Source organism: Cavia porcellus, unplaced genomic scaffold (genome assembly GCF_034190915.1).
Source record: "Cavia porcellus strain 051 isolate PalLab524CR breed Dunkin Hartley unplaced genomic scaffold, mCavPor4.1 scaffold_9, whole genome shotgun sequence".
NCBI lineage: Eukaryota > Metazoa > Chordata > Mammalia > Rodentia > Caviidae > Cavia > Cavia porcellus.
In genome coordinates, this window is record NW_026947492.1 from 10,331,511 (window position 1) to 10,472,717 (window position 141,207).

At 44.9% G+C, this 141,207-nt stretch overlaps 6 protein-coding genes and 1 long non-coding RNA gene across 11 annotated transcripts; 3 read left to right on the forward strand and 4 right to left on the reverse strand.

Moving 5' to 3' along the window:
- Positions 1 to 1,812: 1,812 nt before the first annotated feature.
- Positions 1,813 to 29,957, reverse strand: Jaml (junction adhesion molecule like). 2 transcript variants are annotated; one of them, XM_003472659.5, is made up of 10 exons: positions 29,836 to 29,957; positions 22,863 to 22,926; positions 20,399 to 20,544; positions 18,924 to 19,149; positions 13,741 to 13,853; positions 11,136 to 11,361; positions 8,729 to 8,852; positions 5,880 to 5,940; positions 4,680 to 4,766; positions 1,813 to 2,367 (listed from the first exon to the last, which is right to left on the reverse strand). In XM_003472659.5, the coding sequence occupies exons 2-10, from the start codon at positions 22,903 to 22,905 to the stop codon at positions 2,275 to 2,277; spliced, it is 1,119 nt and encodes a 372-aa protein (XP_003472707.2). In that variant the 5' UTR covers positions 22,906 to 22,926; positions 29,836 to 29,957; the 3' UTR covers positions 1,813 to 2,274. The 2 variants fall into 2 exon arrangements, with proteins under 2 accessions (XP_003472707.2, XP_013011052.1); XM_013155598.3 differs by lacking the exons at positions 20,399 to 20,544; positions 22,863 to 22,926; positions 29,836 to 29,957 and adding an exon at positions 19,387 to 19,407.
- Positions 29,856 to 57,364, reverse strand: Mpzl3 (myelin protein zero like 3). Of its 2 annotated transcripts, none has more exons than XM_063255860.1 (6): positions 57,227 to 57,364; positions 51,044 to 51,210; positions 47,618 to 47,828; positions 45,374 to 45,539; positions 43,404 to 43,467; positions 29,856 to 29,982 (listed from the first exon to the last, which is right to left on the reverse strand). In XM_063255860.1, exons 1-6 carry the CDS (start codon positions 57,297 to 57,299, stop codon positions 29,938 to 29,940), a joined length of 726 nt encoding a protein of 241 aa, XP_063111930.1. In that variant the 5' UTR covers positions 57,300 to 57,364; the 3' UTR covers positions 29,856 to 29,937. The 2 variants fall into 2 exon arrangements, with proteins under 2 accessions (XP_063111930.1, XP_003472849.1); XM_003472801.5 differs by lacking the exon at positions 29,856 to 29,982 and adding an exon at positions 37,314 to 40,186.
- A 1,947-nt stretch (positions 57,365 to 59,311) lies between these two features.
- Mpzl2 (myelin protein zero like 2) lies at positions 59,312 to 70,642 on the reverse strand. Its single transcript, XM_063255859.1, has 6 exons — positions 70,470 to 70,642; positions 69,264 to 69,430; positions 68,796 to 69,006; positions 66,533 to 66,680; positions 63,538 to 63,613; positions 59,312 to 61,298 (listed from the first exon to the last, which is right to left on the reverse strand). Exons 1-5 carry the CDS (start codon positions 70,528 to 70,530, stop codon positions 63,550 to 63,552), a joined length of 651 nt encoding a protein of 216 aa, XP_063111929.1. The 5' UTR covers positions 70,531 to 70,642; the 3' UTR covers positions 59,312 to 61,298; positions 63,538 to 63,549.
- Positions 70,643 to 82,316: 11,674 nt separating this feature from the next.
- Positions 82,317 to 91,564, forward strand: LOC106028251 (uncharacterized). Of its 2 annotated transcripts, none has more exons than XR_001201858.3 (5): positions 82,317 to 82,834; positions 83,016 to 83,122; positions 88,612 to 88,753; positions 89,017 to 89,113; positions 91,220 to 91,564. It is a non-coding gene; the product is annotated as an uncharacterized LOC106028251 (long non-coding RNA). The 2 variants fall into 2 exon arrangements; XR_010049661.1 differs by having other exon boundaries at positions 88,651 to 88,753.
- An 8,409-nt stretch (positions 91,565 to 99,973) lies between these two features.
- Positions 99,974 to 111,402, forward strand: LOC100727781 (T-cell surface glycoprotein CD3 epsilon chain). Of its 2 annotated transcripts, XM_003472657.4 has the most exons (9): positions 99,977 to 100,119; positions 100,243 to 100,349; positions 102,163 to 102,183; positions 103,263 to 103,277; positions 107,062 to 107,079; positions 107,653 to 107,865; positions 109,063 to 109,230; positions 109,859 to 109,902; positions 110,750 to 111,402. In XM_003472657.4, the coding sequence occupies exons 2-9, from the start codon at positions 100,301 to 100,303 to the stop codon at positions 110,804 to 110,806; spliced, it is 585 nt and encodes a 194-aa protein (XP_003472705.3). In that variant the 5' UTR covers positions 99,977 to 100,119; positions 100,243 to 100,300; the 3' UTR covers positions 110,807 to 111,402. The 2 variants fall into 2 exon arrangements, with proteins under 2 accessions (XP_063111931.1, XP_003472705.3); XM_063255861.1 differs by lacking the exon at positions 107,062 to 107,079 and having other exon boundaries at positions 99,974 to 100,119.
- A 6,376-nt stretch (positions 111,403 to 117,778) lies between these two features.
- Positions 117,779 to 121,409, reverse strand: LOC100727506 (T-cell surface glycoprotein CD3 delta chain). The gene is made up of 5 exons (XM_003472656.4): positions 121,260 to 121,409; positions 119,015 to 119,233; positions 118,433 to 118,564; positions 118,124 to 118,167; positions 117,779 to 117,925 (listed from the first exon to the last, which is right to left on the reverse strand). Exons 1-5 carry the CDS (start codon positions 121,312 to 121,314, stop codon positions 117,860 to 117,862), a joined length of 516 nt encoding a protein of 171 aa, XP_003472704.1. The 5' UTR covers positions 121,315 to 121,409; the 3' UTR covers positions 117,779 to 117,859.
- A 1,351-nt stretch (positions 121,410 to 122,760) lies between these two features.
- On the forward strand, positions 122,761 to 132,862 carry LOC100726670 (T-cell surface glycoprotein CD3 gamma chain). Its single transcript, XM_003472800.4, has 7 exons — positions 122,761 to 122,910; positions 127,413 to 127,436; positions 128,107 to 128,334; positions 128,866 to 128,997; positions 130,485 to 130,528; positions 130,865 to 130,946; positions 131,588 to 132,862. The coding sequence occupies exons 1-6, from the start codon at positions 122,856 to 122,858 to the stop codon at positions 130,925 to 130,927; spliced, it is 546 nt and encodes a 181-aa protein (XP_003472848.1). The 5' UTR covers positions 122,761 to 122,855; the 3' UTR covers positions 130,928 to 130,946; positions 131,588 to 132,862.
- Positions 132,863 to 141,207: the final 8,345 nt, after the last annotated feature.

Genomic DNA, 141,207 nt, shown 5'->3' on the forward strand with positions numbered 1-141,207 from the left:
GGTTTGACTTATAATTTCTATACTTCATGATGGTGTGAAAGTGACAGGCGTTTGGCAGAAACCGTATTTTGAGTTTTGAATGTTTGGTCTTTTCCCAGCTAGTGATTTCTAGTAAGAGTCTTTCCCACAGTGCTGGGCAGGGGCAGTGAGCTGCAGTTTCCGGTCAGCCCAACAATCACCAGAATAAACAATCAGCACCAGGCTGTGCAGTTCTGTTGGTGTATTTCACTTCCAGCTTAAGGATCTTTTCAGGACAGACCCCGCCCAACTTGACGAGCATTGTGTAGGGAAAACAGGCTCAAATAACCTACGTGAAGTTTGAGGGGTAAGAGGCAGAGCCAGGATTTGAACCAAGTCATCTGACCTTGAAGCCTGTTCCCTACTCTATGCATCTTCCTGTCACTGGCTTTAGAAGATGAGCCTCTCAAGGAGAGTGTGAGAGAGAAAGTGGATCTTTCTTAGGGTCCCCTGCAGGGATGTTTTGATTTTAGGCAACTTTGGTTTCATGACTACACAGGAGAGGAAAGGTTGTGGGGGAGCAAGTTTGGGAGACGGAGCTAGACCTGCCCTCCTCCTCCTCCTCAGTCCCTATGCTGAACCCAGAATGGAAGTCAGGCTCTGAACCAAGCGAATTTAAATCTGGGCACATCTACACTCCCCACGTCACAGTGCCCTGCGAGGAGTATGTGAACCAGCTGCCAGCCAACACTCCAGCTCTTACCCTAGTCTCTTAGACCCAGGCCAATGGATGTAAAAGCATCACCTCTCACCGAATTCCGTATTTGAAAGGCTATCCTCCGATGCGTGCAATATTTGAGGAAGTGGAACGGGGCCCCTTAGCTCAGGGGAAATGTCACATCATAGCCCAGGAATGAAACCACTTCCTGCCTATAAATACATCAGCTCTGAAGAATCCTTCCCCCTCCCCCTCCCATGCCAACTGTGCCCCTGGTATGACCTGGTGGACAGAATATTTTCAGTATGCATACTGACATATTCCTTATTTAGTAATCGCAGATGTTCTATGGCTAACCAAGAACAAAAAGGAAATATTCAAGAGTTATTCAAGAGTTATTCTTGGCTGGAGATTTAGATCAGTGTCATAAGCACCTGCCTCGCAAGCTCAAGGTCGTGAGTTTGATCCCCGGTACCAAAAAAAAGTTATTCTCCATGGCTACACAAGAGTGGTTGATGAGAGAACTCATCAATCACACGCGTGTTAAGAGAGGGCCATGACATTTGGAAAGCTTGGGAATCATTCAACAATGAGCTTTAGACTAGAAAACAAATCAGAGACCCAGAAAAGATCTTTCTCAGGCCCTGAATGGTAACATGGGAAGAAAGGGATGCAGAGGATGAGAAAGACTTGGGCCTTAAGGAAAGGGAACGACGGCTGAACCAGGCTGATCCCTAGACCTGGAAGACAGAATTCAGGACCAAAGGATCTTCAGGATCAACATTAGCAAGTCTTACGATGGTTCAGACCAAAAGTTAAATCAGTGGCTGTCCACTTTGGCAACTTATGAGCATATTTTTGAAAAAGACAGACATGGAAGCTTTTCCAGGAATTTCAAATCAGCCAGCAAGGAGTCACCAGTGTGGCCAATACCCAGCTGGAAGGAAGAAACACAGGGTTCAACTCAGCTCAGACCCCACTTTAAATAAGCTCGTCCCCCAAATATTTCCCAGCATCGAAAGCAGTCCCAGCATGTTGGGTCAGTGTACAGCTTATCCCCCAGGAACCTCAGCTCCCCCAGGAGCTCCACACTGCAAACCCCACTTGCCCCACAGCCAGGGCATAAAAACAGACAATTTCCAAAAATCATATTTACTTAGGGATAACTTATCAGAAGAATCATTTGGGGTTTTTTTGTTTATTTCCTTTTTTTTTGCTTCTTTTTCTTCTTGAAATGAAATGGAAAAAAAAACCAGAAGGATCATTTGGCTTGGTTTAAATTTCTGTGGTTCTTTTCAGGAACTCATCCACAAACAAGTGTCCACATGAGGGTCTGGGCTAAGGAGTGTTTGAGGCCACTGCGGTGGCTCAGCCAGCTTGCCTGGGGCCGTGGCCACACTCCAAGGGGCCAAGTCCACGGGCTTCCTTTTTTATTTGGCCTGGTCCTCCACAGCCAGGCTCCAACCCTCCCCCTTCAGCCCCTTAGCGGAAGCTGAGGACAGCTGCGAGGTAGGCATCGGAAGTAACTGGTACAGTGGCTCAGGACACACAGGACAGAGTCCCCGCCACCATAAGATGAAGAGATCTCTTCTTTCTTCTCAAAAAGCTTGCTCTGATCTGGGAATCCCCAAAACTGTCTTTTTTCCAAGTAGGTTATTTGGATCTGACCCCGGAGAGGGTTGAGCTGGATGCTGTGAAGGAAAAAAAAAAAAGACACAAAGTATACTTGTAAGAAACAGGGTTGGGCAGAAGATGTGGCTCAGGGGTAAAGCGTTGCCTAGCACATGCAAGGCTCCGGATTCAGTCTCCAGCACCAAAAAAGAGAAAAGGAAGTTCAACATCAGCTGTCACTGACTGTTCCTGTGCCTGACCCAATACTGAATTTCACACGGGGGAGACAGGTATTGTTATTTTAAAGATAAAGAAGTGGAGGCACAGAGAGGCTAAGTTATCTATCTCTAAATTAAAATCTAGCCATTAGGTCACAACATCAGAATCTGGACCCAGGTCCTACTCCAGAGCCTGTGATCTTAAAAACCATGTGCACAGATTTTAGAAAGAGGACTCAACCTCATGCTACCCCTTGGTATCCACAGAAGACTGGCTCCAGGAGCCCTGTACATACCAACACCTGTGGATACTAAAGTCCCTTAGATAAACGGTATAGCAGGTGCACAAAACCTGCACACATCCTCCTGTATACTCGAAATCACCTCCGGAGTGCTGGTAACACCTCACGCAACATGAATGCTATGCAAATGGTGTTATCCAGATTATCTAGGGACTATGACAAGGGGAAACAAGTCTGTATGTTCTTTATAGGTGAACTATTTCTCCAAATATTTTCAATCTGTGGTTGGCTAAATCCATAGACACAGAAAAGCTGGATATGAAGCCCAATTATGCATTTAAGTAAATTTGATAGTCAACAACAACAACAAAAATCAAAGGTTCTTTACCCTCACCCCTCCATCCATCAGAGATCACCTCTGTAACTGAGGTCTCAAACAGGTGGCCCACAGTCCAGGATTTACCCTTATTTAAACTGGCCCAGAGTGGTTTGTTGGTTTGTCTGTTTAAAGATGTTGATCAGCCCTACTGGCCTGAGTATGCGGCATAGGCCTCTCAGGGTGGCTGTTTCAAAGGGACAGAGGTGCTGGTCATCACAAGCACCTGGCATGGCATGTGGGGAGACAAGCTGTGGGTGTCACTGTCACTCATCCACTCAGTAGGGAGCCACCATCTCTGCAAGGGCCAGGCTGAGGCTGGAGTTTACTGGAGCACTAAGTGGCAGTAATGGGGAAGAGAATGCAGGGAAAAAGCACTCCACGTAACCAGCACTTCCGAGCAGGGCTGATTTTCTCCTGGTGAAACGAGGCCAGATGTCTGATCTCACACTCTCCTGGCAGAGCTTTCCCTGCTACGGTCAGCTGGGAGTCATGTGTCCGCCACTCACAGCCCATCATTCCGTAAGCACAGGGGCCAGCCTTCCTGGACCTAGAAAAATACTGCCTCTTCATGGGCTGGGTGCCTATACCTAGTCTACAAGGAGCAGTGAGTATTGCAAACCAACCCCTTTTGTCCCTACCCCACTCGCCATGTTCTCAGGTCCTTTTCTTGGTGGTGTACTTCCCTGGCAAACCACAGAAGTGTGAGCTAAGAGAGAGAGTCAGACTCTGTGCCTTTCTGCCTGCATGCAGTTAGAATATGTGCAAGAATTAATAAGGCACAGTTATGGTTTTATGGGGCACTGTTAGATGTCCCCCCAAAGCCTCATGAGGCCATAAAGTTTTTTCGGAGATGGCTGAATCTAGAGAGTGTGATTGACTCAGGGCGCAATGCTGGGATTAAGAGTGTTGGGATTAAGGGCGGGTCCACTGATTGGACTGGGACCACCCTAATCGTAGTAGACTGAATACAACGTCAGGGACAGAGAAAGGCTTGTCTCATGTTCTCTTGTTGCTTTTGCTACCTCCTGCTGCCATGAACCGCTGTCCCTCTGCCCTGTGTCATCCTGCCTTGGAAGCAGCCGACGATGGATTGAAACCTCCGCAAACTGTGAGCTAAACAAACCCTTTCCTCTTTCACTTTGGGTGCCAGAAATTTTGTCTCAACAACAAGAAAAAGTAACTAAGACAGAATTAAAAGTTAATTAAGAATTAAAAAGCTTACGAGTGGAAAGGAAACCCAGTTTGACCTTTTAATAGAACCAAAAAATAGCCCTTTGCAGTGCAAGATCTCACATGCTCTTTGCTAACCTGCTCCTAGGGAAGCCCACTTTTCATCTTCTTTCTCTTTAGTGATGATTTTAATCCTCAAACCTGGTTGTGAAGACAAGTTTGGTGATGTACTTCGAGCAAAGCTTAGTTCTCCAACTCTCCTCCCACTGAGGAAAACTTCAGCCCACAACACAGAGCCTCCCCGGAGCCGGCCACACCCACCAAGCCTTCCCAGCTTCTTCTGGCCCACGTGAGGCACAGCCGGGCCCTAGAATCATCCTCACCATGATCATGTAGGTGGCTTCTGCTTTTCCACTTGTTTCTTCATCTCCTGTCATCGTCCATGTAGCTACTGGGGAGTAAACATGTGTCTAGAGAGGAAAAAATGGTACAAAGTTCCTAAAAGTCAGGCCAATCTCATGCACCAAGAACAAGTCCTCCTACCCCTGTTCATAAGCATCAGCCACCAAAACCAGAAAGTTCAGAGGATCACTAGGAGAACTATCATCACAAATGATAATGCAGTCTTTAGTTTTCCTGAAATAAACTTAGCAGCAAAGGCCACCAGCATAAGAATCAAAAGCTGGCCATCTTTGTTTTCATGGGTTTTGAGTCAGCATCAGGGAACCCTTATCCTGCTAAATTATTTGTACTCAGTGGATATTTCCTTTTAATTAGAATCATGATCCCATGGATTTGTATGGCAGGGACGACCCTCACTGAACCTCACATCTGTGAGCTCGGTGACACTTTGTGACCACAGTCCTGTCACTCTTCAGGAAGGCATTATCATCCAGGACAAATCTGGGGGCTTCTAAAGGAATCTGTGTGATGTTGGGGGTGGGACTCTCACTCTTGGGACAAAAGCAGTTCAAAAGATAGAAAGCTAGCTATTCAGAAGAGCTTTTAAAAGTTAAAAAAGGAAAGGAAGAGACAGGAAGGGCAATTACTACATTTTTCAGTCCTTATTTATAACTCCATTGCAAACAAATGGAGGAAGAAGTCCTTCTGGTCAGCTCTTTGGAAAAGTACCTGGACACTTTATTTTAACCATTAACTCCTCGACTGCCGATGCATTGGAATTCTCCCTTGTATTTATTTACTCGGTGCCCCATCGGTTAGGAAGCACTTGCCTATCATCATTTCACCTGAACCTTGTAACAATATTGAGAGGGAAGCAGAGCAGACATCCTCGTCCTTCTCCACGTTTTGCTGAGCAGGCTCAGGGAGGCAGTGGAGTTTTCCAAGTTCAAGTCTAGCGTTCTTTCCTCTGCCCACCGCCAGGATGTGGCCTGGGACTGGTCTAACTCCGCCCTCCCGGCCCCACCACACTCATCAGAGGCCCTGATGGCGGTGCTAAAAGCTTCCTGAGCCCCTGCTGCAATCCAGGCACCGACCTGCAAGAGCTGAGACCCCCAGAGAGGAGGCCCCGAGCCCAGGAGCAAGGAAGGCCGCGCCCAGTGTTCTCAGAGCGGGTTTCTCACCTCCAGACTAGCCTTCCGTGTGTCCTCCAGACTTTTCACAAAGGCTGAAGAATCTGCAGAGCTGCAAGGCATGAAAGACACATGACGTTAGCTGGCTGCTGTGTTTATTTAAATGCATCCAAATAGGAGCCGCCTGGCTTGGGGAAGAGTCCCGGGGAGGAACTGCTTCACTTCTAAGGAACAGCAAGATGCTGAAACCCAGCCCGGCCTCTCCGCGATCACGCTAACAACTTTGTGTATAGTGAAAGGTATAATTTTAAATGAATGAATGCAGATTTGACTCCATCCTTTTGACATTTCTGAGGACAAGTGATGAGTTGGACCAGCAGGGGGCAGCACACGCGAGGGCAGCGCACGCGCAGCAGGACTGGTTCCAAGAGCTCTGCCAGGCTGCAGGGAACCCAGGTACCCCAGGGCTCCACCCATCGAGCGCTGGCCCCGCTGTGGGGCCCTTTGCCTCGGACCCCTTGTTTTGCATTTGCCACTGAATGTGTTTCCTTCCTTCCTTTATCTTTTTTGTTTTGTTTTTTGTTTTTTTATTTTTGGGTTTTTTTTTTTTTTTTTTTTTTTTTGGTCTTAGCCCCTAAGGCAAAGATATAAAAAATTTTTTAGAAAAGAAGGGAGGGAAGAAAATCAGCTAGAAATAAACTTTTTCTCCCTAGTACTAGAGAATGAATCCAAGACCTTCATGCTGAGTTATACCCCCAGAAGTTTTTAATTTTTTACGTTTAAAGTCCGGCTAAGCTGCCTAAATTTGGCTCAAATTTATGATACTCCTGCCTCAGCCTTCCAAACTATAGGATTATAAGTTTGCGCCACTATGCTCAGCAGAAAATGTGTTTTTGTCTCGAAGTAGAAATATCATACTTTCTGATTGTAAAGGTGTACATTCTCATTGTAAAATGAACCAAATAATACAGAAATGCAAACAGTTGGGAGCTGAATTTCCCAGTAAGCCCTTCACCCCATAGGATCTACCTTATCTTAAATATTATACCACTATTAATAATTTTGAATTAACCTTCTGAACCTCTCTCAATGCAAGCTTAAGTAAACTCACACAAGACATGTTTAGCATATATGAAGTAAGTATCACATTATTACTTTTTCTAAAAATGAGATCATACTATATATTTCATGGTACTATCCCTTGGGTAGAGAGTGGTGTCTCACTGAGTGAAATATCTATCCACTGAGTCCGGTCTTTCTGACACTCTAATGATTCCACTTTCTGAATATAGGTAAATGTATTTATGTGCAAATCTCAACATGGCAGTCTGATTATTTCTTTAAACTACTGGACATGGAAATGCTACCCATCCCTATGGAGGAAACAAAGGCCCAGAGGAGCGAAAGTCAGCTGCTGATGAAAGCCACATTGTCTAACTCTGGTGTCTGTGCTCTGAGCATGCCCAATGCAAAGACCCTCACGGAGACCAGCCAAGTTCAGGTCAAATCACAGAGGCCTGCGGACTGGTACCAACCTAGCAGGCATAAGTCCCTTTCTAAGGAATCTACATTCCCCTGGGGAAGGTTACCCAAGTCAGAGATGCAGGATGAGTAGGTGGAAGAGTACTTCCCTGGCATGTGCAAGGCCCTGGATTTGATTCCCAGTACCAAAAAAAAAAACCCATTGTTTAGTTTCTCTGGGCCCTTTCCCACTAACAGAATTTCAGCAAAAGAACTCACTTTCCCTACCGACATACTTCATATTGAGCCTCTGGGCATTTCTCTTTTTTTGTACCAGGGATCAAACTCACAGCCTTGCACTTGCCAGGCAGGCACTTACGCCACTGAGCTAAATCCTCGGTCCCTCATTTCTTTTTGTTTTTTAGATAGAGTCTCACCATGTAGTTTAGGTTTTCCTTGAACTCACTATGTACCCAGGCTGGCCTTGACTCACGGTAATCCTCTGATCCTCCTGCCTCAGCCTCCCTAGTGCTAGAATTACATGCATGCACCACCATACCCCACGCCCATCTGGGTATTTTTGAGATAGTGTGAGAACTACTGATGAAATTAAGTCTTTAAAAATACTTTTCAACAATAATTCATTTAGAAACATGTCCATTCGAAAAAAAAGTCTCTCAGAACTAGAATGTAGTCTTTTAAATAAAATCACTGCCAACTCTCAATATCTGAACTTTATACATCATGCAGTGTAGCTTATTTATTTATTTATTTATTTATTTATTTATTTATTGACTGATTGATTTTTGGTCCTGGGGATTGAACCCATGACCTCACACTTGCAGGTAGGTGCTTATTGAGCTAAATCCCCAGCCAGTGTAGCTAATTTAAAAATCAGTTCTCTGGCAGTGAACGGTACAGTTACCATTCTTGTATAAGGTTTATGTTTTTTGTTTTTGTTTTTGTTTTTGTTTTTGTTTTGGTGCTGGGGATCAAACTCACCACCTCGAATTTGCTGAGCTAAACCCCCAGCCAAGATTTATGTTCTTTTTTTTTTTTTGTCTTTTTCCTTTTTATCGGTACCAGGGATCGAACTCATGACTGCCTGCTTGCAAGGCAGGTGCTTATGCCGCTGAGCTAAATCCCCAGCCCCAAGATTTATGTTCTTAATTATGCTCCACTTAGACCTCCATTTGTAAAGTTTATAGTAGACCAAAATGAATGAAAACCATGTAGGACTGTCCAAGACTTTTCAGGGTGTGATGAGCAAAGGGCCTGCAGAGGGGTCCTGCCTCTAAGGAGAGCCACCCATGGTGACATCCAGTGTGATAATCAAAATGACTGCATTTTTACATGCCCTCAGGCAGGGCCCCCTCGCTCTCTCCCGCCTTGAGTTAGAGGCAGCCCTGCACCCCCAGCTTCCCAACCCAAGCCTGTACCTCCTGTTTCTGGATGTCTTCTTCAAAACCAGTATCAAACCAGTGAGCAGCAGGAGAGTGGCGCAGACAATGCCCACGATGATCACCAAGTGGGTTCCTCCCAAGATCTCGGGTCCAGGGGTGGCTGGAATCACCAGTGTTTGGAAAAGGAGAAAACAGTGAGCCTCGTGACTCCAGAAAAGAGCTGAGAGCCACCCCTGTCCTATGCCATGAAGCAACAGCCGGGTCAGGAAGCAGAGAGAGAAGGCCAGACTCCACCTCATGCTGGGACACAGGACACTGTCCTCATCAGAGTGAGGACCAACGTCTAAGCCCCATGCTGAGCCCTAAAATGTAGGTGAAAGTGGGTGGTAGAAGAGGATAGTGCTTTAGAGCTCCTGTTGGTTTTTTTTTGTCTTTTGAGACCGGGCCTTGCTATGCAGCTCAGACTGGCCTTGGACTCACTTTGTAGCCCAGGCTGATTTTGAACTTGTGATGATCCTCCTGTCTCAGCCTCCCAAATGCTGGGATTACAGGAGAGTGCCACCACACCCAGTTTAGAATTCCTTTTTGCATCAACAATTTTACTTTAAATTTTGGTTTACCAAATGACCTAGAGATAACAGATATTTTAAAGGTTGCTGATTTTTCTATGGGCAAGCGATTGTTTTTAGAAGAATACATACTACAACACTCACGATGCCAGCAGTGCTTTCCGTGACACCCTGACCTCCTCTAGTCACCCTAAGTATGTATCTGAAACGCTCCTTCAGTGCAGACATCACTGTAACAGTGGAAGCCAACAAAGACAAATGACACAGGGTCCTACCTCTAAGGAGAGACAAACATGGAACCACTGGCTGCTATGAGTGCTGCAGCAGACCTCTATGTGGGGTACAGGGGGGCACAGCGATAAGGCCACCTGAGTCCATGCAGAGCAAAAGATGAGAATCTGTCACCAACACGCCCAAAGTTTAATCTGAGTCAGTATGGGGACAATATGGGGAAAGTCAGGGGGGATGTCCGAGGCCTGGCCCTGGCGGGGTGCTTTCAGGAACCAGGAGCAGCCTGGCAGGTGGTGAAAGGTGAGTTGGGGATTTGGCTGGAGAGACAATGTGATCCAAGGCTGGGAGGAATCTGATCATGTTGCAAAGGTCACCCTCCAAAAGGCCGCTCCAAAGGTTACCTGTTTCTGTAAGCAGTGGAGAAACAGAAGCAGCACACTAGAAAGCTGTTGTGATTCAGGAAGAGAGCATGATCTAAGAATGGAAACGGAGGCTGGTGAGAGGCTGACAGAGGAAGACAGTCCGCCGTTAACCGAGGTGATGGTGATGGACTAGAGGGAAATGGCCTCCAAAGTCAGCAGCAAAAATGACCAGGCTTGTTGCATGGTAAAAACCAACAGAAAGTGAGAGCCTGAAGAGCTATGTTGGGGGGTTTCTGAGGAGCAGGACAGCCAGGACACTATAGCACAAGGTGCCAGATAAAAGCAGGCCGGAAGGGAGCCTGGCAGCCTCAAGATGGCAGCTGGCGATAAGAATGGGGATCTGTGGGTGGGGAAGGCTCAGAAGTCAGTGAACCCCCACAGTGGGTTTTTTCTGTGAAGTAGAGTCAAGACTCTGCAGGGAGAAGCACACAGACTGCGGTTGTCTAAGAAACCCTCAGTCCACTTCCCCTCTCGGCTGGGCTCCTTTATTATCAAAAGTGTCCACTCGGAACAAACTCTGGCCTGAGGTAGTGAGGTGGCCCCCCACCTCCATCCCCACCTCCCCCAGCTAACCACAGCCAACTGCTGAAGGCCAAGGAAGACAGGCAAAGTCCACAGGCCACATCCTGACTGCTAGCTGCTCGAGGGTTTCATTTTAACCCCTCACTGTCAACAGCTCTCCATCAACACAAGTGATTCTTTATTCCCCCCCAGGCCACTGACTTTGGTGTCCATTGTTTGCCGGAATACAGAACTTGAAATCAGAAAACTCCCTCATTGTGGGTTCTGGTACTGTTCTGTCTTCTTTCTGCTCCTTGCTGTCCCTCACCTGCTCAGGCCCATTTTCCCTTCCAGGACGGAGTCCCCAATGACTGCCATGATGCCAAGTAAAAATGGCTTTGGACTCTGAGCCGACCACCTCTGGGCTCTTATGTGATTACGGCAGCAGCCCACGCTGGCCCTGCGTGGGGTCACAGAAGGCTGGCAGTCATCAAACAGTAACTCCCCTTCCCTCGCCCAGAAGCAGGGAGCAAGCCAGGCAGCTGAAGAGCCAGGCTAAAGGACGCATCATTCTTAGGGTGCTGCCGGCCCAACCCCGGCACCCGGGAGCAATGCCTCCTGCCACTGAGCCACCCAAGAGCCCTTCCAGACTGGCTCTGGGGCCAGCCCGGCTGCCTGCCGCAGACCCTCCTCTGCCCTTCCCAACCAAATGCTAAATACTTTGAGGCTCTTCCACGTGGAGCACGAGGGTTTTCCTGAACATGAGGCTCCCCAGGTAGATACTGCAGGTGTAGAGTCCTTCGTCGGACTCCTCCACTTTCTGGAGCATGATGGCACCGTCATTGTGAACAACCTTCCCCACTAGCTTCACGCGGTGCTGGAAGCGGCCCTGGTACTGGGGGTAGCCCACAGGCTTGTTCAGGGAGTAGTGTAAGACAGTCTCCTCCTAGAAGAGAAAGGCAAGAAGCATGAGATCTCTAGGACTGGTGGGGAGGAGAGGAGGCGGGAACAATCCCAGGATTCACAAGACCCTGTTAGATGAAAACAGAGAGAGAATCATGGATAACAAACGTATGTATACGTTTGCATGTCTGCAAAGGCTAGCCCTAAACCAGGAACAACTGTCCCAGCAGAAGGTAGGGATTTCGTTTTAAATTGAGAATAAAGGACTTTAGCCAGGAGTGGTAGCATAGTTCCTTGGGAGGCTGAGGCAGGAGGCTCTTCAGGCACCTTAGTGAGACACTGTCTCAAAATGAAATGAACATTTTAAAAGGGCCTGGGACACAGCTCCATGGCAGAGCACATACCCCCGTTTCTCCAGTCCAGCTAGATTTCAAGTGAGCACCCAAAACCTGTCCAAACGTGCACTCCTACTTACTCCCCTAAACCCGTTCCAGTGGCTCCTAATTCTCTTTCTTGAGCAACTCTTAACTCCATCCCAGCTACCTTCAAACCACACCCTGAAGCCACTTCTCCCCTGGCTCAAACCACCGCCTCACCTCTCCCCTGGATCCCGGGGGCTCCTGACTCCTCTCCCTGCTTACTTTTCACTATAATCTATGCTCAGCACACACCTTTACATCACTCTTCTGCTTACAACTAACTTCTCAATGGCTTCCCATATGCACGGGAATCACAGGGTTCTGCATGAGGCGCCCTGGCCCCCTCTTCTGTCTTTACTTGACCTCCCTCACCAGCCCCAGTCACATGACTTCCGTGCTGCTTCTTAAGTCCTGGCCTCAGGGCCTTTGTACTTGCTGCACCCTTCTGACTAGAATATTCTCCTCCTTCCTCAGACACACATGCTGTTCCCTCCTGTCACTTCCATAGACTGCTGCTCCAGATGTCACCTTGATAAGCCCTCTCTGACTACCTGCACAAAATTCTGCTCTGTGGTTCTCTATAACTCTTGCTGCTGTCTGACATATCATAATATGTCATTTATTTCTTCGTTATTTGATTGTTTCTGCCCTCCATCTTGGTTTAAATCCTCTATCAGGACAGGGGCTGTGACTGTTCATCACATAGCCCATGCTTTTAAAAATACTTGCTAAGTGAATAAATGCCAGAATTTTTTATGAAGGTATGTAGGGGTTTTTTTAAACACTTTTAAGAAAAGGTAATGGATAAACAGACACAAACGCAAACAGAGAGACCTAACCTCTGGTCTCTGCTGTGGATCACTTGATGGATGACATTTAAATGCATAACAAGAGCTGGACCTACACACGCAATCCCAGCATCCTGGGAGGCTGAGACAGGAAGAGCACAGGTTCAGACTCTCCTGGGGAACCTGGTGACTTAACCAAAACCCTGTGTCAAGATTTTAAAAATATATTAAAAAGGGCTGTGGGTATAGCTCAGTATGAAGGCTGGAGATCCAATCCCTAGTAACAAACAAACATGCAAACAAGACAATCTCAGTACCCTTAGGCTCACGTATAATTCTCCATATTCAACCATGATACCACCCTCTCTGACCCACCGAAGCAGTATACAGAGCTCAGAGCAAATGATTTCCTTTCTCTTTCTCTTTTCTTTTTTTTTAGAACTATGACTTGGAATATATTTTACTTCATAAGAATGAAATATTTGGGGGGAGGGAGCAGGGTCTCACTATGCAGTTCAGGCTGGCCTTGAGCTCACTTTGTAGCCCAGGCTGGTCTCGAACTTGCAACGATCCTCCTGCCTCAGCCTCCTGAGTGCTGGGATTACAGGCATGAGCCACCACGCCTGGCTAAGCATGCAATCTTTTATGGACTTCGCACCTTAACTTTCATTACTAATAAAGTACCTAGAGCATCGCTCACAACACACCTCGAGCCATAAACATCCCCTCATGGTGGCTGAGAGCTATTAGTCTAGTAGGCTAACACGCTGCCAACCGCTTTCCAGAGTGCTCGTGAAATATTCCACCCTGATCCGTCGAAATGTAACCACATTCTTATGCTTCACCATAGCCTTCCTCGCTGGGCCCCCCAAATTCTCCCCTCCTATTTTCTCATGGTCTAGAGGAGAAATAAGAAGGAAACTCAAATGCAGCAGATCCATCACGTACAAAAAGCTTTATGAGGATGACTCTAGACCAGCGTCTTGACAATCCTAACTGTTAAGCCCCTTCTCGCCCTCCTTTCTCTTCTCCATTGTTCCCGTGTACCCGCTGGGAAGCCAGAGTCACCACCAAGTGCTTGAGCCCTAAGGTCACATCTGCCAGGCTCACAAGCCCGTGCTCTTGCAAAACTGTTTGCCTTTTGCTAGCTGGCGATCGACTCTCCCTCTTCTGCCCCTGTGCTGCCACCACACAGTGAGGTGTCCTGCTCATCACCTTGGCTTGCTGTCCCGAAGAGAACACCCAGTCCACCTTGGTCACACGTTGCTCTTCTGTGCTCTGGAAGTGACACTCAAGCAGTACTGAGTCACCCGCACGGACCGTGAGCTCTGGGGACAGAATGGCAAACCAAGTTAGACCAAAGCGAAATCTACAGAAGCGAAAGAATTTCTAGAAGACCAGCCATTATGCTTCAGGAGCAAAAATCACTGGCCCTGCCGAGCACGGTACACAATTCCCAAACAGAAGATCCAGACGATTCGGTGTGAATGAAGTCCTTAGAGGCTCTTCACTTAAACCAACACAGCATCCAAAAGCCAAGAGATACCTGCAGGCCCAGATACCACGTGTGAAGACTGCTGTCTTCAGCCTGCAATAAACTCCTCTTTAGTTATTTGCTTTTTCCCCTCTTCCCAGAATGTTTCCCATGACTCTGGCCCCCACCCTGAGTCTGAATCACAGAAAATACGGGAAATTTTGAAGCCCCTGCTCTGCTCACCCACCTTGGTAACCACCGTCTGCATCGCATAAACAGGAAGTGGCGAGGTCTAAAGCTCTCATTCTTATGTTTAACCCACAGCTTCTCCCAACTGAAAACATGAATCGTGGGTGACTTTCTCCAAATTATTTGATTCTTTTTACATGTTGCTTTAGCCTTGTTTAATGTTGGAGACCACTACGCAGCGGCTCTGAGCAGGATTTAAATTTTACTAATAGGCTTTCTACGTTTACCTGTGAGTCTGTCCTAGGCCTAGGCCCATGGCCTGGCGATGGGAGCTGATTCACAGTAAGTGAACCTCTATGAGTGGTCCTAGCTCAGGCCTGTAGTGGCCTGTGAGGCCAGAGATAACCTCAAAGGACAAGATCAGGCCACAGCTGCGGACACTCTGGCTCCAACTCCAATTAACAAGGTAGAGACAGCAGCTGCGAAGATTACTCCTACAGTCTCACTTCTACCACGTCTTCATGATAAGACAGTGCTAATGAGTTGACTTGATTCATTACTCGGAGACACCCTTGAAGTGGCTCCCAAGGTCCTGCTCGTTGCCTGCACTTTCCTCAGTTTCCCCGCCCTTTGTCCTTGGCCTAATATAAGTGGACTGACCCAGAGAATCCTTTGTGTTTACCCTCGAAGCCTCGAGCTTAACTAAAGAGTCTTGACCCTCCCAGAGCCCTACAAATCATACAATGTGTCCGTTTTGATTGCACCTCCGCTGCACACCAGTTTGGGAGGTCGGGGATCTGGGACAGAACCCGATAGCTTAAGATCTCCTTCTGGCTTCGGTGCAGGTCATAGGACTTCTTGCTAATTAGCCTCAGACAATAGGCAGCTTTCTCCTGGACTCCTCTACTGTTTTCCTGCTGCCCCCCCCCCACGGGGCTCCCGTCCCTTTCTCCTGGCCCTTGGACTCCTAGGTCCCCTCTGCTTGTTTGTATAAGCAGCTGCCCTCACCATGTTTACTGCAAAAGTCCAAAGAACAAGTACATTTTTTCATATTGTCCTATACAAATCAGTCACAAAGTTAATAGGAAATGGAAAGATAGGAGGGTGGTACACAGGGAAACACAGCCCGAGCCTTAACTGGACAGAGTTCCTTCAGTGCAGTGCATAAAGCAACCCGTCATCAAACCCTTTCCCTGGGAAAACACGAGCTTCCTCCCAGCAAAGGAAAGAATCCAAAAAATATTATGAACTCTAATGTGGAGGGAGTTATTTTAAAAGCAATGAAAATTCACTTTAAGAATATCAGTAGAGAGAGAACCTCCATCTGAGTCCATCAGGACATGGAGAACTGGACTGTATCACTATTTTATTTTTATTTTTATTTTTTTGGACCAGGGGTCAAACTCATGATTTCACATTTGCCAGGCAGGGGCTTAAGCTGCTGAGCTAAATCTCCAGCCCCTGAACTGTATTTTTAAATGCAATAATAATAACAGTATTCTGAGTCCTTTTACTGTTCCAAGTATGTGTTAAACACCTCAGAAATAGTTTGTTAATTACTCATTAATACATATTTATATGCTTACATATGTGCATATTAACTATATGTACAGTATACATTATTTTATTATCTATGTATATACATAATTTGGTGTCAAGTGAACCCGGACCTCACCCAGTCAGCTCTGTCCCTGAGCTGCATGCCTGCCTAGCCATTACATCACTTTGTGGTAGCATCCTGTATTGCCAATGTATTTTGTAGAAGAGTCCAAAGCCTCGTAGCCAGTGAAAGCAGAACTAGCATATAACCCTAGGCCCGAGTGCAAACAAAGCCTGAATCACACTGTACCATTTCACACAAACAGAAGAGTGAGCCAGCCACGGAGCACATGCCTGTAATTCTAGCAGTCTGGGAGACGGAGGCAGGAGGTTTGAAAATTTAAGCCCAGCCTGGGGAATTGAGCCACTTAGTGAGTCCCTGGCTCAAAAACAAATAAATCAATAAAAGAATATGAATAATAACAACAAAAAGAATTGGGATGTGACCCAGTATGAAAGCCCTGGATCCAATCTCCAGTAATGAAAAAATAAATACTAGTAATAAAGTAAGTTGAAATAGAGCATAAGAACAGGAAGCCAATATTAGTTCTCAACTTATACTGTTTAACATAATTGTTTTAAAAATTGAGTAGTAGAATCATAGAAAAATAGGTAACTGAACGGCGAACTTTGCTAAGAAAATTATAAATGACTTTTAAAATGGAATCTCCACCTGGGGAGAAAAACTTCCAAAAGCAATTAGATAGCTTTCCACTGGGTCACTACACAAAACTGCTAGGGGCTGAATCTGCTCCCATTCTGCCAAGAAGGGAAAAATAAATGAACACAAGTTCCCTAACAGGTAGTGTTACTCTAGCCTATTTCCAAGGTTTCTTAGCTCTTGACCTTGTTTCCCATTGGTTCTCTATGCCTCTGCGAAGCAAGAGGGTGCACCATTTGAGGGGGACTCACTTTGTAGTCTGTGGTTGGGCAGATGAGTTCTCAGCCATGGCATTAGGGAACAAAGACAGAAAAAGGAAGCCAGGCATGGTGGTGCATGCCCATAATCCCAGCACTCTTGGGAGGCTGAGGCAGGAGGATCATTGCAAGTTTGAGACCAACCTGGGCTACAAAGTAAGCTCAAGGCAAGCCTGAACTGCATAGCCAGACCCTGACTCAATAAGACAAAAAGTAAATAAATAAATAAACAGATGAAAGCAAAAAGAGAATCTTTGGGAAATACAGGCATCTGAGTTGCTTCCTCTCGTGGGAACCACAACTTTGGACTTAGGAGAAAAAGACAAAGAGAAGAAATCAGGGGAATGAGGAGAGGTGCCAGAGGCCTCCTGCTACAACTTCATTTCTTAGAAATCAGATGCAAGTGAAGATCACTAACTAAAAAGCTTCATTCATCACTAGTTATATTGATTACTTACTCTGTACCGGGTACTATGCCCAGAGCTGATCAGGGACAAAGCACACAGACCCAAGCAAGTAGGAGGCACAGCTGAAGGGGTGGACCGTGGTTGTGGAGGGAGGCAGGTGCTGCAGAGGAGATCGTCCATCCGCAGAGCTGAGTGCCTGAGGACGACACTGGGTCTGGGGAGAGGGTCCCACATTCCAGCTCCCTTCTGAGACAGAGACTAGAGAATGCGTCTAATTCTGTGACTTTCAAATACTTTTTATCTATGTATTTTTGTTTGGAAATACTTGCATCAACATAGCAAACTTTTAGACACCCTGATATCAGTAGTTTGGATATCATTAGCTTCCTATAACAGATAGGTGTGGAAATTTTTTATAGGATGCAAGAGTTCCGAACATTAGTGGACTAAGTAACATCGAGTGAGCCCATGTGTGCAGTGATGCATTTCATTCCTGCTAGAATTTCACCATCTCTGAATAAGAAAAGATCTTTGTTAACTAAAGCTTCATGTTCTAGGACAGTGATGGCGAACCTTTCGGAGATCAAATGCCAAACTGTAACCCCAAACCCACTGATTTATCACAAAGTGCCAACACAGCATTTAATTGCTGAATACTAAGGTTTGAGTTTAGAAAAAAAACAAAAAAAGCATACATTAATATTTTTTTGGTACCAGGATTGAACTCATGACCTTGTGCTTGAATATCTTTTATCTTAAAAGAAAAACACAATAGCATAGTGCCATCGTTCACCACCACTGCTTTAGGGAAAGGATTTATTACCAACCTTCCTCCTATTGGTTTACTCTCTCCGCTCTGTTTCAGAGACCAATCGGACAGCTACCTCTGTTGTCTGCATTACTTGTCTTGAGGTTTTTCTGCAGCCATGTGCTCTGCCTCTGAGCTACGTTCCCACCCCTGAGGTTTTTCTGGAAGCATGATGCTTCCTTTCAGTGACAAGTTCAGCTACATCATTTTCAACTACTACTTGGTGAAAGGGCACGGAACCCTCCAAGTGGCTGTCTTGCCGTGACTCAGGCCGCCCGGCTCACACTCTCAGTTTCAGTTTGTTTTAAAGCAGAAGAATCTTTTGCTAAACAAAACCTGAAGTAGGAGCCTAATTTAAAAGAAAAAACAGGAAAAAGCAAAGGACTCTGGTTGCAGTGGTGGTTGAAGGCTGGGGTCCTATCAGAGTAGGTCTCCTACAGACCCCTACTCTGTTGGAGTTTTTAAGCTGCTCGAGATTCTTGGAGCTTAAGGTTTCTTAAAAGGGGCTATTTGAAAGCCTCAGATGTATTGAAGCCAATTCCTCCGCTTACAGATAGGAAACGAGGTGCAAAGAAATGAGAAAGATCTTTTGACTTCTTTTATAACCCCGAGACCACCGACCATACGCGCCTACAATACATATACACGGACCAGTGTGAATCCTGATGGGAATATTGGTGTACAGTAAAAGAAGAACCCAGAATTTATCCGAAGTACCAAGCCCCAGTACTGCTGGGCCACTGATAAACAGGTAACTTAGCCTCTCTAAGGCTCAGGTACCTTCCTCTGAAAAGGGGGAAAATGGGGTACCTTTCACAGGCTTTTTTTTTTTTGAGAGAAGCATATTTGTAATGATAATTATAATAATTCTTATTTAATAAAGCAATCATCGTTTACTGAAGACTCTCTCTGTGGTGAGGACTTAGGCCAGAGGCCGATTTGCTCACACACTCAGTTTCCCCTCTCGCACACTGAATCCCTTGCCCCTCCGTTCATCCCCTACCTTTAGGGTCTTCTGGCAGCACCCGCAGCCCCATCGCTTTTTTAAACACCCTGCTCTCGTTTTCGAGGTGGATTTCACAGGTGTAGGTCCCCTCGTCAGCCTCTTGCACATCTTGGAGCAGTAGAGAACCGTCATTCTGGGAGACATCGCCGACCAGACGCGAACGGTTCTGAAAGCGCCCGGTAGGCACTGTCAAGTTGGAGTAATAGAACAGCACGTATTCATCCTGGAGGGAGCACGACAGGAGAAAATTAAAGAGCCAGCCAAGAGTCTGGACTCAGAAGGCCCAGGTGAGTGGAGGCAGCCTAGCCATCCCCATCCCCACCACCAAAAAATTAATAATAACTAAGTGCCAGGCAGCTATCTGGCTTGCACAAGGTGCTGTGGCTCATTTTCTGCAAACACAAGTGGGGAAATCAGGTGCATGCATTTCCATTTCTTATAACTTCAGGAAAACTGTCACCCCCATTCTGAAGATCACTCTGGGGATTCGAAATCACAGTTTGTAGACATCATATCTCAGTTTCACCCTGTTTCTTGCCAGGGCTGCCAGATTAGATGGCACCCAAATGCATGATCTAATCCCTCTGGCGTGCTGGGCCGGCGTTCCCGGAATGCCTGGCGCCACTCCTTCTCTGTCCTGCCCTCCTCCAGCTAGCACAGCACAGCACAAAAGAAGATGTCACAGACAGGAAATGGTGACAGGCTGGTGGTGAGCTTACACCGTAGCTCTACCCCTCATCTAAAATAAATAGCAATAAAATTTGGACTGATACTAGCATTATGAAAATAACACTAACTATGCTCAGAGCTACAGAAACGATATTTTATTTATAAATGTTGGGATTTTATCACTCATAGCGAATTGCCTGGGACATATTTCATAAACTAATTTCACAAGTGAGTCTTTGGTAAGACTTATTACTCCAAGCTCTTACTCCCAACAGCTCCGTGACAGACCCTGGCCCAGCCATGCGACACCTGTTAATCTCAACATTCCAAGCAGGTGCAGAGGAGAAGGTGATTCCCAGAAGGGTGGCATGCTGAGCGAATCTGCTGCCCTTCCCCCAGCACACAGATAACGGTGTCACTGCTCTGCAGGCTCATTACTCTTCCGTCTAGACCACAGAAATCACCCTGTCACCCACCTTCTCTGTTCTGCAAAGGGCAGGAGACAAGGGGGAGGAAACGGAAAGAACTTCATGTTCACACCTCTTGTTGTCCCTTAATTATAATTACCTTTCTCTTCGCTGATCAAGAAGTTGGTACTCAGCAAAGTTGGGTGATCTCTGCTGATCACACAGCCAAGCAGCTGTTCCAGCAGGAGGAAGGAGGTCCAGGTATTATGCCCTCTACAACCCAGCCTCTTGCAAAACCATCTCATGGTACCTGACGACAGATTCACCCGCTCCCCACCCAACTCTGACACCATCAGCCAGGACTTGTACTACGCAGTGAAATGTCCTTCTGGTTACCTTGCCGTGCTGTCCTGGAGAGTGCATCCAGTCCACCTTGGTCACACTTCTTCCTCCAGTGTTCTGGATAACACATCCTATCAGAGCTGAGTCGCCCACATGGACTGTGAGCAAAGGGGAGAGAGTCTGAAGGCCCAAGGAGTAATCTAAAGAAATCGAAGGCAAGAAGATACATCATTTAGACAAATACCCTCAGCTACAAAAGTCACTGAGTACTGGACACCTCCCGCTGATGATCCAACATGACCAAGTCCTGAGGGGGCCTTCACTATAGCCACCAGGGCATCAGCAAGGGCAGGAGAAATACTCTCTGGTTATCTGCACAGCTCAAGTTTGAAGCCTTCTGCAATCTTTATACTATAATAAGTGCTATCTGTTGCCTTTGTTCCTTTCTCTTAAAGAGTTGCTTTCCCTTTCCTAAAGCTCCTAGAGTTCCTCCTTCCAACTTTTCTAAAGAAAGAGGAAATTCTGAAGTCCTCTTTTCTGTCAACTTAGACACCCATATCCACTTACCATAAACATGAAATGGAATGTTTCCTATTCTTAAATTTCCCACTGGTTTCCTATCTGAATGACCAGCTCATCAGTATTTTTAGTTTTCTTCCTCTTCTCCCTTTCTTTAGCTCCTTCACAAAAGCTTATGTCTGCATTTGCTGGCTGGTTCTGGCCATAGTGCAGGTGCTTGTAATTAGGCCAAAGCAGAGCACAGGCTTCCCCTGTCGCTCCCCTGCCTCATCCCCTCCCCAAATATGCCATGGACAATCCTCCTCCCATTATCTGAATGTTGCTCAGGGAATTTCAAGAAAGCACTAAAACCCCAAACCATCATGGAGATATTTCTGTTTTCAGAAGATGTGCTCCATGCAGAGAAAACAAAACCAAGAGAGACAAATTTAGATGCTGCCCAGTTCATATCAAAGAAGGGCCAGAGAACACATATGGGAATGATCAGAAATTGGGCCAGTTTTTCATCCAAGCTGTTTCCCTGAGAGAAGGGAGCTAACTTCCTGCCAACAGCAGGTTCACCCAGTAGGGAGGACAGAAAAGAAAACATGAACTCCAAACCCTTCGGAGGGAGTTATTTTGAAAGAAATCAAAATTAGCTCCAACAACTATTTGGAATTTTCCTATGAGATGCTCGACTGGAAACTCCCTGGATGGATGGGGCAAAATTCTGCAGGCTGCTTCACAGATCTCTAGGGGATTTTTTTTTTTCTGGTCTTTTTGAGACAGGGTCTCACTATGTAGCTCAGGCTGACCTTGAGCTCACTTTGTGGCCCAGGCTGTTCTCAAACATGCAACAATCCTCCTGCCTCAGCCTCCCAAGTGCTGGATGGCAGGTGTGCGCCACAACACCTGGCTTCTATGGGAATATTTATACTCCCTCTGAGATAACTATAGCCCTGCTTCTGAGAGAAACATTTGTGTGTGTGTGTATATTTGTGCACACTCCATATTACTGAACTTCAAGCAGTGGCAATATTTTTGTGAGCTTTAGCAATACAGAGTGTACACAAATGTACAGAGTCAGTGTTCAATTCATTGTACAAGGTCCCAAAAATAATAGAGAAAAATAAAAAGCTGTGAGAACAAAGTACCCAATTAATTTCTTCTTCTGCATAGCTGTGTCCATGGAGTAAGGAGAAAGACAGGGGGAAAAGAGGAGTTTTCAAAATTAGAAAGAAGAAGCTGGATGTGGTGGCTCATGCCTGTAATCCCAGCACTCGGGAGGCTGAGGCAGGAGGATCGTTGTGAGTTTGAGACTAGCCTCAGCTACAAAGTGAGCTCAAGGCCAGCCTGAACTGCATAGAGAGACCCTGTTTCAAAAGACAAAAAAAAAAAAAAAAAATCAGAAAGAAGAAATGAATGGCAGCAGAAAGTAGCCCTGGGCCCTTGAGCAAGATCTGAGCAGGAGACTCCACCCTGGCCTGAGCAGACCAGAATGGACTCCAGCAAAGGATGCAGAGCCTCAGAGGAAACCCCGGGGGGGAAAGTGAGGGACTGAAGGGAATCAGGGAGAAAAAGTTCCAGCAAAGGAAGCCACTACAAATTGGGGAAGAGCTCAGTTCATTTGAGGAACCTCAAGAGACCTAGCGTGAAAACCAGAAAGGGATTCAGGGCCTGTCTTTGGAGACCTAGCTCCAGATCTGAGACCAGCTATGCCACATCTTCAAGTGCCACAGAGAAACTCTCTTTGTGTCACAGAAGCAGGTTGTGGAGTACACAGTAAGGACCTGAAGACATTCTGTGTCCGAGAAACAGAGAAAGTTTCCCCTCCCCAAGAAAGTGGGCATCTGTTTCTGAAACAGCTGTTTTAGCAAAACCATCAGGTTCCAGCTTATGCTTGCATCCTCCACAAACCAAAGGGAACTGAAAATCCTTAAAGCTGGCTTTTATAAATGCATGAGACTCGTGAGAAATCAAGAGATCAAATACCACTGTCCAAGCCGAAGCTCCCACTTACCCAGGAACACTGGCAGCAGGATGAGCTTCAGAGGGTAAAACATGCTGCTCACAAGTTTTCAACCCTAAAAGGGAAAAAATCAGAAAGTCACATAAATAGGGGTGCATTAATTTAACATGTCAGTGGGGGGTACGGTCAGCCTGTCCAAGGTGCAGGCACACAGCACTGACCACAAAGGACAAGGTCCCAGCTCCACCACAGGGTGCGTGTTTGGAAAGGTAGGCAAAATGAATGAGGAAATATCAGATACAGATGAGTACTGTGAAGAAACAAAACACAGTGATGTTTGCGGAGTCACTTGGGGTCTTCTCTAAGTGGGGCAGATTGCATGAAAGTTGCTTTTCAAGAGAAAAAAAAAGGGAGGATTGAAGGATGCCCTTAGGATGACAACCATAGAGATTCCCTAACTTGAGTGCTTCACACAAACATGAAGTTTTAGAGGTTACCCAGCCTGACATTTTCACCTGCTACTCCAACTAAATCAGAAACACTATTTCGAAACATAGGAAGAATGTCCAGCCCCTGTGGGAGAAGAGATTTAAAAATAGGGCAGGCTGAGGATTTAGCTCAGCAGGCGTAAGTGCCTGCTTGGCAAACGCGAGGCTGTGAGTTCAAAGCCGGTACCAAACCGGTACCAAATAAAATAAAATAAAATAAATAAATAGGGAGAGATTTTAAACTCAAGTATCAACCACACTTAGGACAAAAAGAAGTCGAATGAAAGGCTTATGGTGATTTTTTTTTCCACTTCGTCAAGGCAAAGAAGTGTGGGCAGAATTGAGAATCGGACTGTGCATGGCCCGTCTTTCTCTAATGTTTCTGTTGTCTCATGGTATTAATTTCACCGCGTTCATCAGCTCCTAAAAAGGGACCCATTGCTCTACCCCAGGCCCCCAAGTTTCCTCTGCCGAACAGTGGAATCTTGACACCATGGAGTCACAATTCAACCCGCCTGCTCTGTTCCTACCTACTACTGTGCCTGGCCTCAGCCATCCTGTATTGCTACCACGCTGCTGCCAGAGGAAATCCACTTCCGAATCTAACGGGGAAGTCCTCCTCGCTCTTTGAGTAAGAAGCAAGTTACAGTACTTCACCTGGCTCTGCCGGGACACCGGTCACACATGGTGGCTGTTTTTATTTGTAAAAAGCAGTTACCTAAGAGGTTCCTTTCCTCCACCTGGAAAATCAGGTCAAACTGTTGAAGGAATTTCCTTCCTCAGATCCTGACTGAACCTCAGTTCTCTTTCCTGGAACACAGCACCAACACAAGGCTCAAATCTGGAAATGTAGGTAACAGTGCTTTGGAAATATAGAAAGTATTACCATAGAAGACTTTATTTTCTTTAACCTAGGAATCTGAAAGTAAACAGTTGGTAACCTTAGAAAGATTTCGGAGGCTGAGTTTAACCTTCCTGTGAGGGCGAATGATGAATCAGAATGAACTGGAAGCTTAAATTTCCATTTTGAAACTCACCTTAACAATGTAGATTATAGTTAAGCTGACCCAGACAAACCAGGAGTTCCCCAAATAGAACTACCTCTCATGAAAACACTGATTTCTCACGCTGGCTGAAACCCAGTTCCTACTCCACAGACCAGCTGCACCCACACGTCCATGGATATGGACCATCAAGGGATGCCTTTTTATCATCCCCTAACTTTAGTTCACCATCAGGAAGAATCTCTTCCCCAAGGAGTTGGTTGTGCTGCCTCTTCTGCTGAGCAAACAGTGCTCACTACCCCAACATTCCCCCCAAGCACACCATTTACACAGAAGCGTCAAGGTCGGTGGACATGTCTCTCGCCAACTCCTACTGCGGCCTGTGTATTAGGAAGGGCAGAATCAGAGCTGCTTGTTTATATCTGTGCCCATTCCTGTGCTCTAGGACCTACAAAGCGCCTGGCACATGCTGGAGAGATGCTCACAGCTGTCAACACTCTTATTAGAGTGAAATCAGCTTCGAAGCATCCTGCAACCTCAAAAGAAAGGCAATGACTCAGAAGTAACCGAATCTAGTCGCCAAGCCCACCAAACCCAACTTCCTCATAGCCACATCCAACCACTTTCAAACAAATTCCGGGAAAGATGCAAACGATTTGATGGATAGAAATGGGTATTTTTAGCGCTAAACACTCAAATGCATCTCTAAGGCTCTGTATGAATAGAGAAGCAATAATTTTAGCAGAAACAGCACTGAATTGGAATTTTTTTAAAAATTCTATTCCAGGATCAGGCCTTCCACTAGCTAATTCTTTGATCTTTAGGAAACTCCATCTCTTTGGGCTTCACGTTAAGGTTAAAGGATCGGGCTTTTCTGCTTCCTTGAGCACCATACTAGAAATCGAGCATTAACACCCGAGAAGCCTGAGAAGTCTGAGTGCCCAGCACCGCCTGAATGATTTATACCTGAACTCATTTAATCCATGCCACAACCCTGAAAGGTGCTGCACATGCGGAGACTGACACACAGGCTGGTGAAGGGACTTGAGGAGAACAAGTGGCAGAACCAGGATTTGAAGACAGGCAGTCTAGAGCTGAGCCTGTGTGACTGTCACACTGCACAGCTTCTCCGTGTTTGTGAAAGTAATCAATACTTTAGACTTTGTCCAAACAAGAGTAATATATTCCTGCTGTCTGCGCCACGCTGTCTCCATTATCTCCTGGGCTTCGTCCAGGTGGCAGGTTTAGGGTCACTTCCTTGGGGAAATCTCTCCTTAATCACTATTTATCTTTCTTTTAGGTCGTTTGTCACAATTTCTAATTATCTACTTATTTGGGTGCGCACATGATTAAAATCCTGCTGCGTAGCACATCCCCCAAGACAGGTAGCTCCACGAGGCCAGAAGCAGTGTCTACGTCCCACCGCACCTCCTGCACCAGCACCGTGCAAAGTGCAGAGAAACACTCAGCAACCACTTGTCAGCCAGGCTCTTGCCAAGGACACTTGCGTCAAGTTCAAACTTCCTAGTTGAGAAATAGATTTTATACATACCCATACATATATAGAGTCACTTGTGATGTCACACTCTAAGACATGTATCATTAAATGATTTCATCATTGTGCAGATATAATAGTATGTCCTTACTGATGGCTGTGACATCACTGGGTGATAAAAGCTTCTGGAACCACTGTCACACACAGTGCTGATGGAAATGGTATTTGGTATATGACTATGTATGCTTCATTCTGAATTTATAACATACTAAATGTATACTGAATTCTAAAATTCTGAATTACATATACATATATATATGTATATATAAAGTGAATCTCAGCTTTTAAATATCAAAACATTCAAAAAAATCTTATGCTGGAAAAATTGGCATTCCACATGCCAAAGACTAAAACTACACCCATGTCTCTCACCAAACACTAAACTAAAATTGAAATGGATCAAAGATCTAAATATTAAAACAGAAACACTAAATCTGCTGGAAGAAGACCGGATAGGACTCTTGAAGACATAAGCACAGGAAAAGATTTTATGAACAAGACTCCCACCACATTGGAAATACTACACAGAATCTACAATCAGGATCTCAGGATCTCATCCAATTAAAAAGCTTTTGCACAGGAAAAAAAAATTGCCAGTAGAGTGAAAAGACAACCCACAGAGTGGAAAAAACTTTTAGGCAATTGTCCCTGAGACAAAGGACTAATATCTAGAATATATAAAGAACTGAAAAATATCAGATCCTCCAATTTTAAAGGCCCAATCTAAAATGGGCATATGAGATAAATATACACTTTCAGAGGAAGAAATACAAAAGGCAAATAAATACATGAAAAAATGTTCAACATCATTGATCATTCAAGAGATGCAAATTAAAACACTGAAATTCCATCTCACCCTAGATAGAATGGCTATGACCAAGAAATCAACCAATAACAAATTCTAGAGGGTCTGTAGGAAAACAGAAAGTCTTCTCTGTGATTGGTTGAAGAGTAGACTGAAGCTACCACTGTGGAAATCAGTGTGAAAACTCAAAAAACTGAGAATAGAGGTCCCATTTGACTTAGCTATTCTTCTGGATATCTTCCTGGAAGAATCACAAACATCATATTGCAAGATACATGCACTCATGTTTATAGCAGCACAGTTTGTAAAAAGTAAATCTTGGAAACAACCCAAATTCTCATCAGCCAAGAAATGAATTTTAAAATGTGGTTTTTTTTAATATAATACTGTACTACTCAGCCATAAGGAAGGATCAGCCTAAGGCATTTCTAGGTAAATGGATGTTTCTTGAGATCATAGTCTTAAGTGAAATAAATGGGACGCATGTGTGTAAATAATGCAGTATTTTAGTGTGAGAAATCAAAAGTGTAAAGAAGGACCAAAGTGTATAATAGATATTGTGAAATAGGAAGAAATTTTTCAAAAGAAAGGAGAACTAGAGAGGGTGAAGAAGAAAGGAAAGAAGGGAAAAGAAAAAATGATAAAAGTAGGATAAAATGGAAACAAAGCTTTATAAATAAGGAGGGGAAGAGGGGTTCAAGGGTGGGTAGAGGAATGGGGGAAAGAGGAATCAAGATATATTACATACAGATACAAATTCGCTGGGATGAACACGATCATTGTGTATATTTTGGTTATGGCTAATTGGAATTCTATACGCTTCACTTATCTGTATATGAGTTTCCTTTCCCATGTTTGGGAAATTTTCTGCTATTATTTCAGTAAATAGTCTTTTGACATCATTTGTGTTCTTTTTCATTTACACCTATCAACCTTATGTTATTTTTCTTTGCTTCATCTTCCAACTGTTGAATTGTTATTGCCTCGTTATTTTTAAAAGATCTTTCCTTTCTTGTTCACTAGCTGCAATCTGTGTTCTAGGTCCGAAAGTCTGCCTTCACATTCATTCAGGCAGTTTTGCCGGCTTCCGATGGAATTCTTGATCTCCTGGATATCTCAAATCTGTTCCGTGCATTCTATTTCTTTCTTATATTGTCCGTGCAAGGTTTCCATCTTTTTGCAGTGCTCCTCACTTTTTTAACCATGTCTTCTTTAGATGTGTTCAGCATTTCTTTTATTACCTTTATCGTTTCCTCTTTAACCTGGAAGATTATTTCTTTTTTGGGGGGAGGGGATTATTTCTGATCTGAGTTCCTTTACAGCTTCATGGAGTTGTTTCTTTACCTCAAGTGCTATCCCTTCACAAGCTTCAGGTGTATGGCTTACACTTTCTTCTATGTCCATGTCTCCTAGGCTTGTTTGAGATGAACTGGAGGTTTGAGATTGCATTTTGCTCTTTCATTTTGTCATTTTCCTGTATTGCCCCGGTCCCTAGTGGCACTCAAAGGCTCCCCAGATGGGGGGGTGCACTGGGTGGACCTTCAGCCTTCCTCACATGACTCACCAAGGTTCCTCGGCTTCTTGGGGTCTCTGGTGGGGCCCTATCAGGTTCCGAGCAAAGACCCGCACTGCATAGCTAGGCAGGGGTCGCTGAGTTGGGCTTCAGCTCACATGTGGCAGCTCCCAGCTACCTGGAGGTTGCTGGGCAGGGCCCAGCCAGAATTATGTGTATTTAACTGGTATCAATAAATTTAACACTGAAAAAGGCCCCTTAAGCACTTAGGTAACAGACATCATTTAAACTCTCACCTCTACCCTCTTCCTTTTCTTTCCAAATACTGATTTATATCCTTAGCAGATATTCTTTTTCCTTTTTCCTCATCAGATATTCTGGAGATAATTCTGCATAGCAAATTGTCTCATACATTGGCCAAACATTTTGACTGAGCTCTTGACCCTTTCACAATATAACTGTTGACAAAAATCTATCATTCTTGGGGGACAGATGCCCTATTATTAATAGTGTAGGTCAGAGGTGGCAAACGTGCCAGAGTGAGCTGTTAGTATCATTGAAAGCTCTAAAAGACTCACCATTGCTGGTCGAGGGGAATTAATATCATTGATGTAATATAATAAAAAGCCTTCTGAAAAGAGATTCTTAAAGAGACAACCACACAGGATGCAAAAATGACCCCCAAATATTACAATATTATATTATGAGACACGATAAGGGAGAGGTGCTCTCAAATTGTTTGCCCCAGGTAAGGACAATTAGCCATCAACTACTGAGCAAATAGCAGCTCGTAGCCTTGCCTCCCTCACGCCTACTCACACAGGACACTGTCACCCAGCCTCACTCCAGTTCCTAGGTAGCTCCGGGTCTCAGATGTTCCTAGCACAAAAGTGCACATAACCACTCTGCAAAATGAACCTCTCAGAATGTGCCTCATGTTTCCCATGAGTCTGTGCACCTAGACTGCAAGGTTCCATGGCTTCTGTGACACAGTCTAGGATAGATCACCCAAATCTCTACTTGAGTTATATCATCGTGCTCTCCAGTCCCCTCTGAGGTCCAAAATACATCTAAACCAACCTGCATCAGTCTTCCCAATGGCAAAGGCTACACCAAAGTGTGATATAAAGGTCACAGCCTAGCTGGGAAAACCTGGGAAGGTCTGAGTTCCTGACTTCAGAAGATTAAAATACTGGCTTGTCTAGAATGAAAGGAGCAAAGTGATATGGGAAAGAGCCCTGCCATACTCTCAAGGACAGCTACTCACAGATCTTCCTAAAGACAAAACCAACTTGAAAGCAGAAGTCTCCTCATTATCTTCCTCATTTGCCTTTCTTCTCCCCGACCCCTAAACCCAGGCTTTGCACGAGCTAGGCAAGGGCTCTGTCACTGAGCTACACCCCAAACTCTCATTTACTCCTTCATCACAAACAAGCCTTATTTCTCCTCTCTCTGAAGATCATAACATAAATTACACTACAGAAACTAAAATCCCCTCACTGTGCTACTTTACAACAGTCACCCTGCGGAAAATGTAAGTTCTGACACTAGCATCTCATTCTAAAGGGTTGCCAATTAAGCTGGTCCTTCTCGGAGTAAGGACCTATCTTCTAAGAAAAGTTCAAATAATAAGTCACAAAGTATGAAACCATGGCTTACCCACGAAGAAGGCTCTCAGCAGAAGCAAGGCACCGAGCTCTCCCCGCTGTTTGTCGTTCCTACACTCAACTGAAGATCTGCTACCAGCGCGCTGGGTCAGCCTCAAAGCAACCACATGCGTGTGTGCTTTTGTGCTTTCTGAAGTAGCTGCAGACACAAACAGGAACCACTAAGGCAAGGTTCTCGTTTCAGTCATCTGGCTCATTACCCAATTTTTGTTTGTATTTTCATTCTAAAAGAGGTACTGAATTTGACTTACCAAGGTGAGCCTCGTTCCTAGACCTCTGAAGTCGTCAACTCTACTGCTAGACTGCAAGCTGACTGAGGGATGGCTCTAGAGTGGTTGGATAAGTTAGAGCTCACTAGAGGAACATGTGTGTGTGTGTGTGTGTGTGTGTGTGTGTGTGTGTGTGTGTGTGTGTATGCGCACGTGTGCACGTGTTTGGGTCCTGGGCTTGTAAGAGCTGTGTGTAGAGTCAGGTATGGAACAATGTAAAAGGGACGTCTGTACACTGGAGAGCTGGAGATCCAGTCCAAGGCTGAAGGCCTGGAGCTCACTGCAGACTGCCATGTGAATCCCATGTGAATCCCCTGTCAGGAAGCCTGAGGGCAATCGGATGTCCAAAGGCAAACACCAGAGCACTTCCAAAGAAGCAGAAGTAAGGCTTCCTTCTTCTTTTCCTTTTAGTATCGTCCAGACTAAAAGCTTTTTGGTGCCACCCACACCCAGGGGGCGGGTCTTCCAACACCATCATCCAAAACCATGCTAAACCAGTCTGCTAGCCATTTCTTATTCAAGTTGACACCACAGTTAACTATCACAATCTACCCCTTATCAACTTGACAACCAGACACGTTTTCTTAAACCATAGTCTACAGATACAATAGCAAGTCCGTAATCATGCCTAACATGGTGATTATCCTGCATAAATATGGAAGTACACTGACTCCCTCCTTTGTTCTGATGATGTTTACTCCTAACAGTTCATAATTTAAACATTATGTATAGGTTTAACAATACATACGAACCAACAATGTCTATCAATATTATCAAAGATAATAAACATGCCTGCTTAATATCTGTGTATATATATGCACAAGAATATTAACAAAATAGCAAAGAACAATCACATGGCTGGTGTTTATGACCTCCTTCTTCTATACCCACTCTATACTCCCTTGGTCTTCAGCAAACACCTCAGCAGGTACTGGTTCTTTTCCTGGTGGTGAGACCCATAGCTTCATTCCTGAAGGTTCTGGGCCATTTTTCATCCTGCCTGTGGGTTACCATAGTTTCCCTTTGACCTGAAAACAGGGCGTGATAATACTAGGAGACACATATATTTTTCCTTTCCTCCATTGTGGAGTAAAGTCTAATTTCCTCCTGATGGTCTGGGTCAGTCACCTCTGCCAACACTATAACTCTCTTTTTTAGCTTTCCTTCTCTGAAATTAAGCCTTCAAGGCCAGCGAAACACAAGGCTGCAGGAACAGGAAACAAAAATTTTGCTAGTGGGTCACTAGGGTAGCACTGAGTGGTACCATTCCCACTTCCATCCCTTGATTCATGGACCCACGAACCTTGGCTATGGAAGACGTGGACCACAGAGTAGAGGCTGATTCATAGCATATGCAGCCTTTGATGAACCTTACCCCAGCCCTGAAAGGTATTGTCACCTAGCTGGTGCTATAACTATTACCTTCAAAAAGCCATTCTACCTTTCTTTCAATCCAGCTGCCTTAGGGTGACAAGGAATATGGAAAGACTAGTGAATTTCATGAGCATGAGCTGATTGCCTCACTTCTTTAGCTGTGAAATGTGTTCCTAGGTCAGAATCAATGCTGTGTGGGATACCATGACAGTGGATAAGGCATTCTGTAAGTCCATGTAGTGTAGCTTTATATTATATGCAAGGAAGACAAATCCATGCCCATAAACAGTGTCTATGCCAGTAAGGACAAAGCACTGCTCTTTCCATGATAGAAGTGGTCCAGTATAATTAACCTCCCGTCAGGTCACAGCTGATCATCCCAGGGAATGGTGCCATATCAGGGACTCAGTGTTGGTCTCTGAGGCTGACATATTGGTCCTTGAATAGTGACTCCAGACAGCTTGGTCTTGATGAGTGGGAATCCACATTGCTGAGCCCACACATCCACCCCTGCCACCATGGTCATTTCACTCATGAGCCCATTGGGCAATGACAGGGCTAAAGAAAAATTAGCTACAGAATGGGTCGTTCTATCCACCACCTGATTTTTAGTCTTTTCTGCTGTGGTCACTTTTTGGTGAGCAAGTATATGAAACACAAATATCTTTACATCCATCGTTGGCCCACAAGGAGAGCTCTATCCACATACCACTTCCCCACAGATCTTTGTTACCAATTTTCCAGTTTTGGTCTTTCCGAGTCCATTCAGCTAGACTATTAGACAGAGACCACAAATCAGTATATAGTCACACATCTGGCCATTTGTTCTTCCAGACAAAAGGTACGACGAGTGTATTACCCAAAGTTCTGACCCCTGTGGAGATTTTTCTTCGCCACTGTTCTTTAAGATCCTCTGGAAAGGGTCTGTAGTGGTGCAGCTGTCCACTTTTGGGTGGTACCCGTGTAACATGCAGAACCATCTGGAAACCAGGCCTGGCCTTTTCCTCCTCTATCAGCTGATCACATGGGACACTCTATGGGGCCATTGCTACATGCTGCATAGCAGAAGGCATTTGGGCAACTTCTTCACGTAACTTACTTGTGTCTCCCAGGCTTGCTCAGGCCTTGATCACATATATATCACTTCCATTGTTGCTATGCTTGTCCAATTTCTGACTTTGATGAGCCAAATAGTTTCATGATGGGCAGTTCAGATTGCAAGATAAACCTGTTGTCCCATGGTCAAGCAGTTTCCACAATGTCCCAGTACCAGGTCAGGTCTTGTTTTTCTTTTTTTCTTCCTTCCTTCCTTCCTTCCTTCCTTTCTTCCTTCCTTCCTTTCTTTCTTTCTTTCTTTTTTCTTTCTTTCTTTCTGTGCACCCCCACCAGTACCCCCACCCCCATCTGGCATCAGGAATCCAACTCAGCAACTTGTGCTTGCCAGGCTGGTGCTCATGCCACTGAGCACAGCTAAATCCCCGACAGGAGCTGATTTCCAAAGAAAAAGCAGTTGTCTTCAAGTGATGTCAGGGCCTTGATCCTGTGATTCACCTGCCAGAGCTCCAAACAGCATCCTCAGCTGTCACCGAAGCCTCAAGTACCTTTGGATCTGCTGGAGCGTGTGGCTCCAGAGCCAACCACTCTGGACTTGTTAATGAAGCATTTGTCAGCCAAGGAATGGGAAATAAATCCAACTAAAATGCAAGGTCCCTCTACCTCAGTGAAATGTCTAGGAGTCCAGGGGCATCAGGCATCCAGAGATATTGTCTTTAAGGGGAAGGACAAGTTGTTGCATCTGGCTCTCTACAGTTACCCTCGTAAAAGGCCGTAGGTCCCTTTGAGAAAGAGTGGGAGAAAGACTGACAGTATATGTCTTTGGTAGTACACAAGTGTCCTTCCTCAAGGGGACCTGGACACTTCTTCATTTAAGGGGCTCTGGGTCTCTAAACTGGCTCAAATCAGGAAAATTGATTGAGGGGCCACGACTTCCTGTTACTATGAGTTGAGGTGGGCTTCTGTCCATTGACCCTTATATTTTTCCAGTTATATAAATCTAGGAAAAATTCAGTAGGTCTCCTGCTTCACTTTTGGGAACACCATGGTTCATCAGTTCATGCCGTGGGTCTATAAGGCATGACCACTCCAGTCACTGCCCTCCTCCTGCTGCCCACTGCATGTTTTCTGTGGCTGAGTGTTGCTACTGGACTCCTGTCACTCTGGCATCCAGTTAAGTCCATTGCCCTTAAGTTTCCCAGTTGAGTAACTGTTGTCCCCGTATGTGGCATACAGACAAGAACACTGACAGGGCTCTTCAGTGGTGCTGGTTCTCCCCCTCAGGAATCTGTTTCTTAAGGTATTAGTAAAAGGTACATTTCTAGAGCCTCTTAGTGTGGCGGATTAGATTTAACATGACAAATCCAACCCATTTCCCTAAGCTTTTGAATCCCTTCATCAGCAGTAAACCAAGGCATATCAAGCATCTCTAAATCATTCACAGTGGACCATCTTTTGACCCGTGCTTCTATCAATCAGTCAAATAAACTGTTAATGCTTTTTTTAAAAACTCCATGAGCTGCAACATTAAATTCAGGACCTCTCTGCTTACTTGGCCTATATCAACAAACTCAGCCTGATTCAGGCATATGTGTTTGCCACCATTATGCCATGCTCTTAAAATCCATCCTCTTACCTGCTCATCAAACTTCTGCCTATAAGTGTTAGAAAACTCAAGATCTTTAGGAGTATAGCAGACCCTCCCACGGGTGACACTGTCTCCTGGGTGGGCTTCGCCTTTAGGAGCCTTCGTGGCTCCTAAAGCTAAAGTGTGTGCTGAAGGTGGGTCCTGGAGAGTGTCAGCACTGTCACGCTTGCTAACTGCGTCAGGCAGCACAGGATCACATCCTCAGGTGTAGGGGCTGGAGGTGGGGATGGCGCCGTCACTGTGGATGGGGAAAGCTCTTCCTCCGGCAAAATACTACCATGAGGAGCTCAGTGATTCTGCCCAAACATCTCCACCCCACTTTACAGGTCCCCATTCTTCCCCAGCCAGCGCTCTCACTTCTGCTTCAGATACCTTTCAAGGCTGGACATTAAATTTATGCTGCACTTAAGTCCGTCAAATTACTAGGGCTTGTGTTTGTTCCTGTAATCTGTCCCAAAGCTAAAAGAAACAAGATTCTCTTTCAGGATACATTCAGAAACTTTTAGACTCTTTATGTCTGTCTGGAACTGGAAATCTTATCCTTGAGCTCCTTATTTTTTTTATTCATTTTTCTTCACACATAAAAGACTTTAAATTTTTTTATGCATGTTTGGAGCTCATGATTTCCCTTTACTAGTTTATCCAGAGATGCGAAGACCAACCAGCCAACTCTGCCAAAGATATTTGAAAGTATTATGTACAGACTCACTAAATTTTGCATCTTACAAGTAGTAAATTAGGATAATCAAGTGGATCCATCTTATATATTACTGCAAACAGTTCACACCATAGACACCAGTGCTCCAAAGAGAGATCATGGCAGCTCTAAGAACCACTAAAATCACTGAGAAAATTCATCCTTACAATTCTGTTCTGTAGAACCACTCCTGGTATGAAAAATCTGCATCAGTTACGAAGAACAGATATAACATACAATATACATATATATATATACATACACATACACATATACACGGATTTACAAGGTAAGGCTTACAATGGCTGCTTCAGAGTCAAAGGTGGACAAAAGCCAAAGGTCGTCTGCGTGCTGGAGATCCAAAAACCAGTGAAAAATTGAAGGCCTGGAGCTCAACGCAGAGTGTTGTGTAAGTCCTATCAGGAAACAAAAAGATCTGTGCTGGAATCCTGGAGATAGAAATCCAAAGGTGACGTCAAATACTAGAGCTCTTCAGAAGAAGCAAAAGAAAGGTTTCCTTCTTCTTCCCTTTTATTCCAGCCAGGCTACAAGCCTATTGGTTGGTGCCATCCACCCCCAAGGTGGGTCTTCAGTCATCCACACAGATCCAGAACTGAGTCAAACCAATGTAGGTGCTTCTTGTTTAAGTTAGCATCACAGTTAACTATCACAAGTGGGACCAGGCAGACATTTACTGAGAAAGAAAACAGCTTCATACAAACAAATATAATAAATTTAAGATTACCGCAAAATATTTAACTCTGTTAAAAATACAAAAATCTGTTATTGATCTCTCAATATAGACATGCAACATAGGCAGGAAATCACCCAGCCTCTTTTCCAAAATATGCTTCCCAGTCCTCCAAGCGTCCATGGCCATGGAGGTGCCCTCCGGCTATGAGAGATCAGTGTCTTCAGTACACAGCCAGCCAGTCATCCTCCTGGGGAACATCTTGGGTAGCTTGGACAGCCAAGATAGGAACCCACACTTTCATCAAATCAAGATATCTCTATCGTAGGTCACCATTTCAAAGTAAGTGTTTTTGAACAGAGCTTCAACCTGGGCTAAGCTGACTTAACTTGGGCCTAAGAATACTCCTGTCATGGAACCTGTTTCTGTATTACGTGCAAAGCTGTTGAATAATCATTCTCCTCAAGGAATGCACTGCATGGTCCTTGAGAAATGGTGTGCCAGTTAGCCAGTAATTCCTGTAGTATAAATATTCCCACTGCTGTGGACTAAAAATGGGTGACCAACTTAACACAAGCTGAATTGAACGGCACAGTGCTGAGTGTAGATGGCCCAGCTGAGGATTGCTGTCAGCATAAAAAGATGTGGCGCGGAAGAGTGTGGCGGTGTGGGTTCTCCTAAGCGTTGTTGTTTGGAGCTGTTGATTCTCCTGGAGGACCTTGTGGAGCTTCTTCCCTGATGTGAATTCAGCCATTATCATTGGAGGAGCTCAGGACCTCGTTGCTGAGGTTGTCTGTGGTTCACTTTGGGGGAGCTCTGATCCTTAGGTTGAGCATTGTTTCCTGGTTCTGGAGGGGATGATGTGTGCTGTTCAGTCTCCAGGAGAAGCTTGTCATGCTGGCTTCCTGATATGTAGTTGGCTGTTCTCATTATCAGAGGAGCTCAGGATCTCACTGTTGCTAAGGACAGCTATGGTACTTGTCAGAGGAACCCTGATCCCTATTTTAGGTTTTTTTGTTTTGTTTTGTTTTGTTTTTTTGGTGCCAGAGATCAAACTCACGACCTCAAGTTTGCCAAGCAGGCACTTACACTGCTGAGCTAAAACCCCCGGCCGGGTCCCTATTTTGAGCATTGCTCCTTAGCTCCAGTGTAGAACCCTCAACCTACTGGCACAGCTCCTTCATCCCACTAACCCAGACTTTCTAGCTTCCACCGCCAACCTTTGGCCTTCCCAGTGCAGATCTGTAAAGCAGACTTGCATGAGTCATTGTCATGGGCACTAGGCCTCCAGTTAGACTCTAGGTCTTCCTCTGGACCCATGCAGGACATTGCTGTGGGATCCAGGCCCTTGGCTGGATTTTCTAGGTCTTTAGAGTTGTGGACAGATTTCCTGCACTTTCTTGTATTTAACCATCTGGTTAACCATGGTTAACTCTGGTTAACCATCATAAAATAATATCACAAATTCTGTGTCCTGTATGTAATTGTTCTCCTTGAACCCTTGACTACAACACCCACCTCAGCCTATTCCAAACCATGCACAGATAAACAACTGGGTCACAACATGTCTAAAATGTAAGTCAGCTCTGGCTGTGTGAACCGGCTCCAGTGCACCATAGTCTAGGCGAGTTCTCGCTGGGATACAGCTCGCTCACACAGGCCTCTGGTTCCACACAAACCTCCCTCCCCTTTACATGACAGCTTTCACCTTATACACAGACACACCAGAAGGCAACCAGAAGACACAAAGAAGTTTATTACTATGATGAAGTAAACATATGGAGTTACAATGTCTGTACACATGGAGAACAGTGCAAACCCTGCTACACGCCCCCCCCCACACACACACACACATACACAAAGGAATGAGGTGGGCAGAGGTTAAGAGCCCAACCCTGGAGTCAAGGAACGGGGCTGCCTGTTTGGAAACACAGTTTGAATTGTGCAGTTAGTAACAGTCTTGGCCCCTCCTTATGGGTGTTCTGAAGCATCTGTTTAGAACCATAGCTGAGCGGCTTATTCAAGGTGGGGATTTGGCCTCCAGAATTCTGCTATAAAGTAAGCACATACAACTTTCCCTTTGGAAGCACCAGTGCCCATCTTAGAAAAATGTGTTCCCCAAATGGCTTGAAGTAACAGGTCACAGGGGAAACACAAATCTCTTTAGAAGTTTACATTTTCTAACAGAATTAGGAGTGGAATGCATAAAACTACAAAGTAACTTGGTCACAAGAAAAGACTTGAGCATCAAAGAAGCATTCGGAAGGGCTGCTAACCCCTTCTGATCTCCACGCGGTGTGGGGAGAGCACTGGAACAGCAAAAAGAAAAAAAGAGAATAGCACCTTAGGAAACATTAAAATATTGGATTAAACAAAAAGTACTTTATCTTCCTTCCATCCTTGAAGGCAGGAGTCCATACACTACTTTGCGTTCTTTGGAGAAAAGAACTGTAACCTGGACCTCAATATAAGGGGTGAAAAACAAAATGGAGGGATGGCATAATGCCAGGCAGAGGCACACGCCTATAATCCCAGCACTTGGGAGGCTGAGGCAGGAGGATCACCTCAAGTTTGAGGCCAGCCGGGCCTACATAGTGAGTTCAAGCCAGCCTGAGCTACATAACAAGAGCCTGTCTCAAAAAACAAACCAAAAAAAGAAAGAAAGAAAGAAAAAGAAAAAAATGAGACACAAAAAGTCTCCTTCACAATTGCATCTTTGTCTTTAAATCTCCACACACTCAAATTATTTACTTTCGTTACTCAAACTGTTTTATTTTCTCTGTTGAGTTGTCAGAAATGGTCTCATTAGGTCAGCTGCAGACAACCACATAGTTACCAAGTGGCCCAAAGAATTCAGCTTAACCACTAGACATTTAAGTTGCCAGTCCTAGCTGCTGGCCTTTTTTATGGCCTTACATGACCACAATGTGTAACAATATCCAGATTCTCTAATCTCTGGACAAAAGGTCAGGCCAAATCCATGAGACAAAATGAATGACGCTGGCAGAAAATGAAATCACAAGTGATTTTATAATGTATAGTATAAAATGCTACAACACAAAAACAACCTTTGAACCCCACAGAGAAAACTCTGGCACATCAGATACACGTCTTAAGGGTTTATAGAGAACCCTGTTTAAATTAAAATTTGGAATAGACTGACGGAGGATGGAGGAATGTGCTAAAAGTTACTCAGAGAAGGCAGACAGACAGGTTATACGCAACCTCAGCTCTTCACCTCCAATACTGTGCAAAAGCAGCTTGCCTATATCACAATTCATTCATAAACGGCACCTTTTAGAAATAAAAAAGGTGTAAAGCACAATATAAAAGATGTGACTGTCAACAACTATCAAATTATGCAATAAATCCTCAATAAAAATCTTTTGGAAAGCTTTTCTTCCCTCTGGAAAACGAAGAAGGATAATCCCAGCGCTCAGGAGCCTGAGACAGGAGGGTAACAGCAAATTCAAGGCTAGACTGGACGCCATAGTAAGTTCAAAGCCAGCCTGGGCTACGTAGCAACACCCTGTCTCAAACAAACAAACAAATCAAGAAGGAAACCACAAATTAGTCAGCTATAGGAAAATAAAATAACTAAAACTCTTTGACCCAAATTGTACCTAGCACGAGAAAGGAAAGAATTTCTGTCTCGTAATTCCTTTCCTTAATTGTAAAATATAGATACTTCATTTTATTACTTTAAAAATCCAATCAAAGCAGGTATAGCGACATAGGTCTATAATCCTGGTAATCAGGAAGCTGAGGCAGGAGGGTGGCCTGAGTTCAAGGCCAGCCTGGGCTCCATAGTGAGGCCTTATCTCAAAAACAAAAACAAGAACCAACCAAAGCAAACCAGTGATGCCTGATCCTACCAACTCTAAGGAAAATAGTGCTATGAACTCCAAGTCACCCAAATACAACTAAGGATTAGAACTGTTAAACCGAGTGTTTATGGATACTATACTAACTCACAGCTGAAAATGTTCACGGAGCACAAAACAAAGGACATCTATCCCAAACAATCATTTTGTCTGGTAGTACATCATCAAGAGATGTCAGGGGCCAGGGATGAAGCTCACTGGCACAGCGCCTGCCTGGCAAGCACAAGGTCCTGAGTTCAACTGCCAGTACCAAAAAAAAAAAAACAAAAAACAATGGTGTCAGGCTCCACTTCGTTAAAAATATTATTTTGGCACCAGCAGCATGGCAAACATTTACGGTTCTCCTTCAAATAAGTAAATGAAAACACTATACATTCAAGAGTGAAGGTTAACCTAAAAGAAGCTTTCTGTTCAAGGGAACAATGTCTTCAGTCAATTAGAGTATAACTTATTAAAAGAGAAAGTCAAAAAAAGGGGGGCGGGGGAGTCATGAGTCTCTTTGGAGAGTTTCTAAACAGTTCATAAATATAAAAAGAACATTTCTTCAATAAATAAATGTTTTCTGAAGTCTTGCCAGAGGACGTCCGGAATCTGCCATTCCACTGTCCAGGCCAGCTCCGTCCCCAGAGGCTTCAGCCTCACGCCCCTGGAACGGGATGTCTTCTGTCACTAGGCAACTCTGCTCATTACAGCCAGACTTTCATCAGTACGTCTCATAGTCTGAATCCTGGAGGAAAAAGAATAGTAGGTGTGGTGCATACGGGAAGTACAATGTCACACTCTGAATTTAAGCAGAGACATACACCTGCATACTCTGCGTGGGACTTGGCTTAGGGTGACACAGTGAAATGCCACGGAGTCAACAACTTAAATTCCCACGGACACCACTGACCTCAATACTACTGGGCTAATTTCTGTTTTTCAGCCCTAATTGTTCCCTTTTCCTTGGTAAATTTTTTTTAAATCTTAACACAAGAAAAAGTACCTGCCTATTTTCCTCATCGCTAGGACAAAATACCGGACACCCAAGAAGGAGAGATTTCGCATAGCTCCCACTTAATTCAGGATCAGCTGCTCCCAAGAAGTAACAGTACAGCAGAGGGGCACGGCGGGAGGAAGCTGCTCACATCAAGGGAGCCGGGGAGCAGGGGTCACAGGGAAGAACTAGGGACGGAGAAAAACCTTCCGGGTCACACCCCAAGCGACCCATCTCTCCAGGCCAGGCCCCACCTCCTGTCATCACAGTTAGCTGCAGCACCCCGTGACTCAGTTACCTTTCAAAAGCCCTGCCTATAATAAGCACATGAGGTTTTGGGGGGACGTGCAGCTAAAAACCTAAACAGAGCCAGTCTACCTACCAGGCTGTCTTTTCCCACCGCCCCTGTGCCACTCCGGAACCCTCCTCAAGTCCTTGCACCTACAATTTCCTCCTCCTGAAACGCTCTTCACATTGGTTTGCCCCCTCTTCTCCGAGGAATTTATTCAAATATCATCTTACCCAGGGTGCCCTAACCATCCTATTTGACATCCCGGCCCCCAGCTGGGGACCAGCCAATGGGACAGATGGGTGGGCACCAAGAAGCCTGTAGGCTTCCTGGCTGCGGGAGACGAAATCTTAGTGATCCCCAAATCCCTCCTGAAGCAGGAGAGCATCTGCTGAGGACAAAACAAAGGAAACAAGTACGCAGGGTGGGAAAGACCTTAACTTGCCCCCTCTGTGGTGCCAAACTTGTTCCTCGCTCTGCTGCCTGTTCTTCTGCAGTCGCTGGTCCAAAAAAGTACACTACCCTCCCCCACACTGCTCACGGGTTCCCGAAAGCAGGCTTTGCCCAGTCTGAGGCGAGGACCTCCCGGCTCTCTCCGTCCCCCCAAACCTGCAAATATCTCTTTGCCTTTCTTTATCCCTTGCCATACCCCGCTAAACAGGCAACCAACGGGCTGATCAGCCTTCTTTATAGCCAGGCATCCTAGCTCTCTTTTTTTTTTTTTTTTTTTTTTTTTTTGGTCTTTTTCGTTTTTATCGGTACCAGGGATCCAACTCACGACTGCCTGCTTGCAAGGCAGGTGCTTATGCCGCTGAGCTAAATCCCCAGCCCTGTCTTATTTATTCTTAAAAATGTAGTCAGTGTTTGTGATATAGGGGAATGAAACTCCCGACCTACTGTATATCTGGAACAAGTTCCTGTTCTCTAAAATCGAAGAATAAATTTTAGGAACAATGGAGGTTAAGAGTAGGAATATTGGGGCCGGGCGTGGTGGCTCACGCCTGTAATCCCAGCGCTCAGGAGGCTGAGGTGGGACCAGCCTGGGCTACAAAGTGAGCTGGAGGCCAGCCTGAACTGTAACCGTCTCAAAAAAGACAAAAAAAAAAAAAAAAAAAAAACAGTAGGAATATTTATTGACAGAAAGGAAGCTTGTATCTGAGAGAGAGACAAAAGGGGTCCTGAGTGGGCTACCAAACATTCTGTTTTCTCTCAGGACTTTCACAGAGAAAAACCATGCGGTGAGGCAGGTTTAAATTTGGGGAAACCTGGGAACAAGGCAGAGGGGCAGGAGGTGGGACAGAGCTATGGTCAACCAGTAAGGTTAATTGTTCAGGTAACATTGACCAAATCAGGGACTAATGAGGAAGCCAGTCACATCAGTGACTCCCCTGTAGGGAATTGGGATGGTGACTCCTGGCTTCTCAAGGTGATCCAGATCTAACCCCTAAGGATTATACTTAAGGGTGTGGTGACATGCTTTGCCTCTGTCCTGAGATCTGGCCCACAGCAAGAGGTGTGTGTCCCCTCCAGGGTCACCAGACATCTGGTCCTCTGTGCCTGCTTCTCCGAGGGCCCAGCCCTGTCTAGCTGCCTGTATTTCTAACTAGCTCAGCTGCCTGTAACATTTGTACTCCAATCTAAAAAACTGTGACATTTCCGCTGGGTCTTAGAAGATGAGAGCTTTTGGATGAAGAACATTAACTTCCACAAGGGTAGCGATGTTTGTCAGTTTTGTTTGCAGCTGTTTTCTGAGTAGCTAAAGTGATACACACGGTACACTGTGTCCACTTAAATATGGACACAGTGGACTGCGATGGGAACATGGTTAATGACCACATGAACATTAATAATTTTGTGTTACCAAAATATTCAAACCCCAAGGAGATTTTAGGTCTTCCATCCCCACTGGCACTGCGGTCTTCTCCTCTCACTTTGGATCCTCAAGGGCACAAGAGGAGGAGAACAAAAGGCACTGCGGTGAGCAGTCCAGCGCTCCTGCCTGGCCAGCACGGAAGCTGGCAGTGAGTACAAAGAGGGCTCACGCTGAGGCCCTGCAAAGCCGGGCATGATTCACACTAGACGGCGCTGCTTCTGACTTGTGCCTAACTGCACCGCATCAGAGTCTCTGCTCCTGAGATCCCCGCAAGCCTGTCGTCACAGCTAGCACTCAAAGGAGGAGGGTTGACAGTCTTTTGAAATTTAAATGGCACTCAGGGGTGGTGTTTCCTAGGGATAAAAATGACACTGAGCTACCTAAAAGGTATTAACCTTAATCCCCTGGGAGGTAACAAGGCTCAACAGATAATTAAACCTATGGGACTGGGGATTTAGCTCAGTGGCATAAGCCTTACAAGCAGGCAGTTGTGTGTTCGATCCCTGGTACCGATAAAAAGATTTAAAAAAAAAAAAAGGAAACCCAGGGTTCTGGGTCCAGTGCTTCCAAGTCTCCTAGTTTGAATTCAATGGCAAAAGATACTGCTCCTTCAAGACCTGTTCTCCACACCCTCTTGCCTAGCCTAAGAACACTGCTGCATGTCCATGAGACAGAGAACGAAGGAGCCTGGTTGACCCCTTCCTTGGTGCTACCTGCGTAGCCCTCCCTACCTGGAGGGCGGGAGACCCCCGAAGTAGGCAGGAAGCCGAGAGAGCAACAGTGAACAGAGCCTGGCAGGGACTCACCAGACACTCAGCACAGCGGACACAGAGTCTGGTCATGCACCCGTCCTTCTCCTCCTGGTCAGTGCTGGGGAAAGAACACAAACCAAGTCTCAGACATCACCACCCCTAGTGTGGAGTAGTGGTGACGAACCTATAGCACGTGTGCCACCGTGTGCTACTGGTTACCACTGAAAGCTCTAAAAGGTTCGCCATCACTGGTGGAGAGGAACAGTTCAAACTCAAGTCTTAAAATCACACTCATCCACTACAGATCCCAGTTCTGCCACTATTCACCTGAGTTACTGGACAAATTTACCTCCAGGAGCTTGTTTCCTCATCTGTAAAATACACGCATTATCACTGCACCCTTAAGGCATATGATAGGAGTATAAAACAAATACACGTGACGCATGCATCACAGGGCCCAGCACGTAGTAAGTGTTCAATAAACAGCTGCTGGCCATGACCATTCATTCACTCAGAAAAAGACTGAGCACCTACACCATCTGTGACATCCTGGCGGGCTAGGGACAAAGAAAGAAAGAAAATGGTCCTGGAGACAGCTCAGAGTCTCATGGGGTGAGAGGCCTGCTATAAACTAAACACACATTCTGTAACACAACGTGATCAATGTTTTGACAGAACCGAGAAGAAACTGCCATCGCGGCGGAAGGGAAGCAGTGACTGATTCTCTCTTCAGGACTCAGGAAGTCAGGAAAAGGAACCTGGGCTGGGGCTGATCCTGCAGACAAGCGAGAAGAGGAAGCAGGGCCAAACAGCAAGGCGTGGCGAGATACCTATCTCTCTCTATCTCTCCAGCTATCTGAAATATGTCAGTGAGTGTACAATGGCTAGTGGGGAAGATAAGGTCCCTGTCACTAGAAATGGGGACAGACGAGAGAAAAGGTAGAAACAACGTAACTGGGTCAGGACAGAAGGGTTTTGTGGAGCACGCTTAGAGGTAATGGGCCGGGGATCCCGGGCAAGGGCAGGGGCTGAGCTCAATTCTAGTCAGAAGGAAGGAGGCAAGGAAGGACAGAAGGAAGGAAGGAGACACAGACACTGATATTTTTGCCAGTAGTTCTTCTTCTCACATCAAAGGCATTCTCTCCATGAAATAAATGTACACACATAGACAAAGTTTTTGAACCCTTTCGAGGTAAGACTCTCTCAGTTTAAGAACCCCTGATACAAACAATAAAGAATTTATTGCTGGGCGTGGTGGTTCATGCCTGTAATCCCAGCACTCTGGAGCTGAGACAGGAGGCATCGTTGCGAGTTCGAGACCAGTCTGGGCTCCAAAGTGAGCTCAAGGCCAGCCTAAACTGCATAGCGAGACCCTGTCTCAAAAAGAAAAAAAAAAGAACTTGCGGGATTTTTAACGTAGATTTTTGTTAATCTTTTTTTTTTTTTTTTAAGGTAGATATCATTTTAGGGGAAAATGGACTGTGTGTAATGAGTGCTTTTTTTCTCTGTTTTTTTTTTTTGGAGACAGGACCTTGCTATGTGATTGAGGCTGCCCTTGAACTCACATTGTAAGCCAGGCTGTCCTTGAAATCGCTGAGATCCCTTGCCTGTGCCCCTCGAATGCTGGATTACAGATATGCCACACTCAGCTAACACACTAGCTGCTTCAGGGCATCTGCTGACCAAGAAGGGTAAAAACGGCATCAGGGAAGCCAGGCTCGGTGGGACACACCTGTTACCACAGCTTCCCGGGAGGCTGAGGCAAAGGCTCTCAAGTCCGAGCCTGGCCTGGGCAATGAGCACGACCCTGTCTCGAAATGACAGCTAAAGCGCTGGAGATGGGGCCCAGCAGGAGAGACCCCAGTCCTGCCAGGAGAAGGAGAAGGGGAAGAGAAACTGCGGGCCCTCCTCCCAGGACTCCTCGTGGAACACTCTGTCCAAAATGAAGTTTCCACCCAGAGCGAAGCCAGCCTCAAAGCGGGGCTGAGGAGGACCCGGGCAGCCGCGCGCTGCAGGGCACATACTCGTCTGAAACCTCGATAGACGATTTCTTGTAGCCACACTTGCTCCTCTTCTTCAGCCCCGCCGCCTTCCGCCCCATTCTCAGCAGCAGCACGGCCACCACCACGGCGGACGGGATGAAGACAAGGACGGAAAGCAGGGTCACCGAGGACAGCATGGTGCCGAAACCTGCGGGGAGAGAAGCAGGTGTCTGGGGTGCTGGTGACCGGAGCTAGGCTCTGCTTTCGCTCAAGGACTTCTGCTTATGAAGCGATAAATTCATTATGGAAAAGACACAAAACACACAAAAGTAAGCTGAAGACTAAAAAGGGACCCATAACTCTACTACCCAGGAAAACACACTGGGATGTGGCTCTTCAACCTTTCGGCAAGGTGCATGGTATACGTACGAGGGTCCGCATGCGAGTGGGCTGTGTATTCTTGGAAGTACAAATCGTATTTTACATAGTATTTTAATACATTTTACATAATATATGGTAAATATATTTTTGTTTTGTTTTTGTGGTACTGGGAATTAAACCTAGGATCTTCACATTGAGCTACATACCCGGCTCATTGCTTATTTTTTATTTTGAAGCAGAGTCTAAGTTACCATGGTAAAACTCTATCTTTTTATTTGTTTTTTTGTTTGTTTGTTTGTTTTTGGTTTTTTGTTTGTTTGTTTGTTTGTTTGAGACAAAGTCTTGCTAAGTAGTTCGGGCTGGCCCTGAACCCGCAGTGATCTTCTATGTCAATCCCCGAGGTCGGGGACTACAGGTGTGTGCTACCACACCAGGCTATGAGACTCAAGCATTTTTGAGGCCTGTTGGCACATGCCTATAATCCTGGCACTCAGGAGGCTGAGGCAAGAGGACTGCTGAGTTCAAAGCCAGCCTCGGCTACATAGTGAAACCCTCTCTCAAAAAATAAATCAAACTTTTGATATTTTTGCCTTAGCCTCCCAAAGCACTGGGATTACAGGCCTGTGTCACAACATCCACTGATAAATGTTTTCGTGTAATTAAAAAAAATTCCTTCTGGGGGGCTGGGGATTTAGCTCAGCGGCATAAGCGCCTGCTTTATAAGCAGGCAGTCGTGATTTCGATCCCCGGTACCGATAAAAAGCAAAAAGACAAAAAAAAAAAAAATTTCTTTCTGGATGTGAGGTTTAAAGTGTGATATTACTCCACACTGAATAACTTATTGAATCAACTCTCTAATGCTGGACATTCGAGTTATTTCAAATTCTTTGAATCTGTAGGTCACATTAGGATAACCAAGCTTATATATAAATCTTCATGTTTAGCTCTACTTCCTTAAGATAAAATTTTACAACGACAGGACCAAAGGACACACTCTAAGGGATCTCTGTTGCCCAAGTGCCTTCCAGAAAAGCATCGCCAGGTCTAGTCTTCCAGCACTGAGACTGTGCCGTTCCTCCAAACCTATGAGTGACTGTCAAAGGAGATAGAGACAAAGATAATAAAGAAAAACAGAGGAGGAGAAAAGAGAGAAAGAAGAAGGAACAAAGGAGGGGAGGAGGGAAACAGGGAAGAAAAGAGGAAGAGAAGGTAAGAAGGGAGGAAAGGAAGACTTGAGAAATGATGCAGCAACCATGATGATCGCGGTTTATCCCTAAGTCTCTGGTGCAAATCCAGTTCAGAACTGGAATGACCACTGAACAGTCACCAGGGAAAACACAGAAAACAAGGTCAGTGCTTAATCCTCTCCACTTGTTCAAGCCAACAGGAAGCTGCTATTCTTTGAGGCATGAAAGAAACACACCACCTCATGTCATTACAGGGACCGCCCTTTCGACACAGGCGAAAATGCTGGCTCATTACCGGGAGTACAAATACGTTAGGGAAACCGGGGCCACCTTACTTCACAGAGGTAGTAACTCCATACATCACGCAAGGCCTTTGGCCACCTGAAGGCCAAATGAAAGAGAGATGATGGGGAAACCATCATCTTTATTTCAAAATAAAGATCAAAGGGACCGGGGATACAGCTGAGTGGCCCAAGCGCCTGCCTGGCAAGCACAAGGTCCTGAGTTCAACTCCCGATACCTTAAGTAAATAAGTAAAGATCAAAAGTTCAATTTAACAGACATACAGGGATAGCAAAAAAACAAAAAGGCCACTTTGAAACAATGATCCAGTGCCCCAAGTGGCTTACCCAAAGAAATGACTTCACTTAAAATGAGGACTCCAGAAAACACCAGAGTGGTGACCCAGCACTGCGGAAGAAGGTGGCGATCCACTTACCTCTTTCTGTGACTGTGAGCTCTGTGAGGGGAATATTATGGTGCACATCTGGGGGATTCTTCACAGAACAGCTGAATGTCCCGTTGTCCTTCAGGGTGGGGTTGCTTATGCTTATGGAGGCGTCGCCTCTGTACACATCTCCAGCCCAGGAAATCCGATTCCGAAACGTGCCTGCCGTGGTTGGGTACTGGAAAGACTGATAATGAAAAATCTAAAAAGCAACACCATGAAAGAAACAGTTAATTTGCAAAACAAACTGACAATGCAGAACTAACGGGCTCAAAGTAAAACACAGCGGTGTAATGGGCTTTTCAGTTGGCAAGTTCTTAAATGCTTTTTCCCTCCATCATGGAATAGAGAGAGAAGTTAATAAAACGGATTTAAAAAGGGACTGATAAGAGAATGCTTAGTCCCTAACTCTTGAATCTCTTCTAAACTCTTCACCAAGTCTAATGTAAATAGCCTTCAGTCAGGGGGCAGTTTCACTCTCCAGAAAACACTTGGTACTATCAGAACAAAAAATATCTATTTTTAATTGACAAATAAAAATTTCACATATTTATGGGGTAAAATGTGACTTTCATTTTCATTGCTGGGAACTGAACCCAGAACTTCATACAAAGCTCTACCTCTCTGCTGCATCCTGAACTGCTTTCAAATTTCTGAGGATGTTCCATATGACTTTCTAAAATGGTTCTACTCATTTACATCCCCACTAACAGCGGATGAGGGTTCCTTTTTCCCCAATCTTTGCCAAAACTTGTTGTAATTTGTCTTTTTTACAGTAGGCATTCTAAAAGGTGCAAAGTAGCTTCTGATTACAGTTTTAATTTGCATTTCCCTGGTAATTAGAGTTGGGTAGCATTTTTCACGTATCTGTTGGCCATTAATGTCTCTTCTTTTGAGAAACACCTATTCAGATCCTTTGCCTGAAACAAACAAACTGATTTGTTCGTTCGTTTGTCTGTTTCAGTGCTGGGCTCTGAACTCAGGGCTTCAAATATAGTAGGCAGGAGCTGTACCATCAAGCTCCCCACAAGTCCCTGCTTTTCTGCTATCGAGATGGAGACAGTCTTGGTTGTCATAGAAGGGAGAGGAGCTACTGGATCTAGTGGGTAGAGGCCAGGGATACTACCAAACCTCCTGTAATGCCCACACAGCAAAGAATCACCATCCTCACAGTGTCAACAAGTTGCTCTAAAATAACACCTATTTTTTCTGTTTTTCGTTTTTGTTTGGGGGGGACTGGGAATTGAACTCACGGCCTTACAGCTGCCAGGCAGGCACTTATGCTACTGAGCTAAATCCCCGGCCCTCTAAAATAATGTCTAATGTTTTATAGCACTTTATTGTTTGCAAATGACTTCCACACACTTACTCAAAGGAGACTCATAACAATACTAGGCTATACGAGGAAGGTATAATCCAATCTACAAAAATGGAAATAAGACCAAAACCAAAAGACTATGTGAGTTTCTCAAAGACAAAATTAGTATGTGACCGATGGGAGATTTTTGTTCTTATTCTCAAAATCACTGGCAGGAGATAATGCAGCCCAGCATCTCTCAAGTTACCTCCCTTGGCAGTTAATGTAAACCCTAGGTCAAATGTTACGATGGGCACTCAATGAATCCATGCTGAATTTTAAAAAATACTACGTTGGAATTGGTGCCCTGACACCTTACCACCAAAAATACCTAATGACACCTAAAGGTGAGCCAGGCAGGTGCGTTTTTCTCTTACAAGGTAAGCTTTTCTCTTACACAAGATACAAGGCTTCCCTGTTCCTTCTTGCTTGGTACCTTCCGGCTTAGGAAATCTCGCATGTAACCACTGAACTGCCCAGTCTTAAAGCGTAATTCCCCAGAGGAGACGATGAGTCATTGATTAGTTCACTGTTCATTCACGTAGTCAACAAATATTTAGTGCACACCAACTATGTTCTAGGCAACACGTTAGTAAAAACATACTGGCATGGTCCCTACTCTCGTGAAATTTTTCACTTTTGTGGTCAATACAGATACTAGGAAATCATATGCATACTGAGTGCTCCAAAGCGGCAGGTAAGAAGGCCTCTACCACTGATATCGGCACCAGGGTGAAGGGGTTTTGCCAGGTGTGGTGGAACCTCCAGGTTCCATCTAAATCAGTGACACTGAAATGCTGGTTAACTGATTAGGGACCCTGACTAGCCACGTGACTGCATCACTACGTTACATGACCTTAAGGGCCCACTAACTCCAACGTGGGTGAGTTCTGACCAGTCTCACAGAGAAGGGTACCGTAAGAGAACGGCTGTTTGTGTAGAATGCTTCTGAACCAACATGCTCCCCGCTGCTTGCTCTGTCCTGGTTTTGGCTATGGAGGTAGAGCCAAACAAGGCCAGCCGTACTTTCCTGACTACTCAGGACAAAGCGACTACTTTTAAGTCTAAAGAAAGCAGCCATTCCTACATAGCTGGGCGTGTGCTACGTAGTCTTCAGCAATGGCTCCTAAAACAGAATTCAAAGCTTCTGTGTCCACAGGAAGGGAACGTTTTTCCAGTGAAGGAAAACAGAATAAATAAACTAAGAATACTTTCTTTTTTTTAAGAATACTTGCAAAAATCCAATCAGTTACATAGCTATGGCATTCACACTCTTGAACAGCATGCATTCTGAGCTAAGCATGCTGATGGAACCATAAAGAGACTTTTTATAGCACTATAATCTTCAATTAGACACCAACAATGGCATATGAATCATAAATGTGTTTTATATGTGTGACTAAGTTTCTAATATGACAAGACTATCACTGACATCTGTCACCAAGTGCCATCATTTCCTTCAAAGGTAGCTATATAAATCACTGCAGATGTTTACATGCTAGCAGGAGAAGCCAAGATAAATCTATAGACCACAGACATGCAAACAGATACACACCCATTGAGCCAACTCTACTCAACAGGAAATGAGCAGTTCTAAGAAAAAGTATGTCTGTGACCTACAGAATTTTTCTAGCCAATAGTTCTGCAGATACTCTTTTCAATACATCAAATCTAGAGATGAAATTATAATATCACACACAAGAAAAAACGGAAACAAAATTAAACCACATTTTCTCTTGGTTTCTGACAGTTTTTTCCTACAGGTCAAGTGTAAACTTCTTATGTAGAAGCATAAAAAGTCTTACATGATCAAACCAGTGTCATAGACGGCAGCAGCTCACCCCTTTCCATTTACACAGAAGCTCATTTCTGCTCTGAGAGGTCCTTGGGTGTGCATGTGAGTTGTAATAAAAGAATTCAAACACTGCTCAGCCACAAGACTCAAGGAAACTTTTTTTATGTTGGTATCAGGAATCGAACTCAGGGTCTTGTGCATGCAAGGCAGGCTGCTAAGCTACATCCCTGGCCTTCCAGGAAACTTTTTGAAAAGAACCACTTACAGTCTCTGTGCGACTGCTGCTGGGAGGGCGGTATGTCCAATCTATGGTCAGTTTTTCAGTAACTGGAGAGGTTGACTTGAAGGTGCATCTCAACTTGATCTTTTCTCCAATGTAACCTCGTACGTGAGCATCTGCTTTAATCTCCAGGGAAATGACGATAGGAACACCTAATCAAAGGATGACCAAACACCTAAGTGTATTTGTTTTCGTGATATGAGTGCACAATACAGGCATGTCATTTATCATGCTTAGGGGTCTCAGCAAAAAGCCAGAGCATCCCACATCTTCCCAGGCAAGGTCACACAGACAAAGAGCCAATGTCTGCAGTAATCTAGGAGAGCATTTTCACCTTTTGCAATCTTAAATCATAGATGGAATACTTGGGTAAAATTCTAAACCAGGCTTGTAGCCAAACTAAGTACAAACAGGTGGGGGTGCCCACAGCAAACTGAAAGGCAGCATCATCCTCACTCTCAATCTCCCCATACACCCCCCCAAACACACACACACAGGCTCCAGGAACACAGCAGCTTTCGTGGGGCTGGAGGCCCTTACAGCAAGTACACGATGCGGCGTGAAGCTACCACTGCCTCAAGCGTCAGCAAAGTAAGAACAGAGAACAAAAATTGCTTCTGTTTTTGATTCACTGCCCTAATGTTCTTAGTTTCCCTTGTATTTCTTAAAGCTGGTAATGAATCACGTAACAAGTGAATTATGAGCTGGGTGTGGCAGCCCTGGCTGCCTGTAATCACAGCACTCGGGAAGGCTGAGGTGGGAGGATCACAGATTTCAGCCTAGGCTGGGCAACTTCGTGACTTAGCAAGGTCACGTTTCAAAATTTAAAAAATAAAAAAAATTCTAAAAAGGAGCTGGGGACGTAGCTCAGTGTGAAGGTCCTGGGTTTAATCATCGGTAACACAAAAGAAAAAAATTTTATTATGGGAAGGAAAACAAAATGTAAAAATAAGGTGACATTTTTAAAAGCTTCTAGTGACCTCCTCTGTAAAAGCGCTCGTCCCCAGTAGCGCCCTGGCAACAGCTGGTGCGGTGATTAAGTACGCAGACTCCTACACCCCTGGGTCCAGCCTGGGTCCAGACTCCCACACCCCTGGGTCCAGCCTGGGTCCAGACTCCTACACCCCTGCGTCCAGCCCTGGCTGCCTCTGCAACCTCAGCAAGTTACCCCAACCCTCTCCCTCCTGACTGCAGGCTGACGGGAGCTCTCACCTCAGAGGCTCACTGTGAAGGGTAAAGGATTAAGGAGAAGCCCTCCCAAGCCCGAGGAAACACCCAGCACTATAACTCACTTCCCCAGGTCTACACTCGCTTCACCCTTCCTGCCACAGGCAGCCCCGAGTCACCAGCTCCTCCGCTCTACTCTGCCTGCTCTGAATCATTTCTGTTCCTCTCTAGACAAGCTAGTCCGGCCACATTCCTCTCAAATGGAGGAGACCGAGACTGACTGCACTAATAAGAACTCTCCCAAGAATCAGCCCATCCCACAGACAGGATTATGCTGCTTCTTCCACGGCGTCCTTTGTCTCTACCTGTGCTAAGTTTGTTGTTTCTTCTGTTTCTGCAGATGCTCTTTCCTCTCCCTGCAAAACCCCCATCCCTCTGTCCCCAGTAAGCCCTCACGCCTGATTCATCAGTGTGAAAAACATCTTTATTCATGGCTCAAGACTCAGTCTAAAAACTGGAATAAAGAAATGAACAGATAGGGGCTGGGGATTTAGCTCAGCGGCATAAGCGCCTGCCTTGCAAGCAGGCAGTCGTGAGTTCGATCCCCGGTACCGATAAAAACGAAAAAGACAAAAAAAAAAAAGAAATGAACAGATAATCTACACCAAACAGGGCAAATCCTTTAGAGCTTTCAATGACAACAAACAGCCCGCTGAGACACAATTACCATGCATTTGCCACCACTGACCTACACTGTCTTTTCATCCCCGCCCCTTACACTAAAACAAAAGTATAGTACAGAGGCTCAAAGTATTTACGATTAGCCAGATTTGAACTTGGGTTCTGCTTTAGCTATGTTCTGGCTATTAGACCTTGATCACAGTGCCTAACCTCTTCAAGCTTCAATTTCTATGCTTGATCAGTGGGAACAATAACCAAACTTATTTCTCTGGATCATTCTGAAGACCCAACACAATTTTAAAAGATAGCATATGAGTTGGGTATCATGGCCCACAGCTGTAATCTCAGCACTCTGGGAGGCTGAGGCAGGAGCGTTTCAAGTTAAAGTCCAGCCTGGGCAAATCTGGAACTTAGCAAGACCTTGTCTCAAAAAAAATATATTTTTTTTAAATGTTGGGGATATTTCTCAGTATGAAAATCCTGAGTTCAATTTTCAGTGCTGGTACGGAAAAAACAGCATAAAAATGTTTACCATAGCACCTAGAATAAAAATGTTCAATAAATGTTAGCTATTACTGTTTTTTTTTTAAAAACATCACACATATCCAGACAGGAACAATCTGTCCTCAAACTTCTGCCATTCTGCTGCTTACCATTCAGCCCCGCTCACTATGCCTGCAACGTCCTGACATGTCCCAAATGGACCATGTCCCCAGCACCTGTGCCTTCCTTTAAATAAATCTTTGGAAGGATGTTCCCATCTCTTCTCACCCTACCTGGGCTGTTCTCCACCACACCATAACCCCAAAACACACACACACACACATCCCTTCAAAACCTGCTCAAATATTGACATATTTTGCAGCTCCTGCCCAATTCCCTCATGAAGCTCAGTTTTCCTTCCATGATCTTATAATACTTCTATATCATGCTACTCCAGCAATACGCCATTGATTGCACCTGATTCTTTTTCTTTTTGAGACAGGGTCTCCCTATGCAGTTCAGGCTGGCCTTCAGCTCACTTTGTAGCCCAAGGAGGGTCTCAAACTTGCAACGATCCTCCTGCCTCAGCCTCCCAAGTGCTGGGATTACAGGCATGCGCCACCACACCCGGCCTGACCGCACCTAATTTATAACATCTATTTCCTCCATTAAATGCAAGCACTTCCAGAGCAAAAATTCAGAGAGATTCAGAGGCATAGGAAGACTGGAAAGAGACAGATAGGCTGCTCTAAATTTTACTAGGGGAATAAAATGTGCTCATTAACCAACCAGTCCCTCTCTATCACCTCCCTTCCAGCATTTTCAAGGCCCTTAACTCCCTTCGCCTCTATCTTTCCACTACGCTCATTCAGGAAAAGCTCTGCTCTTGATGACCTCTTCTGCACTGGGCTGGTGTCACACGAAGAGGAAAAAACTTACACAACTGCAGTTACGATGGGGAAATTAATGTGCGAGAAGGGTGGAGCCGGCAATGACTCCCAGGTCTCCGGGCTGCTGATCACTGAGAGAAGACTGGAAATGTACCAGGCTTGGCAAGAGAACCCGGGTTGGATTCTGGATGAATTTAAATGTCATTGAGATGGAGATGCCCAAGGGATAATATCAGAGGGATTGTCGTTTAGGGAAAGGGTCAGCAAGCTATGGCCATGGACCACACGGAAGCAAACTGATCTCACGGGACAGGGCAAACCAAGAACAGCTGACACCCAGCCACACTGTCAGCTAAGAGCAAAAAGTGCTTTCAGCACCTTTACATAAACAAAATTTTATTAGAATAAAAAAGCCATCTAGGTTCATTTGTTTACACATTGTCTATGGATGCTTTTGCACTTTTTCCAGAACTGAATAATTCCAACAGAGACCACGTGCCTGCAAAACCTAAAATATTGGGCTGGGGATACAGCTCGGCAGCATAAGCATCTGCCTGGCAAGTGCAGGGTCGTGAGTTCGATTCTCTCTCCCCTCCACAGCTCTGGCAGTTCCTATCAAATTCCTTTCAAAACCTTCCATTTTGTAACCCAGTGTTACAGTCATTCAGGAATTTCTATCTTTGTCTAATGTCCTTACAGAAATTTATCTTTTAACCTAAGTCGAAAAGCATTCTGATTAAGTGAACATGCTAACTACAAATATATCCGTTAAAAATTCATAAAAATCCATCTGAGGAAAAGAACTGCATTTTTAACATAAGTAATTTTATACATGGAAGAAATTAAATAAATATGATGAAACAAATATTCCAATTTTTTTTTTTGAGACATTTTTTAAGTAGTGAAGACTAGACTTGAACTCACTTATATTGCCCAGGTTGGCCTCAAACTCATGGCAATCCTCCTGTCTCAGCCTCTCAAGTGCTGGGATTACAGGTGTGTACCACCAAGATTCCAATTTTATAGACCATTTTCCAAATATTAATTGGTCAATCCTTAATTCATATAATTGCACATTTACATGGAAAAATAAATATATAACACTAGGCTCCCTAGTCTATCATTTCTATGCACTATAACAACTGTTACAGTAAGACCAGATGTGTAATTTAAGGAGAATTCAACCAAGGTAGTAATTTAAGGGGTCTTATCTTTGAGGACAGGGGGCAAATAAATACTGGTACAAAACCAGGGTCTACCACCTAACAGATTTAAAAATAAGACCACCAAAAATAGATGAAACATTGAAAACATGCTAAGTGAAAGAAAAAAGCATGATCCCATTTATAGGAAGTGTCTAGAACAGGCAAGTCTCTAGAAACAGAGAGTAGACTGGGGTTGTCACGGGCTGGGGAACGTAAGAATGAATACCAGGATTCTTCCTGGGGTGATGAAAATGTTCTAAAACGGATTCATGTAACTCTGTGAATCCTAAAAACTACTGAATTGAACATCTTTAAATGGGTAAATTGTGAATTATGTCTGAAACTTATTACTCCAAAAAAGCAAAATAAATCTACTCAACAAGTACACAGATCATAAAACCAGTTTTAGTGTTTGAACTACTTGGTACACTGGATTTCAAGGAACTCTTTAATGTAACATGACATTAGGTTTAAGAAAACACTCATCATGCTCGTAGGTCCAGCACTTGGAAGGCTGAAGCAGGAGGGCTGCCATAAATTTGAGGCCAGCTTGGGCTACACAGTGAGTTCAAGGCCAGCCTAAACTACATAGTGAGACTCCATTTCAAAATAAAAAAACAAGATACACTTATTTCTAGAATTTTCTTCTTCAATGGGACAATATTTGAACATTTCCCATGATGAGGGTAGATAGTTTACATAATTGACAATATGATAGCCTAAATACTATATTATACAAAGAATTTAGCTGAAAAAGTTGGACACTTGTGATAACACGGGCAGCTGGGAGGTATCGGGGAGTATGTTGGCAGCAAAAGCACTAGTCATCAGGTAGATAAAAACTTTGGAGGCCTATTGATGAGATTTAAAGCACCTGAGATCTTTACATTTATAAAATATTAAAGGTCCCTGTTAGAAATCCCCATTACTTACAGGGAAATTTTGTGAGGCTAATAATTCATTCTAATACTAGTTAGCTACACTAATACCTAATTTTCAAAAAAGCCACATACACCAAAATCCAGGAAATAACTGCTTTTCAAAGTGAAGTTAATTAGGTTGAAAAGTTTGTAATTGGAAAACTGCATAAAAGCCAAATGTGTCCAAAATTTAGTGCAATGTTATCTTGTCAATACTGTAGTTCTGGTATTAGTTAAAAGATTAAAATTTCAAGAGTCCATGTTTTTTTCATATTTTAAATGTTTCAAAAACACTAAGACTACTTTTTCTTCAATAGCTTCTCTATTACAATGAAACCACACTCCTGTCACAAATACACACTTTATTTTATACTCCTGCTATTCATTTACAAACACGTGCAATTATCAAACGTCATGATTTTATTTCTCAAATGTACTGGGTCAGACCTCCTGACCATTAGAATTGCCTTCCCCTAATCAGGGTACAAAGCACTCAAGACCCCAGCAGACAATCACTACTGTCTCATACAAGACAGCGTCAGGAGCTTCCAGGGTTTCTGAGTCGGTCATCACCAAGACAGTGACAAATCACACAAGGTGACCAGCTGTGCTCCCACAGCTCAGGAAAGTCTGGCAAGACAGCAGCTCTCCACAGCGGCAGGTGTTAACCAGAATAAAAACTCTTCTGCCACACCCTCCCTGCCTTCCTGCCCAGAAGCCTGCCAGGGGCTTTCCTGAGAACCCCCACCCGGAACCGGAAAAGCCACCCTCCTCCCGAAACCCCCCGGCCGGAAGTGGAGCCCCGCCGGCGGCCGCACTCACCCTGAAAAATCAAGATGCCCAGCAGTGGCAAGAGAGCGCAGCCGCGGCCTCCAGCCGCTCTGCTCCGCTGCATCCTGACAGTTCTTCAGATCCTTGCACCCCTTGTTTACAGCTCCCCGCACGGCACAGGTAACACCGGAAGTGACGTCGGAGTGGGCGGCAGCTGGAACACTTAAAAATGGCGGCCCTGCGTTGCCATAGAGACGCGGCTTCTTTCCGGTACCGTTCCAGGTGTCCCTGAGCTGCGTTTCTTTGAAGCTCAGTTTAAAGCTGGTTGCCTTCTTTAAAACTAAGTAGATTACAGACTCTGGGAAATCTGGCATTTTATTCTTGTAGAATTCTGCAGGACTAAAAAATCTTAATTATCTATATTCCCGATATGTTTATGCCCCTAGGGTTATTTCAGTTGAATTCAAAAAGATTTTCATAAATTTAGAGCCTAAAAGACCTAAAAGAGTATACTGGGTCGACCAGTCAACATATAAATATGTATTTGGCCCTTGTGGCCAATGTGTGCCTCAAGTCTGTTTGGTTCTTGTCCTTCTTAATGTAACTATTAAGCTAACACAGAATTGGAATTAATTTACTATTGACAACAACAATGCTGAAATCATTACGGTCGTATATTAGAAGTGAAGGGTAACTTGAGTCTACATGTTTTGGTTGCAAAAATAAGTTATGTTATCAAAGTACTTGGGAGTTAACTGAAACAGTGTCACATTCTTCTGAAAAAGATGGTACAGGATAGTGCTTTAGTCCTTAACCTATTCTGGAATTGCCCTGTGGTTAATGAAAGCAGAAAGGGAATAATGATATGCGTCAGCTTTGGGGAAAATTTAATAACTTCCCATTTCTCAACTTTCATCTCCTTATTAGACTTGAAAGCTCAATTGAGAAAGTAATGCAGGAGTACCAAACAATAGGTGACAGTCTTCCAAGAGCCCCATCTAAGCAGTGCTGTTATGCCCAGTTTCCAGCTATCCAAAGCAATGTGAAAATTCTATAGAAATCCATGTTTTTTTTTTTTTTAATCTAATAGAAACTGGTGTGGGCGGGGGTAATTGGAGATTGAACCTAGGGCCTTTCCAGCAATATAGATTCGCAGCACTTTTTCATTTTCAATTTTGAGACAATGTCTCAAGTCACCAAGTTACCCAGGCTGGGCTAGAATTTGCAGTCCTGCTGCATCACCCTGCCAGAAAATTGGGGTTATACGTATGCACCACCACACCCAGGTAATTCTATCCATTATTGACTTCCAGATTGTATCTACTATGAAAATTCTCCAGAGAATATTAAAATATATACAAAGGGTGATTGAAAAATAGTTGAATATTTAAGGAAAATTTATTACAATAAAAAGTACATTGCTCTTAATCCCCCTCAGAATACTGCCCCCAGCTTCAGACACACGAATCATTCTTGCCCCTTTCTGAAGCATTTCTGGAAGTCATCTTTCATGAGTGTCTTTATGACGTGATCAAAAATATAGTGAATACTGCTGCCACATGCCATCCAGCGTAAAGGCAGAAAAGAAAACATCACAGCAAGACTTCATCTTATTCACTGGGTCTGACCACATACAACATGTCTCTTTCCCAGAGTCAAAATGACCATAAGCAGTGAATATTTTGAATTAATTCAGGACATTGAGGCAGCCAGCACAGTGCAAGGAAAGACCTTCACAAAAGAGAACTTTCAGAACTTTCACTACTTAAGAAAGTAGCAAGAACAATGTGATACATATGTTGGGAGCAAGGGGGGATATTCTGAAAGGGCTTAAAAGCAACATTTTTTATTGTAATAATTTTTTAATTTAAACATTCAATGAATTTTTTAAAGCTTTTTTTTAAGAGGGGTTTTTTGTGAGGTCTTTTTTTTTTTTTTTTTCTTCTGTTTTCTTTTCTTGGTACCAGAATCGAACTCATGGCCTCACACTTGCCAGGCAGGCGCTGTGCTGCTAAGCTACATCCACAGCCCATTCATTGTATTTTTTTTTCATTCATTCTATTTTCAAATCATACCTCATGCAACTGTTTTCTATTAACCTGCTATGTAAAATTTTCACACATGCATATAGGAAAATTATATAATTGATAATTCTTTATTACTAAAGATGTATTTACATAGTGTTTGAAGTATAATAAAAAATAAATTACAGTACAAAAATGCTCTTCAGGGAGGAGACACTAAACAACAAGGCTCTATTACCCCAAGACACAAGCTATAAGACTGCTGGAAAAACGATGAGGTTTTAACTATTACTTTGTTTCACTTATGGAACATCATCAAGATATCTGTTTGAAGAAATATCCAGTTATATTTTGACAGGTTAAACTACAAACAAAAATATAATATGTGGAATAAAGGTTTCAAATCTACTTTTTAGTTTCAAAACTAGGTATTGAGAGTTTACTTTTTAAAAGGCAGAATGATATAGGTATTGAATAAGTTTTAGAATCAAGGTTCATAGGTAAAATTATACTAATTTTAAAGAAATATGCTTTATCTTGGCCAAAAGTCCAACAAGCAATTAAAGAAATAATATTGAAAAAAATATCAACATCCAGTATCTTTAAATATAGATAATCTATTTGAAAATTCAGTTTGTTAAAAATAAAATAGTATCAGCAGCTTAGTCAATGAAAATTGAAAATACCACATTATATAGATCTGACCTAAATGTGAAGATGTTTTCTTTGTGGGTTTTTTTTTGTTTGTTTGTTTGTTTTGTCTTTTTGAGACAGGGTCTCACTATGCAGTTCAGGCTGGCCTTGAGCTCACTCTAGCCCAGGCTGGTCTCGAACTTGCAACAGTCCTCCTGCCTCAGCCTCCCAAGAGCTGGGATTACAGGTGTGCACCACCCAAGCCTCACTTGAAGATGTTTTCTGTCCTTTAAAAAATGCATAAGTTTGGAAAGATACTGGGTAATGAGACACTTTGTAAAAGCTCTCTTCTTTCCATAGCCCGCTTACAAAATGTATCTACCAATATAAGGGGGGAAAAGAACAGTTTCATTCAGTTAAAGTAGTTTTGGTATTTCTTGGCTCTGTACCAAACTCTCTGTCCATTAAACAAGTGAATTACAATCAAAAAACAAAGAAAAAGAAAAAACTTTACATACTCTCTTCCAGTTCTCAAACTTTTGTATAATACTGTACAAAATTATCATCATTTAGAGTTGGTCTTTTTTCACCAGACCTAAGTTTTTAAAATGTTAAATACTATTTCATACCTCATATATTAAACTACTTACTGCTTCCAGTCTGCACATGAGCACAGTTTGCTCTATAATTCAGTGGAAGCACAGAGCAGAAATATACAGTAACAGCTCAGGAAAGACCTTCAGTTAATTATTTTTCACAATAAAGAAAAAAAGATACCAAATAACACATCCTAAAGTGGCATTTGCCAATATAGTGGTGTCTATGCAACCTTTTGCAGTTGCCCTGTGATTTGGACTTGGGCTACTTTAAATCTTGGATTAACTGACAAAAATGAACAAACAAAAAAAAAAAAAAACCCTATCACCTGGGATACTGAAAAAACTTCAATTAAATAAGGCGTGTCCCATGCTTAAGAGAGCCATAAAAACCACTTAACAGTTTGTCCTGGGAATTTCCTGTTAGTGGAAAAATGTCTGGGAGGCTTAACTCACCCTTTAATGGAAATGCGAAAAGGAAAGAAAGCAAACATTAACTTTAGTAGCAAGAGTGATGCTCTAAAGAAAGGAATGTGTGAAAGCAAATGTCTGTATCCCATTTGTTGCCAATATACGTCATGCCCTACAGGGGGTGTGTGAGGGCAAAAATGTAGCTTCTTAGTTTATAAAAACTAATGAGGATTTGAAAAATACTGGTAGTCTGAAATTAAATAAAACCTTAATAATGAGACTGTGTGTGAGCTGCGGGCATCGCTCAGGAGCTGTGCTGCCTGCAGAGGGGTGGTGGTGTTTATCCTGCTGGGTGTGTTCTGCAGATTTGTCAGAAGACAGGCCAGAACTGGAAATACCAAAGAAAGGTTCCCATCAACTGCAGTACTATAGTTCTCGTTCTTGGAAATCTTCAGCTTCCTAAAATATAAACAGAAATTTTAAGTTGATAATACATTTGAGAAAAAACATTAGAGGAGCTTACATCATGAATTACATAAACAGTCTGCTGGCCATCACAGAAGGAAAATATTTTTGTTCCCTCTTGAACTTAATTTTAGTAAAAGCAGGCTCCTGAACCTTGTTACAGGATTCTCCGAGTCAGCATCCTTTATGCGTAGCCGGTAAGTGCCCTGCGTGGACACCTGATGACCCAGAGCCTCTCACCTCCGCGTGCTCCCCTTACAAACAAAATCAGACGTGTAGACTAGTGGAGCAGATGCGTATGGAATTCGCCCATCACCGACTTTTAAAGAACTTTTGATCTTGCTTTTTTTTGGTTGAACTTTTTAAATCAAATTACTGACACCCCCAGATACTCCTGTATGTTTTGGGGGGTGGGGAGAAGTACCAGGGACTGCACTGAGAGCTTTCACACTGACTACAGCCCCAGCCCTTTCTAATTCTGAGAGACGGTCTTGTAAATTAAATTACCCAACTTGGGCTCAAATTTAAAATCTTTCTGCCTCAGTCTCCCTGAGTGCCAGAAATCTACACTTGCACCTCCATATCTGGCTCTAGTGTGCAGTTCTAAAACAGGGCTTTGTAGCCACAATAGCATTATGACACCTAATAGAAAATAACAATAATTAACTAATAGTGTTCGTGTTCAATATTTTCATAGTGAAGGCTTCACTTTTTTAAACAGTATCTCATCTTTTTACATCGGGTTTGTTCAAACTTTTGTGCATACATTCAGGCATCACACGCACTGCACCTGATTGTGTCTCTTAGATTCTTTTACTCTAATAGTCCCTATAATTTTACATGACTTTGACTAATTAGAGAATCTGCTTGATTTTTTTTTTTTTTTTTTTTTTTTTTTTTTTTTTGAGTAGGAAGAATTTATTGAGAGAAAGCTTCTAAGAAAGACAGGGGCTGGGGATTTAGCTCAGCGGCATAAGCGCCTGCCTTGCAAGCAGGGAGTCGTGAGTTCGATCCCTGGTACCGATAAAAAGACCCAAAAAAAAAAAAAAAGAAAGACAGAGAATCTGTTTGATTTAAAAAAACAAAATAGAAGCCTTTACTAAGCTGGGTGTGGTGGTGCACACCTGTAATAATCCCAGCACTCGGGAGGCTGAGGAAGGAGGATTGTTGCAAATTGGAGACCAACCTGGGCTCCAAACGAGCTCAAGTCCAGACTGCATAGTGAGACCTTGCCTCAAAAAGACAAAAAAACTTTACTAAGAACTCTTGTATACACTAACTTTCATTGTTGTTTTCACAACACAATCACTTTTCTTCATGTCCTACTTTACAAATACTTGAGACCTTTCATTGAAGTGTAAGTATAAAAATGTGACTCTTTGCATTAATATAATAGCCTGTAAAAATTTTCTCTCAAGAAAGTCAGAGTTTGACAAGATAAAGTTATTAATGTCCAAGCATATTACATTAGGAGTATAAATTCAGTTTGTATTTCTTGATTTATAACCTCTAAAAATTAACACTGTGGACCTACTTCAGAAAATAGAAAAAATTTTTAGCATCCTGTCTAAAATCCTCAAAAACCTGAAAACTGGATAAACAAAACTACATACACTACTAAAACTAAATTCATAGCTTAATAACTAAGTGAGAGGAGCAGTGGAAATCAATTCCAAATAGTATAGAAGACCTAACAGCTGAGTGTGGTGGCACACACTTGTCATTCCAGCACTTGGGAGGCTGAGGCAGGAGAATCACTACAAATCAAAGCCAGCCTGAACTACATAGCGAGATTTTGTCTCAAAAAAGCAAACAAAAAAAGGGATCCAACAAGTGTCAGGCATATCTATTGTATCAATATTATGTCTGGTTTATAATTTTTTAATCATGACATTAATTTTTTTCATAAAAAGATTTATTGGGGTGGGGATGTAGTTCAGCACTTGAGCCCTTGCCTAGCATGCACGAGGTCCAGGGCTAGATCCCCAGTACCACCAGTCATGCGTACATACTTATATAGATTTCTCTTAGTTGTAATAGCGATCAAGTCTAGCACAAAATACACTCAAAGAAGAATCGTTGGGACCAACAGAAGACTCATCTCTCTGACTCTAAGTAATTTCATGCAGGAACCACCTATGACCCATAAAATAATCAGGGAGACCCACTTGAGAGATGGGTCAGACAGGTCAGAAAGCTGAGGAAAGAGATCAGCGCTGCTTAGGAGCCTTACCATCTAACGGGATTAGTCTGTGTCTTCTAGAGAAACAGAAATCTTTTTTTCTTCATTGAGCTTCTCCTCTTCCCTTCTGTAACAAACAGAAATCAAGCGTCGGGTGAATAAGAAGCAAAGGAAATCAATCTAGAGAAATGTCAGGTAGGGTATCCACCACCCCCTCACCCAGGTTTAGGAAGAATTACTTTTACTGGGGAGTAGATACAGTTTACAGACAGGTGACCTATTGCACGTCTCCACATGACCTGCGCCTGTGATCTCAGATGTTTTTCAGAATGTAAAACTTCTGGGACTACAACTTGGGATCTAGTTTGAGAACTCCCAAAGTTTAAAGAATACACCTCACTTTACCATTAGAATCCTAGCTCTGATTTCTTTTTTTTTCTTTTTCTTTTTCATTTTTTTATCAGTACCAGGAATCAAACACATGACCGCCTGCTTGCAAGGCAGGTGCTTATGCCGCTGAGCTAAATCCCCAGCCCCTAGCTCTGATTTCTAATCTTGTTCAAAAACAAAGTTTTGTGTTGGTCTAGAAGGTCTTTACCAATTATATGTCTGTTCACAACCAGACCCTCAGAGATGGAGTTCTTAGGTTTGAAAAATCAATTAAAAATGGAAGGCAGTAGCCTTTGCTAATTTATTATCATGATTTGAAATCCATGTTGTTTTCATTGTTCTGTTTAGTTTGGTTTTATTCTGTTTTAGTTTGTCTACTTGTGTTAGATTTGATGGCAGTTATTCCAAAGATAGCAGGATATATGAAGCCCTGTATTGCATTCACTGTTTTGTTTTGACTGATTTTATTCTGTTTTGTTTGATAGTATCAGGTCTGATGGTATAGGCAACTACTTTGAAAACAAGAAGATACACGACGATCTGGTTTGACTAGTATCTTCTTTTGAAGTCCTATAATGCCTCCAATATTTTGTTTTATTGGTTGTGTTCTATACTGTTTTGTTCAATTTTATTGTGCCTGATGATATGGGCAACTCTTCTGAAGATAACAAGAAGCATTGTGGTAGCCATTATTGATCTCCTTGTATTCTTTTTTAAGTCATGTACCATTTCAGCCTTTTGTTTTGATTGACTATCTTGTTTTGTCTCATTTGGTTTATTCTCTTCAAAAGAAAAAAAATCAATTATATTCATTTCATTAAGGATTTACTGAGGAAAAGAAATAGTGTTGGAATAACTGTATATCCACATGCAAAAGAGTAAGTTAGGATTCCTGCATCAATATATCTACAAATTAACACAAAATGGATCAAAGTAACATTCCTAGGAAAAAATACAGGGTAAACTTCATAATGTAGAATTAAGCAGTGGTTTCTTAGATATAACACAAAAGCACTAGCAATAAAAGAAGGAATAGATAAATTAGACTCCATCAAAAGTAAAACCTTTGTGCCTTAGAGGACAGTATCAAGCAAGTGAAACGCCAGCCCACAAGATGGGAGAGAATAATTGCGAGTCTGTATGGTCCTGATAGGGACTAGGATCCAAAATATACGAAGAACTCCTAGAACTAAACAGTTAAAGGACAAGTAACCACCCCAATTTTAAGGCAGGCAAACTATCGGAACAGGTTTATCTTGAGATAAATATACAAATAGCCATTAAGTAGTTGGAAAGTTGCAAATCAAATATAGTGAAGTACTCTTCGTGTCCACTAGATGGCCACAATAAAAGAGACGATCATAAGTGTCGGTGAGGATGCGGAAAAAGAACCTGGCGTATTGCTGATAAAATGTGAAATAAGCTGCTTGGAGAGGCAGACTGACAGTCCCTCCAAAAACTAAACAGAGCTGCCATATACTCAGCAGCTCCACTAACTTCGAGTAGAAGAATTGAACGCCTGTCCATACAAAAACTTGCAGATGAATATTCATAGCAGCATTAGTCATAATAACCACAAAGTATTTAAACCCTAAACGCCCATCAGTTGATAAAAGTATAAATAGTATATGGTAAACCCTCCCTGGAATACTACACACACACGAAACGGAATGCAGTACTAACATATGCTACAACACTGATGAACTTTGACATTATAGTAATGAAAGAAGCTGAACATAAAAGCTGCAAACTTCCTTAGCTCACTTATAGGAAACGCACACAGTGAGCAGACCCTCATAGAACATGATTGGGTGGGTGTCGGGGCCAATGGTTAAAGGAAGGGCAAGGAATTTTCTTGAGGGTGGGTGTTAAAATGCTTCTGGAAACTTTGTGCATATTAAAAGGGCGAATTTTGAGATATATAAATTTTATCTCAATTTTAAAATGCTTTTATTGAGCACCTATGATCAGCACAACAGACTCTAATGCACTGATTCATCGCGCCCCTGCTGACTGCCCAGCCTAATTGTTCTTACAGAGGCATTTCAGCTGGGTGTGGTGACATACACCTGTCCTCCCAGCACTCTGGGAAGCTGAGGCAGGATCACAAGGATCACCTAGCTGGGCATGGCGGCATATACCTGTAATCTTACCACGGGGGAGACTGAGGCAGGAGAATTGCCACAAGTTCGAGGCCAGCCTGGGATACCTAGAAAGAGCCTCTCTCAGAAAAACAAAACAAATTCTAGCCCAGCCCAGGCAGCTCAGCAAATTAGTAAGACCCTGTCTCAAAATAAAATAAAATAAAATATGCTGGAGATGTAATTGTACAGCATTTAAGGCATTACATGCCTTGGTACTTAAAAAAAAATAATCAGGGATATTTTAGAAAAGTTTTACATAGCACGTTTTTATAGCATCAAATCCCACGCAGCTAAGAAATCCTATGATGAAATCTTTTGTAAAATTAAGAAATGTGTGATAAAGTTACTTCCCACACCCTAATTCGTCTACCCAGTGAAGCACAATTCTTTTACGTGGTGTTTACTCAGCGGGAAACAGCTGCGCCCAACAATTATTCAGCCCATTGCCAAACACCAGAGTCATCACAGAAAGCAGCAGGAGGGCGCCTGCCCACCGCCACCACCGGCCTTACGGTTTTATCTCCACCACCCGGTGCGCTCTTTCTGTCCACCGCTTTCTCCGGAAATGCTGGACGAGGACCACGATGATTACAATGATGACCATCAAGGCACAGGCAGAGCCAATGGCCAGAGCCAGGAAGTACATCTCAGAGAACCGTACTGCGGGGAGGGAAAGGGTCGGGTTGAAATTCCGAAGAGACAAACACGGCCACTGTTAAATGGCATCTTCCTCTCTTTTACTTCTGTGCCCAGAATGCCGTGTGCCTGGTAAAGCCCAGTAGCAGCAGGAAAGCCACACAAGCTGCATTAGTGACCGACAGGGTAGCAGCGCAGTGCTGGGGAACTTTGAAATGAAGCACTGGGCAGTCTGTGTTTTAACACGTCCTGCAGATGCTGGATGCCCGCTGAAGCTTTGAAAGCCACTGAGTCAGGTAAACCGCCCAGTGTGGTGACCTGGTCACTCACACCCAGGCCCAGCCATGTCTCCTGATTGCGTCTCACCTCTGCAGCTCAGACATTTATTCAGCTTCCCAGGCACTGTGCAAGTAATGGAAAACCAAAACAGACCCTACTGCAAAGGAGCTCTTGCCCCCCCGGGAAGATCGGGAGTCAATCAGTAACTGATCCAGTGGAAAATGGTAAAGGAGGGGCCCAGAGAAGCCCCTAAGCCAGACGAGAGCCCGTGAAACCCACTTCTCCTGTCCTTTGACTTGATTTCAAAATTACACTCCACCAAGCCCTCAGAGCCAGAAAGACCTTAGAGGGTGTCCAGCCCGGAAGTTTCCAGCCCGACGTCCATCGAGAACGGGGGAGCAGGGAGGAGTGAGATCCGACCCACAAGCCCACAAAACTCGTGTCTTGTTGCATGTGTGCATTTTTCGTGTGTGGGAAACAGAGCCCCGGGTTCAATTATCCTCTCAAAGAGCAGAGATTTCGACGCGTTTAAAACCCACTGATTTCTTGTCTAACTGGAGGGACTGAGATGCGGAGGCATCACATTACTTCTTTCAGAGCTCGGATGGCTTCTCCAGGTCACTCTGCTCTCTGTTGGAGGGTCTCGAGGGAGTCGTTTTGAACTGTGCTGGGAATGAAAGGAGGAAGCCGCTCTGCTTTCCACACTGCCCATGCATTTGGGGTAGCTCTGTCGTGTGGGTTAAGAGCTCACACCAGAGACAGCAAAGTTAAAACACCATCTGCACTATTTATTAATTCTGTGATCTGCGGTAATTAACATTGTTGAGCCTCAGTTTCCTCCATGGGTGGTGACAACAATATCCATCTCCTGAGACCTTAGAGAAAACACTGCAAACTGTTCCATCCAGTGCCTACCGCTAAGAAGCAGTCAATATGTGGATGCTGTAATTTTTAGCACAGTTCAGAGTCTGGGAAATTTTCATTTATCTCAGATTGTGCTCCCACAAGTTAATACAGTTGGTAAATATTAGCCATGTCTTAAACCCAGATACATAGCTTGTGGTCTTTGTCTTTGTTCCCTAGAGCCATTTTCCAGATTGCCCTTTGCAGAGGGGTAGCAGTAAAATACACTAATGTGGGACAGAATATTAGTCAAAGATGATTGATTGGGTTTGAGTCCAAAGCTACTCCACTTACCAGCTACAAGTGACTCAACGTCTGTGAGCATGAAAAACTGGCAAAGTACTTAAAGAACAGACAAAGTGTATCACTTCAAATCCCTGGTGTGGGGAAGTAGTTAATAAATGTTAGCTGCCATAAATACTATCTGCCTCCTCCGGTGGCTTGAAGATTAGAAGATAGACATGCAGGGCGTGGTGGCTCACGCCTGTAATCCCAACACTCGGGAGGCTGAGGCAAGAGGATCATTGGGAGTTTGAGACCAGCCTGGGCTACAAAGTGAGCTCAAGGCCAGCCTGAACTGCACAGTGAGACTGTCTCAAAAAGACAAGAGAGAGCCATGGAGAGTTCCTGGCACGGAGCAGGTACTCACTACATGTCTTGAATAAATAAGAGACTGAACAGGCCTATTGTTAGCCTTTTATCAGAGCTGCCCCCTCTCCCTTTCACCAGCCCAAAGCCATTTTTTGTGACACCTTCCCCGGATCCCTTTGCTTAACTTTCTGTTTTTCCACAACCAGACCAAGCCGTTTTGACCCCTGGATTCTTCAGTCTTCCCCTGCAGGTCTCAGCTCTGAAGCACCAGGCCCTTTCTACCCTGGGAGCCATCACACAAGATTGCCCCTCTGTTTCCTACTGGCCCTCACACTCCCCACACCCATTTTCCCCCGTGGAACCTACCAGTCTGCACAACGCTGAGCCGGATCGTCCCAACCAGCCCGTCCACATCTGGGGGGTTTTTCACCTGACAGGTGTACGTCCCATTGTCATCGAACTGCAGCTTCCAGAGGAGAATGGAGACATCCTTGCGGTCAAGGTTCCCGTCCCAGACCACCCGGTCTTTGAAGCGCCCGCTCATGGGTTTGAAGGGCTCCATGTGGTAGTAGAAAACCTACAAAGGAGAAATGTCAAAAGGCCTTTTCACTGGGTGCGGGGCAAGGAGCAGGAAAGAACAGCCACCCTAACTATCCAGTTCACAGCTTTCTGTCTCTTGATTGTCCTTCGCCAGCCTCTCAGTTCCATCGGTCTCTGTCCAGAAAGGATTTCCCAGCTTAGCCCTGTGCTTGTCCAGGAAGGGCAAGGAGCAATGGGTGGGCTTAACATGTTCCTAGCCAAGGCTCCCCTAGAAAACGCCAGTCATCTACTTACGAACTGTTCGTGGCCCCCATCTCGAGGGCGGAAATTCCAGGTCACTGTCAGTGCACTTCCCACAGGGGCAAAGCTGGAAAAGGTGCACTTCAGCCGAACGTCTGTCCCATTCACAGCCTCCAGCGCCCCCGAGGTGTAAATTTCCACGGCCTCTGTGGGCCAAAGAGCTGCGCAGAGGGGAAGGAGGCAGGACGGTTACCACAGGGGTAGCACGGAGAGAACTGCTGAGATTTTCAAAATAACGCGTGTGGAGGACGTAAGACAGCGCCGAGGTGCAGGGCTCTCCAACTTGGTCACCCACCGTTGACCTGGTTACTCCTCCCCCACACACTTGGTGACCCTCCTGTCTCACATGGTGACTGACAATGCCAGACGGTGACCGTCCTGGTGCGTTTACTTCTCCATAGTCTCAGCTTCAAAATACAGTAACAGCCAGGTGTGGTGGGCTGTGCTTGTCATCTCATCACTCAGGAAGACTGAGGCAGGAGGAGTCTGAGGCCGGCCTGGGCTACAAAGGGAGTTCAAGGCCAGCCTGAGCTACATAGCAAGACTCTGTCTTAAAAAAAAGGAAAGAAACTCCAAATATTGTCAAATTAAATTGAGGACAGAAACACAGAACTAAAGCAAATCTTGGATTACACATCACATATTAGAGGAAGCATTACATACTATATGTAGAATGTTCTCCTAGCAGGTTGGTTTTCCAGAAAGGACTTTTGATACATACGTTTCGCACTGTTACGACTCTCCTGCAGAAATTGGGTTAATCAATTCCAGACACCTTGTGCTTGCCTGCACTCCTGGAACCTCTACACCACGTGGCGTATTTAACCATATTTGCATTCGAAATGTGTGTGCTGGGGCAGTTTCAAAACCACGGTGGGTCTCTCTAATAATCGCAGCTTTCCCGATGCTGGGAGAGAGTCCCAGGCAAGACTCACCCAGAAAACCAAGTGCCAGGTCCTGCCCAGCGGCGGGGGTTGCGCGCGGCCACAGAAAAATGGTGTGTAACCCGAGATCAGAAAGCCCTCTCTGTGCCGAGTCACAGCCCAACACTCCTCCGAAACCTGTTCGTCCACCACAGTCAGCCCGGTACCAGCAGCTCCAGCGAGGTCCGAACTGAAGCGAACTGCAGCTGGGGCTCGGGACCCCACCCGGACCCCCAGGGCGCGCGCCCAGCTGGGGGCGCACGCGTCCCCGTCTCACCTGCGAGCTGCCAGCCGAGCAGCAGCAGCAGCAGCGCGCGCGGACCGCTCGGGCCGTGCATCGGGGCAGCGCGGCCCCGGCCCGGGGGCCAGACCGGGCGGCAGCAGCAGGACGGGGCAGCCGCGAGGCCAGTGCGCAGCGCGGCGCGGCGCCCTCCTCCCTCCCCAGCCGGTGCGCCGTGCGCGCCTGGGGAGCCGCGCGCCCGGGCGAGGCAGGCTGACTCACCCGGCGGGACAGGATGGAGGTGGGGCCTCCGCGCCGCGCCCCGTCCCCTCCTCCGCCCGCGCGGCGGGCTGCCAAAGGTCCCGAGCGCCCCGGCCCGCTCTTTGCTTTTCTGCTCGACCGACAGAGCCCTGGCCTCTGGATGCCCTCGGAACACGCGGAGCTGGTGCCAGGCTGCAGAGTCCCAGGCTGCGCTGGGCCGGGCCACACACGCCCTTTTAAAACAGGCTCCGGGCCAGCCTGGGTCGGGACGCTGGAGCCACCTTGCAGTGCTGTTCCACATTCCCGAACATCGCCCCGGGCGGGCGGCCTTAGCTGAGGCCGGATTCCAGCAGCCTCCCTTCCAGACCCAGGTCCAAATTCCTCAGGGCCCGGGCGCCAGAGCTGTCCTGCTGATACCCTCAGTCTCGGCCAGGTGTGGGGCCCAGGGGGTTCTGCACCTTTTCCTCGCTGAGACTTTCCCTGGGGTGCAGCTGATGTAAGCCCCAAACCAAATCCCAGAGTGCTGAGGCAGCCCGGCTAAAAAGAAATATGAAATAAAAGTGGCCTTTATTTTAAGAACGCGGAGAGAGAACCCCTGACCACCGAGGTCTGGCTTTTCTCTCTGCTAGGCACTTGTTTGGGGGGGGGGGGGGCATACATATAGCTTAAGTTTGGGGTGGTGCCTAAGGGGCATTACTGATGCACAGGTAGCCCATTGGAATTCATTTCTGGCCACAGGTAAATTGCCTGGGGCAGGGAAGGTGACCTCAAGATAAGAGTCCCTTGGTTCCACCTCCCAGTCTCCCACCGCTGCAAGCCGCATCCTGGCCTTCTTGCTCCCCTACCTCCCTCTCGATGCAGTTTGCAGAGTGCTTTCCTGCGTGTGCTTTCGTGCCCACAACTCCGGGGTAGCGGCCTTTTCACCCGTGAGGACCTGAGAGCCCAGGGGAGGTGAATGATTCGCCCAAGGTGCCCAAGGCTGCACAGCCAAGAGGTGGCAAAACAAACTCTTCTGACTCTCAGGGGCTGTGCTCTTTGGATAAATTAGCAGTTGATATGATTAATGCAGAGGACCCTCAAGAGAAAGGACTTTATACCAAGTTTGTGCCTCAATTTTATCTGCCAACTTTAGGTCAGCCATCCGTCAAGGAAGTCTGAAGAGCTGAGAAATTTAAGCAAGAGATAAAGGCTTCCCTGTCTGGAAAGAGGCACAGGTTAATGAAGCAGCCGTTAGAGGTGGTGGGCGGGGAACAAAGGCTTAGAAGCCTGGTGAAAAAGTAGGTGGATCGGATGGAAGCCCACACAGAAAGCCTTTGCCCTAATCCCCAGGTAGCAGTCCACGAACTCGCAGTGATTCATGGTCTCCTAGCTGAACCCTGGAGAACAGAAGCCAGAGAGCAAGGAGTTGGCCGAGTTAAAAAAAAAAAAAAAACATTAGACTGGGTGTGTGGCTCAGGAGTAGAGCACTTGCCTCACGTGCTCCTGGACCTGGGTTCCATGCAACGCTGCAAAAAGGAGGAAGAAAGAAAAGAAAAACATGCTAGAAAGAGAAGAAGCCCGCTGTCCTGGTATGTGTCTATAACCTCAGACACGGGGAGGCTGAGGCAGGAGGGTCATAATTTGAGCCCAGCCTGGGCAATTTAGCAAGACTTTGTCTCAAAATAAAAAATAAGGATTGGGGATGTAGCTCAGTGGCACAAGTGCCTGCCTGGCAAGCACAAGGTCCTGAGTTCAACTCTTGGTATAACAAATAAATAGATAAAGGGCCTGAACATATAGCTCAGTGTGAAGATCCTGGCTTCAATCCCAGTATGACAAAAAACAAAATAAAAAAGGAAACATTCCACCAAAACACAGGCAAATTATAGAAGCTTTAAGAAAAAGAAGAAGAAAAGCCCAGCAGAAAGATAATGTGAATTTCCCAGGTGGAGATCAGCTGTGCACTTGTAAGAACATGTTAATGTGAAGGTGTTTCTGGAAAAAGCTGTGTCCAGCTCCTGTGTCAGTTTCTAGGTTATTCCGAGCAACCCAAACTCAGCGTGCTGGGACGCTGGGAACCTTCAGCATAGTGATCAGTAAGATACAGCCTTTGTGGTATGTAAGTCAGAAGAGGTCAGCTCCAAGAGCCCGAAAGAAAAAGGGTTGAAGGAAATTTGATCTTTTTGGTTGGCTCACAGCTTTGGAAGGAAATGAAACCCTAAAAGAAGGAGAGAGGAGCCTAGGGTTTAAAAGTCTACAGCAAATTGCAAAATTTGGTGAGAGGTAAGTTACCAAAGAGCTCAGGGACACAGTAATCACAGCAGGAGAGGAGTTAAGTAAGGAAGAGCTGAACAGACGGCCTGTTGTAGGGGCAGAAGAATCCCTCCCCGTACCCAGCCTCCCCGGGGCTGGCTGCCAGCCCTGCTAGGAGAGGCATAGCTGCCCGTATCCCATTCCTCAGAGAGGCCAAGTTCCTGGCTCTGTACTCAGCAACGCCCAGTTCCTTCCAGTTAGCACACGAGGCTCCGAGTCACCTGTTCCCCTCCCAGGGCGAGGAAGGAGGCCAAGGGCTGAACCGGTTAAGAGAAAATGCTAAATAAAGAAGACAATTGTCCTTCAGAGTTCCCCAGATGCCAGGTAGCAGGACTTTGATCAAAACTGGGAGGCAGCAACTGGAGAAGGCAATGAAGTAGAGGATTTGCCTAGCATGCCCAGAGCCCTGGGTTCAATCCCCTCACTGGTCATCTGAGGAGTGAGGACTCCGTCCTGACTAACATCTCAGTTGGGGATGGCTAATTTATGATCTGACAGCTCACCAGAAAGGGGGTACCCTTCCCACATGCCTGCCCTGTGCATTGCAGCTTCCCCTGTGCCCTTTGTAATATCCTTTACGATAAACCAGTAAACACAGCAGCACATGCACACACACACACACACACACAGACGTGTGTGTGTGTGTGTGTGTGTGTGTGTGTGTGCCCAAAGGTTCTCCTTAGAGGGGAATTACTTTCCCAGAACCATTAAAAGGAAAAATGGAGGAGGAAGGGGAAGAAAGGAGCCTTGAGACCCACCACCATTTATTTTCTGGCTTTCTCAGGAGCGCTGGCCAAGGATCCAGAATGAAAAATACAGATTGAGTACCAGTTTCAGAATGGCAGAGACTCCCAGCCTTCCCTACAACTCCAGTCAGAAGCATCCTTTGTCTAAACTTTCTCTGCTTTAGAAAAAATGTTAAAGATGGGAGAGGCGGTCAGGAAGGCAGAGTCCTGGCCAAGAGCTGGGCTGCAGGCATGAAAGGACTCCTGCTCCTTGTACCCGTGGGTTCCTAGATGTGTTCCTGAGCAGGTCTGGCTCTGAGATTGGGTTCCAGGAGTTCAGAAAAACCATGGGAGGAGGAACGCTCCTACCTCCTCACCTGAGGGCAGCTCACACCCACCTCTTTGATAAAGCCTCTGCTTAGGCTCCTCTCTTTAATTATAGAGAAGAGCTGTCAGGCCCCTATTAAGCAGCCTGAGGCGGAAACACTGAGATTTAACCCTTCACTTTCCAGAGTTAGCCAGACAGATTGCACAGGCCAAAAGAGGGAGCATCTTTGAAGATCACTTTGAAGACTGCCCCAGAAGATAGAGGCACCTTTTTATGGAAAAATAAAGCAAACTTTCTAAACCAAATAATCAGAGAATAACAATAATTATTACACTGTGTATCATTATTATCAGAGTACTTATTTAGAATACAAGACATAAGCCAAAAAGATTCTACAAACAAGAAACAAACAGGTAACAACACAAAACTTGCTTTTCAATAAACAAAAGGGGCTGAGCAGGGTGGTGCAGTGGCTGTAATCCCAGGGCCCAGGAGGCTGAGGCAGGAGGATCAGTGAGCATAAATTCAAGGCCAGCCTGGGCTACATAGTGAGTTCAAAAGCCAGCCTGAAATACAGAGTGAGGACCTGTTTGAAAAGTAAGTAAATAAATAAACAAACAAAGAGGAATTTTGATAGATGCATTTGTCTACCTGCATGAGAACCATACATACCCCATCTCAATGGGAGTGTCACGTGTATATAGGAATAACAATAATGCCAGCAATAAGTATAAGGTGGGTAGAGTTTTCTGTAGCTCATTTTGCGGTTATACTTAGTTAAGATATTAAAAAAGTGTTCCTATGACCCTTTGGGGGAATGCCCTGGCATTTTCATATATGGTAAATATATAGCTGTAAGAGCTCAGTTATAGAATAGCAAACTTACAGATATTTTATTGTAAAAGATAAAACTCACTTAATGGCCTGTGACTCTGCCCTGCTGCCCGTCACAAAGTCAGCCTTGACTGTCTGCATCCAGCTGCTTCTCCCTGACAATGTGCTGGGTCCACTTGACTGTGTCAGCTGGAAGATTTGTGTTTTTTCCCAGCTTGAAGAATACATATTGTTTTCCAGCTTGCTTCCAAGACTTCATGTTTGGACAGACTGGCCCACAGGAAGACACATTTAACTTCACTGGCTCTGCTCAGAACCCCTCCCCTCCTTCCCAGGATGTTCTCACTTTAAAACAATTCCTTTTAAATAAATCTATTTAGAACTAACTTGCTTGACAACATATGACTTAATTCGTGTAACCCGTCACGTAATAACCTTCCATTGTACTTCCTGCTTACGGATTGTGTTTAAACTGGACTCTAAGCTGACTCATGGCTGGTAGTTTGCAACTGATTCCCACCAGCCCACTAGCATAATAAAAGTGGCCTTCTAACTCCTCGGTGCAAAGTCTTCCATGCAGTTTGATACTGGTTTTTCTGCAACACACCCACCGTAGCAACACCATTCCAAGCTATTCACTCAAAACAAATGAAATCATATATCCACAAAGAGATGTCCTAGGGAATATTCTAGAAGCTTTATACATAAGAGCCTATAATTGGAAACATCCCAGAGGCTCATCAATAGTGAATGGGTAAATGTGTTATAGAATTTTCATAAAATGAATACTCAGCAACACAAAGGAACAAATTCTTTTTTTTTTTTTTTACAAATTCTTGGTATATACAAACTTGTAATTCTCACAAATATGTAGAGCAAAATTAACCAGACATAAAATAATACATACTCTTTGATCATCATAAAAAAAATTTGGTCCTAAGGGCATGGAAGCTGGAATTAACTTGAGGAGCACAGGGAACTTTCTAGAGTAATGCTCATGTTTTGCATCTTAATAAGAGTTTGGGTTACACAGCTTATCTGTTTGTCAAAACTCTCTGAATGGTATACACTTAAGATTTATCCAATAGGTGAATGTAAATTTTACTTTCATGTTTTTAAAATAATTATAAACAAATATTTTTTCATCAACAGTGAAATATCTAGGGAAAATCATCCTGATTTTTGCTCTTTAGTTTTAAAATGCATCCAAAGGAAATAAGATGGACGGATGGATAAATGAATAGATAAATGGACAGATATGTGATAAAGCCAGTGTAGTAAAATGTTATTTGAAGAACATACTGGTGTTCATGGTAAAATTCTTACAGCTTTCCTGCATTTCTGAAATTTTTCATACAGTGTTGGGGAGAATCTCCCTCATGCACCAGGTTTCTTTAGTCAGTGACAACACCACATTTGGTAATAAAGTGTTCTAGATTTATTATTTGACATCACTCTGATTAGAATAATGGTAGCTTTAACAAATAAAAATGAACTTTAATAAATGAAGAGTATAGCTTATCAAATGCTTGCCATGTACACAGCATTGTGGTGGGCATATTATGTATATATTATTTCTGATCTCCATAATTCTAAAATGTAAATATCCTCATTTTATAGATGAGGAAACTGAGGCTCTGAGACATTTATTCATTCTAATATCTCTTGAAGCCTGCTGTCAGACATCATGCTAGGTGCTGGACAATAAATCAGCTTCTGCCCCGGAGTAACAAATGTGGGGCTTTTGTGGTAGCAACTAGGCGCATGGTCTAATTCCCGGGTGCAGGCAGGCAGAGAGCCATATGACCGACTGCGGCAAACAGAAGTACGTCCCTTTTATAGAGATGGAAAGAAGCCAGGAACATTCGGTGGGGGATTTTAATAAACATCTGTGGTCAAACTCTCTGGCAGTCTTGCGCCTCAGTGAGCAAAGTCCTTGAAGTGTCTGGTGTAAATTTTCAGGTGTCTCCAGATGTGTCAGGACCTGCAGAATTCCTTGCCTTCACAGCACCCTGCGCTTACCCACGAGTTCCCTGCTGAGAGCTGCAAGTTGAGGGCTGGGAAAGTCAGGTCCGATCAGAGCCTTAAAAAACAGAGTCAAATGAATACGTGATTATAACATAGTGTGTCGAATACATTGTAATAAGAGAAGCGCGGAAGAGAGGTCTTTAAGCCAGCCTTGGAGGCTTCCCAGAAGTATAAATATCCACAGTAATTGGATAGGAACTGTGGGCTTGGGGTATGAGCCATGGGTCTCATTATTCATTCATTCACTTAACAAGCAAATTTTGGGCGCCACGGCATGTCAGGCATTTTGCTAGGCACAGGATTACAGCAGTAAACCAAGGGGGAAGGGATGCAGGGTGGTCGGGGAAGGCCTCTCTGATTAGGTGATACTGCAGAAAAGTCTGGAAGAAGTGAGGAGGAAGAGAAAAAAAAAGAAATGGGAAGGAGGAAGTGCAAAGGGCCTGGGGTGGAGGCAGGCTCAGAGTCTGGAGAAAAGCCTAGAGGCCACTGGCTGAAGCAGAGGTAAACAGGGCAGTGACCAGAAAGTGAGAACAAAAGACCAAAGGAAAACCAGGCCACACATGGCCTTGTAGGCCTCATAAAGAGCCTTGTCTTTACCCAGGGCAGCCATTAAAAGGTCACCGAAGGCAACCGACAGAGTGGGGAAAATATTTACAATTTACATTCCTGCCAAAGTGTTACTACCCAGGGGCCAAGGACACAGCTCAGCAGCACAGCGCCTGCCTGGCGATTACAGGAAGCCATTTACAGGAAGCGCTAGGTTGTGAGTTCGATTCCTGACCCCAAATAAACAACTAAAAAGATAAATAATTACCATCCAGAATATATAAAGAAGTACAACTCAACGACAAAACCCAATTTAAAAACTATCAGAGGACCTAAATTAACATTTCTCCAAGAAGATACAAAATGGCAAAAAGCACAGGAAAAGATGTCAACATTATTAATCATTAGGGAAATACAGACCAAAACCACAATTAAAGATAGCACTCGTTAGGATAACTATTATTTTTTTTTAATTATAAAAATAAAAAGCAGACGTATTATTGTAAGCATGGGAGAAAACTGGACTCTGCCAGAAGTAATATGAAATCAGGGCCTCCTCTACAACAACAGATTGCAGTTTGTCAAAAAATTAAACATAGAATTATCACATGACATAGAAATTCCACTTTTCAATATATGCACACAAGAATTGAAAGCAAAAACTCCACAGACTTTTTGGTACATCCATGTTCATAGCAGCATTAATCACAACAGCCAAAAGGTGTCAACATCTCAGCCATGGGAGCAGGAATGGTATTTGGTGGAATATGTTCAGTGTGAAAAAGGACTGAAGTTCTGAGCCCTGCTCCAGCGTGGAGAAACCTTGAGAGTCTTATACAGGATGAAATAATTCAGGCACGAAAGGACAAAACCTGAATGTCTGATTCCACCCACGCAGGGGACCAAGAACAGTCAAATTCAGAGACAAAATGAACGGGCCAAAGAAAAATCAGATGTGGAGAGAAAGAAAACAAAGAATTGAATGAGGAAGTGAAGGGTGGGAGCTGAGGCTGGAGAGCTAGTGGAGGTCACACCTTCCCGCCTCTGATAAGGGTTAGGGTTTGTCCTACCGGAAGTGACCATACACTGAACCTTTAAGGAACAAGTGACTTGATCAGATTTGTGCAGTTAAAGACGTCACCACATGCAGAGTTGAGAGAAGAGCAGGGGGAGGCCAGAGGGTGCTCCCAGGAGCAGCAGCCTGCGGGCAGGGTGGGTGCGGTCTGCACTGCAGCAGGGAAGCTGGAGACCTCAAGGCAAGATGCTGGGGAGGCCAGTGGAAAGGGACTGGCTCCGAGGAAGTGGGAGGAAGGGAAAGCGAACCCCCAAAGGTGATGCTCCCTTTTCAGGCGAGGTAACCTCTGAAGTAGAGAAGCTGAGGATTGGATGGAGATGCTCAGGCGGGGTTACAGGAAGCCATTGTTCTGGGCTAGGCCTCCGAAGACCAGACCAAAGCACCTGGGAGTCCCTCCTGCAAGGTGCTGTGTGATAACTCATCCTGAAATGGGCCAGTTTAAAATCCACAAAGGGAAAGTCACAGCCACCAACCAGAAGGGACGCAGCTGAAGAGCCAGCCCAGAGGAAGCTCCCTCCGGTCTGACTCCGGAAAGAAAGCTGCTGAGATTACCGTGTGCTTTGGTTCCCTTTGCTTTCTTGAATCCTTTTCTGCCTCCCTCATACATGGATGCTAAACGAAGTTGACTTCAGCGCAGAATTCTGATCACCGAGGTTGGCAAAGGCAGGCGGGCGATGGGGGTGAGGGATGACCAGATAAAGGAAGGCCAGTTTGGATTAGCGTACACCGTGTGCAGACGTTGAAAAGTCGTACTGAATTCCATCAATATACACAATTAACACACATTAATCTCAGATAAAGTAAAAATACTATTTTATTAACTGCCAGATTCTAGAATCTCAATTAAAGTCAGCTAGCTCTCTAAATTTGTTATCATTTTGTCCTTTGAAAGTGCTCAGAAGGATGTGGGCACTGAGGACCGCAGTGGGCTGCAGATGCCAGTCCAGGGTCTCGATCCTTTCTAGACGGTAATTGTAGAAATGAGACAGTAGAAAAGGGAAAGTCCCAGGAGAGACTCTGGAAGCTGCCCAATTTTCAAGGAATAAGAGGAGAAAACATTTCAGAGGGGTGAACAGGTGTGTCCAGAATAAACGCAGCGGAGGGCCAGAGAACGTTACTTAACAAGAGAGCAGGTCATGGAAGCCAGAGGTAGGGATGTTTCAAAAAACTAGCAAATACACAAAATGTCTGGGACTGCTGAGACTCAAGTCAAATCAGTGTCCAGGCAGTTTTGAAGCAGGTGACCTTCCAGTTTCACCAGAAAAGTCAGAAGCCAGTCTCACGGGAGGTGGGGAACTGGTTGCTGATGAGTCTCCTCTTCCAAGGATGGGCCTTAACAAAGGCCAGCAGAGAGGCAGGTAGCCGGAAGAGGGTGAGGGTTTGTTTAGTTTGGGGTTTGCTTGTTGATTTTAGGAAGGGGAGTTTTCACACGTCCGCATAGGGACGCCTCTTCCATAGTTAGCAAGAGATGAACAGAGTGCTGGGGGCTGAGGAGCATTCTGGCTCACACGGTTTCACTGTAATGACTAATGGTGTCCCTCTCACAGCCCAGTGTTACCGTCTGGAAGATAATCCATGTGCTCATAAAGTGCAGATAGAGAGGAACCGGAGGATAGACACCCCATTAACTTTGAAGACTAAAGGGCAAAAGGGTGGGGGGAGAAAGCTCAAGTTTTTGTTGGTGTGTGTGTGTGTGTGTGCGTGTGTGTGTGTGTGCATGTTGTTTATAGAAGGTGTTTTTTCTTCCTCCACAAAGGACTTCTCAACGAGTTGCTTCAGCTCTGATTGTAAACAGTGATGAAAAAGAGACCGTCTTCTCTATTTCTCTCCCCAAAGAAAAGGTCTGATGAAGAAGCCCTGGAAATTTTGTCTGGAGTGAGTCTTAGACTGTGCCAAAATCCCATCAGCCTTTTCTTTCCTCTTCCTGCTGCTCTTTTTAAAAATAGTTTTGAGCAACTCCCTGGGGTCAGGCACTGTCTTCAAGAATTTAGTGGTGAAAACTGTTAAGAGCATGGCCTCACCAGGCTTGGTGGCCCCATACCTGAAATCTAGCACACAGGAGGCTGAGGCAGGAGGCTTGTCACAAGTTCAAGGCCAGCCTGGACTACATAGCGATACTCTATCTCAAAAAACAAACAAACAAGACGGTAGCCTCAAGGAGCTTTCAAACTAATAAAAAATTGGTCCTATTTTCAGATAATGTGCATAACAAAGTATGTACCAGGTAGTAATAGCACAAGAATGATAAACTCTGACAGAAAGGCTTCACTGAAAAGTTTAAATCCATGTGAATCTTGAAGATTGAAGATCAGTTGACAGCTGGGCAAGCCCTTGTGCCAAAGCCTACAATCACAGACAAGCGGAGGGCCCAGCAGTTACTCTGGGTCACCTGCTGGGACAGGAGGACGGCAGTAAATACCATCTGTTACACAACTTCTTTTTAATCTCTCCCCAGCTCCAGAACTAGAGCTGGAACCCAGAGCCTAGCACATGCTGTTCAGTGCCCTACACTGAGCTACGCCCCCAACCCATCTTAACATCTGCACATCTCATACCGCCCCTAGGAAGTGTCTTGCTAATGCAGAGACCAAGTGCATGCTTTCCGTGAATGCAGAAGTCTTATCTCCATGTTAGTTAAACCGGGCCCTGTCTCCATGTCCTGATATGTTCAGAGCTGGCTGAGCTATTTCCTTCTCCCTTCAACTGGCTTTAAGCGATACAAATAATGCTAGCTGAGGTACTGATATGTAATCTTTGAGACCAACCATTTCCTGTTCCCTGTAAACAGTTGAGCAGAGTGAGATGGGAGAGCCACACAGCTCCAGGAATGTCAGCTGGGTATGAGCCTCAATTTAAGAGGCTGCGACTTCCCAGGGCACAACAGTTTATCTATCAGAAACTGAAGCAACAGCTCCCTAAAAACATTCAAATGCTACCCTAATCAGGTTATGCAGACTGGTCTTTCTGCATTTCTTTCTCCCTGTATACTGCAGAGGTGCTTGGCCAGCTCAGCTCCTCTTGCTCACGTGATTCCTTCCCATCGTCCTCACTGTCAGTCACCCTCGAGCAGTGGCCACTCCCTTTGTAATAAATTCTGGAGGAGGCCCTGGATCAAGACATCCCTCCATATATCTCACTTGGACGGGACTTAGGACCCCTTGGCTGCCCACAACTTGGAATATGTCTTGGTGCCTTTACTCTCACCGTGGGTTGCATTGGAGGTGGTAGATTGGAATTAGCTTGCTGGGATTCCAATGACGTCTCCATGGGATTACAAAAATAACTTTCTGGATTGTGAGGTGTAAAAGGTATTGTAGTACTCGGATTACAACATACAGTATTCAGATGACTGTATGCTAATATCTCTATTTCCCAAGTGAGGACGATGAGACCACAACATTCAACGCCCTGCCCAAGTTCACAAAGCCAGGAAGGAGTGTAACTGAGCTTTGATTCCCAACCCACAAGCTTTCTTCTGCAAAGGAAGCATCATATGTAAAAAGCAGACTGCAGGAATGCTGTGGAAGGAGAATCTTGTGTCTCCATTGTTTTCAAAGGTTTTTCCTGACATTTTAATCAGTTCAGGGAAAATCTAACAAGTAATGGAAATGTAAAATGGGAGCACTAGCAGTAAAGCTATTTTATTTTTCTTCTAAGCATAACAGGCCTTATTATGGGATTGTACACAGATAAGCACAGGTAAGCAGAAGTGGTTGCTTGAAGTTCTCCCTTAAATCAGAACAGAAGGAGGGGTGGAGGGGAAGCTTGAAGTTAATTAAAAGGAGGAATTTCCTCAAAAGCCCCACTGCGCCAGCCAAAGTGGGAAAAAATCTCAACCTTTTCCGACACGGTCAGGCGTCTCGTTCCGTGAACAGCGCTGAGACGGTGCTTACCGTGGAAACACCCCAGCGCTCGGAGGAGCGCTGTGCATGCAATTAGCTCGTGCACAGACTCCCTGCGAGTGGGAGCTGACGAAGCACACGGCAAGATCGGACTTGCAGTCCTCATCAGCAGTTCTGTTTCCCTGATCTCACCCCAGCAGTCGCCCGTCCGAGGCCTTTGATTTACTGAAAACCTTCCTCCTGCTCTGCAGTCTCCTCAGGGCTGCAGAGGGGGCCACCGACACTCTCCAGGACACCACTACAGGAAAGGAGAGCTGCAAAATCTGTAACTCAGGCCTAGGAAGGGAGGCTCACTCCCAGGGTAAAGGTGGGCAAGAAGGTGGCAAAGAACCGAGGGGCCCTCTCAGAAATTCAGAAACTTTGGAGACCTGCACCCTCAGCGTCTCCTGAATTGGCATCAGGACAAACACCACTCTGCACAGCATTGTTAGGTACTGAATGGAAAAAAACAAAAACGATTTCATATTCAAGAGGAAATGTTGGGTCAAACAAAATGAAACAATTCTGTTTGGTTGGAAGCTAAGTGCTTCTCACGGCCATTAGTGTGCTAACGTGGAACAAGTTATTTTTGTTTTGTTTTGTTTTTTATTTTAATCTTACTTATCTTTCCAGGACTTTCTGATTACTGACAAAACTTGGGACAATAACACCCCAAAAAATAGTCTGAAGACTCCCCCAGGATATGTCGCTAGTCTTCAAGGAAACTACAAAAGCTGACAGTAAGTATTTAAAGTTTATTTAAAAGTAATTTTAACTGGGCCAGGGATATAACTCAATGGTAAAGCACCTGCCTGGTAAGTGCAATGTCCTGAGTTCAATTCCTGCTACCAAAAAAAAAAAAATTAAATTAGCCAAGCATGGTGGTGCACACTTGTAATCCCAGCACTCGGGAGGCTGAGGCAGGAGGATTGTTCCAAGTTTGAGACCAGCCCAGGCTACCAGTTTACCAGTGAACTCAAGTCTAGCCTGAACTGCATAGAGTGACCCTGTCTCAAAAAAATTTTGTCTTTTTCTTTTTTATCAGTACTAGGGATCAAACTCACGACCGCCTGCTTGCAAGGCAGGTGCTTATACCAGCTAAATCCCCAGCCCCTTCAAAAAAAAATTTAATTACTCAATTAAATAACTTTAACCATTTTAAAATAATTTGACCACGCAGGAACATCCAAAGTCATGATCAGAGGACTCATGGGATGGCACAGAAGAGTGTAGGTGTCACAGTTTACACAGCAGGAGCCACAGGATCTCAGCACCACATACCATGGACTGGAAAAAATGCGATCCCACACTTGAGTTTGCTGTGTTAGGAAACACAGATGATCTCAGTCTTCCTGATGGTGCTGTCCCTCACGGATATAAAGTGAGCTGTACAAGGTTGCAGTGTCAGCACCTAAACCCAGCCAGCTGAGGAGCACGTAAAAGGAGTCAGTTAAGGAGTCAGGAAAGTTAGAAATCAGAAGATACCGTCGCTGAAAATGGTCTCACGATGGTGGTTCTGATTGTAGACGGCATCCAGCTAGCTGAGCACCACGCAGCCTCCCTCAGGATCCCTCCCAAGATATAAAATGGAAACTGAAGCCAAACAGACAAGGTTAATACACCCCAGTCTGGAAAGGTCTCCATGGGGAAGAGGATTGAGGAAATGTGAGCCTGAAATAGACCGTACCTTAAAAAAACAGTGAGAGAGAGACAGAGATAGGGAGACAGAGAGAGTGTTTGTGGCTCCTGCTTCTTACCTGGCCCTGACCCAGGCCCGGGAGGAGGCAGCTGGCACAAGTGTGGAGCTGGCCGGCTGTGGGACACTAGGAGGGAGGGGACAGCGGCAAATGAGAGCCCTGTCCCGCCTTGCTCCAGCCAGTGTCACCACGAGAAAGTCAACCCTGGTATTTCCACAGCTGTTGGCTTTGTTTGTGAACCGTTCAACACGCTGTTTCTCATTTTAAATTAAACTTTTAATTTTGAGATACTGAGATTGTAAGCAGCCATTCGGAGAGGTCCCTCGCACCCTCTCCCCAGCGCCCCCTGTGGTAACGTCTTGCACAAGTCCAGTGCAATCTCTCACAACCAAATGTTCACACTGATTCAGCCGAGACATGGAACCACGTATCCTCACCACAAAGAGCCTCTCACATTTTTTAAAAAGGAAAAACCTGGACTTTTATGTGAAATACTTTATTCTGTAAATATTGGCGATTTTAAAAACTATAAATAGCCGTTATAGGATGTCACTTACATCGAGTTCAACACAGGCAAAAACAAATCTGAGGTAGAAGGAAGCCAGTGACCACCACGGAGTGGAGGACCGCAGCCAGAGCGGGGACACACTGCTCCCGGGACTGTGGTTTTGGTGCATGTCACACTGGTGTGCTCACTTTCTGGAAATGCGTCTGACTACACACTGGTGGTGCATGAAAACCTGACTAGAGAAAAAGAAGTCTTTACAGTAATGACTTTACATTTTAATAAGGGTATAACCTGGGTGTGGTGCATACCTGTAATCCCAGCGCTCAGGAGGCTGAGGCAGGAGGATCATTCAGGTTGGAGACCAGCCTGGGCTACAAAGTGAGCTCGGGGCCAGCCTGCATAGCAAAACTCTGCCTCAAAAAGGAAAAAAAAAAAAAGAATATGCAGAGTATATACAAAGGAAGAGAATCCCAAACCAGGAATAGAAGGGATAGTCTTATAAAATATTTTATAGCTCCTTGAAACAGTTAGAATCATTAATACTCATTATTGGCTTCTTTAGAAATGCCAGTCTCATTGACCGAATGCGGTATTTGACATCCAGCACTGAATGTCTGTGAGGGGACAGCTCTGATCAGCAGAGGGGGGTGCTTTGGGGGTAACGGAGGAAGCGTACATTTTGCCTCAAAATCCTTATTTCTTGACAAACCCAAAGAGAGAGAGTTTTACCAAAAGCTTACCACCATTGTGGGTTTTGTTTGCTTAGTTTCTTTAGCATTTTTACATACAGAATTTGTAGGCCTCTGTAACAGTCAAACAGAATTTAACCATTGTAGCTATTAATCAGAAACCCCAAGCCACCAGGTATGGTGGTGTACACCTGTAATCCCAGCACTCTAGGAGGCTGAGGCAGGAGGATGGAAAGTTGGAGCCTAATTTGGACAATTTAGCAAGTCCCTTTAAAAAAAATTAATAATAATAATAGACTGGGGATATCGATTTATCCAAAGGCTCTAGGTTCAATTCTCAGTACCCAAACAAAAAGCATGGACCTCCACACTTGGCTGGACTGAGAGACCTCCAAGGACCCTGTCAGCCCTTTGCATCCTACGAGTCCATCGTTCTGATTCAAAGTGCTCCATAGACTGGAAACCCGCGCCATTCCCAAAGGCCAGGCTCCCTGAGAAAGCTCAGAGACACAGGCCCAGCGTGCTCTGCCTAGGTGCTGAGTGAGCTCAGGCTCCAGCCCCGCTGCCTCCCTCTTTCCCTGATGCCCCCAGGGGAGGAGCAGGTTGAACTGGTCGGCTCCGGTGCTCCGCTTGTCCAAGGAAACAATGGGGTGTGAATCTTCTCCAGTGAGTCAAAGGGAAAGCTGCCCATCACCTGTCCCCCCCTCAGTGGGGAGAGGGAGACCAAGTCAAGAGACCAAGAGGTGCCTATAGCTCCAGCACCCTGGGAAGCTGAAGCAGGGGGATCGCAAATTTGAGCCCACTCTGGGAATCTAGGCTATTTAGTAAGACCCTGTCTCAAAACAATAAAAAAGGCTTGATGTGAAGGCCCTGGGTTCAGTCCCCCCAACAAGGCGGGAGGGTGAAAGGGACGAGTCTTTGCCTCTTTCTTCCCCGGCCCTCCCAGCATCAGTGTCAGCTGAGCTGCACCCTTAGGGACCAAGAGGAAAGGAAAGTTTGTAAAGAAAGGCAAGGAACAACGTGATCGCTAAAGTCGCCATCTTGGGTGCAGCTTTTGTTGTGATGATGCTGACATTAGCTCAAGCTCTTTGAGAACAACTCTTCCTGACTTGCTTTAGAAGCTTGGATTTACTTTAGTTTTTTAGATCCTTTATGATGCTTTTGAGAATACGATAGACTCTTAAAAAGAACAGAGATCAAATTAAAGAAAAAAAGAAAAAAAATAAGTGACCCAAACCAAACCCCCATTAAAAATCATAAAGACAACAACCCTGTAAGGTATATAAACAGTCACTGAGGATCCTTTAAGTTGCTTTGTGTGTAACTACAATACAGTAAACTTCTAAAGGTTACTTTCAGACCTGTCAACTTACTGGATTGGTCGTAGAATTAACAGCTCTTTTGCTTTTCATAGATTTTTTAAAAATTAGATGGGGTCTCACTATGCAATCTTGGCTGGCTTCACAGCAGTCCTCCTGCCTCAGCCTCCCAAATGCTGGAATTAACCACATCTAGCTTCTTTTCACAAATTAAGGCTTTTCGTGATCCTTTCGGGCTCCTTAAACCTTTTCTTTTTCTTTTCTTTTTTTTTTTTTTTTACAAATAATTCCTTATTTGCATTCACTTTCATGTATTCTGTCTGCTGTGTTCATATGATGAGGGCCCACGACCTACACCTCAAAGTGCTGGCCCATACAGAAGCTCCATCCTTTTGCTAAACGAGTCGCTAAACAGCTCCAATCTAGCTCGCATCTCAGCAACTCTAGCAGTATAGAGCTCCCTCTGGTGGAGCCTGAAGGTGCTACATGGAAAAACCTAAAACACTTCCAGGTCTGGCTCGGCTCATTTTTGTACCTAAAGTGCTACCTAGTGCTAATGGGGCAGAAGAGAGAGAATCTGTAACAACTTATAATAGATTCCATTTGAGCATGGGTGACGAGGTGAAATTAAACAGGATTATATAAATTAGATAATTTTCAGGACATGTCTCCTACTTTTCCTTCACTTACTCATTGTAAATTTTAGTTATTGAATAAATGATCAAGGATGGTACAGTGTTGGGATCTGAAACCTAGAATTTGGAGCATCATTCATTCATTCATTTATTTAATAAAGTGTTTTGATTAAACATGAAAACTGAGGCTGAACACTTAAAGGGCACCTGTTATGTACCCAACACTGCTCTGAGAAAACAGGCAGAGACGTCGTGTCTGACTTCATGGAACTCACAACCTGGACCCTGTGCCAAGGTCTTTGAAAAGCACTTGAATGCATGACATCATTTAATTTTCGTGACTTTTACAGATGGGGAGAGTTGCCTGAGGGAGGAAGCTGCAGCAATCTCGCCAGCTACCCAGCTCACATCAGATAGAAAATAAACAGAAAAGCTAGCGTTCAGACAGGGGGCTCATTCTGTACCTCGACTCTGTTCTCGTGATTCACGCAAATGAAAGGCATTTTTAGCTTTTTGCTATTGAAAACTCTAAACATACAAAAATGTGCACAAAAGTATATAATATACTTTTATTTTTTATGAAAAAATAATATCAATGCAATTATCCCCCAACTTCAACGACCGTCATGTCCCAGTCAGCCTTTTTCATTTATGACTTCCTCTAACCACTCAATATTATTTTGAAACAAACTGAAGATATCAGATCATTTTGTTCACAAATCTAATTTTTGACTGAGGGCATGGTGGTGCACGCCTGTAATCCCAGCACTACTAAAGGCTGCCCCAGGAAGATCACAGGGCCATATATAGCTCAGCAGCACAGCACCTGCCTGGCAAGCGCAAGGTCCTGAGTTCGATTCCCAGTACTAAACAAACAAAAAATTCTGCTTCAAGATAAACAACAGAAAAGGGACTTGGGAGGTAGCTCATCTTGAAGGCCCTGGGTTTTAATCTCCAGTAACAAAAACAAAGACCAAATAAATAAATAAATACATAACACACTTTGGCACATTCAAATGTTGGAGCTCATTTGAGCGGACAGAAATTCATGAATTCCAGCTGGAACATGGCTGAGGAGGGAAAGAAGCAGGTTTGTAGCACGTGACTGGAGACAGCCAAGAAATTCAGTGATTGGTCACAGTCTGAGCAATCGCCTTAGTTAGAATGAGAAGTTTAAGGCATATAACTAATGCCCAGCTGGCCATCTATGAGGGGCTCAGGTTTTGTATATGAGAAATTAAAGGGAGTCAGACTTTAACATGGTTAGTAGGAACCCAGAGTATCAAGCCATCTGCCTGAAGCCTCCCATTTCTTATCTTAACACTGTCGTGCCATTATCATATCTAAAAAAATTCACATCTCTTCTATATCAAATATCCAGTATTAAAGTTTCCAGATCAAGTCTTCCCTCTGTATCCAGGAGAGAACGGTTCCAAGACTGCATAGAACAAAATCCAAAGACCCTCAAGTCCTCTGTAAACCATCCCTACATGACCGGTGACACCTTCTCAGTGTAATGCCATGTAAGTAATCCCCGTACTGTATTGTTTAGGAAATAATGACAGGGAGAGCAATCTGTTCATGTGCATTACAGATGCATTTTTTCTAATAATTTTCAATCAGCCAGTGGTTGAATCTGTGCATGCAGAACCCAACCACATGGAAGATGTATTGTGTCAAACGTGATAACATGTTTTCTGTGTACTTATTTGACGTGGGGTCCAAATAAGGTCTAAAATGTATAGCTGGCTAATGTTTCTTAAGTATATCTTTTTTTTTTTTTAAGGTAGTGAAATACAAAACAAGACAGAACAAAGCCATTTGAGACAGTGCGTGAAATTGGTACAGAACTTCACCGCAGGTTACCGGGATAACAGAATTAGGTATCACAGTATATCTCGTTATCTTTTTTTTTTTTTTTTTTTTTGGCTTTTTCGTTTTTATCGGTACCAGGGTTCGAACTCATGACTGCCGGCTTCCAAGGCAGGCGCTTATGCCGCTGAGCTAAATCCCCAGCCCCATATCTCGTTATCTTCACAATAGTTGTTCTTTCAATCACATATAGCAAAATAAAATGAAGTACAGAACATTATAGAACTTATCAAAACAGAATATTGAATAGAGCAGTACCATTCATCAGAATAAAGCAAAACAGTAGTAAAAATATTTGCCTTCAAAAAGATGGTAGAAGGAAATCCCCCTTATTTGTTATGGTCAACCTCCCAAGAGATGCTCAGATCGCTGGTTCCCATTTGCTAAAGGAGGGCAGGGGAAGTGAGATGTTTGCCCGTGCATCAGTAGGCTCACTACTGCTTAGCAGGGAGGCAGGCTGGTTGCTTGGTTCCCAGCATCCTAAGTTCCAACATGGCACAGATCTCAGGAGACCCTGGTGGCTCCCCCTTGGGGCGGCTGCAGCCCCTAAGTACATCTTAACCTACAGGCTCCCTTTCATCTTTGCAATGCACATGTATATACATAGAGTCCACCAAAAAATGTACACACAGGGAAAGAAAACTAGTATGATGTTTTGTAACAGACGTGTTACCTTCGTATGGGGGACCTAGAGAATGCTGCATACCACAGAAAACCCACTACACTGCCGGCCCTTAGAAGAGAAACTAAAAATGCATGTGTAGCAACCTCAGTGACCAAGGTCACCCAAGCAGCAGTTTACCACATTAATAAAAAATGTACAGAAGCCGATGGCCGCCACTGTGAGCAATTTTGTAACTGTAACTTGTACTAATCTCATGTCTCAGTAAATTTAGTATTGAAGTATTTATAAAAGTTTTCCTTTTCCTGAAGTATTATACATTTTTTGATTTACCCTCTCTGTTCTCTGTGTATATATATAGTTTGTTTGTTTGTTTGTTTGTTGAGGCAACTCTTGCTTGCCTGGTCTCACATTGCAATGGTCCTCCCACCTCAGCTTTCCAAGTGCTGGGATTACAGGCCACCGTGAACCACCATATCCTGCACCTTTTCATTTTCTTAACCGAGTCTTCCAAAACACAAAAGTTTTAAATCCCAGTGAGGCACAATTTATTCTCCTTTCCTTCCATGATTATTAGTTTTGTATCTTCTTTAAGATACCTTTGCCTACTCCAAAATCATAGAGATGTTATCTTTTATTTTCTTCAAAAAGTTTCAAAGTTTCAGACGTTACTCATTACAAGTTAATTTTTATACATGGCTTGAGCTAAAGGTTGAAGTTCATGTTTTTTCTGCAGATATCTATCTAGTTTTTCCAGTACCACTTGTTGAAAAGAATAACCTTTCCTCCATGGTATTGCTTTGCACCTTTATTGAAAATCAATTGTAGGGTCTATTTCTGAACCCTGTTAAAATAAATGTCTATTTTTTTTTTTTTTATCTTTTTCCTTTTTATCGGTACCAGGGACCTCACGACTGCCTGCTTGCAAGGCAGGCACTTCTGCTGCTGAGCTAAATCCCCAGCCCTAAATGTCTATTCTTATATTAATTCCATCAGTATGTTCCCCAAAATCTCATAGGTCAAAGTTCAATCAGTGAAAATGAGAATACTATTTTTTATTTTAAAGAGAATAAAACCAAACAAAATAAAACAGAATAAAGCTAATCAAAACAAAACAATGAAAACAATGCAGGACTTCAAAACAAGATAAAGAGGGGCTGGGGATTTAGCTCAGCAGCATAAACACCTGCCTTGCAAGCAGGTGGTCATGAGTTCGATCCCTGGTACTGATAAAAATGAAAAAGACCGGAAAAAAAAAAAAAAAAAAAAGAACTGGTTTGGCTAAGGATTTAGCTCAGTGGCATAAGCACCTGCCTTTCAAGCAGGTGGTTGTGAGTTCGATCCCCGGGACTGATTTAAAAAAAAAAAGGTAACAGGAAACCAGCAATGGCTACCATAATATATCTTGTTATCTTTAAAATAGCTGCCTGACCATCTAACACAGGCATATAAAATTAGCTAAAAACACAAGAACTAATTCGCTTCTTTATTTCAGGTGCTGTCTTTTCAGAAATTTCAGGCATGTGACTTCTAATTTCTATTGAACTTGTTCCGTGTGGCCTAAGCTCTGAGATTGTCTTTTGCTACTCCATCTTGACATTGTCCTGCCTTCACTCCCTCCGCGGCGTCCCAGGGGCTTCCTGAAGTGGCTGCCAGTGCCTCAGTGTAGTGGACTGGACAGAGCACCTGGGTCCCTCCGATCTGGGATTCCTGGAGTGGCAGAGAGTCACCGGGCAGCAGTTCACAGATGCTCCCCCGAGGGTGGCATGGCTTCTTCTCCAGGACACTCTGGGCTCACTGAATCTCTCTGGGTTGCTGGCATGGAGCCTCTGGGCCAGAGCTGAGATAAAAAATAAGAATTCATTTTGACTAAATAAAATACGACATATTAAGATTCACAGAATGCAGCCAAAGTGGTACTTTCTGATAGGTCCAAACACATACATAAAGATTTTCTTCAACTTATGTCCTGATAAGCCCACTGTAAATATAAAGTGTTATTAAGGAAAAGCATGTCTAATACATCAAACCCAAAAGTCATAGCTCAGCCTCGCCTACCTCAGGTGTGCTCAGGACACTCACATTAGCCTACGGATGGCAGGGCCAGCTAGCGCCAAGCCTGTCCCATAGGACAGTGCTCAGTGTCTCCTGTCCACGCACATGCACAGAATGTGAAAATACAAACACAGTACCCAAAACACGCTGGCAACCCAGTGCTGGAGAGCATCCGCACTTCATCACGGGGCTGGTATTGCTTATTACCGGCTCAGGAAAATGTCAAAATTTAAAACCTGAAGTACGGTATATCTAGCATTTTCACATCATTAGAAAGCCCAGAAATTACCAATTAATAACTTTCACATAGAGAAATTCCAGGGCCAGAGAGCCCACCAGCTAAGCCAATTAGTCAGTGAAAGCAATCATCTCAAAATTCTTCTGGAGTTTAAAAAGAGAGGACATTTCCCCCATAACTTTGTGAGGCTAGCATAGCCTTACCACCAAGATTTATTTAACAAGCATATTCAAGAAAGGAAAATTATAGGCCAATCTTGCACGCAAATTGTGTGAAAAAATTAAAAAGAAATATTAAAAACAAAGCTTAATATAAATAATATATTTCACCAACTAACAGAACAAAGTAGAAATATCATTCATTGATATTTCTATCAGTGAAATAAGGACATTTAATGCATTCAGCACTACTTATGATAAAACTCTTAGTAAACCTGGAATAGAATGGAAGGTTGGTTTGTTTGTGACAAAATTTTTCATTTTTGTTTTTGTTTTTGTCTTTTTGGGACAAAGTCTCACCATGTAGCCTAGGCTGACCTTGAACTTACAAACATTCTCCTGCCTCAACCTATAATGCTGGCATTACAGATGTGTGCCACCACACCTGGCCCAGAAACTTTCTTTTTTTTTTTTTTTTTTTGTACCAAGGATCGAACTCATGACTCCACACTTGCAAGGCAGGCGCTTATGCCGCTGAGCTAAATCTTCGGCCCAGAATGAAACTTTCTTAACATGATAAAACATTTCTGCAAAGAAAAGGGGGGAAACAGACTGCAAACATCATATCTAATAATGAAATATGACCAGGACTGAGGCAAGAATTCTGACCTTCGCCGTTCCATGCTGGAGGTCCTGGCATGCGGGGTAAAGCAAGGAGAAAAATCTATAATTTAGAGATAAACTGTGGAGATATTAGAGGTTGGATCAGAGAAGCAGAAGCTTAGGAATGCTATAGAATAATGGATTTATTTTAGAGGTTTGAGCTTACACAGTTGAGCTGTAAAAACAATGTCTATTTGGCAACGTCTTATGCAGCTGGTGCTGGCCACCTGCTCACATGAAGATGGACATGAAGTGGGAAAGAGAAAGTGAACCAGAACTCATACAGATCAGTGGGGATGCTCTCTCCCTCTCTCTCTCTCTGTCTCCCTCTCGCTCACACACACACACACACACACACACACACACACACACACACACGCACGCGCCTTACTCAGTCTCCAAGCCACCAACGACACAGCCACAAGTGACCTGCCCTGGAAGCTCGGTCACCCTGGGCCCAGTGTCTGAAGATGCTGAAGGAAAAGATCCCACCGGAATCAAAGAGCTGAGGGTCCAGCTACTGCCCAGACTGACAAGGGCCGCCAGCACATCTGCAGAACCATAGCGGACCATCAGAAAGGCCATCAGAAAGACTACATCAGTCTTTAGAGTAAGCCTGGCCGCTGCTTTACTTTTGCCTTCCAAATTTGGGGCAATCTCATCTTGCAGCTATTCCTAACCAGAAGTCTCTACGTTCTGTAGACAAAATTTCAGTGTATTTCAATATACTTGTATAGGAAATTGAATAGGAAATTGAAAATTTTAAATATAATTTATAGTATCATTAAGAACATAATATGCCAGCGAGGCGTGGTGGCTCATGCCTATAATCCCAGCACTCGGGAGGCTGAGGCGGGAGGATCGTCGCGAGTTCGAGACCAGCCTGGGCTACAAAGTGAGCTCACGGCCAGCCTGAACTGCAGAGCGAGACCCTGTCTCAAAAAGACAAAAAAAAAAAAAAAAAAAGACATAATATGCCAGGCCAGGAATTTAGCTCCGTGGCATAAATGCATGATGCCTGGCAAGTATGAGGTCATGAGTTCAATACCCAGTACCAATAAAAGCCCCACAATATACCTAGTTCTAGCATAATAATATACCTAGTTCTAATTCTAGCCAAAAAAAAAAAAAAAAAAAAAAAAAACTTCTACACAGAAAGCTGTAAAATGTTTTCGAAAGCAATTCTAAATGCTGTGTTTATAGACTGGAAAACAGTTATTGAATGTGTCAATTTTCCCTAAACTCATTTCCAGATTCAATGTAATATTAACACAGAATTCAAAAAACAAATTTCTTTTTTTTAAATTTTTTGTCTTTTTTTTGAGACAGGGTCTCGATCAAACCAAGAGCCTGTGGGTGCTAGGCACACAATCTACCACCAATCATACCCCCAACCCTCAACAATGTTTTCATTAGTGGGATTTGCCAAATTGATTTTAAATTTAATTGGAAATGCAAAGGAAATGCTAAGGGAAGAGAAAGAAATGAAGGGCAGGAAGGAGAAATGGAGAGGAGAAAGAGGAAGGAATGGCAGGCTCTGGTCACTTGATCCCCAAATTAAAGCAGAGAGAGATGACAGAGCACCCTCTCCCTCTGCAGCACTCACGGAGGACCTCAGCTCCTGCAGCCAGAGGGCAGACCGAACTCAGGCAGAAGTCCTAATTGTTAAAATAGAATTTCAGAAAAGAATAAATAAGTTACCAGCCTGAGTGTCTTACACCGAAGTCAGGGCTATGACAAAGAACCAAGAAACTGAGACCGGTCAAATATGACCGAACCCCTTGACTCCAGGTTCCCTACACCCGGGAGGCCTACAGAATTGGTCTGTCATCCAGGAGCCTCGCATAAGGAAGTGCCTTAGGAGACCCCATTAAGGCTCCTTCACATCTGCCCACACCCCTCTCCCAGCCGTTAGATCAGCCTGCCATCAAATCTCAAGATGACTCAGCTGAGAAAGTTTTGGGCCTGCTGGGGGAAGGGAGCTTACTTAATATGCTAAGCAGTTGCCAGACCTGATGGGCAAGAACGGGATGAGTTTGCTCCTGAGAGGTGCATGGATCTAGCAGAAGACATAAAGCCACATAGAAGAGGTTTTGTCGCCGTGAGCACTCGTGCGACCTGGTACGGGCTTTGGGAGGTGGACTTCAGGCTTCAGAGTCAGAACTGCTGTGGAGCAGTTCAGCGGCACAGCGGCAACCATAGACGAAGGACCAAAGAAGCTCAGAGCACTGAGCATGCCAGCAGGAATCTGCTACAGAAAGCCGGAAAACCCACCAGCCCACCCTGTGGTTTAGGGGATTGGCCAAGAGCACCCTGTTGGTGGGGCACCAGCGTGACAGGGAAGCTCAACACCGCTGTCTACTGTGGTGCCATCACAGGCCCAGCTCCCTGGTTAGTAATGAGAATGTGGCCAGGCATGGTAGCACATGCCTAAAGTCCACCACCAGAGAGGATGAGACAGGACGACTGTGAGTTCAAGACTGCCCTGGGCTACATATCAAAATCTTGTCTTAAAGTAAAGCGGCCATAAGGTCAAAGTGCCAACTAGGAGACCTGACTTTCAGAGAAAAACAACTTTTTAAATGTACGTATACCCCGTACATACTGTTTGACAATGTGTGTGTGCTTTCCCAGAAGAAATCCAGGACTAGATGAGCAGACAGTTAAAGTGGGTTTCCTCGGTGAAAAGTCACAGTTCTCGGTTGAGTTTCTAGCACTGAGCTAATTCTAATATTCAGAACCTATCAACAAAAAGAAGTCAGGTCGTCCTTAACAAAGGCTGTTAAACCAGGTGTGGGGGTGCACACCTGTAATCCCTGCACCTGGGGACTGAGGCAGCAGGGTCGCTGTGAGTGCGAGGCCAGCTGGGCTACATAGCAAGCTATTGTCTCAAAAAACCAAAGAAGGGGGTCATGAAGGCACCTCAATATACATTTAAAACACAGCAGTGATTCCTACAGTTATTTGCCACAAGAACCTACCAGCATAAATAAACTGGTAGAAGTTAAGTGACTGACCAGGACACAAATTGACCATTAAGCAGAACTGCCCATTAGAATTGCAAAGCTGGCAGACCCAAGTCATTAGGTGGGTGGTACAACGACAGCCCACTGCAAAATGTAGAGAGGACCAGCTGGGTCGGGTGTGCTACCCAGACTCCTACCTCAGCCACGCTGCCCCTCTCTCAGCGCACCCTGTGGAAGACGGTGAGCTCTCCTCCAGAAGAGCCAACAGAGGACAGTAAAGCCTGAGCTTTGGCAGATGTCAGCTCAATATGTGAACATAAGCTCAAACTGGAAAGCCGCAGCCCTGCAACCCTCCCTAGAGGTAGCCTGGGGAACCCGGGGAAGGGAAGGGCAGAACATGTGGCAGTGAACCTAGACACCCACTTCTCGTGGGAAGGAAAGTAGCTGTTGTAGTCAGGGGTTGTGTGCAGAGAACAACTAGGATCAGGACATGGAGTTGACAATATTTTTATAATGGTCACCGGGAGTTAACACAGGAAAATGCAGGAAATCTATCCGCAACACCAAAGACATAGATTGTTTAGTCAAGAGCCTAAACCCCACGACAATATCCCACGTAAGTTCAGATAAAAACCCAGAGCTCAGGACAGTGCCTCCACGAGTCCAACTGGAAGTCCAGGGCTCACAAGGACTCACACCAGTCTCTTTTACGGATCCGTGCCAGGAAGACCCAAGGGTCAGTGGTGGAAGCCAGAAAGTCCATGCCAGCAGGATGAAGGAGCTGTGCTAGTGGGATGAGGGTTCTACGCTGGAGCCGAGAAGTCACACTCACAACAAAGAGCAGGGCTGTCCTGAAAGGCACCACAGCCGTCCTCAGTGACATAGAGGCCCCGAGCTCCTCCAACGACAAGCACAGTCGGGTACGTGCCAGGAAGCAGCGTGACAAGTTCATCCTGGAGACCACGCAGCACATGTCTTCCCCTCCAGAGCCAGGAAGCAATGCTTAATGTGAGGACCAAAGCTTCTCCAGGAGAACCAACAGCTCAGACAGCAACTCGTAGGAGAACCCACAATGCCACCTTAACGTTAGCCTCAACCCCTAACACCTCCCTTCTTCTCCACCTATTTATCCTGGCAACTTTCCTCAGGTGGAGCCTCTTCACCCAATGCCATGCTGATGTAATCCAGCTGGCGTTAAGTTGACCACCAGTTCTTAATCCATAACAGTAGCCTAATGTTAGAGTACGTGGAGAGTCATGGACAGTGATGAATGACTGGTAAAAGACTGGAGACAGGAAAAGGCACCTGTGTGGACCTATGGGCATCCCTATGAAGTGTGCCATCTGTGGTGGCCGTGGTAGGAATCCTCCTGGAGGAAACCAACCAACCACTTCTTGGTGAGGGGAACACACCGGACTCTTTCCAAGCCAGGCCTGGAGAGGATTATCCAAGAGTTCACACTCTGTCTGACCTATCAGCCTTGGGTCTTACATACCTAACAAGAAGTCAGGGGGCCCACTTTACCAAAAAGGCGTGCCAATGGATGTATAACACGGAATGCACCGGCCTTATCATGTGCCACACCACCCCCAAAACTGCCAGTGTGAAGGATTGGTGGAATATCCTTTTGAAGACATAGGTAAGGTATTGACTCAGAATAGACAATCTGCAGGATGGGTACTATCCTTCAGGATGTGCTATGTGTCTTAAACCTAGGACTGCAATATGGTATTCTGTTCCCATGAAGTAGAATGCTTGTGTCCAGGGACTAAGAATTGAAAATGGGAGCATCAGTGATCACTGTTACTGCCAGTGACCCCTTAGGACATTTGTGCTTCCTGTCCCGTAACTCGGCTCTGCGTTCCCTGAGGTCTGATTTCCAAAGTCAGAATGCTTTTGAGCCATGGTACAGGACTACACCAAAAGACCGGAAAGCAAAAAATGATTTGCCGTCCAGCAGAGGGCAGCTCTCTCTCCTCTTCAGAAGAAGCCGGGCTGCAGGGAGCTGGGAGAATATAGAGAGAACCCTAGGCCCCTGGACTTCTCTTGGTCTCCATCATGCAACACTGATGGTTGCGTGGGCAAGAGCAGCAGTGGCAGCCTGAGAGGGTCACGCTGCCCAGGGCTTCAGACTCCTCCAGCCACATTTTCTCTTTCATCAGCAGAGGTACCAGCTGGGGCTGGGACTGATCCAGCCTGGGGAGCAGAGAACAGAGGTGATGGCAATCAGCTGGGGCCACCAGAACATCTGTAATGGGACGTCACTTGTCCCATGGACTTTCCTCCTATAAATTTCCCCAAGTAAAGAGATTCCAAAACAGCTGTTTAAGGATGGTGTGAAATTATTACATGAAGCAAATGGATCCCAGCAACGCAGGAGTGAACCCCTTGGACCGCTCACTCCCCCAGCAGCGGGGATCCTTGTCCCCTGAAGATCACAACCGAACCCTGTTGCAGGCAGAAGCAGCTGCCTCCCCCAGCTCACACCTGTGTCTGGGAACAGCTCACAGCTAGGAAGTGGATGCTGTGGGCCTGGCTTCATTTCAGCGCCTGAAGGGCTGTGCCAGCCGAGAACTCCTGAGATGCTGGCTGAGGCCCTGCTGCTGTCTCCCGAAGTTTTCTCCCGCTCTGCCCCCACCCCAGACCCTCCCCAGCCCTCCCCACCTCCTTTGGGGTTGCCTTTGAGACCGTTTTCCCTGTGCGAGCCAGCTGCACGCAAATCTCCACTTGAACTGTGTTTTCCAGAGAACTCGACTGATGCCAGCCCACATATGGACACATGAAGGAAACCACTAAGAATAAAGGAGAGGAAGAAGAAAAAGAAGCAGTTTGAAAAAGTGGTTTTCTCTAGGAAGAACCATGGGGTGAGGCGAGGCGGGGTAAGGGACTGTGGGTACTCAACCCTCCTATACCCGCTGTTGTTTTTAATATATGCATGTATTATTTCCCTAATTAGAACATTTTTCATTTAAAAAATTTTAAAGAATCTGACACTGTCACTTCCCTGTTTAAAATCTTTCCGTTGTTTCCCACACCCTCGGAAAATCCGTAAGAATCTGCCTAACAAGCCAGTGAATCCCTCCTCAGGTCCTGCCAAGTTTCCTGGGCTCTTTTGCCATTCTTTCTCTCCTCTCTGTTGCCCGAGGTCCTGGACTTGGCTTTTCTCTTGCTCAGCTCTGGCTGTGCCCGTCCTATCCACCTGGTTTGCCCTGTTCACCCGTCAGTTCAGCTTAGGCCTCCCTGCTCAGGGAGCCTTCCTTACCCCCAGACTGTCTCAGGCTCCTCTTCTGTTTAACTTTGAGTTTGTTCCTCTTTGATTTTGTGAGCCTGGGTCTCACCTTGAACTCAGTGTGTAGCCCAGGCTGGCCCTGAACTGGGAGCGACCCTCCTGTCTCAGCCTCCTGCTGGCCGGGATGACAGGCGTGCACCAGGATGCCTGACTTTTGGGCTCCACTTTCACAGCTCTTTCTTGTCCACCTTTCCTTTTTTTTCTCAAGAAGTCTGTGCTGTTACTGCTGTAATAGTAGCAGATACTGCAAAACTAGAGCAGAGTACAGTGGACATTAAAAATTTGCCAAATAAGTCAATTATGCCAAAATGTTTTTTAGAGTCCCTGCTCTGTGATCTACAGTAAGTTAGAAACTGTCTGAGCTTTGCTTGCTCAGCATAAAATGGGGATAAAAGTAATACCTAGTTTGGAGTATTGTTTTGAAGATTAAATGAGATATGTCAGTAAAGCCCTTAGCATAACTCCAGGACATAGTAAGCTTTTGATTATTACATGCTTAAAAACAAAGACAATAGCCAGGCTTGGTGACACACCTGTTTCAGCACTCAGGAAGCCGAGGCAGGAGGATCTCTGAGAGCAGCCAGTCTGGGCTACAAAGTGAGTTCAAGGTCATAGTGAAACCCAAACCCTGCCCCCCTCAAAAATCTATGTCAGCTGACCCTTGGACAAGGAGAAAAATGGCATCCCATGATGTCTGTTCAACAGGATGGCTCCATCCTGCTGTTGTGTGCCAGGCACACCGTGAAGAAAACATTCAGTGCTCCTCTCTCTTCCTGTTACAGCTTCTGAGGCGAGGGCATCTGAGAAAGGTACTTAGCCCAGCACTTTCGGGTTTGCCAGGACCCTCTTGCTCATCCTTATGTGAGGTCTGTGGGGCCCAGCTTTCCTCACCATCCAGGCGAGGGCTCTGCCTTGAACATTGCCAAGTGACGTAGGACCTGTGGGGCTAGAGGCCCCTCAACACTTCCTGTGTGGGGTGCAGAAACGGGCTGCTCTCCCAGTCTCAGGTGTCTGCTTCAGAAAATGGTGAGCCTGCTCCAAAGTGCCTCCCTTTTTCACCCCAGCCCTGGGAACAAAGACCCCAGAGACCTGCACCCAGCACGCGTTTCAAAAGCGGCCCTTTCTGAAATGTCCTGGCTTCCTTTTCAGAAGTGATAAACTGATTCATCTCCGCCATCTTAGTAGAAAACTTTCCGGTGAGAGAAGCATGCCGTCGGGGGCTCTCTGGAGGGTTCTGGGCCTCTGCCTCCTCTCGGGTGAGTGGGGTGGATGGAGGAGGGCGGCTTCTCCAGGCTCAGGCTCTCACCAGATGCAGTACAGGAATGCTGGGGCACCTCAATACCGCAAGATGTGCTAGATTACAGCGGGGATTGGAGATGGGGGCAGACAGAAGAAATGTGCCCACATGCATGGAGGTCATTCAGGGAACAGCCCCAAAAGCCAGCTGGATGAGCGTATTAAGCAAGAGCATAGAGGTCTCTGCCACCCAGAACCAGCCATCTGTTGGCAAACTTACCCAGCCCCTAGGGACTAACACAAAAGCCATCAGAAGACCTAAGCTCCACTTTGTTCCGAGGAGACTAAGTGGCTGCACCCAAACTCTGCACAAAGTGTAGCAAATTTAGTGTCTTTGATATAATTGAACACTTTTTAGTTTTCAGTGCTTTTGAGGTCACCGATAGCTTTCAGTTAACTTAGTTCTTTTCTGAAGCAAGATAGGACATAAACTGATGAATAATCAAGAGTACTTGCATGTCTCACATGAGATAAATAATGTGTTAAAAAATGTCGTTTATGGAGTGCTAATGCTATGTAAAGAAAAATTCTGTCTTGCGTTATCTAATCCTTATCTCTGCCTTAGAAGAAAAGTATAATATCTCCTATTTTACATGTGAAAAAAATTAACAGAGAAGTTAAATAACTTATGTGAAATAATACGTTTAGTTAGTCGGGAGCTAATCCGGATGATCAGTATTGCTCAGAACAGCTGCACTGTAGGAGGCAAAATGGCTCATGACGATTTTATTTCAAAGAGCTAGAAAATACCTTTACAGCTGAGGCTCCTACCTCGGAGCCACTCCCTGCTCGGGTTTACCAGGCTTCAGCATGGACACAGATCCCCCAGGGACCCTGTTAAAACCCAGCTTCTGTTTTAAGGCTGAGGTTCCACGTTTCTAATAAGCTCCCAAGTGCATTTGACTAGGCAAAGAATACACTTTGAGTCTCAAGGGGTGCAAAGCCTGCAGGGATTAATTGGACATTTGCTTAGAGATGGGCCGTATAAAGTGTGCTCCTACTAAGGAAAAGGCAAGGCAAAGCAGGGTAAAACAAAAAGAAAAGGGAAAAAGGAGAAAAAAAAAGAGGCCATTTCAAAGACCCGAGCATCCCTAGACATTTGGCATTGTGAGAAGGCTCTCAGTCTGCTCTGGGATGCGACAATGTCTCACCCAATATGGAGGCTGTTGACAAACAGAAAATTCTCAGGTCATGCCAGGGAAGCTGGCGACAGCAACAACCCAAGTCATTCTTGAGGGGACTCCAGAGGGCCTAGAAGAAGGGTAATCAATTTCTTCACCGCATAGGCTCTAGTTGATGATTAATCAGTTTCAGATATTTCTGCCTCTGTCTCAGGCAGAAAGCAAACAGAAAAACTGAGCCATTAAACTAGCAGGAGCCAGAGTCAGAGCTAGAAACTCGGCGTTTGTACCCTGCCAAGTGCTTGTTTCTCTTCCAGCAAGAGGCCAGTTTTTAAAATGGAGACTTGATTGCAAAATGCTTTTGCCATTTTTCTAGTCTTCCAAGAGGCAGCCTCCACTTTTTCTTCTAACTTCTGCTGATCAAATACCAGGCATTTTTATTCAGTGCTTGATTCTCCTTCCTCTCTGGCCTCCCCCCAATAGTGACATTTATGTCACTGTTCTGAATTATAGAAATGGCTGTAATCCAGCAGCAAGCTTGAGAAGGACTTTAGACCTTCAATCATGGTCAGAACGGACCGCAGTCCTCTTTCTGCTTGGAATTGCAGGAGGTCACAACATTTACTAACTCTTCTTTTTTTTTTTCCCCTAGTTGGCGCTTGGGGGCAGGAAGGTAAGACGCTTTTTTTCTTTGTTATGAAATCAGCCCTAAATCTTTGGTACCGCCATACACCAATAACAATGTTTCAGTCAACAAGCGATCAAATATACAACAGTGATTCCATAAGATTATAGCAGAGCTGAACAGTGCCTATCACCAAGTACTTTTACTGTACATTTTCTGTTTAGGTGCACAGATACTACTGTGTTCCAGTTATCTGCAGATCCAGTACAATTTATAATCTAGGGGATTGCCTAGGGGCTGGACCATATAGACTAGGTATGCAGTAGTTACGCTGTAGGTTTGTGTGAGCGCCCTCTCAAACTGTCACATAATGACAAAACCCCGTGGCATGTCCCTCCGCACTGGCTGTATCTGAGTGGAACTTTCTCCTACCCAGCTTCCAGGAGACTAGTAAAAGGGGTCTCTGCTGTTTTCCTTTTTCTTATCAATCTGTCCCGAAAGAGGGAATCCACAAAGATTGTAAGAAATGAGTCTTAATTATTTGAAAAAAATGAGACTTAAATTTAGCTAAAAGTACCAACAGTTTTCTTTGGTTTGCATTCCATTTGCTGTGGGATTTTGGAGAGGACAGGTGACCAGCCAGACTGCAGGGACAGGGTGAGCCTAGCTCAGCCTCCAGGCAGGGTGTGGATGCACCTTCAGAATCTCACGTCTGAACACTCTGCATGTGTGTGTCTATGGCGCACGTGCATGTGCGTGTGCCCGGCCCGGACTTGTTTCTCTGTCACAACAGTGGAGTCCTCCGTGTCCTGGGACTGGAAGCCTCTCTGTTCAGTTAACGCCTCCAAACCCAAGGGACCGCTGCTGTGTTCAGAAGCAGCACTGTGCCGGTCCCCTTCCCACCATGGCACTGCTTATCTGGAGGTGACCCTAGGAACCATTTTTGCGAGTGGCCATCAGATACGTAACGTAGAACACAGGGCCCCAAGCAGCTTGTCAAACACGGCCAAAGCGTCTGCAGAGCCACTGCTCCCTAAAGATCCGGGGAAACTCCTGACCCGCAAGGCCAGAGAATGCTCGTAGCTGCTGTTGCGATGATCGCTAATGGCTTATCTTTTCTTTTTCAGACAGCGACAATACTGGTAAGTGGATTTTCATTCTATACCATTTCTTTTCAAATGCGGGTCAGGGGAGCGATAGTGGACCGTCATAGGAGTAAACGCTGAGAATCTGAGCTGCTAGAGGGAAATACAGTTACTGTTCCGTGAGGTCTGCATGAGATGTGCCTGCGTTTGCTGTGAGCTGCCCTGATGAGAGCCGTGTACATACGTCTCCCTGAGTGTGCTGGGAGGAAAAACACACGTGTGGGTGTGGTTGGAGCTTCTGTGTGTTTTCGCATAAACACTGAGTTCCTTAAAGGCACAGACAGTGTCTCCTTTACTCCACCCAGGGTCTGGCTCATACTAAATGCTCAGTGAAAATTTTTGTCTGCAATGCTGAGGATTGAACCCAACACATGATACATGCATCTCAAGCAGGTTCTCACACTGAGCTGCAGCCCCAGTTCTTTTGGCTTTTTTTTTTTTTTAATTTTGAAACAAGGTTTCACTAAGTCATTCAGGCTGACCCTGAACTTGTGACCCTCCTGCCTCAGCCGTCCCCCCGAGTAGTTGCAATCGTAAGTAGACACCACCATCCCCAACTCCAATGAACACTTTTTGAATGAACAAAAATATGGATGTTTTGCTAATTTCCTGTCCTCAAAAACTCACCTGTCCTGAGAGACAAATAATTGCTGATAGTGTGTCGTGTGCAATTACAAGGGAAGACACAGCATAAAATGTAGTATAAATAAAAGAAAATATAGTTGAGAAAGGCCGGGGGGAGGGAGTTCTTCAGGTGAGCTTTAAAAGATGAGCTTCTATTCCACGAAGATGAATACTTCAGGCAAAGGAGATAAAAACCATATAAGAGTCCCAACGGATAAAAACCATATAATAACCAGATAAAAACCATATAATATAAGAGTCCCTGACATTAGATTGCTATGTTTGAATCCTGGCTCACCTCTCTACTTGCTGGATATCTTTGACTAATTTGCTTCTTTGTGTAGTAAAATAGAAATGTGGTAACAGTCATACAGCACCTAGCTTGTAGTGTTGTTGCAAGGGTTGGGTATGTGCCTCATTTAAGAAGTCGTCTGACGTACAGAAGGAAGTAGGTGATTCTAGCTGTTACACAGAAAGCACACTGACTGGATATAGGTATCAAAATTCACTGGGCATGCATGTTCTAGTATTGCTCTAAATATTTTACCTGAATTCCTCCTCTTAATTCTTCTAAGGCTAGGCTGAGAATGTAGCTCGGTGGTAGTGTTTGCCCCATATGCTCAAGGTTCGGGGTTCAGTCCCCAGTGTGGGGAGGGGGTGAGGGCAATCCTTTGCCAGGTGTGATAGCACACACCTGTGATCCCAGCACTCTGAGAGGCTGAGGCAGGAGGACTGTGAGTTAAAGCTTAGCTGGGGCCGTTTAGCAAGACCTCGTCCCAAAATCAAAAAGAGTAAGATACAGTATAGTTCAGTGCAAAGGCCCTAATACCACACATACACACACATGCCAAAAAACAGTTCTTCTAGCATCCATTCCTATTTTATAGATAACAAACAAAATCTTATAGAATAAATAAATAGCCCATTCACAGAGATATAAATGTAAAATTTTATGACACAGAAGCACATTTTTAACATTATGAAATACCATGATAAAAAAAAATCACTATGTAGGGCCGGGGATTTAGCTCAGTGGCATAAGCCCCTTCCTGGCAAGTGCAAGGTCGTGAGTTCAATCCCCAGCACCCAAAAAATAAATAAATAAAATCGCTATGTATACAAGTTTTCTAAACGTACCTTTTCCCAAGCATAAACATCTAGGTCCTTGAATGTCTAATATTTCTGCTATCAAATGTGTGCTGATAAAAGGCGTAAACAATTTTCTTTATGTTTCTTTTTCAAACAAACCTGTCAAACAGGATATAATGTCTATTTTTTTGTTTTGTCTTGTTTTTAGTCCCAGGGATTGAACCCAGGGCCTTCACACTGAGCTACATCCCCAGCCCTTTTTAAATTTTGAGACAAAATCCCACTAAGTTGCCCAGACTGGGCTTGAATTTGCGACCCTCCTCCCTCAGTCTGTCGGAGTCTGAGAATCACCAGGCTGGGAGTACAGGCATGCAGAATTACACCCGGCTTCTAGTCTCTTTATTTATGATTTCTTGTTTTTGTAACAATTCTTTTAAAAACATCAATGCAGGCTGGGTGTGGTGATGCACTCCTGAAAATCCCAGTGCTCAGGAGGCTGAGGTAGGAGGATTGCTGTGAGTTTGAGGCCAGACTGGGCTACAAAGTATTTCAAGGTCAGCCTGAACTACATAGTGAGACCCTGTCTCAAAAAGACAAAAAAAAAAAAAAAGTTCTAGAGTATTAGTAGGTCAAAATAATATTATTTATTGTCACTTCATTCATCTCCCAAGTATTAGCAGGTAGTGAAGGATTTCCTTATGCCGCACACAGTCTCAGCCAGGTGGCTGCCTGAAAAGCTGGTGTGAGCTCAGTTCTTTCTCTCCGGTAACAGAATCCCAAGCAGGAAAGGAGGAGAGAAAGCAGCATCTGTCTTGCCTTTTACTCTCAGAATCCACTTAATTCCCTGCTAAAGAAACTGAAACTCAGAGAGGTTAGAGGATCTCCCTTGCTCACAGCCGAGGGCAGAGCTGAGATCCAAACGCCAGGCTCTGTCTCTGAGCCCAGCTTCCTTCCCCAGTAGCGCTCCATCTCTGGGCACCGCCACCTCTCCCCTCTTCCACCCGTCACACACAGGGTGTGCCAAGGCCTAGTGCTGCCCGTTGTTCCAGCCACAAGTGTTCCAGGAAACAAGAACCCCCAACCCCTGGGAAGTGAGGCTGTGGGGAACGTTGCTGGCTCCCCAGATCACATTAGTGGGTTGTTCACACCAATGTTCCGTCCCTCTAGCAAAAATAACAGAGAGCTCATGGTACTCAGAGATAAAAGCCACTTTTTATAGGAAGAGCCATTCCCTTAAAGTGTGCAGAGCAGAGGCTGGGGGTGTGGCTCCATGGAAGAGTGTACCTGGCAGAGTGGGCTTGATCCCACTCTGCAAAAGAAATATCTAGAGTGGTTCGTGTCATCTAACGACAGCAGAGACTATGCCCTGTGCTATTTTAGTGTTTTGGTAAAATGAAGCACAAAATATCTTCTTTGGCATAATAAATGCATCTCTTTTTTTTGTACCGGGGATCAAACTCACTGCACACTTGCAAGGCAGGCGTTTATGCCGCTGAGCTAAATGCCCAGCCCCAATAAATGCATCTTATTAAGAAAGAAAAGACAGAAAATTATGTGGAATAAGGTGTTTGATCTGTATTATGGAAAATTTTGTTATAAGAATTTCTGAATAAGGCTGAGGATTTAGCTCAGCGGCATAAGCATCTGCTTTGTAGGTACATGGTCATGAGTTCGATCCCCGGTACAAAAAAAAAAAGAATTTCTGAATAGTGAAAAATAAATAAGCCTAAGACTCTGTGATTCAAATGTGTGGAGGTCTTTATCTCTAAAAAGACCTTTCCGTATATGTACAAAAGGTGATTCTGGCTAATGCAAGACTTCTAGGTTTTCAGCCTTCCGACTTTAAGGTTTTCTGAGTTTTTGATAGGTCTGGGTCAAGGACAGCTTGATGTGTGTGGTATCAATGAGCACATCTCTGGACTAAGTACGTTCCTTAACTTGAAGGCGTTAGCCGAATAATGATACCTGCTTTGAGAATGATTGGGGACATTGTTAGAAAAATTTTACCTCAAATTTAAATTTAAATCAGGATTTTTTGCTTAATATTCTTTCTTTTTTTAATTTTCAGATAATGATGCACAACTGCGTGAGTTTATGGTCATTTATGTTTTGTCTGTGGATGCAGATTGATGGGTCATTTAAGTTTTGTCTGTGGATGCAGGCTGGGGATTTAGCTCAGCAGCATAAGCACCTGCCTTGCAAGCAGGCGGTCGTGAGTTCAATCCCTGGTTCTGATAAAAATGAAAAAGACAAAAAAAAAAAGGTGATTCCAGATTGATGGGTAGAGGAGAAGAAATTGAGGAACGTTAGCCCAGGAACTAAGAATCCCTCCACTATCTATGCCCAGCCCTCACTATAGAAAGCTTGCAAACAAGGGAGCTTTTTAGGTTTTCTTAACTTCCGGCTTCTCCTTCCCAAGTCCCTGAGATCCTGCCTGAACCCTGAGGCTACTTTCTGGAAGGTCCACTGGTCCCCTTTCTCCCAAGTTTTCCCTCTCAATGCCCTCTAGCCAGTGAACCTCCCTTCTGACAAGCAAGTCTAAGACCCAGGTGACAAGTGACTCTCTGCATTTGATTAGTCCTTCTGTCACTAATTTGCCTTTTTTTTCAGAAATTCTTGGTTTCTCCATCCAATTTTGCCATCTCTTTCCGTCCCTCAGAATATGAAGTCTCCATCTCAAGAAGCACAGTCACGGTGACGTGCTATCTGAATCCGGAAGAACCAATAGAATGGAAAAAAGATAATAAAGTGATACCTAATGAGAATAATAGAGAACTAATAATAGAGAGCTTTTCAGAATTGGAGGACAGCGGTTATTACACCTGCGCTAAGAGCAGCTCAGAAAAAGTGTATCTGTACCTGAAAGCTAGAGGTAAGAGGATCACTTCAGATGGCCATTCTCACCGACTTGCCCAACCCTCCCTGCAGTCCTCTGGCCTCTGAAGGCTTCCTCCCACAATCAGTCCTGGGTCCCTCTAAAGGCTCACAGATTAAACACCAACAGAGCTTTCTGAGTAACCTCAGTCAGCGCTAGGTCTAAAATAACTTTCCGAGACGCAGAGCTGGGTCAGCCGCGCTGGGTCACTCCCAGAAACAGTGGTGCTCCGGTATGAATTTACCCCATGCTCCATCCACAAACACTCTCTTCACAAAAATTTTCAAAAGAGATGCACATCTCTACTAAAAACCTCCACAAATAATCTGGCATGATAGCACACACTGTACCAACACTCAAGGGGCGGAGGCAGGAGGATTGGTATGAGTTCGAGGCCAGCCTGAGCTACACAGTGAGTTCAAAGCCATCCTGGAATAAATAGTTTCAAAAAAAATTTAAAAAGTAGCCAAGCATGGTGACAGATGCCTACAATCACAGCACTCAGGAGGCTGAGGCAGGAGGATCAAGTTTGAGGCCAGCCTGGGCTACGTAGTAAGTTCAAGGCCAGCTTGCATTAAAGCAAGACCCCCATCTCAAAAAGCCAAGAAAAGAAAACCAAATAAATATAAAAATAAATTAAAACCTCCTAAGATGAAGCGTAATGGATTGATGGTGGGGGTAACATTTATCAAGTGCTTATAAAGTTTCAAGCATGGTACCAAAACTCCCTACACTTGCTAGGGATTTTTTCCTGTAATGTTTCAGCAGCCTCGAGTTAAGTACTATTTATTTCCACTTGGTAGGTGAAGAAATAAAGCTTTTGGGGCTGGGGATTTAGCTCAGTGGCATAAACGCCTCCTTGCAAGCATAAGCGCCTCCTTGCAAGCAGGCAGTAGTGAATTCCATCCCCGGTACCGATAAAAAGGAAAAAGACACAAAAAAAAAAAAAGAAAAAAAAAAAGAAAAGAAAAGAAAAGAAACAAAGGTTTTGTGGATTGGAAATGCATTTCACAATTCCCATAACGAATGAGTATTGAAGCCTAAACTGAGGCTTGTTTTTATCCTTGTTGCATGGCCTCTGGCCATGGCCAGTGGCAAGTGTCAAGGGGAGAAGCTCCTTCACTTGTTCCCCCCTCCTCCCCAGTGTCCCAGGGGCCCCCCAGCTCACTTCTGTCTCCCACTCTGTCCCTGCAGTGTGTGAGAACTGCATGGAGGTCAACCTGACGGCCGTGGTCACGGTCATCATAGTGGACATCTGCATCACCCTGGGCCTGCTGGTGCCGGTTTATTACTGGAGCAAGAACAGAAAGGCCAAGGCCAAGCCTGTGAAACGAGGAACCGGGGCTGGGGGCAGGCCCAGGGGTAAGACCACAAGGCAGGGTCAGAGAGCATTCACACCGGTGGGACCAGCCTCGGTCAGGGCGGACCGAGAGGCCACAGCAAGGCCAGGCAGCTTCTTAGGAAGGTCTCCAGAAAAGCGTGACGGCGCTTTGCAGTAAGATGGTCTCTGCAAAAGCCTGTTCGTGCTGTGCGGAAGTCAGAGCCCATCCCTGAGCTGTGAAAGGGGGCCCCGGGGTGTTCCTGCCTTTTCCTTTCTCTCCCCCATGGAGAGAAGCAACAGGAGCAGCAGCAGGGCTGGGAAAAGTCACACACTGAAGCTGGGAGGCAAGAAAGAAACTCAGGGGCCCACCCTGCAACCCCAGCACTCGGGAAGCTGAGGCAGGAGTTCAGCCCCCCCCTCACCCCCGCAACTTAGTGATTTAGACCCTGACTCGAAGGTGGGGCAGAGCTCAGTGTGAAGGCCTTGAAAAGAAGAAAGGAAGAAAGAAAGAGAGAGAGAGAGAGACAGAGCCAGGGCATTAATAAAGGAGACACAGAAAGGGAAACAAAGGGGCTGCCATCCCTGAGCTCATGTCATGACAGCTGTCACCCCCCAAGATTACTATTCCTTCATGGGGGGAAACACACTTTTATCCTCCCTCCTCTACAGGACAGAAAGAGAGGCCACCACCGGTTCCCAACCCGGACTATGAGGTAAGGGGTGGGTAATGGGTGGGAGGCTGGGCTCGGTGTGTCTTTCTAAGGGGCACAGGAACAGCTAGCTAGCTGTGCCCATCACATCTCCAGATACTTCAGAGCTCCTCACACAGGGCTCCCCGGACAGCCCACCCTGTGCCACCTCTGCCTCCTTCAAGGCAGAGATCATCACAAAGCCTGTTTGGCTCCCACAAGGCCAGAGAGAAGGAGTTGAGGCTCTTCCTTCCTTGGCTTATATGCTGGCTGGAACACAGTCATGGAAAACACCTCCTATGTGAGATCTAACATGACAAGGTCAGGGCTGACAGTCCACCGGCATGCACCATGGCACTCCACCAGTTATTAAAATATGAGAATCTTTCATTGGCCAAGAGCCCAACTTCCCTTCACCCCACCCCCGTACTCTATCAGACAAGATAGGCTCTACCCCACTGGCTGCCTCTTAATTTGCAGTTAAAGCCCTAATTCCTGGCAGGGGGCAGGACCACTAGCATGGTTCTCAGGGTTAGGGAGAACCATGCCACTTGTTAAATATTTTAACTATGGTACCTGGTAAACTCAAGAAATATTTACCCAGTGCCAGCAAAGCCCATGGTATTTACTTTTCCATTCTGATCCCGCCAGAAGCTCTGAGGAGCAAGCCTTTAGACTGAGTCCCCTTTGTGAGACCCAAATGTTGCTCACAGGGGATGGTAGCAGGCTCAAGTCTTCTACCTGCCCTGCAAGCGTGGATTTCAAAGCTGCCTCCCAGCTCCGAGCTCCGAGTTCTTTTCCACCGCACCGCACCTACCTCTTGAGCACCCTTCTTCCTTCCTGCTAATCATCCTCCCTGCCCTGCCCCTAGCCGATCCGGAAAGGCCAGCGGGACCTGTACTCCGGCCTCAATCAGAGAGGAGTCTGACGGCACCAGAGGACCATGCCCAGGCCCGGCTCTCCTGGGCACCCTGCTACTCTTTGTCCCCCAGACAAGGCCTGGACCCCTCAAAGGAATTGCTCTTCAGCCTCACGATGCGTTCACGCCCTGCAACCTCATCCCTTGCTTGCCTCTTCCTGTCTTCCCCGCTGGCATCCAGTCGGAGGCTATTGTGGCTCTGTTGTCCTTTAAAGCAGCACGGCTAGTCAGGCCCTCACACCGGGCCTGCCCTCTTGTCAGTGTATTTATTTCTTTTATTCACTCTCTGCTGACTTTCTTTCCCAGACATGGATGTTACTTCTGCCCTTGATTCCCTCCTTTCCCTCCGTAAAAATTGCCCCTTATCCTTAAGTGTCCCATACAACTCGCTATTTTTCCAGTTCTCTCTTTTATAACCTTCTGTGGGGATGAACTGAGGAAATGTTGGTAGAGACCCTGCCCATTCGCAGATCCTGGCCCAGAGTCCACCCTGAGTCCCCTCCCTGGTATCCACTGGAGCCACTGAGTGGTCATTTGTATTTCAGTGTATGTACCAGGCTCTCCTCCTCTAACAGAGAAAAACAATAAAGTGTACTTGGCTGAAAGAGTTGCTGTCTGTTTCCTGGGTGGTTCTGAGTGGCCACTTATGTCCTAAGACAACTCAGGTTCATCCCACTTCAGTGCCTGCAGTGTGACCCCCAGTGCAAGTACAGCCCGTTTTCCCAGCTGGTGGAGCCATTACCTGAAGCTCCTTGGAGAGAAAAATAGGAAAAGAGAGAGAGAGGAAATTTAACTAACTCTTCTTGTAGGAAAACAGCAAAGATGTCAGGGAGTGACTGACAGATTCCTGATGGAGCTGTCAGTTCATAAAATGGGTGGGACAGCCGGGTGCCATGGCACACACCTGTAATCCCAGCACTCACAAGGCTGAGGCAGGAGGGTCATTGCAAGTTCAAGGTCACCCTGGGCTACAAAATGAGCTCAAGGCCATGAGCTGAACTGACTCTGTCTCAAACACACACACACACACAAAATGAGTGAGACAGAAACACAACCCACGAAAGGCAGAAGTGACAAAAGAGAAGGGTGACAAAAGAGGAGGTGTGAGGGGACCTGGGGAATGGGACAGGGTTTCCATAATGTGCCCCGGAGAGAACTGAGTGGGGCTGGAAGAAGTGGAGGAAGGAGGTCTCCCAGGCAGAGCGCCCCTCTCCCACGCGGAGGCAGCTGCTCAGCGAGGCGGCTGTGGTGAGGCCACACAGGATGTGGGCTGTGCAGGGAGCCAGCCCGCAGCGGCAGCCTGGTGCCCGAAGACCGGTGTGGGAAGACCTCGTCCTCCAGCATGCACTTTGCTTGCACAGAGGAGGGTGGAACACGAAGCAGCTCAGCCCAGCTCCAGCCAGCAGGCTCTCTCCCCCCAGAAACCTCCTGTTGGCCACAAGGCTATTTATGTATATGACCACAGCACAAGAGGCCCTTTTTGATTAGGAGCCCTTCACCTAATGCACACATTCAGCCTTGGCCTTGTGGCTACAGCTTTTTACCTGTCATCCCCATTGAAATGTCACTTGAAGTACCAACTCTTTTGCTCTCAGTGATGTTGCTCACCACTAGCTGCTGGGTGGGAGGCTGGCCTGAGGGGGGCAATTTAGTCCTACATGTATTTGATTATGTTCAGATGGGAGAAGACACGGCTCAGCCTGACAAAAACAAAAACAGCTAATGTTTATTGAGCATTTACTGTCATTTGAGTTTATCTAGCAGCTGTACCTAGCGCTTTACAGGTATCACCTCATTTTGTCTTTACGATAACTCTGTGAGATTGATGTTGTCATCCTCATTTTGCAGACGGAGGCAGCGAGCTAAGAAAGATTAAGTCTCTGCACAGGTCACAGTGAGAGGCTTGGCTAGAATTAGCAGCCAAAAGTTCGCCAACATAGTCTTGCAATACCTTCCCAGTACTGACCGTGGCCATCAGGAGTCCTTTCCACGCTATCTAACATCCTTGAAAAGACGGATGGAGGGGTAGAGGTTGGAATTCTGAGATTTCCTACTTTGGGCAGAGGCAGAGTAATGCAGGATAAAGGCAAATACAGGAGGAAAGAAAGATAGCAGTATGTCAGGGCTGTGGGTTGTAGCTAAAGCTAGGAGGGGTCCACACGACAGAAGGATCACAGACCTGTACTGAGACGCAGGGTGGCAGGGGACACAGGGAAAAAGAGGAATGTAAAGTAAATGGATGAAAGAAAAGATTGATTTCTGCCACTGGCTAAGATGGAGCAAGGAGAGTTGGATCTGTCTTCCTGCCTAAAAAAACTAAAACACAAGACGAGATAGGTTAAAACAAATTTTAAAATATTCAGTACCGGGCAACAATGGAAGATGAGCCCCAGTGACAGGAAAGGAGAGAAACCTTAATATTGCTTCAGCTTACGACCTAGAAACAGTTTCTGGGCGTGGTGCAGGAAGAGAGAGCTACACAGAGCCCCAAGATTACCCTGAGGTCAGCAGACAAGGATGGAGACCAGAGTCCCACAGTCTGTAGGAGAAAGTTCAAGGAAGGAGTGAGCTGCCCAGGGAGAGCTCCAGCGATCTGGGGTGCTCAGCTTATCACGGAGCATACACCTGGGTCCAGAGCACCCATCCCTTACTTTTATAATGAAAATTTGTATTTTAGCATTTTAGTTGTTGGCTGTAGTTTCAGTACGTTTCCCTGGGGGACAGGGAAGTCATCTATGTGTTCACCTACTTGGTACAGCAAAGGAAACTAGTGTACGTGTGTGGAAAAGTAGAATTTGGACCCAATCTTATGACCTATCTCGCTGGTTTTACATATGCTTACCTGAGCATCACAGAGGCTCCAATAGACCCACACCACTCCAGGATTTGTTAAAAAAAAAAAAAAAAGTTTTAATTTTTTTTTAGCAAAGTAGCCCCTTCAGTACAAAGGCACATGGGAAATCAGATTTGCAAGTTTGAGAAGCGGTCAACAGACAATCATCACATTACTCATGCGTGGATGATAAAGATGGTCCATTATGGTAAAATATACACTTTCATAACAGCAGAGCAGGGTGAGTGGGTGATCATCAAGATCATAAGGATGATCTTGATGATGACTTCGACATTGGCCACGGGAGTCAGAGTTCCTGTGACAGTGAAATGGAGCAAGAATTGACTGATATAGACAAGAAGAATGCAGACCTCCTTGATGCAGATGACTGAAAAACCAGCAGTGTGACATTTTTATTGACTGTAAAAATGTTGAGAAATGGCCATGCAACCAACTGAGCGATCCAATGTTAGAACCAGGTCCAAAAACATAGTGAGGGTCTTGGCAGGGGTGGGGTATATTGGGCAGAATGCCAGCACTGCCATTTAATGTTGGAAACTGTAATAGATGAGCTGCTGCAAAATGCTGTGAAATACAAGTAAAATGTTCTATGGGCACCAATAGCCACAGTCAAAAATGTATTTATTATGACACCTCATTAGCCAAGCTGAAAGCATTCATAAGCCTGCTGTGCTTAGCACAAATTTCTTATGGTGATCACAGGAATGTAAAAGACATGAGGAAAAGTGGTAGATTAAAATATGGCGTAAACAGTTATACCTTTGTAGATCTGAAGACTTACCGTGCTTTCACTTTAGACATTTATCCTGGAACCCAGCCATCAGGCCTTTATTCATATAGGAATAAAACCAAACAGTTTTGCAAACAGACTTGTTGCTCTCATCTCCCAAATGAATGAGGCTGTGACATTTAAGAATTGGATTAATGGCTTCCAAATAATGTCACTTTTGCTAACAGAACATAAGTTGACCAGCCCATAAACTGTACAGAGGACCAAAGCAGAGATTTCATTTTAAGTGCTGCAACTCTATAGTACAATCTTGGATTTCAGAAAGACATAACATTAGCCTCGTATATGCCAAAGAAAACCAAACTGGTACTGCTGATGTCAATGTTTCACCGTGATGGAAATATTGACAGAGAAACCTCAACAACAAAGTTTGAGATAGAAACTTTCAATGGGAAAATCAAAGGTGGAGGAGATGTTGTTGATGACTTATGTAGCAACTATGATGTCATTTAAAACCCAAAACATTGGCCAGTGTTTGTGTTTTACTCAGTCCTAAACACGTGTGGCATAAATACATTGACAGCTTACAAAGAAAATAACAAGTGAAAAATATCACGAAGAAATTTTCCTAGAGGATTGAGACTAGAGCTCATAAGACATTGTTGACAGCAGAGAAAAAATAAAATGCTTCTGCCCAGGGAGCTATGTAAAAAATCAGGGCGCATCCTGGGGAGCTGACAGGTGACCAAGCAGGCACAATTCCACAAAGACCTCCGCTGACAACAGGAAAATAAAAAGGACGATGCCAACTGTGCCCTATGAGAAAGTACAGAAAAGCATAACACACACGCCTATCAGTGTCAGGAATACTTGTGTATGAACACACAATTGTCGCGTGTGCAGACTGCCTTGGGGTGACGGTTGAAACCAAAGTTTATTTTTATATTGTGGTTCTATTGGTATTTTCACTGTAGTTCATATAGGGATTTATTTCTGTTATATTTTAGGTTTTGTAAGCAATTACACAGATGATGTGAAAACACTGACGTCTATTCTATATGCACAATACATATTAAAGATTTAGTAATTTACTTTATTGATATTTTTATGTTCCTGTTAATTGCATTGTGTATTACAATAAGAACTTCCTGACAAAACAGCAAGAGCACTGAGATGTCAAGCATGTCCTATAAAAGACCAGAAAAGCAAAAGCCACGTGCTCTCAGTGTGAACAGTATGTGTGTGTGGAACAGACTGTTGTCAGGTGCGATAACTGAAGTAAAGATTTTTTGTAGAGTACTACTGGTATTTTCATTGCAGATTATGTGGAAATTTATTTTTGATGTTCTTATTTTAGACTTTGCATACCAAAAACCAATCAATGTTGAAAATGTTGATTCTTTTTTATACACAATAGATATTAAAAACTCAATATTTTATCTTTATAATTTTTACTGCCGAGGGCAGTTTGTTTAATAAAACTCATTAAATTAATAATGCACCAATAGACAAATGCACCTTGATTACAAAATTAGCCTTACACTCCATTAAGAGTGATTGGTATATACTTGAGAGGAGATTACAAGAAAAAATTTCCTGAAAGCATTAGAGAAATCGGGCCAGGGATTTAGCTCAGTGACACAAGCACTTGCTTGGCAAGCACAAGGTCATGAGTTTGATCCCTGGTGCCAAAAAAAAAAAAAAAAAAAAAAAAAAAAGAACTGGAGGAAACTTTGGGCCTCATACAGATTGAAAATCATTGCTACGCCCTCATAATTCATAAAGGCATTAGAAGAACTGTGTGTTCATGTGACAGAAGAGGACAAGTGATCTCTTTGGGGTCTCTTTTATATGGGCACTAATCTCAATAATGAGAACCTCATCCTCATGGCAAAATCACCTCGGAAAGGCCCCACTTCCTAATGCACATGGGGGACTCAGGATTTCAACATTCAAATTTGGAGGGAACTCAAACATTCAGTCCATAACAGTTACGAACAATTTTGTACTGATGAATTTAACAACTTGGGTGTCAGGCCCTTATTCATACAGGGTGAGATTGGCACATTCCTTAATAAAGCTCACTGAAGATGGGATAGATAACTTAAATAGCCCTTTACCTATTAAATAGATTGAATCTGTAGTTTAAAACATCCCTACAAAGAAAACTTCAGATTAGGATGACTTCACTGGTAGAAGATGAAATCTATCAAACATTGAAAGGAAGAAATAATGTCAATTCTGTACGAAGTAATCCCTCCAGGAAATTAAAGAAGCAATACTCACAAATTGTTCCACAGAGACCGGATTTACCCTGTGTTAATCCATCCTAGTTAACTGTGTGTGTCAGCTTGGGTAGGCCAGATACATTCATTCTGTCACAAAATCACAATCTGCTTATATCTCAAGGAGATAGTGGCCAGAACCATCAAGGTTTCTGATCAAGTGGATGTCACCTCTTTGGAAACTTGAGTGTAGAAAACTCCTATAATAGTAAGCTTTCCTGAAGTTCTTTAAATTATTTGTATATTCGGAGAACAAAAAAAAATCCTGGTTGTAGGATCTGGGAAGGGACAAGGGACACCAGAGAATAAATGACCTCTATTCTTCCTCTTAACCAGAGGCTTTGAATGCTGCTTCAGAGTCACTTGGGAACCCCACTCCTAAAGCAGGGCCCAAGGATCTACATTTTTATTTAATGATTCTCTCAGACTCCCAGAGTTTGAGAACCATCACTAACCCGCTGGCTAGAGAAGACACCTACTGAAAACTTCCCAAGCCCCTCTCAGTCTCAACCCCAGTTTTCCAAGCAGTTTTCCAAAGCAATGAGGTGCCTTAATTGATGAAGACTTTCTCTTTCTAGTTTATCCTGCAGAAGGCTGGAGCAAGGCAGGAAAGGTCCTGGGAAAAAAACAAAATGGCACCTTCTCCAGAGGGAAAGGAGAGAGCTTTGTATCTCCTGGCAGCTATTCAACAGAGACGTAAGGTCACAGCCAGCCCTTTAAGAGCAGTGAGACTTCGCAGCACACACCCTCTGAGCTGTGATGGAAAGCAAGTCGCTGAGCCCCTTGATGTCTCTGCCTCCCCCCGCTCATGACGTCATGGAAACTTCTCTGTGGCGAGGTTTCTGAACACAGCAACATGCTCTCGGAAGGCTTACGATAGGAGACTAGTCAACAAGTAGCAGATCGAGCATGGAGGGGAGATGTCACCCAGGAGACCCATTGGGCTAGAGACACCAGTGGTCAGGACATGGCGGGAGACAGCCCATCACACTGTCCACATAGGGCAGAAGGGAGGAGATGGAGGAAGGACTTAGGTGGGCAAGGTCCCAGCCACTTCAGGACAGCTCTCATGCCCTGCCCAAGAGCCTCGAGAAACACAGGCATCCACGGAGTGGAAGAGAACGTCTTTATTGGCCAAGCAATCAGGGTTGGCACAGTCTGGGAGGTGCTTCTAGAAGCCACTGGCCTTGAGGTCATTTGCCCCGATGCCACTTTTCTCCAAGACGGCTGTACTGAGCATCCTCACGATCTCGGAGGGGCTAAGAGATGAGAAGGGAAGCACTGAGTCAGGTCAGAACTCTCCCCCAAAGAGTTCCAGCAGGTCCTGGAGTTGACAGCTTGCCCCTGCCCTCTCCGGTAATGAGTTCCTCACTGAGACGCTTTGCACTACACACGGCCCAGCCTCTCCGCCCCCACTCACTCCTCCTCCCGTTCCTGCCTCTTCCCTGCACACTCACCTGATAAAGCTGGTCATTCTTCAACAGGGCTTGAGTGTCGGCAGCTGAAAGAGCCAGAAAAGAGAATTACTAAGGGGTGGCAAAGAAGGGACAGTGAGATTCACCAGCACTGTGGCAGGTCATGCCTTTCACACCCTCAGAATTCTTCATGCACAACGTGGGCACATGCGTGCTTCTAATAACCCTGGTAGGAGTCTACAGGCATTGCAAGAATCACTCTCAGGTGATACCATACAGCTGGTGCAGGCGCTCAGTGGTACATGCACACACACATGCACAGACACACACACGTTCTGCTCTTCGACTAACCCTCAGAGGGCCTTCCGGTCTCGTGTCCTGCAAAGCAGTAGACTCCCAAAGCAAGGAGCAGAGTGGCGATGATGTCAGTGATGATGATGCCAGCAAGAGTGCCAGAGTCCAGCTCTACACAGTTCTGGCACACTGTGGAGAAAGAAGGGAGAGGGGAGGGCTAGATAGCTTTCAAGACTGGGGAATGACCCCACCTGCTGCCCTCGGATCTCTCATGACAAGACCCAAACTTCAGTAGGACGCAGAGAGAAAGGTGGCTGGTGACCTTGCCACTTGATTCTCTTTTTCCTCATCCCAAGGAATTCTTGAAGAGAAATCAAGAAGTCCTCTCAGCCTGGAAGACCTCAGGCTGAGTGGTGGGCTACACCTTCCCCCCAGCCGAGCCTCAGGAACAAGGCCTCTGCTGCTCAGCCTGGCTGAGTTAAGCACTCGCTCCCACTCCGCAGCCCCCTAAATCTGGCTAACACCATTGCAAGGGGGACCTCAGCTCGTTGAGAGAATGTGTTGGTGCACCACATCCCCTTCTAGCCGGAAAGCTCTCACACCCCCACCACTCGGTCCAGGGGGTCCAAGAGCACGTACTTCGATAATACACTTGCACAGTAGATTCTTTCTTGGCATTGTCGTCTGTCCCCAAACACATATACAATCCTCGTGGATCCAGGAGGCGGCTTCCCAAGTCCAGACGGGTACCGTTTTCTTGCCGTATCCCTACAGTTCCTCCCAGCCACTGGACAGTGGTATTGCAACTCACAGACACTCTGTCCTCATTTTCCTCCACAGGTATCTGGAAGGGCTTCACTAAGGGAAAAAAGTACCACAGTCAGAGACAGCTAGAGGTGTGCACTGTCCTCCTTGTTCCGCCGGGGACTACCATGGTAGTGTGGCTCAGGCTACAGCTTCTAGTGGAAAGGGGCAGGAGCGACAACAGGAAGCTTCTAGAAGTTCCCTATGACCCACAGAGGCCGGGAAGGACAAAGCAGAGGACAGGTCCCAAGTGACTTGGGGTAAAAGAGAAAACCATGAAGCTGGCTTGATTCAAGAACCTTCCTGAAAATGAGCTCAGACCACTGCTTAGAAGTAGAAAGGGAAGCCAGGGATGGTGGCACATGTCCGTAATCCCAGCACTCAAGAAGCTGAGGCAGGAGGAGCACAGTGAGTTCTGGACTATATAGTGAGTTCAAAACCAGCCTGACTGCATAGACCCTGACTGCATAGACCTTGTCTCTAAAAAAAAAAAAAAGCAAAAAATAGAGCTGGGCATGGTGGTGCACACCTGTAATCCCATCACTTGGAAGGCTGAGGCAGGAGAATCGTTGCAATTTTGAGACCAGCCTGGGCTACAAAGTGAGCTCAAAGCCAGCCTGAACTGCATAGTGAGACTCTTTCTCATAAAGAATAAGTAAATAAATAAAGTAAAAAATAAAGGCAGAAGGGGAACATAGATTGCTAAAGCCTCCCACAAGATAAGGAAAGGCAGGAAACTGTTCCTAGGTTGGAGATGTCTGCATTTTTTTTACTAAAAATCGCCTAATTCTACTGCAACTTCTGTCCTCTCCTCTTCCCATTGCTTCTACCTGGCATCTCACGAGGGGATGGCACACTCAACACTAAGGGTCACAGCGACTGAGGCAGGAAGGCCTGGGGAAGAACTTCCAACTCAGGTCCAGATTCACCAGGGCGAATCTCATGAAAGACTTTGCAGTTGCTCTACACTTTGTTAAGGAGAGAAAGACAGAAAAAAAAAATTGTTTATCAAATCCGCTCCCGAAGCTCTGCATACAGTTCAGGTCTTAGGGGACGTGTAAAAGCCAGAGGTGAACATAATGCTTTTCTAGGTCCGCTGACCTGCACTGGCAGCCCAGGAGCATCTCTCCAGCCCACAGAGATACTGGTATCCACACCACTCATGCCAGGAAACAGTGCAGTCTGTGTTCACCCTGAGCTTCCTACGCAGCAGCAGTTTGGACATGAGAGCGTCGTCCAGAAAACTGCAACACAGCTGCTTCTCACGCCTCTGACTCGGAGGGAGCCCATGCACGTATGCTCAGGGAGACCCACAGACATCTAGCTTCACCTTCTACAGCCATCCTTGGAGCTGTTTGCAGTGAAGCGCCTGAGGGTCCCAGGGCCACTCTTCGGGTAACCATCTGACCTAGCTTGCCTGAGAATGAGGCGGTTCCCAGGACATGAGATTTCCCAGAGGTTTTTGTTTTCTTTTCGTTTGCAGTGTTCTGCCACTGATCTATGTTCCCGGTCCAGTTTTCACTCTTATCTTTTTTGGGGGGAAGTGGGGGCCAGAGTCTCATTATGTTACCTAGACAGAGCTCAAAGCATCCACCTGCCTCAGTCTCTCAAGTAACTGCAATTTTGTTTTAAAACCAGGCAAATTGTGATGAATTGGCATTCCACTGAGAACACAGTCATTTCCTACCTACTCCAAATCCATCTTTTCTCGTAAAGCATTCCCTGAAGTGGTCACATAATAGTGGTCACATAATGGTGACCAAACGAACACGAGTCCAGACCCCCGAAGCCATCTGTTGCAGAAGCAATGTATGTAGCTGTGCTCCAGCCCTAGGCTCATATATCCACATACCGCACAGGTTCCCACAAACCCCTGGGCAAAGGCCACCTGAAAGACACTCAAGGCCAATGCAGGCCACGGCCAAAGTAGGGGAAAGCCAAGCTCTGTTTCCTCCTTTGCAGTTTTGCCCAGAGTGGCTGGTGAACTGAAATTAGCTTTGCAAATCACTTCCAGTGGCCCCCACTGCCAGTGCTCATGTCCCTCTTGGGTCCTTTCCTGGACTGAGGAAGTTGTGCTTACCTTGAGGGAGAAGGGCAGCCAGGACCAGGCCAGTCAGGAATCTGCTATGTTTCATCTTTCAGCAGAAGTCATCCAGTCGACAGAGCCAGATCCCGGAACTACCAGCTGGGGTGCAGATGAACCTCCTCCAACTGACTCATGGGTATGCGGAAAAAGTGAACAGTAGCAGAGGAACAAGAAGATGGCTCTCTCTCTCTGCCTTTCAAGATGAGAGGCCATCAAGGGAGGTAGGAAGGAAGGAAACAGGTGTGCATTTGCTCTTTCTCTGAGCAGAGAGGTTGGGGGTGGGGCTGAAGGCAGAGGATATGGAGAAAGTGACCTAGACTTTTAGGAGCTGAAAGGAGTTTTAGGACAGCCTTCCCAGAGTCATTACAAAAAATGAGAACTTTAGAGTGTCTATTGGAGGCAAAACTACATTCGTCTCTCGCCTGAAAATTGCCACCTCTCAAAATCCCAGAGAGAAGCGATGAGCCCCAAGGCACAAGCCATTTCAGCTAGGTTCCTCCTGTGGCTGGGCTTTCTCAGGACCCTTCACCAGGCAGCCTGAACACCCAAGAAGCAGCTTCTAGCCAGGAGGAAGCTGGACTTTAGAGCCACACACACAATTTGAATCCTGGCCCCAATACTTGGTACCCACAGGGCCCATCCAAGAAGTTTTCTGAGTCTGATTCTTGGAGTATCATTGTAAGGATTTTTAAGTCTGGAGGATGCCTGCCACAGAAATATGATACTATGAAGTAGTTTTTAATAACAATATAATTGACTCAAGGTAAATTTGAACTTCCCCAAAAGACCATGAACCTTCCCTCCACACCAGACAAAAGGGAATCTGAAGCTCCACACTGCCCCTGGCCCTGGGTCATGTACCTGAGGACAGAGCCAGGTCAGTCTTGCTCTCTTTTTATCTCATGCCAAGCATGTAATAAGAATTCTGTGATTTATTGATTTATTGACTGGCTAAGGGAGACAGGGGCCCGAGATCCAAGAAACTCAGGTCCTGCCCAGCCACCCCCACCCCTACTCGCACCCCCAAATGTGGAGAAATGTGCTGGTTGGAACTGTCCCACTTTATCCCTTCCAGGCAAGCACCACTCTGATGATATCAAAGAAACAGTGACAAAAGCCTTTAATGAAGGCAGGGACTGAAGGGCTTTTCCATTTGTGGCCTTAACCCCCAGCACCGGAGCATCCAGTCTAAATTCCTAAATTCATCAGTTCTAGCATCTAGTGACAACTGGCTGTATTCTTAGCAACAACTACGGGTGGGAACATTTATCTCCTTCCTCTGGAGAAGGGCTCAGGCTCATCCCCCAACCCTGCATTATGAAGAGGTTCTCAGATCAGGCCTAGTTCTCTGCGTGGGAATCCGGCCCTCCCTCCTGCTCCCTTCAACGGAAAAGCAAAAGGCATGCACACCTGCAGTCCTGCTGAGGCCCCTGCAGGCCACACTCAGAGCAGAGGGTGGAGGCAGTGGGTTCTTTCCTTGTCTCAGGGGCCCAGCCCGAAGGGTGCTGGGCGGAGCCAGGCTGGTGCTGCACAGGATGCTGGCCAGGAAGGGCTGAACTGCACTTCTGCTTGGGGAGGACAGAGACTGACATGGAGCAGGGGAAGGGCCTGGCGGGCCTTATCCTGGCGGTCATTCTTCTCCAAGGTAAGAACCGCTATGGGTCTGGCAGCCTGAGGGAGTCTGGGAAGAGGTCATCTCCCTGAAGATGGGGATATTGATATCCTAACCTTGAACCGACCTCAGCTATCACCTTAGAACTCAAAGGAAAGGTACAAATTAAGCCTCTTACTGTCCTCTGCTGGGGAGAAGCAGAGCCCAGAGGAGAGATAAGCTTCTTCTCTCTGAGAAGTCAAGGCAGAGATCTTAACTAGCTAGAGAGAAGCCCTACTGCCGCCATTTTAAGCTTGAGTATAGCCCCAAATGGCACAGGCAAAGAAACTGAAAGGAAATAAGTATCTGTTCTCTGATCCAGAGTGGAGCTAGCAGTAGTATTCACTCACTGAGTTGGTCAGTTGGTCAGCTGATCAAAAGTATGAACGAGATCCTAGTATCCAGAAGGATAAAAAGACGAATAACAAGTTTTTGCTCTGAGAGCTCTTAGCCTAACTGGAGAGTTAGGTTTCAGTGTGGCCACATTGAGCACAAGGTACAGTATGAGGCGCTTGTACAAAATGTCTAGTTCAAATGTAAAGCTCCTGTCTGTCCTAGGCATCCAGCAGAAATGGATAAACTAAGATTGACACTGTTCTCTGGAAGCCCTGGGGGAGGCTAAAACCATAAATGTTCTTGAAATCACACAAGTACTATGTGATATGTGAGGAAGAAGGGGACTGTAAGGTATCACATTTTAAGGGGTAATTACTGGAGGAAAAAACTCTCAGCAAAAAAAGAATGATCATAAGCTGTAATAGGTGAGGCTGGGGATTTAGCTCAGTGGTACAGTTCCTACCTGGCAAGCACAAGGTCCTGAGTTCCATTCCCAGAACCAAAAAAAATTATAATAATCACATGAGAGATTTTGGAAACCAAGGAAGCAGAAAGCTTCTAGGAGAAAATTAGCAAGAGTCTAAAAGTTAAAGAGGCCCTACTAATATAAGAATATATTTAAAATTTGCTTACGGCATTTGGCAAAATAAATGTCACAGGTGATTTAGAAGCGCTTTGGCGGGGTAGTATAAGTGGAAGCCAAATGGATGAATACAAAAATAAAGGGCAAGTGTTAGCAAGAGGTATAGACTGTTCTGGAAAGAAATTTGGAGTCATAGGTAGAGAAGGCAGTAGAGTCCGAGATGTTTTTTGGAGAATAAGAGAAACCTGGGCGCATTTCTGTGGAAAGGAGACAGCCAGGAGAGCAGGGCCTGGCATTGATGTTGAAGGACAGCACTAAGAGTGGCCTTGAGGGCAGGACAGAAGGGCAGGGTAACCCCTGAGGCCACCAGAAAGGAAGTGCAGCCAGCTCCAGCCACAGGTCAACTTGTAAGCAAAAGTAAGCTGAAGGAGACAGGGCCCCAACAACACGCGGGTTCTCCAGCAATGAGGTGGGGACAAAGCCCGCTGCTGAATCTGAGCTGGGAACTGGCTGAGTGGAAGACCTGAAGATCCCAGAGGAGTGCAGAATTATTGCTGAGAGAAAAAGCTGGAGGAGCCAGCTAAAGAAAGCACAGGTTGGAGGGCGGTGCCGGGGGCCTAGAGGTGGCTGGGCACAGCGGGAGAGCACAGGGTTGAGAACCAGAAAGCAGAGCTCCGGTCCAGCCCAGCCTTGGGCGAGCTGCGTGCACTTGAACAACATCTCCGCTCTTAGCTCAATTTCCACCCTGCTCAACCCAGAAATTTGGGCTGCACAAGTTCTCGAGTTCTAAAAGGAAACAGCACAATTTTTAAATGTCAGCTCTCAGTGCCCGATACTTGCCTGTAGAATCCAAGGCCCCTTTGTCCTTGTCCTCCTGTAGTGACCAGGTCGTTGGGGAGAAGGGATAGTAAGAAATGTGCTTGACTGCTAGTTGTGGTTTTTCTTTTTTATTTATGGTTTGATTCAACAAATGTAAAGCTCCCGTCTGTCCTAGGCACTGCGCTCAGCCCCGGACCACGTTCCCATATTCCCACCCGACCTCTCCCCATCAACACGCCCCCTCCAGCCACTCTATTCCTGTTGCCCGTATTCCAATTGCTCAGCTATACGTGTACCCAAAATATCTTTCTCTGTTGGATGAATTCTAACCTGTTCTTCAAGATTCAGCCAAATGTCACCTCGTTTATTAAGTTTTCTCTGATCCTCACCATTTGACAAAACCAATACCATATATTCCCTTTCATCTGCATTCATATAAGTAACGAAAAATAAGTTCTATTGTGTTAATTATATGTTTCTTCTTTGCACTTAATTTTAAATTCCTTAGAAGTGCAGCCAATTCTCCATATCACCACTGTCTGCTTTCACAATACCTAATCCTGCCAAGTCATGTTATTTCTCATAAAATATTTGGCTATTACAACGATACATTCATATCTGTTTCTAACAGCACAATTTGTGACAATTCAATCTTAGACGCAGTTTATGTGTCCATCAACAGATGAGTACATAAAAAAAAAATATGGTATTTGTACGCAATAGTGTACTAGACTGCCATAAAGAAAAATTTGAGTCACTTATAGGAGGGTGGGTGCACCCTGAGACCGTAATAAAATAAATCAAACATGTCACATGGTTTCTGTTATATGAGGTTCTTCTAATTTTTTTTTTTTTTTTTTTTAGTACTGGGGATCAAACTCACAACCTCCATTTGCCAGGCAAGTGCTTATGCCACTGTACTAAATCCTCATGCCTTGTTTCTCTTATATGAGAAGCCTAAGATACAAATCAAGCAAAATAAAAAGATAGATAATAGGAAGTAAGGAGATAGATCCTTCTCAAATGGGATCAAAAGGTAGAGGACAGGGGAGGAAAAAAAAGAGAAGAGGGGATAAAACAGGACTTACGATGTGTTCTGCACAGGTACCACCTCCCCACAAGGACATCATGTACTGCAAACACGTACTAATAAAAATAAAAGTTAAAAAATAGGAAAAACTCTACTTGAATTTTTGTGCTAGGTCTCTGTAGAATTCTGCAGCGTAACTCTGCTGCTCTGAGTTTGGGACAGTGTGAATAGCTAACTTTTCTGGGACATCCAGGGTGTCTATAAGAAATAGATTGGAGGTGTTGTTCAAGGTTGGATATTTTAGAAATAACTCAGCTCTGAAAGACTGTGTCACCAGGTGGGGTAGTGCATGCCTGTGATCTCAGCACTTGGGAGACTGAGGCAGGAGGATTGCTGTGTGTTCAAGATCAGCCTGGACTATGCAATAGTTCGAGGCCAGTCTGAATTACATAGCAAGACCCTGTCTCAGAAAACAAAACAAGCCGAGGATTTAGCTCAGTGGTATAAGTGCCTGCCTGGCAGCTGTGAGGTCATGAGTTCAATCCCTGGTACCAAAACAAAACAAAATAAAAAAGACTCAAAAACAAACAAACAAAAAAGGCATCTCTAAGGTACACCCCCTCCTCACCAAAGCTTTAGGAGTTAAAGGAGGAGAACATTCTGGATGGTATAGGCAACACTTTTACATATACTAGAATCCAAATTTGTTTTTTTTTTTTTGCTTTGTTTTGTTTTGTTTGTTTGATTGCGGGGAGAGGAATTATGGGGATCAAACTCATGATGATCTTGCGCTTGCCAGGCAGGTGCTTATCCCGGGCCCCTGCAATCCAGTTTTGATGCTGATTCCCCAGAGTTGGTATTCCTCACATTAAAGGTGGGATCCCAACAAGATTGCCCTCCCTGTAAATGCCAATCACCAGCACAAGAATCCCCAGACCACTCATGCTTCTGACAAATTGGCTGTACCTCCAGGGGCTTTTCACACTGTAAGTTTTATGACTCGCTGGAATGACTCACAGAACTCCGGACCGCACTTTACTTACTGATAGAACTTTACTATGTAAGAAATGAAATGAAGACCAATGAAATGAAAAGACAGCAAGGGCGTGTCCTGCACTCTCCTTAGAGACGTCGCCCTCCCTGACACTGAAGTGTGGTTCACCGACTAGGAAGCTCCATCAGCTTTTATCTATGTGTATAGAAATGACTAACTTAATCATTTGCCACTTAACTGAATTTAATCTCTAGCCACTCTCCACCCAGGGCTATTGTCAGTGGCTTCAAAGCCCATTCCTGTAACCATTTGGTTGTTCTTAATCAGCCCCATTGTAAGTCATCTCCTCCGCATAAACTCCACAGGATCTAAGTGTCCTCCATGAATAACAAGGCACTCCCAGACTTATGAAATCCCATGGTTTAGAAACTCCCACCCAGGAAGCCAGACAAAGACCAAAGAAATTATTATTTTTTTTTTTTAAACAGTACTGGGGATCGAACTCACAACCACCTGCTTGCAAGGCAGGTGCTTATGCCACTGAGCTAAATCTCCAGCCCCTCGAAGAAATTCTTGAGTATCACTTTGCTTTTAATTTGGTGAAATTAGGTACAGATACTGTCATCATGAGTTAGGCCCTCTCCTGATCTTGACCTCGACCATCACATCACGGGAATACCAAAAGAACTGGAACAACCCATAACTGACCTTCTATCTCTCTTCTGCCTCCACAGGTACCAAAGCCCAGAAGAAATTAGGTAGGAGAAATGGCTTCTTTCTATCCTTAATCCCTGAGGAAATGCATGCAGTGTTGCACCCAGAGACCACACACCTCTAATTCCAGCACTTGAGAGGCGGAGCCAAGGGATTATACATTTGAGGCCAACCTGGGCTAGACAGCAAACTGAAGGCTGGACTAGAGAAAGAGACAGTGTTTTAAAAACAAAGACAAAAGAAAGAAAGGAAGGAAGGAAAGGACAGAAAGACAGAAGAGGAAGAGAGGGGATGTGTATCCACACTATTGGAGGGGGGCTTCCCACAATAGTGGTTCCATAGAAGGAAACAACTTAGCAAGGATAAGATAGTTGCTCTCTCCTTTGTCAAGCAAATCAGTGCCCTGCCTTGGCCTGTGCTGGCAGCTTCCCTGAAGCAAGACGATTGGTTGTCAGGCCCTGAACGGAGGGCTAGAACCCTGGTATGCAGACGCGTCTCACGTCTCAAAGTGTGGTCTGTGAGCCCACAGCATCAGCACCTAGGAGGCGGCTCTCTCCAGACAGGAACCACTAAATGGGACCAGAGATTTCCCAGGGGGTCTGTGTGCACATTAAAGTTTGAGAAACTGCTCCAGGTCTTCTCCTGGTAGGTGCCTGAGGCAGGGCGAGGCTCAGAGACGAGATCCTTAACAGAATGTTGCATTTATCTTTTCAGAGGACATTAAGATAGAAGTGAATGACAAGCGAGAAGATGGTTCCGTCCTTCTGATTTGTAACTCACAAGACAAAGAGATCACGTGGCTAAAAGATGGAAATATAATAAATTCCACAAATTCAAATAAAAACACATGGAATCTGGGAAGCAGTAGCAAGGACCCTCGAGGGATATATGCCTGTCAAGGAGCAAAGGGGGAGTCAAAGCGACTCCAAGTGTACTACAGAAGTATGTAACCTCACTGGGTTTGTTCCTTAGGAAATTAAGCAGTGCTGTCTGTTTGGGCCACCCTACTATCTAGGTTTAAGATGGAATTAGACCCCAAACATGATTTACAGGAACAGCCAAGTCTCTTAATCTGTTCATTGTGCTTAACATCATGGTGGCACACGCCTTTTAATCCTAGCACTCAGGAGGCCAAGGCAGGAGAAGAGCTGTGAGGTCAAGGTCATCTTGAAAGATACAGCAAGACCTTGTCTCAAAAACAGACAAACAAGAGTGTTCTCTCAGCTTCGTGGAAGCACTAGCTAGTGAAACCTGGTTTATCTTTGGACAGTTCAGCAACTTCTGTGAACTGAGTGGGGGTGGGTAGGGGAACCACAGGAGATCACAAAGTGAGCAGCAGTGAGGCCAGAGGGCAGCCCAGAGTGGGGAGCAGGATCGGGTGTTCCCTCTGACTGGAAGAGCCTGCTCCCTAGACGGAGGCATGGCTGCTAGATCCCCTGTAGACTTGTCCCTCCATGTGCCTTGTTCCCACAGTGTGTCAGAACTGCATTGAGCTGAGCCCAGCCACCATCTCCGGCTTCCTCTTTGTTGAAATCTTGAGCACTCTCTTCCTTGCCGTGGGCGTCTACTTCATTGCTGGGCAGGACGGAGTTCGACACTCGAGAGGTAAAAGAATGGTAATCTTAGCTGGGGACTGGGGCCACCTCCTGAGACCCCAGACCCCGAACAGACCCAGAGTTGGCCTGAGGCTGTTTCTGAGCAGCAGGAAAGACACCTGGGGTTACACCAGCCTGTCACCCTCTCGCAGTCCATCTCCCTCACCTTGTCCTCTATGTTTAGAAGGAACTCTTGGGGCTGGGGATTTAGCTCTGCGGCATAAGCGCCTGCCTTACAAGCAAGCAGTCCTGAGTTCAATCCCTGGTACCAATAAAAAATTTTTAAAAAATAAAAATTAAAAAAAATTTTTAAAAAAGAAGGAACTCTTCACTGAAGTAACATTTAATTACAAAAAGTGAATCACAGACATAGCTCAAAAAAATATTGTTTATTGTTGTAGTACTAAGCATTGAATCCAGAGCCTTCACAAGTCACCTACATCCCGAGATCTTTTTATTTATTTGTTCATTCATCTCTTTTGTTTTGTTTTGGTCTTTTTGAGTCAGAGTCTTACTGTGCAGTTCAGGCTGGCCTTGAGCTCACTTTCTAGCCCAGGTTCGTCTTGAATTTGCAATGATCCTCCTGCTTCAGCCTCCTGAGTGATGGGATTATAAGCATGCACCACCATGCCCAGCTTCATTCATTTATTTCTGAAACAGAGTCTTGCTAAGTCAATATGTTGCCCAGGCTGGGTTTAAGCCTGTGAGCCTCCTGACTCAGTCTCTCAGAATACTAGGATTACAGTTGTGTAACACCAGACCTGGCTTCCAAAAGTAAATTTAACAAAGCTAAAATACTTATGCAACCAGCAGCCAGCAGAAGAAAAAACAACATTAGGTAGGCATCGTGGCACATGCCTGTAATCCCAGCATTCTGGGAGGCAGAGGCAAGAAGACGGCAAATTCAAACCCAGCCTGAGTAACTTTGCACATCCTTGTCTCAAATTAAAAATAAAAATTTTTAAAAGGCCTAGGAATCTAATTCAATGTGAAGGTCATGGGTTGAATCCCCAACAATACCAAAAAATAAAAAAAATTTAAAAATAAGGGAAGGATAGCCAGGCATGGTGGCGCACTCTTGTAATCCCAGCACTTGGGAGGCTGAGGCAGGTGGATTGTTGCAAGTTCAAGACCAATCTGGGCTACCGAGTGAGCCCAAGGCCAGTCTGAACTGCATAGCAAGACCTTGTCTCAAAAAGACAAAAAAAAAAAAAAAAAAAAAAAAAAAGAAAGAAAGAAAGAAAAGAAAAGGAAATCACTGCCCACCCCCCACAATGAGCACAAGGATTAATTTTGGCTATTTTTGTTCTTTATGCAAATGAACTCATGCAGTATTCTTGAGCCGGCTTCTTTCATTTGACAATATGCTTGCAAGACTGATCCACGCTCTTGTGTGTAGATGATTCTTATGCTGTTTAGTATTCTGTTGTGCAAATGGAAATGCAGCCCAGTTTATTCACAGCTCTGTTGTATGTGTTTTGTTTGTTTTGTGTTCAGCTTCAGACAAACAGACTCTGTTGCCCAACGACCAGCTCTATCAGGTAAGGGGTGAGGGATGGAGGAGACTGCTGCAGCCAGTGGGGTGAAAGTTTGGAGGGTGCTTCAAACACACTCCGCAGGTAAGAAACTGCACCGCATACCTGCAAATGGGGCGGTTACCCTGCAGAAATATAAAAGGGCTAAGAGAACCCGGGTCTAGTGAGAACAAGCTGGAGAACAGTCCCAGAGGGACACCCAGACCTAGCATCGCCCCCTTTCAGTATGGGGGCTATGAGGCACCCATCCAAAGCTGCACACATAAAAGCATCCCATAAGAATGCATGGAGTTCATTAGCAGAGAGCGAAACGTGAGTTTATGACGACACTGTCCTCTTCAGCCCCTCAAGGACCGGGAAGATGACCAGTACAGTCACCTGCAAGGAAACCACCTGAAGAAGTGAGCTCAGGAGCTCCGCGTGGGTGAGTTCTTCAACACCAGCTCTGAAGAAGTAGCTTTGTATCACCTGTCCCCTGCTGCTGCCAAGGCACTTCCTTTTCCCAGGGAACTATAAAGATCAGGAGAGAGAGAGAGAGAGAGAGAGAGAGAGACAGAGAGAGACAGAGAGAGAGACAGAGACAGACAGACAGAGAGACAGAGAGAAACAGAGAGACAGAGAGAGACTAGTGGGCCCACAAAAATACGGATTCTCTGTGTATCTGTAAATCTCCTTAGAATAGGACCTCAAGCCACAGAGATGCTGAATATCAGTATTAACCTTATTAAGGTCTCTCAGGGTCACTAAAACCATTCTAGAGCTAGTTAATCCTTTGCAGGAGGGGCGTCCTGTGCATTAGAGAGACCACTACACCACCCTTGGCCTCTACCTACCAGGCCCCAGTAGTACCTCAGAGGTGGCAAGTGAAAGTGTGCTCAGACATCACCAGATGCCTCCTTCAAAGCAAAATCACCCTTAGTTAATAACTATTGTAATCTTTTGATCAATCTATCAATAATCAGAAGTTCCAATTCAATAAATCCATCAGAAGTGTCCATCAGAAAGTAAGTGTGAAACCATGGTTTAGTTCTCCAACCAACCGAAATTTTTCTTTTTTCAATCCAGGTGTTCTCCGTCCTACTCTCAAAATCAAAACAATACATTTGGAGCGCTCCCAACGGAGAGTTTTCAGCTAAACCTAGTCTCAAGTCCCGCGGAGGTGACAAATGGCAAGGGGTGGTCAGAGCAAAGTTTAGTTTTGTTCTCTAAATAAAATAAAAACCCAGGCTGAGGGTGTTGCCTAGTGACAGAGCACTTACCTAGCCTAGGCGACGCCCTGGGCTCCATCCCCAGCATGGGGTGTGTGGGGGTGCCCTTACAGTGTGGTGTTTCTGGAGCGCCACCTACTGGGGAAGAGTGTAAAAAATAAAAAGGTCAAATCACCCCTATTTGGTTGGGGGGGCCGGGGTTCATACCAAGAATTGAATTCAGGACTTTGCATTTGCCAGGCAGGCGCTTGTGGCACTGAGCTATATCCCTGGACTAATAATCCATATTTGAATAGAATTATTTTTCAATTTTAATTTGCATTGAGTTTCTGCATAGGTAATAATTCACATGGGTCCAACATACAGTAAAATTTGTCCCTCTCCCTCCATTCTCAGCCACCCAATTGCTTCTCCAGAGACAAACTAGTCTTGTAGACATCTTCCAGGAGGTAACCTGGGAACGTGAGCAAATTACCCCCGCTTCACCTGCTTACACACGTGGTATCGAACTATACATCTTGTACCTTCCCCTAGTAAAACTTAGAGATCGTTTCACACCAGTGTAAAGAACTTTTTAGTACAGCCACGCTGCACAGATACAGTACAAGGTAGTTAACAGGCATCTATTGCTGGGCACTTAAAATTGGTTCTAAACTTTCACTCATAACAAGCCTGCCATGACTAACACTGTACAAATGCCACTTAAAAATAATTTCAGTGAAGTATAATTTACCTGCCGTAAAGTTCACCTCTGTTGATTATTTCTCTGCTGCTAATTTTTAGTAAATTTATCCTTCACCATAACATTCCCATCCAAACGGCCTGCTATGCTCACAGTCACGCCCTGTCCCTGTCCTCCACCCACAGCAGTTACAAGTCTCATCACGGTCTCCTTAGGGTTCCCTATTCTGGACGTTTCCGAGAAAAGAAACAAAATCATACAAGTAAGAGGCCTTTGTGTCTTTTAGCGTGTTTAATGGTTCATCCATATTGTCTCATACTTCAATATCCTGTCTCATTTTATTATGGAATATTTTATTATATGCATTCTATGTTTTGTTTATCTGTTCGCTGTCCAGTGGACATTTGAGTTGTTTCCATTTTGCTGCAATAAATAGCCATTCTTGTGCAAGCCTTTGTGTAGTTTTGTTTTCTCTGGGCTAAATATTCCGGTGAATTTCTGAATTACATGGCAAATCCATGTTTAACTTTCTTTCTTTCTTTCTTTCTTTCTTCTTTCTTTTTGAGACAGAGTCTCACTTTATAGTTCAGGCTGGCCCCCTGGCCCTGAACTCATTGTGTAGCTCAGGCTGGCCTCCACTTCACAACGATCCTCCTGCCTCAGCCTCCTGAGTGCTGGGATTACAGGCATGCACCTCCATGCCTGGCTTTAACATTTTAAGAAACTGCCAAACTGCTTTCCAACTGACTGTGTCACTTTACATTCCCACCAACAATGTATGCAGGCTCTTGTTTTTTGTATTCTCACCAATGTTTGTCACTGTCTGTTTTAATATGCTCATTTAAATGAATATAAACATCTTATTCTGGGAGGATTTTTTTTTTTTTTTGAAACAGGATCTTGCTATGTAGTTCACACTGGGCTTGAACTCATGATTTAACTCAAGCTGGACTTTAAACCGTGGCAGTCCTCCTGCCTCAGCCTCCCAAGTACCCAGCTCATTTTCTTTTTAATATGTATTTTCCTAATAATTTGTACATTTATTTGTTAACTGTTTATACAGCTTTCTTTAAATGTCTATTCAAATCTTTTGCCTTTTCTTTTCAATACTGAGGGCAAAACCCTGGAATGCTCTATATTGAGCTACATCTCCAGATCTTTATATTTTATTTTGAGACAATAGTCTTGCTGAGTTGCTCAGGCTGGCCTTAAATTTCTAATCCTCCTGCCTCAGCTTCCCAAGTAGCTGGCATTACAGTTATTGACTTCCATCCCCAGCCTTTTATCCATTTTTAAGTGAATTGTTTGTTCTTCCTACAGAGTTGTAGGATTGCAGTTTTGGATACAAGGCCTTTATCAGATATACAATTGGAAATATTTTGTTTGCTTGTTTGTTTTTTGAGACATGGTCTCACTATGTAGTCCAGGCTGATCTTGAACTTGAGTATGTAACCTAGGCTGGCCTCAAACTCACAGCCATCCTCCTGCCTTAGCTAGCCAAGTACTGAAATTACACACACATATCATCACACCCAGCTAAAGATTCTAATTTTATATACCCCATTTCCAAACGTAAATTGGTTCATTCCATTTATATGAAACGTAGTAAGTTCAATTATTGTAACTTCACCTGGGTATCAAGCACTTCAAAATATAAAGTATGGCCAGAGAACCGTTATTTCTTATCCATCATGGCTGTTTTAGTAGCTGCATCTCTGCAGAATGCTAACAGACAACAGTTACATAATCCATAGAGAAAACCTGCAATCGAAAGCCACACATAGTATTTTATCATGACAATCATGATGATATTCCTTTTGTAACACATTTAAATGTCCATTTTAATATAGAATAGCCTTTCTGGGCAGACATCGCCATCTGATCACATTAAATGACACAAAGAAACTCATCTAATTTGTTATCCTTCAGTAGGGTGCCATTCAAGGAGAAGGCACCTGCCTATAAATGCATCCTAGATGTTTATAATTCTAATCATAATTTTTAGTGTGTGATTATTTGAACAGTTCAGGGCCTGAGCATCTTTAAGTGTAGTAACACTTGCATAACATCACACAAGCTTTTTAAAAAGGCTGCAGCCCCGCCAGGGGGAGAACCACCAGCATCTCCTGAGATCTGCACCATGTTGGAACTTAAGGCTCTGGGAAGTCAAGGAAGCAGCTCCCCGCTCGATGGTGGCTGTGGTGTGGCCAGCTGCGGCCCCTCCAGGAGGAGAACCACCAGCTTCTTCTGAGATCCACACTATGTTGGAACTTAGGACACTGGAAAACCAAGCAACCAGCCTGCCTCCCTGCTAAGCAATACTGAACCTACTGGTGCACGGCCTAGAGTCAAACATCCCACTTCCCCTACCCTCCTTCCCCTGTCCCGCCATTAGCAAATGGGAACCAGAAATCTAAGCATCTCCTGGGAGGTTGACCATAGCAAATAAGGGGGATTTCCTTCTACCATCTCTTTGAAGGCAAATATTTTTATTACTGTTTTGCTTTATTATTATTAATGGTATTGTTCTATTTAACACTGTTTGATAAGTTCTATAATGTTTCGTATTTCATTTTATTTTGATATATGTGATTGAAAGAACAACTATTATAAAGATAATGAGAAAAAAAAATATATATATATCTTCTGATGGGTGACCTCATGGTGGTTTGACATGTACCTCTTATTACAAGTAGCTGGAACGTAAGAGAAAGGCAGATATTTGAATATAAAAGAAAAGACTATCACCATAAAGAATCTTGATTTTATCTCTTAGAAGACCTGTATCCCTGGAAGGCATGAATACATTCTGTACACCATAGATTTAGAAATAATGAGTGTCACGGCTATATGAAAACCTTTGTCTCTTAACTCAGTTTGGTATTAGAGGATCTTTTAGTGAAACCTTATTGTTTTCCCACAGAACACTTAGTCTTTTGATGATAACCAATGTAAACATCACGTAATATGTTTAGCATATTTATTGGGCAGTGTCTCCCATAACACTGTAGAAATTATTGGGTTCCCAGTAGTGAAAAATAGACTAGAAGAAAATATTTCCAGGTAGTTGCTCTGTTATTCACCAGGGAAGTCCTGTCCAGTAGTTTCCTTAAGCCTAAGGGGCTTCCATTTAATTATCTGAACAAAATTTTCACTATCTATGAGAACAAGCTCAGAATAACACTTTAGTTTTGACCAGTGGGAGATTGCCAAGTTATTGTACACAGACAATATTATGCGTTGCATTTGTAAATTTAGTCTTGACTTTGTTTTGTTTTGTTTTGTTTTTACTTCATTTTTATCAGTTGGTAGTCTGGGAGAGAGCATGTCCTCAACTCTAGTGACATTTATGTACAACCCAATTTAAGTTATAGACAAATATTTTAAAAATCCAAGCAAAAAGCCGGGCGTGGTGGCTCACACCTGTAATCCCAGCACTCGGAGGCTGAGACAGGAGGATCATTGCAAGTTCAAGACCAGTCTGGGCTAAAAAGTGAGCTCAAGGCCAGCCTGAACTGCATAGCAAGACCCTGTCTCGAAAAAAGACAAAAAATGTCCAAACAAAAAAAGCAGAAAACATTGTTGAGCAAAAACAAAAACTACTGAGTATTACAACCAGTCACAAATGGGACAGACAGACAGGCACACATTGTGATAGCTTGGACCCCAGAATAAAACCCAAGGAAACAAGAAATTAAAATTTGGGGAGCAAAGGCTTTATTTTAGGCCAGGACTGGCGACACAGCCTCCAGGAGCCAATATGGAGACTGTGCGCCTTGCAGCTAAAAGGGTTGGGTTTTAAAGCCGAAAACCACAGGAATGTTGCAAACTTTGACCCAGTTTGATAACTTCCTTGTAAACGTTTCTTAAGGACAGCACATTGTATTGCAGATAGGCTGAAGATGGTTGGGGGGATTACAAGAAACTGAAACTTAAAGTTTACTTAACCTAAAAAAGAATGGGGAGGGGAGGGGATTTACAAGGAGCTGAAACTTAAGTCTTTACTGGAGATAGAATTTTAATCTCTAATGAAACGGCGCATACAGAACAGAAAGGAGGCACATTGGTTAGAACTAGGTTACAACATTCCCCTCTGATGTTCTGACTGAAGGCCAAATCCTTGGCCAGTTAGTTGGGAGGAAAGTATAGGCCATATTTCTTCCACAAATAAATACTTGTCCTTTGGTGGGATAAAGGGAAGTAGTCTGGTTAACTATGGAACGACAATTAGTAAACACAACAAACCCCACGTCAGTGTCGGAGGTATCATTATGAAAACCTTCTTGGAGACAGGGAGAGTCCTTGAAACCTACTGGTTGTACTCTAAAGGGGGGGCCAGCACTACAATTTAAGTAATCTTGTTCCTCCAGCGTGGTCAGAGAAACATTGGTAGGGATCGCAAGGGGCATGGGGGAGCCCTGTGCCATGCATGACCAGCAATCTTCAGCCAAAGTTGGGTTGGAAGCATTTAAGACTTTATGAGTGGCTTTTAGAATATCAGAAGTTTGAGCATCCAGATCAACTCCCCACGATTTAGGCAGCATCAAGGGGTGGTAATGTATCTGGGGAAATATTATTTTTTAATAAGAACGATTCTGAGGGCATGGCCCTGGCTGGCTGCCTTTGTTAGGTATCACGCAGGGTTTTAACTTACACATCCACATTTGAGTCAAACCTCTTGTAACTGAGGGTATAGCAACAAGGAATGCTAACTTATCCCCAAAATCTGTCCAAAGACTATATTATATAGTTTATCATTTATGTGGGAAGGATCATGATCCTTTTTTCCTATTGTATGTATAATTCCCCCCCAGCCAGTGTCTTCACCTTTAGTATAGCCCCCTCCACAATCACAGGGACTCCCATACAAAGATTTCAACAATTGTTCTTTGCTTACGGGGGACCAAAGCCACCATGCAAGGTCAGCATCAATGTTATTAAAATCCCCAGCAGTGGGCTAGAAGAAGCAAAAGCAAGCAAGCTAAAGCAGTTCATGACTGGTATAATCTAACTATGTTTAGTCAATTTTAACTTCAAGGGGTTACCTTCAAGTCTGTTGTATGGTCCACTGAGTATGTCCCTCGTTGTCCACTGTTTCCAGTGGCTTTACATGAGTATGGTGAATCCACCAGTTTTTCCTGCTACTTTGACGGCAGTGGGGGTGCTGAGCACCACAGTGAAGGGTCCTTCCCAGCGGGGTTCGAGGGAGTCTTGATTGTGACGTCCCACCAGGACAGAAGTTCCCGGCTTGATGGGTGCTTTGAGTGGCATCTCTGAAGGCAGGTCTGGGTCTTTTTGTCTAAACAGCTGGTGGATCAAGGCCAACACAGGCTGGAGTGTCTGCAGCGACTTAATGAGATCTTGGTTAGTTATTTCAACTAATTTGTCCTCTGACAGTCTCGGGACCAGTGGAGGGGGCCTTCCAAACATAGCCTCAAAGGGGGGAAATTCCAGAAACATATGGGGTACATCTAGCTCTTAACAGTGCAAAGGGAAGAAGGCTCACCCAATTATCACCAGTTTCTAAAGACAGCTTAGCTAAAGTGTCCTTGAGAGTTTGGTTCATACCTTCTACTTGCCCTGAGCTTTGTGGTCAATAGGCACAGTGGAGTTTCCAATTAATCTTTAATGCCTGGGCTAACCTTTGGGTGACTTGGGCTATGAGAGCTGGGCCATTATTGGACCCCATTGATAGTGGGAGGCCAAATCGAGGTATGATCTCATGCAATGGCTTTTTAACTACCACTAAGGCTGACTCAGACTTAGTAAGGAAAGCCTCTACCCAGCCAGTGAAAGTGTCTACTAATACCAAGAGACAGCGGTGCCCCTGTAAACCAGGCTTTACCATGTCTGTGAAGTCTACTTCCCAATGTTCTCCTGGAACAATTCCTCGATGTCGGGTGGTCTCCAGCTTAGAGCCCTTGGCTGAGTTGACTAACAAGCACTGTGGGCATCTGGAGCTCAAAGAGGCAGTCAGTTTGGGGAGTTTTGGAATAAAAAACCGAGTTTTGAACAATTTAGCAAGTTTAGTTCCCCCTAAATGGGTAGTTTGGTGAGCCTGGTGGAACAGCTCCCGCCCCAGTGCCTCGGGTAACAGTACTTGTTTATCAGGTAACTGGTACCAGCCCCCTGGGGTGGGGAACTTCGCTCCAAGTTGAGATGCTAATTGCAGGTCCTTTTCTACATAGACCAGTTCTGATAAAGTGGGAGACCAACATCAGAGCAGTTACCTCCTCAGTTGGCCCCTCTGATGTAGTGGCTATTTTTCGAGCAGCCTGATCTGCCAAATTGTTTCCTAGGGTGAATAACAGCAACCTGCTGAGGCAGCCAGACTGCTGCCAGCAAGTCTAGGATCTGTGGAGCATTTTTTTATTTTAGTCCCGGCCAAGGTTCAGAGACCTCGCTCCTGATAGATGGCTCCATGTACATGTACAGTAGCAAAAGCATATCTACTGTCAGTATAGATGTTTACCCTCTTTCCCACGGCTAGTTTTAGCGCCTCAGTCAAAGCAATGAGCTCCGCCTCTTGGGCAGAGGTGCCAGGCTCTAACCCCTTAACCCAGAGTACCTCCTTTTCGGTGGTCACTGCTGCCCCGGCCACTCGTTTGCTGTCCTGGATGAAGCTGCTTCCATCGGTGAAATAGTTGTCGGCATTTCCCAAAAGCTGGTTGGTAAGATCAGCCCGTAGGTTCTACTGCAGTTGGAGGATGTCAGCACACTCATGGAGAGGTGTCCTTTGTTCCTCCGGGTCGTTGTCAGGCATAAAGGTGGCTGGATTTAAAGCTGAAGAAATCTTGAAAACTACTGACTCTGGGTCTAGAAGCAGGGCCTGATAGTGTTAAATTCTAGCGTTCAAGAGCCATTTTTCAGGTGGGGTTTTAATAAGAGTCTCTAAACTGTGGGAGATCACCACAGAAATCTTCTGTCCATAAGTAAGTTTTTTAGCCTCTTTAAGTAACATTGCCATAGCAGCTGGCATTCTCAGGCAGGGGGGCCATCCTCCTGTCACCGGATCAAGTCTTTTGGAGAGGTAGGCTACAGGCCTCTTCCAAGGGCCAATGTCCTGGGTTAGGATTCCTTTGGCAATGCCCCTGAGTTTATCTATGAACAAGGTGAACAGGTTGGTAAGTCAGGGAGTCCCAGGGCTGGGGCCTCTATCAAGGCCCACTTGAGTGCTGAAAGGCCCGTTTACATTTATCAGTACAGTTCAGTGAATTTTGAGCTTCCCCCTTATGGGAGTCATATAGGGGGTGAGCTTTTCAGTAAAATTTAGAATCCATAGCCTACAGTATCCAATCGCCCACAGAAACTCTCGTACTTGGTTTTTTTTTTTTTAATTCTCTCTCATAGAGCAATTCTAACACCTTGGTTATCTTCTTGTTGGTAGCTTCTTGTAAATTCTCTCAGTTCTCAAAGACCTTTTGTGCTATCTCTATTAACTGGCTGAGGGGCATTTTTTCAAATCTCTCAAACCTTTGCAATTTTTGTCTAACATGTGGGGCCGACTGAGTTGCAAAGAGAACAACTGGTTGTACTCGGGAAACCTCCTTACCTCTGGTTGTCTAATCAGGGTGGGACAAAAGGAAAACATGGTTTTTGCATTCTGGATCAGAGAGCAGGCTTCATCTGAATGGCATGCTGCTTTTTGTCCCAGGGTGCCGCGTGGCAGGCCATCGTTTTTCTGAAATTATACACTTAACAAAAAGGGCTTTTTCATGGGTAACAAATTTTTTTTTTTGTTAAGAGAATGTGCAGTTTATGATTTGAAAATCCAAGGAAACCACCCCCCCACACACCAGGATCTGGTGTCCTGGTGCTCGGTGATAGTGAGTCAAACTGAGAAGGGGCAGGCAGAGGCTGATGGAGGGCCACAATGTCATCCTCATGCTGCCCACCCGCTCTGTATCCTGGGAAAGGCCCAGCTCTTTTCTTTCCAGATGAGCCTGAAGAACACAGCAGTAGAGACTATCATATCTCTGCGGGTGCTTGGAGAGGCATTGCCATTAGCTGAAGTGTGTGTGGCGGCGGCTGCCCCTCTGGGCCACTGGGCACATTGCCTACAAGGTGACACTGTTGCTGGGCTCCCTGTCTTCCACCCTTCCCCAGTGCAGGCCCTGCCTAGCTCCTCCTCCTGCAACCCACTGCTCAATAAGCCCTGCTTCTTCTGGTTCCATGAGGCCTGTCCCCACCTGCTGTCATGGAGCCTCTGCCTGTCAGGCCTGGTCCCTGAAGTCCTTTCCCACCTCCAGTTTATCAACTCACAATCCTGCTGCTGCTCTCCTTCAGCATCATGGAGACTGTGCTGCTGGCTGAGCTGCTGGCCCAGGACAACTTTAGGAATAAAAGCAGCCCCAGCCCAGTCCCAAGAAAGGAACAGAGAGATTAGGAGAACCCAGGGTCTAATCCTGAAGGTAAGCAGGAGCTAAGGCCCCAGCTGGTGGGTGAAAACGAGGCCTGGGGCAAGGCCAACAGGGCAGAGCCAATAGGTGTGCACCTGGGACTAGGGCCAGGACTCGGGGGTGTCTGGGTCTGTCGAAGGTACCTGCACTAAGCCAGTGGAGCTCCTGTCCCCAGGCTCTACTGCATCCTCCCTGGGAAGAAGCAGGCCTGTCTGCAACAGCCAGCCAGCTCAGCCTCCCAAAGGCCAAGGTCAAGTCAGACCCTGAACGAATGCCGGAGATCCCTAAGTGGGTATTTCTTCCTGCGGAGGTGGCTAGACCAGATGGGTAACAAAATTAATTGTGCCACATAATCTCTAGATGTCTGCAGCACATGCAAAACTTGTATTTTCTTTC

Bases quoted from the DNA above. Each gene is read 5' to 3' on its own strand.
- Jaml (XM_003472659.5), bottom strand. From the start codon at position 22,905: ATGTTTTACCCTCTGAAGCTCATCCTGCTGCCAGTGTTCCTGG. The intron at 20,545-22,862 runs GTAAGTGGGAGC...CGATTTCTTTAG, and splicing joins CCTGCTGCCAGTGTTCCTGG to ATTACTCCTTGGGCCTTCAG. The intron at 13,854-18,923 runs GTAGGGGATGAA...TTCTGTCCCCAG, and splicing joins GCTGCCAGAAGACCCTAAAG to AGCTCACGGTCCGTGCGGGT.
- Mpzl3 (XM_063255860.1), bottom strand. From the start codon at position 57,299: ATGCAGCGGAGCAGAGCGGCTGGAGGCCGCGGCTGCGCTCTCTTGCCA. The intron at 51,211-57,226 runs GTGAGTGCGGCC...TCCTTTGATTAG, and splicing joins GGGCATCTTGATTTTTCAGG to GTGTTCCTATCGTCATTTCC. The intron at 43,468-45,373 runs GTATGTGCCCTG...TTCTTTCCCCAG, and splicing joins TCTATCGAGGTTTCAGACGA to CACTGACCAGGAGGAGAAGG.
- Mpzl2 (XM_063255859.1), bottom strand. From the start codon at position 70,530: ATGCACGGCCCGAGCGGTCCGCGCGCGCTGCTGCTGCTGCTGCTCGGC. The intron at 69,431-70,469 runs GTGAGACGGGGA...CCCTCTGCGCAG, and splicing joins GCTCGGCTGGCAGCTCGCAG to CTCTTTGGCCCACAGAGGCC. The intron at 63,614-66,532 runs GTAAGGCCGGTG...TGTTTGTTACAG, and splicing joins CGGGTGGTGGAGATAAAACC to AAGGGAAGAGGAGAAGCTCA.
- LOC100727781 (XM_003472657.4), top strand. From the start codon at position 100,301: ATGCCGTCGGGGGCTCTCTGGAGGGTTCTGGGCCTCTGCCTCCTCTCG. The intron at 100,350-102,162 runs GTGAGTGGGGTG...TTTTTCCCCTAG, and splicing joins GGGCCTCTGCCTCCTCTCGG to TTGGCGCTTGGGGGCAGGAA. The intron at 109,903-110,749 runs GTAAGGGGTGGG...CCCTGCCCCTAG, and splicing joins TTCCCAACCCGGACTATGAG to CCGATCCGGAAAGGCCAGCG.
- LOC100727506 (XM_003472656.4), bottom strand. From the start codon at position 121,314: ATGAAACATAGCAGATTCCTGACTGGCCTGGTCCTGGCTGCCCTTCTC. The intron at 118,565-119,014 runs GTACGTGCTCTT...CTTTCTCCACAG, and splicing joins TGTGCAAGTGTATTATCGAA to TGTGCCAGAACTGTGTAGAG. The intron at 117,926-118,123 runs GTGAGTGTGCAG...CTCATCTCTTAG, and splicing joins AGAATGACCAGCTTTATCAG to CCCCTCCGAGATCGTGAGGA.
- LOC100726670 (XM_003472800.4), top strand. From the start codon at position 122,856: ATGGAGCAGGGGAAGGGCCTGGCGGGCCTTATCCTGGCGGTCATTCTT. The intron at 122,911-127,412 runs GTAAGAACCGCT...CTGCCTCCACAG, and splicing joins GGCGGTCATTCTTCTCCAAG to GTACCAAAGCCCAGAAGAAA. The intron at 130,529-130,864 runs GTAAGGGGTGAG...TGTCCTCTTCAG, and splicing joins CCAACGACCAGCTCTATCAG to CCCCTCAAGGACCGGGAAGA.